Source organism: Pseudophryne corroboree, chromosome 1 (assembly GCF_028390025.1).
Source record: "Pseudophryne corroboree isolate aPseCor3 chromosome 1, aPseCor3.hap2, whole genome shotgun sequence".
Classification (NCBI taxonomy): Eukaryota; Metazoa; Chordata; class Amphibia; order Anura; family Myobatrachidae; genus Pseudophryne; species Pseudophryne corroboree.
The window spans coordinates 375028655-375172833 of record NC_086444.1 but is presented as its reverse complement, the minus strand read 5'-3'; the positions used below and the strand labels follow the sequence as shown (position 1 = coordinate 375172833).

The 144179-nt window shown below is 46.2% G+C and overlaps 1 protein-coding gene and 1 long non-coding RNA gene across 4 annotated transcripts; both read left to right on the top strand.

Moving 5' to 3' along the window:
- Positions 1 to 9388: 9388 nt before the first annotated feature.
- Positions 9389 to 20400, top strand: LOC134885634 (uncharacterized). The gene is made up of 4 exons (XR_010169795.1): positions 9389 to 9502; positions 17954 to 18265; positions 19072 to 19714; positions 19814 to 20400. It is a non-coding gene; the product is annotated as an uncharacterized LOC134885634 (long non-coding RNA).
- Positions 20401 to 33493: 13093 nt separating this feature from the next.
- CABP1 (calcium binding protein 1) lies at positions 33494 to 114069 on the top strand. 3 transcript variants are annotated; one of them, XM_063913111.1, is made up of 7 exons: positions 80088 to 80340; positions 81205 to 81366; positions 83399 to 83429; positions 110298 to 110441; positions 111502 to 111611; positions 111817 to 111964; positions 112340 to 114069. In XM_063913111.1, exons 1-7 carry the CDS (start codon positions 80296 to 80298, stop codon positions 112363 to 112365), a joined length of 666 nt encoding a protein of 221 aa, XP_063769181.1. In that variant the 5' UTR covers positions 80088 to 80295; the 3' UTR covers positions 112366 to 114069. The 3 variants fall into 3 exon arrangements, with proteins under 3 accessions (XP_063769180.1, XP_063769181.1, XP_063769182.1); XM_063913110.1 differs by lacking the exons at positions 80088 to 80340; positions 81205 to 81366 and adding an exon at positions 33494 to 34823; XM_063913112.1 differs by lacking the exon at positions 81205 to 81366 and having other exon boundaries at positions 80106 to 80340.
- The last annotated feature ends 30110 nt before the right edge of the window (positions 114070 to 144179 follow it).

Below are 144179 nucleotides of genomic sequence, written 5' to 3'. Positions count from 1 at the left end.
AAGGTGAGCGGCGGCACTAAACACTCTTTCGGAGTACACACTTGTGGGAGGGCAACTTAGGTAGAATAAAGCCAGTTTGTGCAAGGGCCTCCAAATTGCCTCTTTTTCCTGCCAGTATAAGTACGGACTGTGTGACGTGCCTACTTGGATGCGGTCACTCATATAATCCTCCACCATTCTTTCAATGTTGAGAGAATCATATGCAGTGACAGTAGACGACATGTCCGTAATTGTTGTCAGGTCCTTCAGTCCGGACCAGATGTCAGCATCAGCAGTCGCTCCAGACTGCCCTGCATCACCGCCAGCGGGTGGGCTCGGAATTCTGAGCCTTTTCCTCGCACCCCCAGTTGCGGGAGAATGTGAAGGAGGAGATGTTGACAGGTCGCGTTCCGCTTGACTTGACAATTTTGTCACCAGCAGGTCTTTGCACCCCAGCAGACTTGTGTCTGCCGGAAAGAGAGATCCAAGGTAGGTTTTAAATCTAGGATCGAGCACGGTGGCCAAAATGTAGTGCTCTGATTTCAACAGATTGACCACCCGTGAATCCTTGTTAAGCGAATTAAGGGCTGCATCCACAAGTCCCACATGCCTAGCGGAATCGCTCCCTTTTAGCTCCTTCTTCAATGCCTCCAGCTTCTTCTGCAAAAGCCTGATGAGGGGAATGACCTGACTCAGGCTGGCAGTGTCTGAACTGACTTCACGTGTGGCAAGTTCAAAGGGCATCAGAACCTTGCACAACGTTGAAATCATTCTCCACTGCACTTGAGACAGGTGCATTCCACCTCCTATATCGTGCTCAATTGTATAGGCTTGAATGGCCTTTTGCTGCTCCTCCAACCTCTGAAGCATATAGAGGGTTGAATTCCACCTCGTTACCACTTCTTGCTTCAGATGATGGCAGGGCAGGTTCAGTAGTTTTTGGTGGTGCTCCAGTCTTCTGTACGTGGTGCCTGTACGCCGAAAGTGTCCCGCAATTCTTCTGGCCACCGACAGCATCTCTTGCACGCCCCTGTCGTTTTTTAAAAAATTCTGCACCACCAAATTCAAGGTATGTGCAAAACATGGGACGTGCTGGAATTTGCCCATATTTAATGCACACACAATATTGCTGGCGTTGTCCGATGCCACAAATCCACAGGAGAGTCCAATTGGGGTAAGCCATTCTGCGATGATCTTCCTCAGTTGCCGTAAGAGGTTTTCAGCTGTGTGCGTATTCTGGAAAGCGGTGATACAAAGCGTAGCCTGCCTAGGAAAGAGTTGGCGTTTGCGAGATGCTGCTACTGGTGCCGCCGCTGCTGTTCTTGCGGCGGGAGTCCATACATCTACCCAGTGGGCTGTCACAGTCATATAGTCCTGACCCTGCCCTGCTCCACTTGTCCACATGTCCGTGGTTAAGTGGACATTGGGTACAACTGCATTTTTTAGGACACTGGTGAGTCTTTTTCTGACGTCCGTGTACATTCTCTGTATCGCCTGCCTACAGAAGTGGAACCTAGATGGTATTTGGTAACGGGGGCACACTGCCTCAATAAATTGTCTAGTTCCCTGTGAACTAACGGCGGATACCGGACGCACGTCTAACACCAACATAGTTGTCAAGGACTCAGTTATCCGCTTTGCAACAGGATGACTGCTGTGATATTTCATCTTCCTCGCAAAGGACTGTTGGACAGTCAATTGCTTACTGGAAGTAGTACAAGTGGGCTTACGACTTCCCCTCTGGGATGACCATCGACTCCCAGCAGCAACAACAGCAGCGCCAGCAGCAGTAGGCGTTACACGCAAGGATGCATCGGAGGAATCCCAGGCAGGAGAGGACTCGTCAGAATTGCCAGTGACATGGCCTGCAGGACTATTGGCATTCCTGGGGAAGGAGGAAATTGACACTGAGGGAGTTGGTGGGGTGGTTTGCGTGAGCTTGGTTACAAGAGGAAGGGATTTACTGGTCAGTGGACTGCTTCCGCTGTCGGCCCAAGTTTTTGAACTTGTCACTGACTTATTATGAATGCGCTGCAGGTGACGTATAAGGGAGGATGTTCCGAGGTGGTTAACGTCCTTACCCCTACTTATTACAGCTTGACAAAGGGAACACACGGCTTGACACCTGTTGTCCGCATTTCTGGTGAAATACTTCCACACCGAAGAGCTGATTTTTTTGGTATTTTCACCAGGCATGTCAACGGCCCTATTCCTCCCACGGACAACAGGTGTCTCCCCGGGTGCCTGACTTAAACAAACCACCTCACCATCAGAATCCTCCTGGTCAATTTCCTCCCCAGCGCCAGCAACACCCATATCCTCCTCATCCTGGTGTACTTCAACACTGACATCTTCTATCTGACTATCAGGAACTGGACTGCGGGTGCTCCTTCCAGCACTTGCAGGGGGCGTGCAAATGGTGGAAGGCGCATGCTCTTCACGTCCAGTGTTGGGAAGGTCAGGCATCGCAACCGACACAATTGGACTCTCCTTGTGGATTTGGGATTTCGAAGAACGCACAGTTCTTTGCGGTGCTACTGCTTTTGCCAGCTTGAGTCTTTTCATTTTTCTAGCGAGAGGCTGAGTGCCTCCATCCTCATGTGAAGCTGAACCACTAGCCATGAACATAGGCCAGGGCCTCAGCCGTTCCTTGCCACTCCGTGTGGTAAATGGCATATTGGCAAGTTTACGCTTCTCCTCCGACAATTTTATTTTAGGTTTTGGAGTCCTTTTTTTACTGATATTTGGTGTTTTGGATTTGACATGCTCTGTACTATGACATTGGGCATCGGCCTTGGCAGACGACGTTGCTGGCATTTCATCGTCTCGGCCATGACTAGTGGCAGCAGCTTCAGCACGAGGTGGAAGTGGATCTTGATCTTTCCCTAATTTTGGAACCTCAACATTTTTGTTCTCCATATTTTAATAGGCACAACTAAAAGGCACCTCAGGTAAACAATGGAGATGGATGGATACTAGTATACAATTATGGATGGACTGCCGAGTGCCGACACAGAGGTAGCTACAGCCGTGGACTACCGTACTGTACTGTGTCTGCTGCTAATATAGACTGGTTGATAAAGAGATGTAGTAGTAGTATGTATGTATAAAGAAGAAAGAAAAAAAAACCACGGGTAGGTGGTATACAATTATGGATGGACTGCCGAGTGCCGACACAGAGGTAGCTACAGCCGTGGACTACCGTACTGTACTGTGTCTGCTGCTAATATAGACTGGTTGATAAAGAGATGTAGTAGTAGTATGTATGTATAAAGAAGAAAGAAAAAAAAACCACGGGTAGGTGGTATACAATTATGGACGGACTGCCCAGTGCCGACATAGAGGTAGCTACAGCCGTGGACTACCGTACTGTACTGTGTCTGCTGCTAATATAGACTGGTTGATAAAGAGATGTAGTAGTAGTAGTATGTATGTATAAAGAAGAAAGAAAAAAAAACCACGGGTAGGTGGTATACAATTATGGACGGACTGCCCAGTGCCGACACAGAGGTAGCTACAGCCGTGGACTACCGTACTGTACTGTGTCTGCTGCTAATATAGACTGGTTGATAAAGAGATGTAGTAGTAGTATGTATGTATAAAGAAGAAAAAAAAACCACGGGTAGGTGGTATACAATTATGGACGGACTGCCCAGTGCCGATACAGAGGTAGCTACAGCCGTGGACTACCGTACTGTACTGTGTCTGCTGCTAATATAGACTGGTTGATAAAGAGATGTAGTAGTAGTAGTATGTATGTATAAAGAAGAAAGAAAAAAAAACCACGGGTAGGTGGTATACAATTATGGACGGACTGCCCAGTGCCGACACAGAGGTAGCTACAGCCGTGGACTACCGTACTGTACTGTGTCTGCTGCTAATATAGACTGGTTGATAAAGAGATGTAGTAGTAGTAGTATGTATGTATAAAGAAGAAAGAAAAAAAAACCACGGGTAGGTGGTATACAATTATGGACGGACTGCCCAGTGCCGACACAGAGGTAGCTACAGCCATGGACTACCGTACTGTACTGTGTCTGCTGCTAATATAGACTGGTTGATAAAGAGATGTAGTAGTAGTATGTATGTATAAAGAAGAAAGAAAAAAAAACCACGGGTAGGTGGTATACAATTATGGACGGACTGCCCAGTGCCGACACAGAGGTAGCTACAGCCGTGGACTACCGTACTGTACTGTGTCTGCTGCTAATATAGACTGGTTGATAAAGAGATGTAGTAGTAGTAGTATGTATGTATAAAGAAGAAAGAAAAAAAAACCACGGGTAGGTGGTATACAATTATGGACGGACTGCCGAGTGCCGACACAGAGGTAGCTACAGCCGTGGACTACCGTACTGTACTGTGTCTGCTGCTAATATAGACTGGTTGATAAAGAGATGTAGTAGTAGTATGTATGTATAAAGAAGAAAGAAAAAAAAACCACGGGTAGGTGGTATACAATTATGGACGGACTGCCGAGTGCCGACACAGAGGTAGCTACAGCCGTGAACTACCGTACTGTGTCTGCTGCGACTGGATGATAAATAATGATATAAAAAATATATATATATCACTACTGCAGCCGGACAGGTATATATTATATAATGACGGACCTGCTGGACACTGTCTGTCAGCAGAATGAGTTTTTTATAGAATAAAAAAAAAAACACCACACAAGTGAAGTCACACGACGAGTGTTTAACTTTTTCAGGCAATCACAATATAGTATACTATACTACTAACTATACTGGTGGTCAGTGTGGTCAGGTCACTGGTCAGTCACACTGGCAGTGGCACTCCTGCAGCAAAAGTGTGCACTGTTTAATTTTAATAATAATATGTACTCCTGGCTCCTGCTATAACCTATAACTGGCACTGCAGTGCTCCCCAGTCTCCCCCACAATTATAAGATGTGTGAGCTGAGCACAGTCAGATACGAGTGTTTAACTTTTTCAGGCAATCACAATATAGTATACTATACTACTAACTATACTGGTGGTCAGTGTGGTCAGGTCACTGGTCAGTCACACTGGCAGTGGCACTCCTGCAGCAAAAGTGTGCACTGTTTAATTTTAATAATAATATGTACTCCTGGCTCCTGCTATAACCTATAACTGGCACTGCAGTGCTCCCCAGTCTCCCCCACAATTATAAGATGTGTGAGCTGAGCACAGTCAGATATATACATAGATGATGCAGCACACTGGGCTGAGCAGTGCACACAGATATGGTATGTGACTGAGTCACTGTGTATCGTTTTTTTCAGGCAGAGAACGGATATATTAAATAAAACTGCACTGTCTGGTGGTCACTGTGGTCAGTCACTAGTAAACTCTGCACTCTCTACAGTTCTACAGTACTCCTAAGCTCCAGTAAATCAGGTCAATCTCTCTCTCTCTCTCTTCTAATCTAAATGGAGAGGACGCCAACCACGTCCTCTCCCTATCAATCTCAATGCACGTGTGAAAATGGCGGCGACGCGCGGCTCCTTATATAGAATCCGAGTCTCGCGAGAATCCGACAGCGTCATGATGACGTTCGGGCGCGCTCGGGTTAACCGAGCAAGGCGGGAAGATCCGAGTCGCTCGGACCCGTGAAAAAAAACATGAAGTTCGTGCGGGTTCGGATTCAGAGAAACCGAACCCGCTCATCTCTACTTTTTACACATAACGGCAGACAGCGTCCCCTTTTTACACATAACGGCAGACAGCGTGCCCTTGTTACACATAGCGGCAGACAGCGTACACTTTTTTCACATAACGGCAGACAGCGTGCCCTTGTTAAACATAGCGGCAGACAGCGTACACTTTTTTCACATGACGGCAGACAGCGTGCCCTTGTTACACATTACGGCAGGCAGATTCCCCCTTTTTACACATTGCGGCATACAGCGTGTCCTTGTTACACATAGCGGCAGACAGCGTACACTTTTTTCACATAACGGCAGACAGCGTGCCCTTGTTAAACATAGCGGCAGACAGCGTACACTTTTTTCACATAACGGCAGACAGCGTGCCCTTGTTACACATTACGGCAGGCAGATTCCCCCTTTTTACACATTGCGGCAGACAGCGTGTCCTTGTTACACATAGCGGCAGACAGCGTACACTTTTTTCACATAACGGCAGACAGCGTGCCCTTGTTAAACATAGCGGCAGACAGCGTACACTTTTTTCACATAACGGCAGACAGCGTGCCCTTGTTACACATTACGGCAGGCAGATTCCCCCTTTTTACACATTGCGGCAGACAGCGTGTCCTTGTTACTTTCAAAGTCAGAAAAATATCACGATGCACACTGCCATATTTGCACCTCATATGTGTCCCTGCTGCGCATGCGTGCGCTCTCCCGTGCGTGCGCATACTCGCTGTTGCGGGCACCCGCAGGCGCACGGTATGCGCATTTACGGTAGAGATTGTATGCGTCTAGCGGGCGACTCTTTCGTTACATATTTCTACTATATAATGTATTTTGTAGATCATGGTCCCTTTGATAGAATCTGAAAGTTTAGTTAATGTAGCATGTTCATGGACAGAGAAATCCCTCTTTGTTTGATACAAAGGGTCAGACAGGAGTAATACAGTGGTGTTTAGTATCCATCGGAAGAGTATTTAATTAGCAATATTCCGGTGTTGGTTTGAAGCGGATTAATCGCTCGTGCGAATAGTTATGGACATAAGAAGTTTATGTCCATTTACTATTATTTGCACTTACTTATTCATGCGGCGGGAAACCCAGTTTCCCACCCACCTGAGCAGTTGGAAATCGTCACAGCCCACCTGTATGAATCAACCTATGACCTTTTGTTATAATGCGAGGAGGAATTCCTGTGTCCAATGAACAATGAGATTGTAGGGACCATTGAATTGTATTGTGTGTGGGGCATAAATAGACAAGCCGATCACATCCAGCTCACTCTTCAACGGTTCTCATTGCTGAAAATCGGGAGCTGGATGTCCAGAGGCGCATGCGATCGTTCCCCTTGTGCGTAAGTTTTCTCCGCAATCATATTGTCTTTCTTGTTATTATGGGCCATATCTCTCTCTCTTCTCTTTCTCTCGTATTCTCTTAAACGTAATAGTATTGTATTGTATTTCATGTGTAGTTACCTGGTTAGTTAGTCTATGTTATATTGTAGTGTATGACTTGTATTGTATTAATTCTTTTGCAAGTATAACATTCATAATATATATATTAGGCGTTGGACCCTAAGCACGGTATCTGTGTATTTCTTATAGTGTTAAGTATTCTCAGAGCGTCGGTGACGCTCAAACATCTTTTAAGTTAATAAGGTTACACTAGGTTGCATCTACACCCTATCTCTACACTAAGGTTTTACAGCATATTACATTGTTTATGGTTTAGATATAAAGGTTTAACATTGTGAGCGTCAGCGCCGCTGGTGATCTCCTCGTGGTCTCGAGCGTCCGCTACGCTATAGCGAATCATTACGTTAGTCGGCAGCCAATAACGTGCCTGCCTGTGATCTCTCGGCCGTGAGCGAACGTGACGCTTGAGCGTCTCGACCACGGCTAAGCGATCGTTACGCAACGAGCGTACCCTTACGGTACTCCATTCGTCAATAGCGTACAGTGTTCTTAGGCCTCTTAAAGGGTTTTAAATAAGATAAATATTTAGCTTTATCATTACACATAGCGGCAGGCAGATTCCCCCTTTTTACACATTGCGGCAAGCAGATTCCCCCTTTTTACACATTGCGGCAGGCAGATTCCCCCTTTTTACACATAGCGGCAGGCAGATTCCCCATTTTTACACATTGCGGCAGGCAGATTCCCCCTTTTTACACATTGCGGCAGGCAGATTCCCCATTTTTACACATAGCGGCAGGCAGATTCCCCATTTTTACACATTGCGGCAGGCAGATTCCCCGTTTTTACACATTGCGGCACACAGTCCCCCTTTTTTGTAGGAAAGAAAGAAAAAGAGAAAGAGGAAAGACAGAAAGAAGAATTACTCTCCGCTGGCTCAGGCTCCTCGGTGCAGCGTCAGACGATTCCCGGGCAGTAGAGAATGAGGAGGAGGGAGGTGGAGGAGGGAGCCGCAGCAGCGCTGTGTCATTGGTGGAGGCGCTGCTGCTGCTGCCCCTCTGCTTCACTATAGGCTGTTCTCGGAAGACAGCCTATAGTGAAGCAGAGGGGCAGCAGCAGCAGCGCCTCCACCAGTAACAAAGCGCTGCTGCGGCTCCCCCCTCCACCTCCCTCCTCATCCTTCCCCCGTCCGTGCCGCTGCTCCTCTCCTCTGTGGGCGGCTGTGCGCTGCGGGCAGCGGTTGCCCGCAGCGCACAGCGGCATGTAATGAGTCAATTTGACTTATTACATGCTTGGGCCCCTGGACAGAGGCGGGCCCCAGTGCAACGCACTGCTTGCACTGGCGGTAGTTCTGCCTCTGGTCCTGTGTCCCTGTGTCAGCAGGCCCTGTAGATCAGGAGAAATCATTGGAAAAATAATGCACAGACACTTTCTCAGTGATTTGCACATGCACAATAGTTTCAGGGGTTATGTTCCTGAATACCTGCGTACACTTGAAGACTGTTGCTATAACACAGAGTCTATTGTGCTGACAAAGAGGAGGGGGCCTGCACAGATCCTGCAGGCAGACCCTATCCACTGTTAAAACGCTACTGTTTTAGACCTCTACATAATGCTAATGTTATATAACAATAATATATATTTTTTTTATTAATACATGTTAGTGGAAGAGGAAACATACTGTACATTTAGTTAAGGTGAAATGTATACAGGTTCAATAACAGTCGTTATCTGTAAATATGAGAGATTACACATCAGATGCACTGTTGCACCCAAAACTAAGGATCTCAGTTCCTTACTTTGTTCAATTGAGAAAGGCCAAGAAGGGACAGGAGATAAGACATGGAGGCTACAATATTGCAGGGGAAAGGAAGACTAATGTCAGGTAAGGGGTAGGGGACGGGCCTGGGCCCCCACTGGACCCGAGTTATTAGTACCACCCCCTCTCGATGCCACTGGTGACAGCACTGTCCCCCCCCCCCCCCTTTCCTGTATGCAGGAAGTTGTGGCCTACAGATGGGACAGCAGGACAGTCCCTCTGAAAGCAGGACATTTGGGAGGTATGGCATTGTACTCTTTATGATTCCTGTTCCCTATTTATTCTAATCCCTATTAGTATGTTCTATTGGTTGTTAATGGTGTCTTACGAAGCAGAATTTGCAATCCTAACTGAATAGGGGCATTCGTTTTTTAAGTAATGTATATTTGATTACATTTACAATACATATATGAAATGTATATTATTTAACAAAGCATTATCCATTTAATGTTCACCTAATGTTTACCTATTAATAGCATATCATTGTTCTAAGCAGTAATCATGTCTTAAAACAATGTTACTTATTTTGAAGGTCAACAGAGCCTTCGTCAGTACCAGGCTGCAGGGTCGCTGCTGCATCAACAACAACATAAGCAGTAGCAGCAGGAAGCACAAGATCAGCAACAGCAGCTAGACACTGAGGGCACAGAACCTGTGAGTATGACGCCATTTGAGATGACGCGTTCACATCTCTTCTTGGGGTGGGTAGATAATAAAGTTCAGAGTGTACAGCGCTCATTTACAGACCGAGGCCTGCATTGCTGATACCCTGGAGGAGCATAATACTTGATCTTCTGCCAATTCTTCCCACCTGAAAAATAAATGGCTGAATTTAGACTAAGCTGCCTGCAGTTAAGCAGACTCTGGATTTTTATCTAAGCTCCCTGAGGACACAGGTATCTGTGCTAGACCTAAACCAGACAAGGGGGGAAAGTAAGTCAAATCCTCCCCTTGAGGCTTGTCTTCAGCAAATCTAATCCAGATGTATATCTGCCATCACCAACCATACAGCTAGTCCTGCAAAGCAGAAGGAAATGCACCCCTGAGCATGTAGCCTGGATAATGAAGAAAAAAAAGAAAAGAAATATATATATATATAATATATATATATATATATATATATATATAAAACGTGTGTGTGTGTGTGTGTGTGTGTGTGTGTGTGTGTGTGTGTGTGTGTGTGTGTGTGTGTGTCTGTCTGTGTGGATAGATCATAGGCGTAATATAGTTGCATATGCCATTTGTAATGCAGACTCTTCATCATTACATTGTTAAACTGAAAAATTGTGATGTTAATAACTATGTTGCACATTAATAAAACGTCTATTAAGATGACAAATCTGTCTGATTAATTTGACTACTGCAAGTTAAAACCGGATCTATTTATTTGATGTATTTATTAGAATATTTTTAAACACAACAACTTAGTAATATGTAAGGTGCCATAAAACGCAGCAGTGATGGAAAGCTGGAATAACAAATCACACAAAAAAACATAAAGGTAGGACAAACACATACAATGCTGATGAAGTACGAGATGCCTAAAAAAAAAAAAAGGTAAGTGAAACTTTTTTCTGTCATCACATATTGCTCGTGGTGCTTCAAGATCTGCCGACACATCCTTTATTATTATTAGCCATAGACCCTGTTTGCTGGAACATTTCCACCCAAGACAGAATAGTTTTATTTGGTGGTGCAGTACTCTGGAAGTTGTCATGAAACTCAGCTGTTACGGATGCTAGGGAAGACCCGCCCAGTGTTATTGAGTCAACTAAAATTCCGACAAAAACTATTTGTTGATGAAGTATTTTTTTAATGACTAAAACGTAACGATAACGAAAATAGAAAATTCTTCGTAACGAAAATGATGACGAGTTATTAGTCCATGATGTCCTGACGAATATTGACGAGACGAAAACTCTTTATTATTTTCGTCAGGATGCCGCATGTCTCGCGATACTGTAATGTACCCAGGAAGCACTGTAGGACGCCGCGGCACGTACTGACGTGGTCAGGCGGGCCTCGTGGCGACTCGGAGACGGAGTGGGGCGTCTGTGTACACTGTGAAGTGGACTGGAGATTGGGGTGACAGAGCTACAATTCAGAGCCCGGCCGGCCCAGGCAGCTTTATCACGCAGCACAGCACGCCGACTCGTAAGCACAGCACTGACAGTAGCAGTGACCAGGACTGAGGAGACCCAGCCAGGGAGAGAGGAGGACACACTTAAATTTAACACCATTTCAGGTCGGGTAAGAAGGACAGGACCCCCATCACCATGTATAATGTGGCACAGGATATATATATATATATATATATATATATATATAGTCAGCGTCCGGAGTCTTACCGGTACGCTGGGGCCACGGGGCTGGCCTCCTTGGCGATGTGCGGGCAGCGGCGGAGGTGGGCTACTGCGCCGGATCCGTGGGCAGCAGTAGCGGCGTTAAGGGGGTCCGCTCGTGGCGGCAGGTCTCCGCTACAGTGGGTCGCTCTCGCTGAGCTGTTGCTAGGAGACCAGGGGCAGTGAGCATTGTGGCTTTGCAAAACGTCTGCATTACTGGGCGCCGCCATGTTGGAGACCAAGTTTCAAGCATAGTTCCTGTTTCTTCCAGCCAATCCAGGGGAAGCTCTCCCTATAAAAGGGGGATGGTTTAGGACAGGGATGCCAGTGCTTCAAGTTACAACCCTGTGTAGGTGCTTTAGCCTGTGCTCCCAGGATTCCTGCTGTATTCTGGTTCCTCCTGATCCTGTTTGGTCGGTTCTCTGTTGCTGCTGCAGCTCTGCCGTCTCTAGCCTGTTACTGCCTGTGGAAGCGCTCCTGGAAAACCCGGTCCAGTAAGACTCTTTGGGCACAGTCGGCCCCGGGTCTTCTGCCTCGTCTTTCAAGCCACACTCCACAGATCTCCTTCACCAGCCACGCCTTTGTACCACCGACCACAGTCTGCAGATTAGTATCTTCAGCCTCGTTTAACAAACCACAGTCCACAGTCCTTGTCTCCAGCCACGTCTTCAACCACCATCCACAGTTCCACAGTTCATCATCTACAGTCTCGTCTTTCAAGTCACAGTCCACAGTTCTTCGCCCCCTGCCACGTCTTTAACCATCGTGCTCCAGCCTCGGTCCTCTACCTCAACCCTGTACATAATAAATACTTTCCATTGACTCTTAAACCCCGCCTACGTTCTTCATTGCTCCGTGTCCCATGCGAAGGAACTATATCCAGCCCCCTCATCTGGTTCATTCACAGCCTGCTATCTCCTCGGGCAAACCTCAGCTGCCGGATCCTCAAACTTTGCTAGATGTGACAGTAAGCACTGGCCAAATGGATTCGACAGGTGATCAGGCCTCAGGAGGGGATTCAACTGCAGATATCTGGTCTCGCTTAAATAAGCAGGAGGCCACACAATCTCAAATTGTGCAGTTCATGCAGAGTATGTCCGAACGTCTTGATTCTCTCTGTGTTGCCATGACGGCCCCTCAAGTATCTACAGCTGCTCCCACATTAGAACCTCAGGTCCCGCTTCCTCCTGTACCAGTACCACTTCCACGGTTGCATTTGCCACCTCCCAGTAAATTCGATGGGAATCCAAAACAATGCCGCGGGTTTCTTAACCAGTGCGAAATCCAGTTCGAACTACAGTCAACTTCCCATCAGCACGAACCAAAGTAGCCTATATAATTTCTTTACTTACCGGGCAAGCGTTGGAATGGGCTTCACCATTGTGGGAGAGGATGGATCCCATCTTATCTAACTATCCAGAATTCGTGGCCACCTTTCGCAGAATCTTCGACGAACCGGGCAGGACTTCTGCCGCCTCATTGGAGATCCTGCGCCTGCATCAGGGCACGCGTACGGTCAGTCAGTACGTGATCCAGTTTCGCACCCTTTCCTCAGAACTGAACTGGAACGAGGAGGCTCTCATTGCAGCTTTCTGGAGCGGTCTTTCCGAGAAGATCAAAGATGACCTCGCAACTCAGGACGTACCTGATAAGTTGGATAAACTAATTTCTTTATGCAATAAGTTAGACCTTAGGTACAGAGAACGCTGTATGGAGAGGTTGCGGTCAGATCGCCCTAAGCCTAGAGTTGTTCTTCCACCAACACCATCATTACCAACTGCGGAAGAACCCATGCAGATTAATCGCTCCCGCCTCTCCAATGAAGAACGTCAGAGACGGCGACAAGGGAACCTCTTCCTGTATTGTGGTGCATCTGATCACTTTGTTAAAACTTGCAATCTACGTCCGGGAAACGCCCGCTCCTAGTTTGTGCTGGAGAGGTCAAGCTAGGAGAATTCTCAGAATTATATACCAAGAAAGAGTCTGTCCTGTTAACCCAATTGGAGCTCCCTTCTTCTTCTCTTCTCATCCCTGCACTACTCGACTCCGGAGCCGCCGAAAGTTTCATTATGTCAGCTTTGGTCAAACGATCTGGAATACAAACGGTTCCTTTGGATCGTACCATTTCTGTTACCGCAGTGGATGGAAGTTATATCCCTGAGGGGATTATATCCTTTTCGTACTATTCCTCTCAAGATGAAGGTCGGAGTTCTCCATTCAGAAAAAATCTCTTTCCTTGTAATTCCTAAAGCCTCTCATGAACTAATCCTAGGGTTTCCATGGTTAATCAGACACAACCCCCACATAGATTGGCAAACTATTGATGTTCTCTCTTGGGGACAAGACTGCTTCCAGAACTGTTTACCTTCAGTTAGACCTCTCTGTTCTTCCAGCCCTTCCAGCCTTCCTGTGGAGTACCAAGCTTTTCAAGATGTTTTCAGTAAGCATGGGGCGGACACCTTGCCTCCGCATCGTACTTGGGATTGTCCCATTGAGCTAGTACCCGGTAAGACTCCTCCCCGAGGACGAATTTACCCTCTCTCACTTCCCGAGACACAGGCCATGTCGGAGTATATCCGGGAGAACTTGGAGAAAGGGTTCATCAGGTCTTCTACATCTCCGGCCGGAGCAGGATTTTTCTTCGTCAAAAAGAAGGATGGGGGGTTTGCGGCCCTGTATTGACTATAGAGGTCTCAATGACATAACAGTTAAGAACAGATATCCGTTACCTCTGATTCCAGAACTGTTCGACCGTGTTAAAGGAGCTACTGTATTTACTAAGTTGGACTTACGGGGGGCCTACAATCTTATACGTATTCACCCAGGGGACGAATGGAAGATGGCATTTAATACCCGCGACGGCCATTACGAATACCTGGTAATGCCTTTTGGCCTATGTAACGCCCCAGTCGTCTTTCAAGAGTTCGTTAACGAAATCTTCAGAGATCTCCTCTACGATTGCTTGGTAGTGTATCTGGATGACATCCTTATTTTTTCTAGGGATCTGAAGACTTATCGGGAACAAGTCAAAGAAGTGTTAACTCGTTTACGAAGGAATCAGTTATTCTGTAAGTTAGAGAAGTGCACCTTTGAAGTACCCACGATCCCATTCCTCGGTTACATTCTCTCAGGGCAGAGGTTACAGATGGACCCCGCTAAAGTCCAGGCGATTCAGGATTCGGCGCTTCCAGCTACCCTTAAAGGAATTCAACGTTTCCTGGGGTTTGCTAACTTCTACCGAAGATTCATTCAAAATTATTCTTCTATCATAGCTCCTATAACCGCATTAACTAGGAAGGGAGCCGATCCTGCCAAGTGGTCTACTGAGGCTTTGGAAGCTTTTTCATCTTTAAAGGGGGCCTTCATGACTGCTCCAGTTCTTCGACAACCCGATCTCAGCCGTCCGTTCTTGGTGGAGGTTGATGCCTCTACTGTGGGAGTGGGAGCAGTATTATCCCAGCTTTTCGAGGACAAGAAGGTCCATCCTTGTGCGTTCTTCTCGCGAAGATTCTCCCCCGCTGAACAGAATTACGCTATTGGGGAACAGGAATTACTGGCAATTAAGTTGGCCTTTGAGGAGTGGAGGTATTTGTTGGAGGGAGCTCAGCATCCAATTTTGGTGACCACGGATCACAAGAACCTCCTGTATCTACAGTCAGCCCGATGTCTGAACCCACGCCAAGCAAGACGGGCACTCTTCTTTACCCATTTTAATTTTAAACTCAGTTACCGACCAGGTTCCCTCAACAAAAAGGCAGATGCATTATCTCGCTCCCTAAGTTCAGAAGAACCCTCTGACCGTTCAAAAGAGCAATTTATCCTGGAATCCACCTCTTTTTCTGCAACTAATACCTCTCCACTTCCTCCTCCAGGGAAGATCTTCGTTGCACCCAATCTTCGCAAAAAACTTCTTACATGGGCTCACTCCTCCTCCTTCATGGGCCATGCGGGCGGTCATAAGACACTTAAATTCATTCAGCACTCCTACTGGTGGCCTCATCTCAGGACTGACGTTCAGGAATTCGTAGCTGCCTGTCCAAAATGTGCTCAGCATAAAAGTCCCAAGGGTCCACCAGCTGGGTTACTCCATCCTTTGCCGGTACCACTAAGACCATGGACGCATATTTCTATGGACTTTATTACAGATTTACCTACATCTGGTGGGCAGAACACCGTATGGGTAATAGTTGACCGATTCTCTAAAATGGCACACTTTGTTCCTCTGGCTAATCTTCCATCTGCATCCCAGTTGGCAAAACTGTTTATAGCAGAGATCTTTCGACTCCATGGTCTACCACAGGAAATCGTGTCTGATAGAGGTCCTCAATTTGTGGCCAAGTTTTGGAGATCCCTATGTTCTGCTCTTGGCGTGAAATTAAACTTCTCCTCAGGATATCATCCCCAAACGGATGGTCAAACAGAGAGAGTGAACCAGGATCTGGAGACTTTTCTGCGTTTATTCATGTCCTCCTCACAGGATGACTGGCTGGACTTCCTCCCATTCGCAGAATTTGCCCATAACAATCTTTATCACTCTGCCACAAAATCTTCTCCATTCTTCATTAATTATGGTTACCATCCAAGAGTTCCTGACTTCCAACTTCTGCCTATGCTCGAGGTTCCTGCCTCAGAGTCAACACTTCGACAATTTACTGAAGCCTGGAAACAAGTTCACAAGACTTTGCTCAAGACATCCAAGAGATATAAGACCTATACAGATCTGAAACGAAAAGCTGTACCAAGCCTTAAGGTAGGAGATCAGGTTTGGGTTTCCACACGTAACCTAAGATTAAAGGTTCCTACAAAAAAGTTTGCTCCCAGATTTATTGGGCCTTACCCAATCGAAAAAATGTTGAATCCTGTGGCTTACAAAGTGAAATTACCTCCGCAGTTGAGAATTCCTAATGCATTTCATATTTCTCTCTTAAAACCCTTGGTACTTAATCGGTTCAGAGCCGCTCTGCCTAAATCACCCAAGATCCAATCAGCACATGGAGACGAATTTGAGATTCACAAGATCCTCGATTCTCGCAGACGTTATGGTCGCATCCAGTACCTTGTTGATTGGAAGGGGTATGGGCCAGAGGAGAGATCTTGGGTAGATGCAGAGGATGTCCATGCTCTTAGACTTCTTCAGACATTTCATGCCAAGTTTCCAACTAAACCACATAGGTGTCCGGAGTCCACCCGCAAAGGGGGGGGGGGGGGTACTGTCAGCGTCCGGAGTCTTACCGGTACGCTGGGGCCGCGGGGCTGGCTTCCTTGGCGATGTGCGGGCAGCGACGGAGGTGGGCTGCTGCACCGGATCCGTGGGCAGCAGTAGCGGCGGTAAGGGGGTCCGCTCATGGCGGCGGGTCGCCACTACAGCGGGTCGCTCTTGCTGAGCTGTTGCTAGGAGACCAGGGGCAGTGAGCATTGTGGCTTTGCAAAAGGTCTGCAGACCAAGTTTCAAGCATAGTTCCTGTTTCCTGTTTCTTCCAGCCAATCCAGGAGAAGCTCTCCCTATAAAAGGGGGCTGGTTTAGGACAGGGATGCCAGTGCTTCAAGTTACAACCCTGTATAGGTGCTTTAGCCTGTGCTCCCAGGATTCCTGCTGTATTCTGGTTCCTCCTGATCCTGTTTGGTCGGTTCTCTGTTGCTGCTGCAGCCCTGCCGTCTCTAGCCTGTTACTGCCTGTGGAAGCGCTCCTGGAAAACCCGGTCCAGTAAGACTCTTTGGGCACAGTCGGCCCCGGGTCTTCTGCCTTGTCTTTCAAGCCACACTCCACAGATCTCCTTCACCAGCCACGCCTTTGTACCACCGACCACAGTCTGCAGATTAGTATCTTCAGCCTCGTTTAACAAACCACAGTCCACAGTCCTTGTCTCCAGCCACGTCTTCAACCACCATCCACAGTTCCACAGTTCATCATCTACAGTCTCGTCTTTCAAGTCACAGTCCACAGTTCTTCGCCCCCTGCCACGTCTTTAACCATCGTGCTCCAGCCTCGGTCCTCTACCTCAGCCCTGTACATAATAAATACTTTCCATTGACTCTCAAACCCCGCCTACGTTCTTCATTGCTCCATGTCCCATGCGAAGGAACTATATCCAGCCCCCTCATCTGGTTCATTCACAGCCTGCTATCTCCTCGGGCAAACCTCAGCTGCCGGATCCTCAAACTTTGCTAGACGTGACAATATATATATATGTGTGTGTGTGTGGCAATGGCATGTCATGTATATTATAATGTGGACATATTTGTATGTGGCCTATAATGTGGGGCTGGCTTGTGGGAGGCATGCACAGGGCACAGGCACAGCAACATAAACATATTATATATATATATATATATATATATATATATATATGGCAATGGCATGTATATTAGAATGTGGACATTTTTATGTGTGGCCTACAATGTGAGGCTGGCCGGTGGGGGGCATGCACAGGGCCCAGACACACACACACACACACACAAACACATATATATATATAATGAAAATGTGGACATACAGATACAGTATGTGGCACTGGCAAATCATATTATGTGAGGTGTGCACCGCTGGGTTGGGGGCATGCACAGCACATGCAGCCAGACCAGAGTGGCATTATATATGTGTGTCTAATGATATATATATATATATATATATATATACACAGTGTGCTGCGGCAGCGGAGGTGGCCTGGGTAAGAGTGCACTCAACTGTGACCTTTTATATTTATTTATGTATTTATTTTAAATACAAATATTTCTTATGCGATTTTTTTATTTTTTTTGTTAGAGTCTTCTTGGGCAAGTTTGGACTGCAGGACTACTAGGTGACGTGGACAAGAAGGTGGTCACTGTAATAGGCAGCTTAACATATAAAATGTCGAATGATGATGAAAGTTCAGAAACTTTCCCTGCGACTGCAGCTTTGGCAGTGGGAATGAAACGAAGAGATGATTTATACACTTCAGTTATTGCAAATCTGAAAGAAAGACAGTGTGTTGTTTCCACTGATGGAGTGTTGTGTGTAATTACGATAGCTGGAAAATACACTACAAATTTGAAGTGACATTTGAAGACATGTCATCCTTCAGTGTTTTCAAAGGTAAATATGACCTGTAGCGGATGTGTAAGTGAATAAAGATAAAATATGTGTGGAGTTGGACTGTGTGTGTGTAGTTGGGTCAGGTGGACTGGATGGACTGTGTACACTGTGTAGGTTCTGGTTGGCTGGGTATGTGTAATTACATAGCTTATAATGAAGCTTATGTCAGTGGTTGGTCTGGAATTTGATAAAGTGCCCTGAGGTGAGATTTGAAATTTGCAGAAATGCTTCTACTTGAAGGTTTGAAGTCGGAGACAACAAGAAGGAGCGAGTCAGAGAGTCTTATAATGTTTAATAATAATAATAATAATTTTATTTATATAGTGCTCTTTCTCCAATAGGACTCAAGGCGCTTAACAGATACATAGCATAATATAGTACAGAAAATATGAAGTACAGAACAGCTTTTCATAAAATACAGAAGCATGTAGATACTTAAGGGACATTATGGAAATGCTTGAGTAAACAGGAAAGTCTTGAGTCTACTTTTGAAGGATTCTATAGTTGGGGCCTCTCGCACTGTGCGGGGAACTGAGTTCCATAGAGTCGGAGCCGCATGACTAAAAGCTCGACCCCCAGATGAATTACGGGAGATTCTAGGTACTGCTAAAAGTCCTTCATCTACAGATCGCAGTAATCGAGTGGGGCAGTATGGAATCAGAAGCTTCTTCAGGTACCTTAGGCCCTGAAGCAGTTTATGTGTGTGCATGACTGAAGCATGGAATATGTGACAGACATACTGTGTATATAACCTGATTTTGAGTCAAAACATATTGAATAATATAAAATATTTTTTTAATACTCAGATTCTGGAGACTATCACTGTACCAAAAACAGGCAGAGGAAAAGATAAACAACAGACAACGCTTCCAAATGTGATTGCTTTGGCTTCAAATTACCATCCAGAAGCAAAAGAACAACAAACTAAAGAGAGAGCTCTAGCTTTGTGGATAGGTCGTAGTGGTCTGCCAGCCCGGACAGTGGAGGACAAAGAATTCATTCTTGGAGGCAGTTGACAGAAGACTGACCATCCCTGAGAAAACCAAAATTACCAGCCTCATCGATATCAATTTTAAAGATGAAAAAAAGAAAAGTAAATATCGAGTAGCCAGTGCACGGAAAATAACAATTGGTCTAGACATTTGGACAACCAAGGGACTGACTGCTTCGTACCTTGCTATAAGTGCATGTTACTTTGCACTGTGCAAAACCAATCTGAACATATACTTCTCTGTCTCGAAGAGATCTCCCATCCACATACTGCTCATTCCATTAAAGCTTGTGTTGACCAGTGCACTGAAATGTGGGGAATACAAGAAAACAAAATTCTTACAGTCATCACAGATAATGGGAGCAACACGGTCGCTGCATTCAGACTGGAAGAAGATGAAATAAGCACTGCAGATTCTGAAGAGGATGTGAGGGACAACAGGAAAGTGAGGAGGCAAGGTAAGCCTATTAGATTTATTACATGTCAAATAAAAGTACATACAAAAAAATAAAATAAATAATAATAAAGTACTTTGTCCTTGGTGGTCTTTTTCTAAGGTATGGATGCATTATGGAGCGGACACCCTGTTCTGTTTACACATTGCAGTTAGTCATCAACATGGTCCACAAAGAAGTCTCTGTTGGCTGTCTCTTGGAAAAGGTGAAATCAGTTGTCAAACAGTTTTGCAGGTCTTCAGTTGCAATGGAGAAACTTCGCCAGCTCTGTGGACTTATTTTAATTAAAGATTGTGTGACAAGATGGTCCAGCACATTTCTAATGGTTTTATGCCTCCTTCAGGTGTGGGTTTCTGTGGTCAATATAGCAGAGGAGATGGACTGGGATTGTCTCCTGCAAAGTGAGTGGATCAAGCTAACTGCTATCCGAGATCTTTTGCTGCCCTTTGCTGATCACACAAAAACACTTCAAAGTGATACAATTACTCACCTCTCTCAGTTCTCTCTTGTATCAACTCACAGAGACCTACTTGGACTGGCAGATAAAATGAAAATGAACCTGGAACAACGCTTCAGCTTCTTCCTATTTCCCAATGAGGCAAAGTTCTCTCCACTTGCAGCCACTGCTTGTTTTCTTGACCCAACAGTTGCTATGGGATCCAGACTCTAGGTCGACACTATCTAGGTCGACCACTATTGGTCGACAGTAACTAGGTTGACAGGGTCTCTAGTTCGACATGTTCTAAGTCGACAGGTCAAAAGGTCGACATTAGTTTTTCACTATGTTTTCTTTTTTTGAACCTTTTCATACTTAACGATCCACATGGACTATAATTGGGAACGGTAACCTGTGCCGAGCGCAGCAGTAGCAGAGCAAGGAACCTTGCCTGAAGCATGGTGAACAAAGCCAGCCATGCGAGTTGACACTGTGCACTAATTGGGGTTCCCGGTCACTCTACGAAGAAAACTACACCAAAAAACCATTAAAAACTAATTTTGACCTTTTGACCTGTCGACCTAGACCCTGTCGACCTAAAGACCCTGTCGACCTAAAGACCCTGTCGACCTAGTTACTGTCGACCAATAGTGGTCGACCTAGACACTGTCGACCTAGTTACTATCTACCTTCCATACCACATCCGTTGCTATAGATGCACTCTTTGAAAACACAGATAATGGAATCAGTGAACTTCTGGAAGAAGCAGAAGATTTGACGTCCTCAATGCATCCACATCCACAACACAGGTGGAGGAGGATCAATTAAAGAAAGATGATGGGGATGCATCAACGAAGGGTGATGTTGAAGAGGTGCCCTCAGAAGTAAAGCGACCGCGATTTAGGTTTTTATCCACCAAGTCATCATCTTCAGTGTCTAAACCACCCAAGCCCAGTGTTCAACAGGATATAAGGAAATACAAAGATGATCTCTCATCTCTGAAGATATCCAATTTGGAACATGGGATGGACTTTTGGTTGGCCCAGAACTCCATGGTATTTGTAAATTTTAAGCCACTGGCACTAGATTTGCTTGCAATGCCTGCATCACAGGCTTTTGCCGAGAGGGTGTTTAGTGTAACAGGGGACCTGACAAGGGCCCGTCACAACAGCGCAAGGGTCATCTTAGAGAGAAGTGCCTTCCTGAAATTCAACAGAGAGAAGTAGTAACGTCAATTTAAGTCAATTGAAAATCACTCTGTTCAGCTAAATAGATATATATTATTATTATTAGCATATGTTATGCATCCACTTTCTTTACAGCTTCATTTTTTGTAGCAGTACTACCACTGCTTATTATCTTAGGTAGGAGACGGAGGATCAACCAGGTTGTATTTTTTGGCTGCACAACAACAACAACAACAACAACAACAACAACTCTTTGTCGTGATGAGAATCACTCAATTGAGCTAGCTAGCTGCTAAATAGCTTAATATTATTATTAGCATATGATATGCATACTACTTACTACTTAGTTGTATCAGACAGGTTTTGGATATTTTGAGTGTTTTATTGTATTATTTAAATTAATACTGTATTTTTATACATACATACATACAACAAGTTTGGGTCATAAGAGAGAATAATAGTTTTCTTTTATCAGTATGACTATGTATATGTACTAGAATGTATAAATTGTAATTGTAGATTACTTTTTACATCTTGATGTGTGAATGTAACGTGAACGTCAACTACTACTACTTAAGTAGGGTTAAGGATGGTTAAGGTTTTAACTCTGTTAATTAAAGAACAATTGTATTCTAAAATTAATATTTGCAGAAAATAAATTACCTGCTGTAAAAGCAAATAGCATTTGTGTCTGTTATGTTGCACTTGTTTAATACATAAATAACTGCAGTACTAAAACACATAGTGACAGTAGTTATAGTATCATAAAACTGCAAAGCTATGACTAAATCAATGACTAATATTAGACGAAAATGTTCGTCAAGATCCACTGACTAAAACTTGACTAAGAGGAAATTTAAAAATTTGACTAAAATGTGACATTTCATTTCATAAAATTTTAGGAAAGTGACTAAAGGGCCCCATACACTAGGATGATTTTACACGATTTCATACAATTCCGATATATCCGTCTGATATATTGCAGGAAATTGTGTACAATCGTATGTGTTTTAGATCGTATCCAATCTGATGCGCGTCCCAGTGGCTGTCGGATAGGATCCCCTAGGTCGTTGGTGCTGCACTAATGATATATCGGAATTGGATGGAATTGGATGAAAAAGTGTCTTTTTTGTGCATGTGATATATCGCATGCGATGTATCACAGGGAAGTTTTACTGGCATTCTCAGGACACTCCCAGCCCTCGTAGCCCTCTATCCAGCCCATCAGATATATCTCATGGTACAACTGTATGCCGTACGATATATTGCATGCGATGTATAGCGGCTTCATCAATCGCATGCAATATATCTTATGCAACAATAGCACAAAAGTACCAAATCATATGGAATCACTCCCGGGAAGGTCCCGGGGGAGTTCAAGGGAAATTACATCCGACTTCAGCCTCAGACATATCGTTGCAGTGTATGGGGCCCTTTAGACTAAAACGAAATTGAAAATCCCTGATGAAATTAACACTGGGCCCGCCATTCCGTCTTGTCCCGTAACTTAGGAAATAATGGGGGTAATTCAGATCTGATCGCAGCAGCAAATTTGTTAGCTAAACCATGTGCACTGCTGGTGGGACAAATATAACATTTGCAAAGATAGTTAGATTCGGGTGGATTATATTGTTTCTGGTTTCTGTGCAGGGTAAATACTGGCTGCTTTATTTTTACACTGCAATTTAGACTTCAGTCTGAACACACCGCATCCAAATCTAACTCTCTCTGCACATGTTATATCTGCTCCCTCTGCAGTGCACATGGGGCCTAACTCAGACCTGATCGCTCGCTAGCTATTTTTTGCAGCGCTGCGATCAGATAGTCGCCGCCTATAGGGGAGTGTATTTTTGATTTGCAAGTGTGCGAACGTATGTGCAGCCGAGCGGTACAAACAAGATTTGTGCAGTTTCTGAGTTGCCCAGAACTTACTCAGCCGCTGCGATCACTTCAGCCTGTCAGGTCCCGGAATTGACATCAGACGCCCGTCCTGCAAATGCTTGGACACGCCTACGTTTTTCCAAACACTCCCAGAAAACGGTCAGTTGCCACCCACAAATGCCCTCTTCCTGTCAATCTCCTTGCGATCGGCTGTGTGAATGGATTCTTCGTTAAAGCCATCACATAACAACGATCCGCTTGCATGCGCAGTTCTGACCTGATCGCAGCACAGCGAAAAAACTAGCATGCGATCAGGTCTGAATGACCCCCTTGGTTTTGCCCATTAGCTAACAAATTTGCTGCTGCGATCAGATCTCAGTTAGGCCCTATGTTCCAGTTCCACACAACATGCACATTCCTGGATGGCGTACTGTGGCATACCAGCTGTCACTCAGCATTTGCTGTAACACAAAATGGTCCGGGTTATATGTTTATTTATGCTTGGACACAGAGGACCTAATTTGTACCTCAGTGAATTTGATTTAACCATCTGTGCTGAGCCATGGATATGCCTAAAACCTGGAACTTTGAAGTGCCCTGAGGACCACGTTTGTGAGGCAAGTGCTGTACTGGCCCATTGTTCCCCCCACTGGTCCACCAGGCCAGCTCACACTGCGTGTCATGCAGAAACCTATTTCTGTACTAGAAGTAAAATGGCTGAGGGGTTCTGTGCTGTGAGGGGAGAGGGGTCCTGTGCTTTGAGGGGAGAGGTCATAAACCAATGTGTTACTTTCGGTTTCCGCATATAAATATTAAACTTGCTGGTGGGATTAGCTGCTAAGGGACACAGCCCAAAATATTGTCTAGGGCACCAAATTGGTTAGAGCTGGCTCTGCTTAGCTATAACTCACCATACAGCTTTGCTATACACTGGGAGCCAACTTCACAGACACTGGAAAAAGCTGGTGCCCCCAACCCACTTATAGAACTACACCGTGAAAGCTCGACTACCAGAAGCAGCTTGCATTCTTATCCGGGTGAGATACAGTTACAGCCAGAGCTGAGCAACAAGTGATCATCAAGTTGAGTTATGCATGGACGTGGAGGTACAGCGGGTACTTTTTATTGTGTAACACAGGTCATATGTTGGGAGAGGATGTTTATTCATCAGACCAACCAATAACAGAAGAACATGAGATGCAAAAACCGGTAAACATTTTTAAAGAACAGTTCTCAAGGTCCACTAATCACATGTATGTGGGTTGGAAGTTCGAGACGTGTGTATGGAATGCTGAGAATTATGGTCCTGATTCTGAGTCGCACACTGCTGTGAGAGCTTTAGCGTCTTTTGTTATAGTCGCATTTGCAACATTATGTCAATGCTAGTACTAGTCTTTTCCCTGGTGTACAAGCGTGCATCTGAATGTGCAAGGACTAAGATGCTCAATTTGAGCATCTTTAGAAGCTGTAATAATGCTTGGTGCTTCTATCGGTCGCATTATCGAAACTTACACCTGCCCCGTGCTAGGTCAAGATTCTCTGTCAGTGTATGGACCACCTTCTGATGAAACCGTTGTTAGGGTTAATGGAGAAACGCGTTAAGGACCCGCCACGCTGCTGATACTAGCTTTAGCACGTCAACTAACCCATCTCTACAGCCGGAGTCTCAGCACCAGCGGCATTTGCCACAGCCGTTCAGCCGTGAGCTGTGCCCTCCCTCCCCACTCATCGAGCTGACACCGCCGCTCCCACACACAATCACGGACCCTGCATGCCGACTGCTGGTCTCGCTGAGACCTATGGAACCAGTGGTGAGTTAATCAATCATCAGACGGATGGGGAGGTGGTAGCATAATGCATGCTCTACGGCCACAGCTCAGCCAGATATCAATCATAAAAGCATCATAATTCAGCTTTCCTTGTAACTTTTGAGATATACGAGTACTACAGTGGATTAACACTTGAACTCTATTCTGTCTGTGGACTGATTGATGGTGCTTTAGTTGTTTAAAATACGTGCTACATTGTGTTCTAATATCAGCAGTGGTACACATTGTTTTTATATTTATATATATGCATTTTATTTATTTAAAAAAACTTATATTTCTAATAAATTGTCTGAGACAAATTTACAGTTTGTACTTAATCGCTCTCTTGTTATACAGGTTGAGTATCCCATATCCAAATATTCCGAAATACGGAATATTCCGAAATACGGACTTTTTTGAGTGAGAGTGACATACTGAAATCTTTGTTTTCTGTGGCTCAATGTACTCAAACTTTGTTTAAAACACAAAGTTATAAAAAATATTGTATTAAATGACCTTCAGGCTGTGTGTATAAGGTGTATATGAAACATAAATGAATTGTGTGAATGTACACACACTTTGTTTAATGCACAAAGTTATCAAAAATATTGGCTTAAATGACCTTCAGGCTGTGTGTATAAGCTGTATATGAAACAAATGCATTCTGTGCTTAGACTTGGGTCCCATCGCCATGATATCTCATTATGGTATGCAATTATTCCAAAATACGGAAAAATCTGTTATCCAAAATACCTCTGGTCCCAAGCGTTTTGGATATGGGATACTCAACCTGTATTTTATATCTCATTTTCTAGTATATGGACTACACTGTAAGTGGTTAAGCATCTGAGTTCACACCAGTTATGCTACATGTCCGTGACACTCCCATAACACGGCCATCTTCATGCGTCTGAATAGCCACCTCCCAGGCACCGCCCAAGACGCACAGCACATTTCCAGTACCTTTCTGCTACCATCTCATTCACAACTGTGCCTCTGTGCATACACACATTGTAATGAATGTGTTGTACTAGGTTTCAGGACTTTTGTGCACGCGTAGAAGGAAACAATCGTTCATCTCCGTGAACATCAACATTGTGTGCAACTCAAATCAGGTCTTGTGTTAAATATAGGGGGATTTAACTAAAGATGCACATATCTCCTGTATGTACGGCCTTAGCCATCGGACACTAGAGCCTGCCTTCAATACATCTGTAGAACATCTGAAAGAAACTGGTGAGGAAACACTGGATCATCACCATTGCAGGGATTGCCATCAGTTATAAGAAGCAAACCATTGGCTAAATTAGTGCAATGTATTTTATGGAATAGACCTAACTCTGACAGAGTGTGGGTCGCGATAGAATCTAATGCCCTTGACATGCACTCTGTATCTTCCTTGCTTTGGCTCCCCAGATCAGTCCAACCTTAAGCAATTTTCAGTCATCAACTGTATCTCATACTTTGGATGTCTGGGACACAGCTAAAAAACAGTTTAATTTAGCGCCATGTCCTAGCCCTCTGGTTACGCTGTTTGACAACCACAAGCTTTCGTCCGGGTTGTTCTCCTGCTTTATTTGCTTGTTGGCAGAATAGTGGAATAAGACTGTTTAATGATATTACCCAAAACCTGACTTTCCCAATATTTGCGGAAGTCCAGACCAAATATTCGATTCTACATAAATTCTTTTTCCAATATTTACAAAAACGCACTTTCACTCTTCATTTGCAGCACGACTTAGTTCTAGACCTCTTTCTTCTTTAGAAAATTTGTTTTTTTTCCCAATGCGCCCACTAAAGGACTTGTACCTACCCTGTATACATTACTTTTACCCCAATCTAGGGAATCACATGAAAAGGCCTGGGAGTCTGATTTGGTAGAAACACTAGATACGGATAACTGGTCTGAAATGTGTAATAACATTGCTTCTAGCTCTATTTGTGTTAGATTGAAAGAAAATGGATATAAATTATTCTATAGATAGTATTATGTTCCACCCAGACTTAATAAAATGCGTCCTGAGATCTCACCTTTATGTTGGTGATGTAAAAAATCGGACGGAACATTTCTCCATATCTGGTGGAATTGTCCAAAATTAATCCCACTATGGAAAGAAGTTGCGACCCTAGCAAGGTCAATTTTATTAATTCAAATACCTTTTAGTGCCAAATATTTTCTTCTTTCAATGGGCGTTTCAGAAGCGACCCATCATCAGAACAAGTTATTCACTCACATAGTTCTTGCGGCCAGATGCTGCATAACGGTTCAATGGAGAACTTCTGAGCCCCCTACGATGGTTGAGATCATTGCTAAAATATGGCACATCCATTCGATGGAATATATCACAAGTCTGGGAACCCTGGACTTCCTATTTCAAAATTGCCTCCTGTATTTACATGAATGAAATTTGATCTCCTTGTCTGTGTAGGTGCATAACCTTTTGATGGTTTATGTATCCATCTGGGTATAGGTATAATCAGTTGGGTTGCACTCCTCTCTTTACCCATTCCTCCCTTTCCTTCTACTCTTATTCCTGTTACCTTCCCCTTTTATACCCTTATTTCCTTTCTTCTGTTTCCTTTTTGTGTATCTTTCTTTCATATTGTTCTATACTCTTCTAAATATATAAGAGATGATTTTATGCAGTTTTCTTTATTGAATTGATTTATCCATATTCTCCATCAGTTGTTCATGTACACAATGTAATATTATTATTTCAATCTGTTTCATGATATTACCCTTTTGGATGTCCTATTGAGACCTCTGCGTAGGTCACTCCTGTTATTCTTTGTATCATCTTGCCAATAAAATTTGTCTTTAAAAAAAAAAAAAAGAACCAAACCATTGATGGTTCAGATGGAACATCGGGGGTCATTCCGACCTGATCGCATGCTAGCTATTTTTTGCAGCGCTGCAATCAGGTCAAAACTCGAAAAAACTGCACATGCGTATGCACCGCAATGTGCAGGAACGTCGTACGGGTACAAAGCGGATCGGTGCTGGGTGATGGATTTAACGAAGAATCCATTCGCACAGCCGATCGCAAGAAGATTGACAGGAAGAAAGTGTTTATGGGTGTCAACTGACCGTTTTCTGGGAGTGGTTGGAAAAACGCAGGCGTGTCCAAGCTTTGGCAGGGCGGGTGTCTGACGTCAATTCCAGGACAGGACAGGCTGAAGTGATCCCAGAAAATGGTCAGTTGACACCCACAAACACCCTCTTCCTGTCAATCTCCTTGCGATCGGCTGTGCGAATGGATTTTTCATTAAATCCATCGCATAGCAACGATCCGCTTTGTACCCGTATGATGCGCCTGTGCATTGCGGTGCATATGCATGCACAGTTTTGCCAAGATTTAACCTGATCACAGCACTGCAAAAAGTTGCTAGCAAACGATCAACTCAGAATGACCCCCTAAGACCAGTGGCAGCATACACTTGGTCACACTGATGGTTTCTGGTAATATATCACGTTGCTGTGTCTGACATTTAGAAGATGGTTTGTGTCCATGCATTTTTTATGTATAGTGTTGGTAAAGAATATCAACCTTGAAATGAGGATAATAAGAAAAGATCTAAGAAACAAAATGTGGCAGCATAATGAAATGTGTCATCTTCTCTACCCTTCTTTAAATATACATTTTCTTACAGCTCTGTGACTATCTTTTTTCTATGTCTTCTCTTGTCTACCTCTTCTCTTTCTCTACAGGTCTGAATACGTTAAACTCACTTCATTCCCCAAGGCCCCAGAGTGACAATTCCTGAGCTTTCTCTAGGGGGTGGGGAATCTGCAGGCAGCTATTTATAGATAGCTGAGCACAGGTTGGAGACACCGGTGTTTGTGTGTTCATTTAGTGTCTGTACAGCAGGCACATACATCCACGCACCTGAATGCATGTTCACATGTGCCTGATTAATGACACAAGCATGAGCACACATTCACTTGTTCTCATTGATGCATCCTGGTCTTTTCTCTGGCAAATGGAACTGGCGGGTTGCCAGGCAGTCTGCGCCTTTATACAGATAATAACATGCTAAAGAAGCAGTGATTATACTCACACAAATCACATAACTATACCCTATGCTTGTGTCTTCTCTCTAATATAGGGGTTCCTAACCTCTTTCAGCCTGGGACATGGAGTAAGCCTGCGACTCAGCATTAGAAACTCTGGTTCAGCTTGGAATAGTAGCACAATTAGGTTTTTTTTTTCCTGAATTGCTAGTTAAAATGCATTTTTTAATGACTGTATGAATATTAAAATATGATTTCTACATTGTACTCAAATGTTATAGTATACAATAGGGTCTTGCGCTCTAATTTGTATGAGTCATAACCCACAAGCGCTTATGACCTACTGTACACTGACACATATCCCACATATACTGTATGTCAGTCCTTGTTTGTTTATGTATTCGCCTTTCACAGGTCTTCTGTGTTTCTTCCTCCAGGAAGCTAAGAGCACAGTGGGCATTGGTTGGGGAAGAGGCAATCAATGGCCAGCCACATTGATAAATGGAGGAACCCTTAAATCCTTAGAGAGGCCTTTTAGTCATACTTGCCTACTATTGAAAAACCATTTCAGGGATATTGTAAAAGCAATACCTATAAGCTCAGCGGTATACTGCTCCGTCTACAAGCGCAGCGGTACACTGCTCCATCTACAAGCGCAGCGGTATACTGCTCCGTCTACAAGCTCAGCGGTATACTGCTCCATCTACAAGCGCAGCGGTATACTGCTCCATCTACAAGCGCAGCGGTATACTGCTCCGTCTACAAGTGCAGCGGCATACTGCTCCATCTACAAGCGCAGCGGTATACTGCTCCATCTACAAGCTCAGCGGTATACTGCTCCATCTACAAGCTCAGAGGTATACTGCTCCGTCTACAAGCTCAGCGGTATACTGCTCCATCTACCAGCGAAGCGGTATACTGCTCCGTCTACAAGCGCAGCGGTATACTGCTCCATCTACAAGCGCAGCGGTATACTGCTCCATCTACAAGCTCAGTGGTATACTGCTCCATCTACAAGCGCAGCGGTATACTGCTCTGTCTACAAGCGCAGCGGTATACTGCTCCATCTACAAGCTCAGTGTTATAATGCTCAATCTACAAGCGCAGCGGTATACTGCTCTGTCTACAAGAGCAGCGGTATACTGCTCCATCTACAAGCGCAGCGGAATACTGCTCCATCTGCAAGCTCAGTGGTATACTGCTCCATCTACAAGCGCAGAGGTATACTGCTCCATCTACAAGCTCAGCAGTATACAGCTCCATCTACAAGCGCAGCGGTATACTGCTCTGTCTACAAGAGCAGCGGTATACTGCTCCATCTACAAGCTCAGCGGTATACTGCTCCATCTACAAGCGCAGCGGTATACTGCTCTGTCTACAAGTGCAGCGGTATACTGCTCCATCTACAAGCTCAGCGGTATACTGCTCCATCTACAAGCGCAGCGGTATACTGCTCCATCTACAAGCGCAGCGGAATACTGCTCCATCTACAAGCTCAGCGGTATACTGCTCCATCTACAAGCGCAGCGGTATACTGCTCCATCTACAAGCTCAGCAGTCTACAGCTCCATCTACAAGCGCAGCGGTATACTGCTCCATCTACAAGCGCAGCGGTATACTGCTCCATCTACAAGCGCAGCGGAATACTGCTCCATCTACAAGCTCAGTGGTATACTGCTCCATCTACAAGCGCAGAGGTATACTGCTCCATCTACAAGCTCAGCAGTATACAGCTCCATCTACAAGCGCAGCGGTATACTGCTCCATCTACAAGCGCAGCGGTATACTGCTCCATCTACAAGCGCAGCGGTATACTGCTCCGTCTACAAGATCAGCGGTATACTGCTCCGTCTACAAGATCAGCGGTATACTGCTCCGTCTACAAGATCAGTGGTGTACTGCTCCATCTACAAGCGCAGCGATATACTGCTCCGTCTACAAGATCAGCAGTATACTGCTCCGTCTACAAGCGCATCGGTGTACTGCTCCGTCTACAAGCGCAGCGGTATACTGCTCCATCTACAAGCGCAGCGGTATACTGCTCCGTCTACAAGATCAGCGGTATACTGCTCCGTCTACAAGCGCAGTGGTGTACTGCTCCATCTACAAGCGCAGCGGTATACTTTTGCAAGTATATAAAAGCTACTTAATAGTGATAAGGTACAATTAAGGAGATTGCTAGACTCTTCAGCGAGTCAGGGAGATTGCTATTTCAGGGAGTCTCCCTGACATTCAGGGAGAGTTGGCAAGTATGCCTTTTGTTATGGACTCGCAAAGTTCTAGTTAGACCTGAGACTTTAGCAGCAAACCCCCCCCCCTTCCTTACACACACACACACACACACACACACACACACACACACACACACACACACACACACACACACACACACTTTCAGGTTGTATTAAACAGGATCAATTGTGGTGTTCTAATTATTTAGCTCCTTTTCTTGTTTTAAAATAAGATTTGATGACAAAAATATCACACATATTACTTATAGCTATAATTTTATATACACTATAACTCTATAGCAACATTATGAATTTAGTAATACATCAATCATTCAGAATTCTTGTGCAGACAAATAAGGGCTGAGTTGGATGCTTGTCCAAATGCAGACACATTCCGTGCATATCTGCAACTTGCGCATGCACCATAGAAAGCAATTGCACACCGCGCATGCACCATAGAAAGCAAATGCACACCGCGCATGCACCATAGAAAGCAAATGCACACTGCGCATACACCAAGGAAAGCAATGGCACACCGCGCATGCACCATGGAAAGCAATGGCACACCGTGCATGCACCAAGGAAAGCAATGGCACACTGCACATGCATCACACAATGCATAAGAACAAGGGTAGATATTGAAAGTGTGGGATGTCTGATCATCCATTGTCGGATCACTCCATGAAATGGCCATTACTGGGTGGCAACTGGGCATTCTTATGGAACTAGTTCATATTTTGGGAGTGTCATGGGCTTGTAGACCAACTTCTGTGCTTTTTATTACAGATATTTTACACCCGGCTGAAAGTTCCGATACTAATGATGGCTTTAAGAGGAAATACAGTAGGTGGGCTGGCCATCCACATGATAACAAACATAAAATAGCAAGCAGGCTGTTGCGGCCAGACAGAAAAGCGACTGTAGATGTTTCCGACTCAGATTCAGTAGCAGAGTCCCCCTTTTTTTTTTACACATTACAGCAACAGAGCCTGCTTAAATGTGTAAAAAGGGGGACACTGTTGCTGTAATGTGTAAAAAGGGGATTCTGCTTAATGTGTAAAAAGAAGACTCTACTTAATGTGTAAAAAGGGGTACTCTGCTGCTGTAATGTGTAAAAAAGGGGGACCCTGCTGCTGTAATGTGTAAAAATGGAGGACTCTGCCTGCCTGATGTGTAAAAAAGGGGGACTCTGCCTGCCGTAATGTGTGAAAAGTGGACTTTGCTGCTGTAATGTGTAAAAAGGGGAACTCTGCCCGCCGTAATTTGTAAAAGGTAGCTCTACCTGCCTAATGTGTAATAAGAGGACTCTACCTTCCGTACTGTGTAAAAGGGGGCTCCGCCTGCCGTACTGTGTAAAAGGGAGCTCTGCCTGCCGTGATGTGTAAAAGGGGACTCTGCTGCTGTAATGTGTAAAAAGGGGGACTCTACCTGCCATAATGTGTAAAAAGGAGGACTCTACCTGCCATAATGTGTAAAAGGGGGCTTTGTCTGCCGTACTGTGTAAAAGGGGGCTCTGCCTGCCGTACTGTGTTAAAGGAAGCTCTGCCTGACATAATGTGCAAAAGGGAGCTCTGCCTGCTGTAATGTGTAAAAAGGAGCCCTGTGGCCACACCCCTTCCTTATGAAGCCACGCCCAATGGCACGCACTGGCCCTGTTTTATATATGGGGTGGGGGGGTGATGCTGTTTCTTGCACACAGCGCTAAAATGTCTGGTTACTGCACTGGACACAACAATTGTGCTGTATCCCTGATAACAGATATATTCTTGTATCACCTTGAATGAATGATGGCCATACATGTAATATGAGGGCTTAGCTCTTATTTAAGGATAAAGGGGGTGATGTATGAAAAACGTCCTAACGGACGTTATGTGTCTGGGGGCGTATCACCACATTATCGTGGTGATACGCCCGCACCCGCCGCCACAATGTATTATTCAGGCCCCTGCCGATGTGGGAGTGCGTTATCTTACCTGTTCAGCGATAGCGCACCTTCCACATCGGCTGGGCTGGTATCGCTGCTGCTGGCTCTCTGCGCATGCGCCCTTTTGCCCTTCGCCCGGCTCGTGCCGCTGGCGGCCGGAGGCGCATGCGCTCGCCGGCGCCGGATGTGTTAGGAAGGTCATAGAGGAGGAGGTGTGGGCGGGACTATTGTCCACGAACAATAAAGTTTTTATTTTTAAATTACCTAAATAAAAAAAACACCCACTTTTTAGTACCTGCAGTGCTGTAGCGCCAGCCCTGACCTGGCGAAGCGATGGAGGGGACTTAACGAGCGGTGAGTGACAGTCCCGCCGTTAATACATCAGGGAGGCAGCAAAAAGGTATAGGCACAGCGCTCAGGACGAAGCGGGACCATGCACAATGTTAATTCGTTAAAGTGCCACATCATACATCGTGATGATGCGGTACCAGCAGCAGTTAGCGTGCGCTATTTGCTGAATGCACATAGCGCCCCATCATACATCTGCCCCAAAGTTACACGTGACACTCCTCTCCTTCCTTGTTTATTGTCTCCATCTAATTCTCACCACAGTGCCAGCCTATTGTAGTGTGCTACCCACCACCTTTCTCCCTCCTCCGGCCCGCCCCTCCCTCCTCTGTACAGCCACCGCCTCCTCCCATTCACGCTGTGTGCTGGAGCAGTGGAGCTGTCCCCGGCACTGTGGTGCTGAGCAGCCGGGCTCGGTGTAACATCAGCTGCTCCCTCTGTGCTCTCAGCAGCCTATGGCAGGAAGCGAGCAGGGTGCACAGGCATGAGCGAGCCCAGCAGCTCCCTGCTCAGTGCGGAGGAGACCCGGAGACCTCATCATAGATACCAGCTGCCCCATGAGGCTGATCCAAGCTTCAGGAGGCCTCTCTGTCACCCCCGGGATAGTGCTCTGGCAGGGGGAAGGAGACGTCAGTCCCCACGGGCCACCGAGAGCCCCCCAATAATGAGAAGACTTCCTGAGCAAGAGGGAGGCAGGAGAATCAGGCACCCCAGTAACCCACATTATCATCAGTACACCGATAATCACCATCGGCACCCATCCATTTACTCCCAGTATCCTTCTAGTAACTACCAGTCCAGCAGCCCACCTCTGGATCACCACAGTCGTATTCAGCATCACCCCAATTACCAAAGTCATCACCAGCATACCCCCACTCACCACCCTCACCATGGTCATCCCCAAAGCACCCATGTCCCCGGACACATGATGCCACCCGGTCACAGGCAGTCTCCCAGCCCCAAGCAGCAATCCCCTAGCCCCAGACACCATGAACACAGTCACAGGCAACAGCAGCCCAGCCATAGGGACTACCCAGCTAGTTCCAGAGAGCACACACCGAGCCCCAAACAGATCATCTCTCCTAGTCACAGGCAGCAGCCAGAGAGCAGCCACGAGCAGAGGGCAAGGAGGAAGGAGCCTGGGAAGGGTCCAGAAGCTGCCACCACCCAGCAGCCTGCAGCCAATGACCTTCCCCCGACCAAGAGCAGCGACAGTGACCCTGAGCCGGACTCCGAGCCCCTGTTTGTGGAACTGCACCCCATCCTCAGCTCTGTGTTTGGACAGGTGAGTGCCTTTCACGCGTTAATTGTTCATCTCGACTCAACATAAGCCAGTCCAGTTTTCTTTCTTCTGTGCTGTCTCCTCTGCTGTGTAATAGCCTTGTGGTGGCAGAAATTAATCCTCTGTAACGCTCTCATCCACTTTTTCTGGTATGTTGTCTCATTACGTCCCTATCTTACCTCAGAATAATCTAATTTCCCAGCATGACAGGACTTGTGGTTCTGTGCATATCACATGACTGTCTTCCCATGCTTACTACAGAGAGCATGGACACATGGACAATACTGCTGATGCTCGGCTACTGGGATGGTTGCTGGTGTAATGTCTTCTCGTCAATGAAACGCTATTTGTGGCTTATTAATGCAAACCCTGCCAACAAAATGACACAACTGTCAGGGTGCGCTGTGCATGTGAAAAACTTTATGTTATATTGACTCCCTAAATGTACAGCAACGTGGCAGTATTTCCTCCCTGTTACTGAATGCCGAGGTGAGCTCTGATTCTGGTCCTGCTCCCGTATCTCGACATTGGACAGATAAAGGCGTCAGGGAGTTGTACCATGGTGTAATACTCTTATCACTGCCTTCAAGAATAGATAGCAAATAGACAAAAATGTAAAATAAATTAATTAAATATTATTTGTAAGTAAATGTAGGATGCGTTTGTATAGGCTCTTACAAGTTTGTTTTTAAATACTATCAAGTGAGCTAGGGTTGGTCAGTACAATAGTTTAATAGTTGCCAAGACTAAAGGGAGCTATTTATCAAGCAGAGAGAGAGAGAGAGAGAGAGAGAGAGAGAGGAAATGGAGAGAGAAAAAGCACTAACCAATCAGCTCCTAACTAAGTTTACAAAGTCAGCCTGTAAAATGAGAGTAAGAAGCGGATTGGTTAGTGCTTTATATCTCTCCATTTTATCTCTCTTCAGGCTTTGATAAATACCCCACTTAGTGTCCCCACTAAATATTTTGCAACAATTGTGTTATATATATTGATGGTCATTTAAAGTAGTATGATGTGGTGCATTTTTATTGCAGTGGTGCCTGGTTTTACACTTTGCATATCTTCACAACCCAGTGACCAATTTCTTGCTCATCCTGCCCAAGCACTTACATTTCTTTCTCATCCTGCCCAAACACTTACATTTCTTTCTCATCCTGCCCAAACACTTACATTTCGTTCTCATCCTGCCCAAACACTTACATTTCTTTCTCATCCTGCCCAAACACTTACATTTCTTTCTCATCCTGCCCAAACACTTACATTTCTTTCTCATCCAGCCCAAACACTTACATTTCTTTCTCATCCTGCCCAAACACTTACATTTCTTGATCATCCTGCCCAAACACTTACATTTATTTCTCATCCTGCCCAAACACTTACATTTCTTTCTCATCCTGCCCAAACACTTACATTTCTTTCTCATCCTGCCCAAACACTTACTGTACTGGGCATACACTATACAATTATCTGTCAGATAATCTGTGGTTGGAATGAAAACCTGGTAATGGATGAGAGCAACTGAAAATCGACCATTTGCTCCCAAACACTGGAAAATGGACAAAACCTGTGTGTGATTTGACCAATTTGTATAAACAACAGGTTTTGTCCAATTTCCAGTGTCTGGTAGCAAATGGTCAATTTTCAGTTGCTGTTACCCATTACCAGGTTTTCATTACAACCACAGATTATCTGACAGATAATTGTATAGTGTATGACCAACTTTACATTTCTTGTTCATCCTACCCAAACACTTAAGGGCCCTACACACTTGCCGATTACACCGAGCGATATGAATGATCTCGTTCATTCATGAACAAGAAATCGTTCATATCGCTCAGTATGTAGGCACCAACGATGAACAATAGACGGCCCCGCGCTCGTTCATCGTTGGGGCCGGCTCGTTTATGGACAATCTCGTCCATATTAGCATGCAGGGCTATGGGGCCGTGTGATGTCAGGGAGTGAAGAGACTTCACTCCTCCCGTCACAACCGTCACCCCCCCACCCCCACCCCGGCGCCACCGGGTCATTCATCGGCCATATCCGCCGTTGGGCACCTCGGCCATTGTGTAGGGCCCTTACATTTCTTGCTCATCCTGCCCAAACTTTCGACAACCATTGTAGATTTTTTTCCACTACAAAGACTTGGTTGAAACTTCACCTTGAGGCATAACCTACTATCAAATTTGGACCGCCAACCTCAATAATTCTATGTAAAATAAATTTAACTAAAGTATTGTTATTTAACCCGTATTTCTGCATAACACAACAAAGGAAATGAAGACACAAGACTACCTTCATTGCAAGTGTCTTAGTATTTAATATGACTAATTTGCATACAATATTTTACATGTGCAGCAATATGAAAATATTTTGTTACAGATGCCTAGATTGGGGTAGGACAGTGATTGAAGTCAGTGCCCAAATCTAAACATAAAATAGGTGTAACAAACACAAAAGCAAAGCAATTGTGCTGAAGATTCTATTTACATTGGGCTGGTGTCTGAGTCACCCACACTGTCTATGCCGCGTGCAGTTGCCCACTGTTTTAAGCCTGAGCATGTCTGTGTCCCAGTCGCTCAACAATTGTCCCTGGAGGATAAAAGGGGTGGCTAAGCAGAAGCAGGTATGTGCAAGTTTCAGCGGTGCACTGATGGTGTGTCTAAAGACACACCGAAACAGTCGCTGCGAAGGGGCTTAGTGGGCATCTCAGTTTATCCACTCGAATCAGCCCCATAATGTTCTTGATGATCTGTGTAACCAGGCTTGGACTGGCCCACAGAGGTACAGGGGAAACCACCGGTGGGCCCCACTGCCTGGGAGCCCACCTCCTGCTCTAAGGATCAGGTTCCAGACTATGCACTTGAATTATACATCATACATATGTTACCTTATACTGTACTATGGTGTATTTTCTACAGTGCATTGCTGTTATGAATCTTTTATTAATCTGGTACATTATCATGCATGCAGCAGATGAATTTACTGTATATATTTATGAAGGAGCCCAGACATTGCACTCTCTAATGGTTAGTCAAACCAATGAGGTGGCAGGCCACACCCCCTCTGTGGACTGGCCACATCCCTAAACATGGGCCCCTACCACTGCATTCCCCCGGAGGGCCCTGCATGCCCCAGTCCGACACTGTGTAACTATTGTCTTGCTGTTGTTCATGTAAACTCTTCTCTTATTCCAGAAATAACAATCCATCCATTGTTATTTCTTTGAAACAAAATTCCTTATACAGCTACATTATGTTGCTCCTAATAACCCCTATCTACATTTCTGTTTGTCTTTCCACATACACCATAGATAACTGCATACAACCTCTCCTTCTCACGGTTAATGTATCTTGTTGAAAGTCTAAAATGCTAACACACCTTTGTATGTTTTAAAACATCAAATAAGGTTTTTACTGACTGTGTGTTAAAATCTCTAATGAACAATTGCAATTAACTTTCCATCCCATTTCCTGACAAATGTGTGGGAGTTGGGGCATCGTTTTGAAGAGCAAGCCCATGCAATATTGTACATGATTATATGTATGGCAGAGAAATATTATTTTGAACAATGAGGGTCATTCCGAGTTGATCGGTAGCTGCCGCTGTTTGCTGCGTAGCGATCATTTAAAAAAACTGCAAAACTACACATGCGTATGGGCCACAATGCGCACGCGCAGCATACAAGTACAAAGAGCATCGTTGTTTTGCATTGCTTCTAGCGACCATTCCATTCGCACAGCCGATCGCAAGGAGATTGACAGGAAGTGGGAGTTTATGGGTGTCAACTGACCGTTTTCTGGGTGTATTTGGAAAAATGCAGGCGTGTCTAGGCGTTTGCAGGGCGGGTATCTGACGTCAATTCCGGGACCTTTGTCGCAGCAATCATCGCACAGAATAAGTAACTACAGGGCTAGTCTTGTTTTGCACAAAATGTTTTTGTACCGCTCGGCTGCACAGGCGTTCACACTCTTGCAAAGCGAAAATACACTCCCCCGTGGGCGGCGACTATGCGTTTGCACGGCTGCTAAAAGTAGCCAGCTAGCGATCAACTTGGAATGAGGGCCAATATATCTAAAAATCCTGTAGTTAATGGGGCGTTCTATGCAATGTTTTTATGACCCGCACCTCATTATAATGGTCATTACATTTCTATATATACTTACCCAGCTGGGGAGCCCAGTACTGCTGTATTGCTGTGTAGACACAGCACACCACTCAACAGCCGGCAAGGAAATGGTTTGACAGACTGCAGTGGTCCGTGGCGTGAAGTCCTTCTCAAAGTGCAAGCAGCTAAGCTCTATATAGTGCCTGTACAATGCTTGATTAGTGCTTTCACCACCAGCTTGATAAATCTAAAAATAATGACCATAATGATCTGGTCATAAATCTGGAGCATTAGGGACAGTTATTATTATCACCAAGAAAACTCATTAACCACTGTATATATGTCTATCACACTCTCTTTAGCCCCTTTAGAGCAGGAAGCCAGTTACGAGGAAAATACATGTTAAACTGAAGAGGCAGACAGTGACCCACAGTTTTGTATGCTTGCACTGCAGAATTTTATGATGTGAACTTGCAGATTCATACTGTATATAAGGGCAGCTCCAGTGATTTAGCATCAACTTAAATAATTCAAATTCACTCTTTTTGTCTTGAATTAAGTCATATTTAGATATATGTCTAACATTAAGGCATATTATATACTGCTTGTACTTCGCAAATGGCAGTAATCACCAAGTTTTGTTACTACTGTACATCTTGTTGCTTATTAACTGAGATAAATGCAATTGTTTGCAGTTGACAGACACTCTGACAATCATGGTTAATCTGGGTGGACTGTTTTACATACTTCAGTCGTTGAAATCAGAAGTATTTGAGGAGATTTATTAGACCTTCTAAAGAGGACAAGTGGAGGTGTTGCCCATAGACCAATAAGATCCCATCATTTTATAGAAAGTACTAGACCAGGGGTGGCCTGACTTTTGCAGTCAGCGATCTACTTTGAAAACTGAAAAGCTTTCATGATCTCCCTGGGCTTGACAGGCAAAGGGGCGTGGTGTAACATAAAGGGGACATGACCTCAGGGTGTAGGGACTGTCTGGCCTGAAATCACACATTGGCCCCTACAGTAATAAACACATTGCCCCACACAGGAAAAAAACTCCAACACATTGTCCCCCACAGGATTTATCTCAAACACATTGCCCCACACAGGAGTAAAAGGAATAAAACACATTGCCCCACACTGGAGTAAAACGTCCATTTTCCCGGTGTTGCACGCATACACAGTAAAAAAATCACTGGGAAAAAGCCAAGCAGCACTCAGTCTCAGGAAACCGCAGGTAGAGGAAGGGACAGAGATCCAGCAGCGGCCGCTCATAGCACTATGTATTGACCATGTAGTGACTACCGGCTAATACGTGTTTGCGGGTAGGGCAGTCACCGGAGTGGAGGTAGTACAAGACAGTAGACAACATAAGAGAGGTCCCAGGCACCGGAACTTACTGCACACTGTCGGCACCAACCACGGACAGACAGGTGGGTCAGACACACTGTCCTGGGGCCATCTGTTGTCTCTTTGGCTCCCAATACTAGTATTCCCGGCTACTTCGCAGACCCGCGCCTCCGTCCCAATATCCGCCTCTAGGTTTGGCTTAATAGAGAGCATATAGCCTCTCTCAACTGCCACTGCTCTTCTCAGCAAAGCAGAGCAACACTGCCTGTATTCTCCCCCTGCTCCTCTGTAACCCCTCTGCATCTCCTCAATACCGACACCCAGAGCACGTGCCCCCTTAGCACCTCCCCCCCCCCCGCGGGAGGGGGAGGGGTGGGGTAGCACTGATCCTGGGCAGGTGTGCAGGCAGGTGTGGGTAGCACTGAGGGGGCAGGTAGCAGATAATAGACACGTGCAGCAAGAGACACATAGATGCACTGATCAGGGAACATGCTGCTCTATGCTGCAGGTCCTGTACCATGCACTGGGCATTATGCAGCAGGCAGACCCCAGGGCACCAGCACCCAGTCACAGGGCACTACACTGTGCATATTATACTTCCATTTCCCAGTCACACAAAGCGCAGGAGATGCAATCCCAGCCAGAGGCTCTGCAGTGAGCCTCATACAGACACAGCCACCACCCCTTGCCATGGAGAGGACACGGGAGGGCCGGCTACGGGTCCCCATCCCGGGCTTACCTCGCAGGTGGCTCTCCTGGATGTAGCAGGGTGCAGTGGGGGTGACATTGTCGGAATGAGGAGAGATGAGAGGGGTGCGCTCGTCCATCCCATCAGCAGCCATGACAGCAGCTGCAGCTACAGCAGAGGGGAGGGAGGGAAGGAGGCTGCAGTCACATTGTACATGTCAGAGGACTGGGAATCACAGGGAGGAGACATGGCGGTGGTGGTGGGTGCACATCATCCTCCCACGTAGAACCCCCTCACTGAGCTGCTGGCATCTCCTATATATTTGCCCAGATCTATTTGGCCAGATCTGTGACTGTATGACTCTGACTCCGCCCAGCATTGTGACTCCGCCCAGCGTTATCCACAGAGTGACAGAACTGGGCAAATAAATAGGAGCAGGGGTTAAAGTGAGCCTGAACGGGGCGGAACTGCGTTCCGTCAGTTCCACTTGGAGACGGAACGCAGTTCCGCCTCCTCTGGCTCACCTAACCCGATGTGTGCCGGCGCCGCAGGGAGATGCCGGGCGCCCGCTGAGATTGTGTTATCAGCGGCGCATGGCTCTCCATGCACAGCCGGCGGCAGGCGCTCACTACTGAGCTCCTGCTTCCGGCTCTGTCAATGCGCGCTATGAGAGAGACGTCATGACGTCTCTCTCATAGTGCTGGGGAGCGGACGCCAGGAGGATCACAGTGGGAGCGGGGATTGGTAATTATTGTGTTTTGTTTCATGGTTTTTTTAAATGTGTGACTACTACTGGGGGCATAACTACAGGGGGGCAAGCTACTGGGGGCATTACTACTTGGGGCAAACTACTGGGGGCAAACCTACAGGGGTGCATTACTACTGAGGGCATAACTACAGGGGCACATTACTAGTGGGGGCATAACTACAGGGGCGCATTACTACTGGGGGTATAACTACAGGGGCATTACTACTGGGGGCATAACTACAGGGGCTAAACTACTGGGGGCATTACTACTTGGGGCAAGCTACGGGGGGCAAACTACATGGGGCAAACCTACAGGGGCGCATTACTACTGAGGGCATAACTACAGAGGCACATTACTACTGGGGGCATAACTACTGGGGTGCATTACTACTGGGGGTATAACTAACTACAGGGGCATTACTACTGGGCGCATAACTACAGGGGCTAAACTGCTGGGGGCATTACTACTTGGTGCAAACTACTGGGGCTAAACTACAGGGGTGCATTACTACTGGGGGCATAACTGCAGGGGCGCATTACTAGTACTACTAGGGGCATTGCTACTGGGGGCATTACTAATTGGGGCAAACTACATGGGGCTAAACTACAATGGCTAAATGACTTGGGGGCATTACAACAGGCGACATTACTACTGGGGGCAATACTACACGGGGCATTACCATTAAGGGCATTACTAATGGGGGCACTACTAATGAGGGCATTGTAAAGGGGGCACTTCATAAGGGGCATCACTCCTGGGGACATAAGGGGCACTACTACTGGGGGCATTGCATAAGGGGCACCACTACGATGGGTTCTATATAAGGGGCACTACCACTGTGGGGACTACCAGTACAGTGGACATTGCATAAGGAGCACTACTACTTTGGGCATTGTAAAAGGGGTGCTACTGCTGTGGGCATTGTGTATTACGGGGTGCTACTACTGTCGGCATTATGTGTATTGGGGGTGCTACTACTGTGGGCATTATTACTATTGTGTGACCACGCCCCTTTCTTTTTAGACCACACCCCTTTATTGCATGGGCGCCGGGAAGGGGGGGGGGGAGGTTGTGAGTTCCACCACATCTCTAGGACCACTTTAAGCACTGTATAGGAGATTGTTCTCTGCTTAAAAATAGCTGCCTCCTGTGGGCACTATGGACCGCTGCATGTCAGGCTGCTGGTGGGAAAAGAGAGATGAGACAGCAGCCTTTGAGGTAACAAAGTGGCTTACATGAGTTTCGGGGCTCAACAGGTTGCTGTACTCACTGCCAGTCTGAGACACAGCAGCTGTGCCTGTCTAGAGTCCAGCACAACTGGTGATGGCCCTGTCATCCTGCCCCTTGAGCCACCTCTGCATGTACAGCTCTGTTTTTGCTATGCATTTTAGAGCTGAGTATGCCAGGCCTCTCTCATTACTATCAGGTTATGCGCAAATAGCCTGATTCTGAGTTGGACACAAGTGGAAATGAGTACGTACTGTATCTCAAGGATATCTGCAAACTGCACACACATTGTAGAAAGTTATCGCTGATTGCTCATGTCCGCAGTCCCTGGCCTGTCCACATAAGAACCATACATTCTCATGCAGACATACAGTACTGTGCAAAAGTTTTAGGCAGGTGTGGAAAAAAATCTGCAAAGTTAGAATGCTTTTAAAAATAAAAGGGGTAATAGTTTATTTTATCAATTAGCAAAGTGAATGAACAGAAGAGAAATCTAAGTCAACACAATAATTTTTTATTTTTTTTTGATCATGTAGATTTTATTGAAAGGGAGAAGCATACAGAACAGCAAAATAGAAAATAACAATGACACAATCGGTATACATGTGGCTGGGAAGCCAGTAACAGCATTTATATGTCACATTTCTCCGAGAGGGAATAAAAAGGCAGTTGAGGAATAAGACTATATATTATAGTAACATTACTTTTGGAGATTAAGAATGGGAATAGTAAGGGAGTTTTGAAGGAAAGAGAGACATAACGTCGGGAAGAAGCTCGTGCTCATAAGATTTCACGCTAAAGTGGTGTCGGTAGGTATGTGGAAAGATAGAGAGGTCGAGTAGATGGGATGGGGAGTGCTAGGGAGAGAGATATCAGGGGGAGAAGAAAGAAGAAGGGAAAAAAGAAAAAGGAGATGTCCTCCCCTGGATCAGGGGTCCGGGAGATGTGGGGGAAGTGGGGGGAGAAGGAGAGAAGAGGAAAGAAAAAAATAAATAAAAAAAAAATATATAAAAATAATAAAATAAAATAAAAAATAGATATAGGTTGGAATTCGTACTTAGTTCAATCCTGGGAGGGGGTGGTTGTGGTATCTATACCAGGGAAGCCAAGTGGAATGGAATTATTGTACTGTGTTGTGTTGGAGGCTGGTGATATATTCCATGTTAGCGACAAACCAAATTCTATTTATTAGCGCCTGATGACTGGGAGCTTCGGGGCTCTTCCCATTGCGCGCTATTTGGTATTTAGCTGTGCAAGAAATAAAGAGGATCAATTTTTTCGAATCCTTAGAAATAACGTCGGGCGGAGCGCAGAGAAGAAGATTAGCGGGTGAGAGAGGTGTGGGTAAATCAATTAGTTGAGAGGAGAGCGTGCGGACCATCGTCCAATACGTAACGATTACTGGGCAGGTCCACCAAATATGATAAAAGGTGCCCACGTGTCCGCAATTCCTCCAACAAAGGTCAGAGGTATCCGGGTATATCTTGTGTAGCCGATCCGGTACCAAGTACCATCTCGTATATATTTTATATTAATTTTTCGCGGATTGCTACGCTGATGGAGCATTGTGAGATTGCGGAACGAATTGCGCTCCACCCCACCTCGTCGAAGTTTTGCCCGAGGTCCGCCTCCCATGCTAGCACGTGCGGCTTTAGAAAGGGATTTTCAGGGATGAGGATGGATTTGTAGAGAAGAGAAATAGCACCCCTGTCAGTTGAGTTATATATGCAGAATCTCTCGAGAGGGGAGTGAATCGGCAATGGAAAGGGTAGACGAAGAGAAGAAATAAAGTGACGGATTTGAAGATATTGGTAAAACAGAGAGTTGGGTAGATTATATGTGTTTTGTAAATCAGAAAATTACTTAATGGCGTGTGTGCCTGTGAAGTGTGAATTCTGGTGACGCCTGCAGAAATCCAAGGACGGGCCATTTGGTGAGAGAGCCCCGGGGGAAATGCTGAGTTATACCAGATGGGAGTCAGAGGGGAGGGATATGTGGACAGTTTCAGTTTTTTGTTCAATTTCTGCCAATGGCTAAGTGTCAAATCTATTGCAGGTGAAGGGTGGCGGGGCTGTGGGCGATGCTTGCTAGGAAGCCAAGGTAAATATGAAATCGTCAGGATTTCCATGAGATCCCTTTCCAGGTCAACCCACCATTTAGTATGTTTTGGAGCATGCCAGGCAATCATTTGGCTCAACCTAGTTGCATCGTAATATCGTCGGAGGATGGGGAGGCTTAGACCGCCATTCCGAGGATGTTTAGCTAAAATATCCTGTCGTATTCTGGGTTTCTTATGGTTCCAAATAAATTTACATAGAGAAGATTGGAGGGTAGTTAGAGACTGGTGAGGGATTGAGATTGGAAGCATCTGGAATAAGTATAGGAGTTTGGGGAGGGCGTTCATTTTTATTGCATTGATACGTCCCACCCAAGAGAGTAAGTATGATTCCCATTGATGGATATCCTTAAGAATAGAAGCAATAAGCGGGGGATAGTTAGCTCTTTAGAGAGCACTGTAGGATTTAGTTTTGGAAACCCCAAGATATTTAAGCGAATGTTTGCGCCATGAAAAGTGAAAATTCTGTTGCAATTTGGGACTTTGCAGGTTTAGGGATGTGTAGGGAGAGGGCTTCAGGTTTTGTCTGGTTAATCCTGTATCCCAAAAGGGGGCCGTATATAGATAGTTCCCGGAAGAGGTTTGGGAGAGAAATAGTTGGGTTCGTCAAGGTCAGGAGGATATCGTCGGCAAAAAGGGAAATGGTATACTCTAGTGATGAGCGGGTTCGGATCCTCGGGATCCGACCCGCCCGAACTTCACCTTTTTTTTACACGGGTCCGAGCGACTCGGATCCTCCCGCCTTGCTCGGTTAACCCGAGCGCGCCCGAACGTCATCATCCCGCTGTCGGATTCTCGCGAGATTCGGATTCTATATAAGGAGCCGCGCGTCGCCGCCATTTTCACACGTGCATTGAGATTGATAGGGAGAGGACGTGGCTGGCGTCCTCTCCGTTATATTAGAAAAGAACAGAGTAAACTGAGTGACTTAGTTATGTGGGGAGGATTGGGGACGGGGAGCAGCTGTTAGGGAGTACAGTGCAGGGTTTACCACCAGTGAGTTAGTTTAATCCTTTGTTTCTCTGCCTTAAAAAAACGCTCCACCATATCTGTGCTCAGTGTGCTGCACTGCTGCATGATATATCTGTGCTTAGTGCAATGCTGCCTAATTGTGGGGACTGGGGAGTAGTTATAGCAGGAGTACAGTGCACAGTTTTACTGACAGTGACCACCAGTCCAGTATACGTTTGTCTGCCTGAAAAACACTCCTGTGGTGTTTTTTTTTCTTCTTCATACTAGTTTAGCAGTCTGCTGACAGTGTCCACCAGGTCCGTTATATACAGTATATTATATATATAAGCAGTACGGTAGGCCACGGCTGTACCTACCTCTGTGTCGTCAGTGCACTTGTCGTCCATAAGTAATATAATACTATACTTACTATCCATCCATCTACATTGTATACCTACCTGTGGTGGGGTTTTTTTTCTTCATACTAGTTTAGCAGTCTGCTGACAGTGTCCACCAGGTCCATAATATACAGTATATTATATATATAAGCAGTATGGTAGGCCACGGCTGTACCTACCTCTGTGTCGTCAGTGCACTCGTCGTCCATAAGTAATATAATACTATACTTACTATCCATCCATCTACATTATTGTATACCTACCTGTGGTGTTTTTTTTTCCTTCATACTAGTTTAGCAGTCTGCTGACAGTGTCCACCAGGTCCATTATATACAGTATATTATATATATAAGCAGTACGGTAGGCCACGGCTGTACCTACCTCTGTGTCGTCAGTGCACTCGTCGTCCATAAGTAATATAATACTATACTTACTATCCATCCATCTACATTGTATACCTACCTGTGGTGGTTTTTTTTTCTTCTTCATACTAGTTTAGCAGTCTGCTGACAGTGTCCACCAGGTCCGTTATATACAGTATATTATATATATAAGCAGTACGGTAGGCCACGGCTGTACCTACCTCTGTGTCGTCAGTCACTCGTCCTCCATAAGTAATACAATACTATACTATCCATCCATCTACATTGTATACCTGTGGTGGCTTTTAGTTGTGCGCATTAAAATATGGAGAACAAAAATGTGGAGGTTAAAAAAATAGGGAAAGATCACGATCCACTTCCACCTCATGCTGAAGCTGCTGCCACTAGTCATGGCCGAGACGATGAAATGCCATCAACGTCGTCTGCCAAGGCCGATGCCCAATGTCATAGTACAGAGCATGTAAAATCCAAAACACAAAAGATCAGTAAAAAAATGACCCAAAAATCAAAATTAAAAGCGTCTGAGGAGAAGCGTAAACTTGCCAATATGCCATTTACGACACGGAGTGGCAAGGAACGGCTGAGGCCCTGGCCTATGTTCATGGCTAGTGGTTCAGCTTCACATGAGGATGGAAGCACTCATCCTCTCGCTAGAAAAAAGAAAAGACTTGCGGCAAAAGCACAGCAAAGAACTGCGTTCTTCGAAATCCCAAATCCCAAAGGAGAGTCCAATTGTGTCGGTTGCGATGCCTGACCTTCCCAACACTGGACGGGAAGAGCTTGCGCCTTCCACCATTTGCACGCCCCCTGCAAGTGCTGGAAGGAGCACCCGCAGTCCAGTTCCTGATAGTCAAATTGAAGATGTCACTGTTGAAGTACACCAGGATGAGGATATGGGTGTTGCTGGCGCTGGGGAGGAAATTGACAAGGAGGATTCTGATGGTGAGGTGGTTTGTTTAAGTCAGGCACCCGGGGAGACACCTGTTGTCCGTGGGAGGAATATGGCCATTGACATGCCTGGTCAAAATACAAAAAAAAATCAGCTCTTCAGTGTGGAATTATTTCAACAGAAATGCGGACAACTGGTGTCAAGCCGTGTGTTGCCTTTGTCAAGCTGTAATAAGTAGGGGTAAGGACGTTAACCACCTCGGAACATCCTCCCTTATACGTCACCTGCAGCGCATTCATAATAAGTCAGTGACAAGTTCAAAAACTTTGGGCGACAGCGGAAGCAGTCCACTGACCAGTAAATCCCTTCCTCTTGTAACCAAGCTCGCGCAAACCACACCACCAACTCCCTCAGTGTCAATTTCCTCCTTACCCAGGAAAGCCAATAGTCCTGCAGGCCATGTCACTGGCAAGTCTGACGAGTCCTCTCCTGCCTGGGATTCCTCCGATGCATCCTTGAGTGTAACGCCTACTGCTGCTGGTGGTGCTGCTGTTGTTGCTGCTGGGAGTCGATCGTCATCCCAGAGGGGAAGTCGGAAGACCACTTGTACTACTTCCAGTAAGCAATTGACTGTCCAACAGTCCTTTGCGAGGAAGATGAAATATCACAGCAGTCATCCTGTTGCAAAGCGGATAACTGAGGCCTTGACAACTATGTTGGTATTAGACGTGCGTCCAGTATCCGCCGTTAGTTCACAGGGAACTAGATAATTGCTTGAGGTAGTGTGCCCCCGTTACCAAATACCATCTAGGTTCCACTTCTCTAGGCAGGCGATACCGAGAATGTACACGGACGTCAGAAAAAGACTCACCAGTGTCCTAAAAAATGCAGTTGTACCCAATGTCTACTTAACCACGGACATGTGGACAAGTGGAGCAGGGCAGACTCAGGACTACATGACTGTGACAGCCCACTGGGTAGATGTATTGCCTCCCGCTGCAAGAACAGCAGCGGCGGCACCAGTAGCAGCATCTCGCAAACGCCAACTCTTTCCTAGGCAGGCTACGCTTTGTATCACCGCTTTCCAGAATACGCACACAGCTGAAAACCTCTTACAGCAACTGAGGAAGATCATCGCAGAATGGCTTACCCCAATTGGACTCTCCTGGGGATTTGTGGCATCGGACAACGCCAGCAATATTGTGCGTGCATTACATCTGGGCAAATTCCAGCACGTCCCATGTTTTGCACATACCTTGAATTTGGTGGTGCAGAATTATTTAAAAAATGACAGGGGAGTGCAAGAGATGCTGTCGGTGGCCAGAAGAATTGCGGGCCACTTTCGGCGTACAGGCACCGCGTACAGAAGACTGGAGCACCACCAAAAACACCTGAACCTGCCCTGCCATCATCTGAAGTAAGAGGTGGTAACGAGGTGGAATTCAACCCTCTATATGCTTCAGAGGATGGAGGAGCAGCAAAAGGCCATTCAAGCCTATACATCTGGCCACGATATAGGCAAAGGAGGTGGAATGCACCTGTCTCAAGCGCAGTGGAGAATGATTTCAACGTTGTGCAAGGTTCTGCAACCTTTTGAACTTGCCACACGTGAAGTCAGTTCAGACACTGCCAGCCTGAGTCAGGTCATTCCCCTCATCAGGCTTTTGCAGAAGAAGCTGGAGGCATTGAAGGAGGAGCTAAAACAGAGCGATTCCGCTAGGCATGTGGGACTTGTGGATGGAGCCCTTCATTCGCTTAACCAGGATTCACGGGTGGTCAATCTGTTGAAATCAGAGCACTACATTTTGGCCACCGTGCTCGATCCTAGATTTAAAACCTACGTTGGATCTCTCTTTCCGGCAGACACAAGTCTGCAGAGGTTCAAAGAACTGCTGGTGAGAAAATTGTCAAGTCAAGCGGAACGCGACCCGTCAACATCTCCTCCTTCACATTCTCCCGCAACTGGGGGTGCGAGGAAAAGGCTACGAATTCCGAGCCCACTCGCTGGCGGTGATGCAGGGCAGTCTGGAGCGACTGCTGATGCTGACATCTGGTCCGGACTGAAGGACCTGCCAACGATTACTGACATGTCGTCTACTGTCACTGCATATGATTCTCTCACCATTGAAAGAATGGTGGAGGATTATATGAGTGACCGCATCCAAGTAGGCATGTCAGACAGTCCGTACGTATACTGGCAGGAAAAAGAGGCAATTTGGAGGCCCTTGCACAAACTGGCTTTATTCTACCTAAGTTGCCCTCCCTCCAGTGTGTACTCCGAAAGAGTGTTTGGTGCCGCCGCTCACCTTGTCAGCAATCGGCGTACGAGGTTACTTCCAGAAAATGTGGAGAAGATGATGTTCATTAAAATGAATTATAATCAATTCCTCCATGGAGACATTCACCAGCAGCAACTGCCTCCAGAAAGTACACGGGGACCTGAGATGGTGGATTCCAGTGGGGACGAATTAATAATCTGTGAGGAGGGGTATGTACACAGTGAAAGGGGTGATGAATCGAACGATGATGATGAGGTGGACATCTTGCCTCTGTAGAGCCAGTTTGTGCAAGGAGAGATTGATTGCTTCTTTTTTGGTGGGGGCCCAAACCAACCAGTCATTTCAGTCACAGTCGTGTGGCAGACCCTGTCGCTGAAATGATGGGTTCGTTAAAGTGTGCATGTCCTGTTTTTACAACATAAGGGTGGGTGGGAGGGCCCAAGGACAATTCCATCTTGCACCTCTTTTTTCTTTCATTTTTCTTTGCGTCATGTGCTGTTTGGGGAGTATTTTTTTAAGTGCCATCCTGTCTGACACTGCAGTGCCACTCCTAGATGGGCCAGGTGTTTGTGTCGGCCACTAGGGTCGCTTAGCTTAGTCGTCACACAGCTACCTCATAGCGCCTCTTTTTTTCTTTGCGTCATGTGCTGTTTGGGGAGTATTTTTTTGAAGGGCCATCCTGCGTGACACTGCAGTGCCACTCCTAGATGGGCCAGGTGTTTGCGTCGGCCACTTGGGTCGCTTAGCTTAGTCACACAACGACTTTGGTGCAGCTCTTTTTTTCTTTGCATCATGTGCTGTTTGGGGACTATTTTTTTAAGTGCCATCCTGTCTGACACTGCAGTGCCACTCCTAGATGGGCCAGGTGTTTGTGTCGGCCACTAGGGTCGCTTAGCTTAGTCGTCACACAGCTACCTCATTGCGCCTCTTTTTTTCTTTGCGTCATGTGCTGTTTGGGGAGTATTTTTTGGAAGGGCCATCCTGCGTGACACTGCAGTGACACTCCTAGATGGGCCAGGTGTTTGTGTCGGCCACTAGGGTCGCTTAGCTTAGTCGTCACACAGCTACCTCATTGCGCCTCTTTTTTTCTTTGCATCATGTGCTGTTTGGGGAGTATTTTTTGGAAGGGCCATCCTGCGTGACACTGCAGTGCCACTCCTAGATGGGCCAGGTGTTTGTGTCGGCCACTTGGGTCGCTTAGCTTAGTCACACAACGACTTTGGTGCAGCTCTTTTTTTCTTTGCATCATGTGCTGTTTGGGGACTATTTTTTTAAGTGCCATCCTGTCTGACACTGCAGTGCCACTCCTAGATGGGCCAGGTGTTTGTGTCGGCCACTTGTATCGCTTAGCTTAGTCACACAGCGACCTTGGTGCGCCTCTTTTTTTCTTTGCATCATGTGCTGTTTGGGGACTATTTTTTTGAAGTGCCATCCTGCCTGACACTGCAGTGCCACTCCTAGATGGGCCAGGTGTTTGTGTCGGCCACTTGTGTCGCTTAGCTTAGCCATCCAGCGACCTCGGTGCAAATTTTAGGACTAAAAATAATATTGTGAGGTGTGAGGTGTTCAGAATAGACTGAAAATGAGTGGAAATTATGGTTTTTGAGGTTAATAATACTATGGGATCAAAATGACCCCCAAATTCTATGATTTAAGCTGTTTTTTAGGGTTTTTTTAAAAAAAACCCGAATCCAAAACACACCCGAATCCGACCAAAAAAATTTGGTGAGGCTTTGCCAAAACGCGTTCGAACCCAAAACACGGCCACGGAACCGAACCCAAAACCAAAACACAAAACCCGAAAAATTTCAGGTGCACATCACTAGTATTCTCGACGCGATTGACACATATCCCGGATTTGTCAGGGTTAGCGAGGGGTTCGATGACAAGTTCGAATATAAGAGGTGATAGCGGACACCCCTGGCGGGTTCCGTTAGAGATAGTAAAGGTGTCTGACAGCAAGCCGTTAGAAAGTACCGACGCCGAGGGGTTTTGGTATAAGGCCTGAATGGCTTGGAGAAATTTACCGTGAAAGCCAAAACGCCGGAGGGTCTGCTGCATGAAGGGCCAAGATACCCTGTCGAAGGCTTTCTCCGCATCTAAAGCGAGTGCCACAGACGGGATCTTCTGTAGGTTAATGTAATGAATAATATCAATTACGCGTCTAATATTATCGAGATCCTGTCTAGAAGGGACAAAGCCCACCTGGTCAGGGTGTATGAGCGAGGGGAGAATAGGGTTGAGTCTATTGGCCAACACTTTGGCGAAGATTTTCAAGTCGGAGTTCAAAAGTGATATAGGCCGGTAGTTAGAGACAAGCTGGGGGTCCTTGTCGGGTTTTGGGATCACAGTAATAACAGCCTTAGTTGTGTGGGAGTGGAAGGGAGACCCGTCTAGTATAAGATAAAATACCGTTGTGAGGTGGGGGAGTAGCGCGGATTGAAAAGTTTTATACTAGGACATCGGGAAGCCGTCTTGGCCTGGGGCTTTGGACGGCTTCTGAGATTTGATAGCAAGATCAATTGTCAACACAATATTTTAGGTGACCACCCTTTGCCTTCAAAACTGCATCAGTTCTTCTAGGTACACTTGCACAGTTTTTGAAGGAACTCAGCTGGGAGGTTGTTCCAAACATCTTGGAGAACTAACCACAGATCTTCTGAGGATGTAGGCTTGCCTCTTCATGTAATCCAAGACAGACTCAATGATGTTGAGATCAGGGCTTAGTGGGGGCCATATCATCACTTCCAGGACTTCTTGTTCTTCTTTACGCTGAAGTTAGATCTTAATGACACTGGCTGTATGTTTGGTATCCGGTCTCTAGGTCGACAAGACTTAGGTCAACAGTGTCTAAGTAAACCACTGTTGGTCGACAGTAACTAGGTCGACAGGTTTTCTAGGTCGACAGGGTCTCTAGTTCGTAAAGTTCTAGGTCGACAGGTCAAAAGGTCGACATGCGATTTTCCATTTTTTTCCTTTTTTTTTTCCTTTTTCATACTTTACGATCCACGTGGACTACGATTGGGAACGGTAACCTGTGCCGAGCACAGCAGTAGCGGGTCAAGGCACCTTGCCCGAAGCAAGAAGACCTGGTGCACTAATTGGGGTTCACGGTCACTGTATGGTGAAAACGACACCAAAAAAGATTAAAAAACTCATGTCGACCTTGTGACCTGTTGACCTAGACCATGTCGACCTAGATACCATGTCGACCTAGAGACCATGTTGACCTAGAGACCCTGTCGACCTAATTACTGTCGACCAGTAGTGATCGACCTAGACACTGTCGACCTAAGTCTTGTTGACCTTCAATACCACGCCCGTATGTTTGCTGCAGAATACATGTGGAGCCAATCAGACATCTCCCTGATGGTATTGCATGATGGATAAGGATCTGCCTGTATTTGTCAACATTGCTGAAATGCAGCCCCAAACTTGAAAGGAAACGCCACCATGCTTCCTGTTGCCTGCATACACTCATTATTGTACCGCTCTCCAGCCCTTCGGCAAACAAACTGCCTTCTGTTAAACTAAATATTTCTAAATTTGCCTCATCATTCCGGTGCACCTACTCCCATTTTTCTGCACCCCAGTTCCTATGTTTTCATACATAGTTGAGTCACTTGTCCTTGTTTCCACGTCGAAGGTATGGCTTTTTGGACGCAATTTTTCCACAGAGACTACTTCTGGCCAGACTTCTGTGAACAGTAGATGGGTGTACCTGAGTCCCACTGGTTTCTGCCAGTTCTGAGCTGATGGCACTGCTGGACATCTTCTAATTTCAAAGGAAAGTAAGCATGTCTCTTCATGATGTACCTAGAAGAACTGATGCTGTTTTGAAGGCAAAGGGTGTTCACACCAAATATTGATTTAATTTACATTTCTCTTCTGTTCATTCACTTTGCATTTTGTTAATTGATAAAAATAAATTATTAACTCTTCTATTTTTTAAAATATTCTTAGTCTGCAGCATGTTTTCCACACCTGCCTAAAACTATTGTAGAAACAGTACTGTAGATTACAAGTGTGGACAGACTGATTCATCATTTGACAGCCCACTCTTTCTGTGTGCGGTAACTGGGCAGCGACACGCAATCGCACAGAACTGACCAGTCTCGGAGTGTCAATGGATGCATCCAACTTAGAGTCAGTCTAAATATGATTAATCCAGGTGCAAGTTTTGCACCCACCAGCTGGGTTTGTATCCAACGCTATACAATATAATGAATAAGGCAATAGCTCAAAGGCAACACTTGACAAACAGACAACACAATAGAATAAATAAGAGAAGCAAACCAATCCAATAAATAGTCCACAGAATAGGTAATCTTCTTCTTATTCATGTTTTCCTCAGGAGCGGGTACATGTAAAGAAGAAGAAAAAATAATGGAGTTCCGGGAACAGCGGGAGGGGGGTTGCTATTGGAGAAGAACCTCTTGAGGGCTCTAGGGGTCTCACATCAATAGTGCTGGAGTTCCTAACAATGGGGGTGATGTATGAAAAACGTCCTAACGGACGTTATGTGCCTGGGGGCGTATCACCACATTATCGTGGTGATACGCCCCCACCCGCCGCCACAATGTATTATTTGCATGCCTGCCGATGTGGGAGGGCGTTATGTCACCTGTAGTGTGATATGCCTTCTTCCACATCGGCGAGGCTGTTATCGGCGCAGCAGTCTGTGCGCATACGCCCTTCTCCCCTCCTTCCAGCAGGCACTGCTAGCAGCCTCCGGCTCATGCGCCGCCGGAGGTTTGTCCAGGAACAATAAAGTTTTTTTCATCTCAATTTCATTATAAAAAAAAACAACAACAGCACATCCATGATTGAGGGTAACACACAGCGCCTGGCCGGGGGAGGCGTTCCGGCCCGGCGGACTTAAGAGTCGAAAAGTCACAGCAGAGGCAATCATACATTGCCTCTGCCCTTCGTTTGACAGTCACCACTGCGGGGAAGCGGTAAGCGGTGGGGGCGCGCGGCGGACAATGCACACGGCGTTAACACTCCGTTCATACATTAGGGGGAAGCGCAACATACAGGCTTAAGGTGCGCTGTGGTCAGCAGAAACCACAGCGCACTTTCATACATCTGGCCCATTATTCTGCAAGTCCAAGATTTATAACACTCATCAAGTCCAAGAATTACAATATTAAGCAAGTCCAAGGATCCTAAGAGTCAGATAGCGACAGAAAGGCACACGTTTTAAGGATAGCCATACTTGGTTCCAGTGACATCATTACTACCTTGGTTATTTTGATTTAACTATCTGTGCTTAAGCCTGGATATCACTAAAGCTGCAGTGTTATAGGCCCTACACACTGGCCGACATCACTGCACGATATGAACGATCTTGTTCATTAATGAACGAGATAACGTTCATATCGTGCAGTGTGGAGGCACCAGCGATGAACGATGCGCGGCCCCGCACTCGTTCATCGCTGGTGCCCCGTCGGCTGTGCATGCAGGCCAATATGGACGATCTCGTCCATATTTGCCTGCAGTTCTATGGAGCCGTGTGATAGGGCGAGTGAAGTAACTTCACTCCCCCCGTCACTGCCCCCCTGCCGCCGGATCGCCCATCGGCCTTATCCGCCGTCGGGCAGCTCGGCGGCAGATCGGCCAATGTGTAGGGCCCATTAGTTTGCCTTGAGGACCTTGAGGGCTGGGAATGGCTGTATTACAGAGCAATGTGTTATGTTAATAAATGGAGCATAATGGGGCAGATGTATTTAGCCTGGAGAAGTGATAAAGCAGTGATAACGCACCAGCCAATCATTATGGGTTTGAAAAATGACAGTTAGGAGCTGATTGGTTGGTGCGTTGTTACCTTCCACTTATCACTGCTTTATCACTTCTCCAGGCTTAATACATCTGCCCCATTATGTCATTGTATGCCCAGGAGAGAGAGGCCACCATTGAGGGGGGAATGGGTGGGGGCAGCAAGAACCCACAGGAAGAGGATAAAATGGAGTGAACTTGATAGAGGGATCCCCAGACACCATTCTTACATGTACTCTTTGATAGGCTGCATTCGCAAAAGCAATATAAGCAATAGATGGCTTTTACAACCAGTTCAATAGAAATGAAAATGGAAAACATTATTTAAAAAAGTGAGTGAATATTCCATAAACAGCTAGCCAGCTCTATAACATACCTCCCAGCCCTCCACTTGAGAGCGCCCAGTCAGATTCTGTTAGGACAGTATTAGAGAAAGCGGGAGTTGAATACCAGGTCAGTACAGAAAAAATTACGTGGCCTTCAGCTATTTAAAAATGTAAATTTTGACTTTTACTGTAAAACTACTGTGTATGCTCTGTAATATATTTGTACACTATACAAGTCTAGCATCATTATTTTTTTTATATTTGTACACTAACCAGAAGTAGAATAATAGTAATTAAAATGTTTAAGTCTGTACAGTATAAACTCTTGTAGCATTTCCTATGCACAGGTGTCCCTACACAGCTAGATATTTTCAGCTGCCCACAAAACAGGCATGTGTTCTGGGTTTGCACAGAGCTTTATATAGGGGTTGCAGCTATGTTACCGGTCACAGTACCGGCCCCTAAATCCCGCCCACTCACAATCCCGATGGACGGCATGCCGAACAACAAAGACTACTCCCACTCTTGGATGTCCACGACACCAACAGAGTGGGAATAGAACCTGTGGTGAGCCCGCTGCGTGGTGAGCGCAGCGAGCCCGCAAGGGTCTTGCTTTACCCCCCTCCCCGCCAGGGTGTCCGTTCAGATGGTCGACAGTGTTAAGGTCGACACTCACTAGGTCGACCATTATTGGACGACATTAATAAGGTCGACATGGGCAAATGGTCGACACATGAAAATGGTCGACACGTGAAAAGGTCGACATGTGTTTTTCAAAAAATTTTAATTTTATGTAACTTTTTCATACTTTACGATCCACGTGGACTATGATTGGGAACGGTAACCTGTGCCGAGTACAGCGGTAGCGGAGCGAGGCACCTTGCCCGAAGCATGGCGAGCAAAGCGAGCCATGCGAGGGGGACGTGGTGCACTAATTGTAGTTCCCCGTCACTTTCCGCAAAAAATTACACAATAAAAAATAGGATTTTAATTACCTACCGGTAAATCCTTTTCTCGTAGTCCGTAGAGGATGCTGGGGTTCACATTAGTACCATGGGGTATCGATGGGTCCACTAGGAGCCATTGGCACTTTAAGAGTTTGAGAGTGTGGGCTGGCTCCTCCCTCTATGCCCCTCCTACCAGACTCAGTCTTGAAACTGTGCCCGAGGAGACGGACATCTTCGAGAGAAGGATTTTACACAGATAGTGGCTAGATTCATACCAGCTCACACACAAGACAAACCAAGCTAACTAGCTTGAAACATCAGCAACGGCTGAACAACATTACTTACCAAGTAATAAAACAGTACTTAACCAAGAACTAAGCAGTACTGAACCAAGTAACCACTGCAGGATCACGAAGCACTGGGCGTGCGCCCAGCATACTCTACGGACTACGAGAAAAGGATTTACCGGTAGGTAATTAAAATCCCATTTTCTCTTACGTCCTAGAGGATGCTGGGGTTCACATTAGTACCATGGGGATGTACCAAAGCTCCCAGAATGGGAGGGAGAGCGTGGAGGCTTCTGCAGAACTGATTGACCAAACTTCAGGTCCTCAGAGGCCAAAGTATCGAACTTGTAGAACTTTGCAAACGTGTTCGACCCAGACCAAGTAGCCGCTCGGCAAAGCTGTAAAGCCGAGACACCCCGGGCAGCCGCCCAGGAAGAACCCACCTTACGAGTACAGTGGGCCTTAATAGACGTAGGACACGGCAATCCTGCTGTAGAATACGCATGCTGGATAGTGAACCTGATCCAGCGAGAGATTGTCTGCTTAGAAGCAGGACACCCAAGTTTCTTGGGATCATATAGTACAAACAGAGAGTCCGATTTTCTGTGACGAGCAGTCCTTTTCACAGATTTTCAGAGCCCTTACAACATCCAAGGACTTTGATGAAATGGAGGAGTCAGTAGCAACTGGCACCACAACAGGTTGGTTGATATGAAATGCCAACATAACCTTCGGAAGAAACTTCGGATGTGTCCGGGGGTCAGCTCTGTCTTCATGGAAGATCAAGTAGGGGCTCTTACAAGACAAAGCCCCCAGCTCCGACACATGCCTAGCAGAAGCTAAGGCCAACAAAGTGACAGCCATCCACTTGAGAAACTTGACCTCAACCTCCGATAGAGGCTCGAACCAATCTGATTGGAGGAACTGTAACACCACGTTAAGATCCCAGGGCTCCGTAGGCGGCACAAAGGGAGGCTGGATGTGCAGAACCCCTTTCAGAAAAGTCTGAACCTCAGGGAGGGAAGCCAATTGTTTCTGGAAGAAAATGGATAGGGCCAAAATCTGGACCTTTACGGATCCCAACCTTAGGCCCATATCCACACCTGCTTGCAGGAAGAGGAGAAACCGTCCCGTAGGAAACTTCTTGGACTCACACCAAGATACATATTTCTTCCAAATATGATGGTAATGTTTAGACGTAACTTCTTTCCTAGCCAGTATCAGGGTAGGAATAACCTTGTTCGGAATGCCCTTCCGAGCTAATATCTGGCGTTCAACCTCCATGCCGTCAAACGTAGCCACTGTAAGTCTTGATAAGCAAACGGCCCCTGCTGCAGCAGGTCCTCCCGAAGAGAAAGAGGTTTTTGGCTCATCCAGCAGTAGATCCAGAAGATCCACGTACCAAGCCCTCCTGGGCCAGTCCGGAGTAATGAGGATTGCCTGGACTCCTGTTCTCCTGATGAGTTTTAGAACTCTTGGAATGAGTGGAAGTGGAGGAAACACGTACACCGACTGGAACACCCACGGAGTCACTAGGGCGTCCACCGCCACAGCTTGCGGATCCCTCGACCTGGAACAATACCTACGAAGCTTCTTGTTGAGAGGAGAGGCCATCATGTCTATTTGAGGTACATCCCAAAGATCTGTCACCTCTGTGAACACCTCCGGATGGAGTCCCCATTCTCCTGGATGGAGATCGTGTCTGCTGAGGAAGTCCGCATCCCAGCTGTCTACTCCCGGAATGAAGATTGCTGACAGCGCCAATGCGTGTTTTTCTGCCCAGAGGATGATTCTTGTTACCTCTGACATTGCAGCTCTGCTCTTCGTTCTGCCCTGTTGGTTTATGTAAGCCCCTGTCGTTACATTGTCTGACTGTAGTTGAATGGCTCGATCTCGCAGAAGATGAGCCGCTTGGAGAAGACTGTTGTAGACGGCTCTTAGTTCCAGAATGTTTATTGGTAGTCCGGCTTCCAGACTTGACCACCTTCCTTGGAAGGTCTCCCCTTGAGTGACTACACCCCAGCCCCGGAGACTTGCATCCATGGTTAGAAGGATCCAGTCCTGAATCCCGAACCTGCGGCCCTCCAGAAGGTGAGGCAGTTGTAGCCACCAGAGGAGTGAAATCCTGACTTTTGGCGACAGACGTATTCTCTGGTGCATGTGCAGATGAGATCCCGACCACTTGTCCAGGAGATCCAGTTGGAAGGGTCGAGCATGAAACCTCCCATACTGCAGAGCTTCGTAAGAGGCTACCATCTTCCCCAGAAGTCGAATGCACTGATGAACCGATACCCGGGCTGGCTTCAAGACATCCCGGACCATTGCTTGTATCACCAACACTTTCTCCTCCGGGAGAAACACCCTCTGCACTTCCATGTCGAGGCTCATACCCAGAAAGGACAACCTCCTGGTCGGCTCCAAATGTGATTTTGGAAGATTCAAGATCCAACCGTGGTCCCTGAGTAGGTGGGTCATGAGAACAATGGACTGTAACAGCTTTTACTTGGACAATGCCTTTATCAGCAGATTGTCCAGATACAGAATTATGTTCACCCCCTGTCTGCGGAGGAGAATCATCATCTCCACCATCACCTTGGTGAATACCCTCGGTGCTGTGGAAAGGCCAAAAGGCAGGGCCTGGAAATGAAAATGACTGTCTAACAGTGCAAATCGGAGAAAAGCTTGATGCGGCTGCCAAATCGGAAACCTAGATATCCAGGGATACCAGGAATTCCCCCTTCTCCAGACCTGATATCACCGCCCTTAGAGACTCCATTTTGAATTTGAACGCCCTCAGAAAGGGGTTTAGCGATTTTAAGTTCAAAATGGGCCTGACCTAACCATCCGGTTTCAGTACCACGAAAAGGTTCGAATAGTAACCTTTGTTTTGTAAATGGGGTAGAACTGGTATATTGACCTGTGATTCCACCAACTTCTGGATGGCTTCCTGTAGGATAGCCCTGTCCACCAGCAAAGCTGGCAAGCCTGATTTGAAGAATCGGTGAGGAGGGAGATCCTGAAACTCCAGCCTGTATCCCGGGGACACAATATCTTGCCCCCAGGGATCCAGGCCGGACGACACCCAGACGTGGCTGAAATGCCTGAGTCTCGCCCCCACCAGCCCTACCTCCAGGCCGCGCTGTCCACTATCATGCGGAGGACTTTGGCGTACCTGAAGCAGGCTTCTGTTCCTGGGAACCCGCTGCAGCAGGTTTCTTGGATTTTGGCCGACCTCCTCTAAAGAAGGTGTTGGAAGGCTTGGCCTTTCTTGTTTTAGCAGCCCAAAAGGACTGTGAGGCAGCTGAAGAAAAAGTTTTTTTCGTAGCAGGTGCACCTGAGGGAAGAAAAGGTGACTTACCCGCTGTAGCCGTGGAAATCCACGCATCCAACGCTTCCCCAAAGAGAGCCTGACCTGTGTAGGGTAGGGTCTCCACACCTCTCCTGGAATCCGCGTCGGCAGACCACTGGCGCAGCCACAGTCCTCGACGAGCTGAGACAGACATCGAAGATATCCCTGCAGCCATGAAAACCAGGTCTTTCATGGATTCCACCATAAATCCTGCAGAATCCTGAATGTTACATAAAAACAATTCAACGTCACTTTTATCCATTGTATCCAAATCCTCAAGTAATGTGCCTGACCACTTTACTATAGCTTTGGAAATACATGCACAGGCAATAGTAGGACGTAGTATCGCCCCTGAAGCCGTGTATATGGATTTGAGAGTAGTGTCAATTTTGCGATCAGCCGGTTCTTTTAACGCGGTAGTTCCAGGGACAGGTAAAACCACCTTTTTTGAGAGTCTTGATACAGACGCATCAACTATGGGTGGGTTTTCCCATTTTTTCCTATCCTCCTCAGGGAAAGGGAAAGCAACCAGAACTTTTCTAGGAACCTGAAATTTTTTCTCTGGGTTTTCCCAGGCTTTCTAAAATATAGCGTTTAATTCCTTAGACGCAAGGAAGGTTAGCAAGGCTTTCTTATTGTCAGTGAAGAAAGCCTCCTCAATCAGCTCAGCTCAGGTGTTGTATCAGCAATATTCAACACATCTCTAATGGCCTCTATCATGAACTGCACCCCTTTTGCAAGAGATGCCGCCCCCCCCCCCCCCCCGCAGCACATCCCCATCACCGTCTGCCGCATCAGAATCGGTATCCGTGTCATCTTACATAATCTGGGCAAGAGCACGTTTTTGGGAGAATACAGTAGGGGCCCCGAGGTAACAGAACCGGACAAACTGCCATAGAGTTCTGTAAAACCTGAGTTGCAGATTCATTTTGTGCAACTCTAGTAGAAATCTGAGAAATCATACTTTTAATAGAGGCTAACCACTCAGGCTCCATTGCTGGGACCTGTGCTAACACAGGGCAATACTGATTACATGGAATGGGATCATCCTGAGAGGACATAACCTCTGCAGCATATGACACAGAGTCCCTGGACATAGCTTAGTGGAGACCACAATTCCACACACACACACACACACACACACATACAGGGAAACCCTTATCCAGCGCTTACTGTGCACCTTAATAGGTTGCACAGCACAGATTTACAGCCTCCCCCCTTCTACAACCCCCTGGTAGCGTTTAAGATAGCTGGAGTTGATTTGGAGGGACAGCTCTCCCTGTCAGCGCTTCTGCAGGCAGGAAAATGGCGCTGAACGCTGCTGGGTCCTCTCTGAGAAGCTCAGCCCCCTTCAATGGTCCTGTCTTCCCACTCTTCTGAAGATTATACTGGCCTGAGGAATTGTGCTGGCAGCGATCCTGGGACCCTGACAGGCTTGGAGGTCAGTGTAGGGTGTAGGCGCTGGCTCAGGGCGCCCCTCACAGCGCCGTACCATGTACCGCTGAGCCCCAGAGCGCAGTTAGTACTGCGGTCCATACCCTGTTGCCGCCATCTTCACACCGGCTCCCCGCTTGCCAGGGGGGCCGGTGACTAACTCGCCACAAATCTTCTGGCTCTGTAAGTAGGTGGCGGCATGCTGCTGGGGTGAGCGATCCCCTGTGGCGGGGAACGTTCGATCCCCTCAGGAGCTCAGTGTCCTGTCAGCGGAGATAGTGGCTCAGACCCCGCAGGGCGGACACTACTTCCCCCCTTAGTCTTTCGAAGCAGGGAGGCTGTTGCCAGCAGCTTCCCTGTGCCTAAACTCTATTAAAAATAATAAAACTAAAAGAACTCCTATGGAGTTCCCTAGCTGTGACCAGCTCCTCTGGGCACATTTTCTAAACTGAGTCTGGTAGGAGGGGCATAGAGGGAGTAGCCAGCCCACACTCTCAAACTCTTAAAGTGCCAGTGGCTCCTAGTATACCCGTCTATACCCCATGGTACTAATGTGGACCCTAGCATCCTCTAGGATGTAAGAGAAAGTTAAAAATATCATGTCGACCATTTCATGTGTTGACCCTTCATGTGTCGACCATTTTCACGTGTCGACCATTTGTCCATGTCGACCATGTCAATGTCGACCAATAGTGGTCTACCTAATGAGTATCAACCTTAACATTGTCGACCATTCATATTGGAACCCCCCGCCAGGATACCGGCATCAGTATGCTGACCGAGACCACTAGTCGCGCGTATCCAACCCTTATACAGTGCTAATAGGTGCTAAACCCAGAGGCCAGCATATCAATACCCACATGCTAATTACAACAGAATTGAAAATAGGTGCAAAACTTTTTACAAGTAAATGTTATAAGGTGGATGGAGCTGAAATGATAGAGTATACTGCATGTACTGATAAGACTCTGACATGCTCTTGAAGCAGGGGCGGATCCAGAAGAAAATTAAAAGGGGGGCACCATGATAGAGGAACAGTAATAGTTATATTTACATGCACCTAAGGCACGCGTGCTCCCAGATAAGGGGTGTGGTATCACAGAGAGTGTGGCCTCACAGAATACGCCATTAGGTAATTATTGTCAGTAGGAGCGCGTCCTGGTTTATTGTCAATGTTTCACCCTGATGAAAAGGCTGATTGGGCCTTGAAATGTTGGTCACCTGTTCCATTAGTTATGGGAGCCTGGAAGGCACCCCAGCACAATATAATTATTAAAGTTTTTAGTTGGTGGTGGCAGGTGCAGCATACCTTGTTTTTGGCACTTCCTGAGCTGGACTCTGGCTGGATGGCAGTGGGGGAGGTAGGTTGCAGTGTGAGCAGGGGGAGGCTGGAGCTGCAGCTCCAGCCTCCCCATTGGTTACCATACGGACTTGCTGGTAGAGCCGCGGCGGGTCCTAGTGCCTGCAGGCTCTTTTATCAAATCTGACTGACGGAAATAGCAGTAGTGTTTCTGCTGTTGTCCCTTTGAAAAAAGAAGAAGTCAGAAACGACAGGGGGGGCACGGGCCCGAGTGTCGTCCCCCCCCACCCCTGGATCCGCCTATGTCTTGGCGGCTATGTTTCTGAGATCCTGAATGCTTATACCCCTTATACTCAGATACTTCAGAGAGGAGTCTCTCATCTCGTCAGTACATGCATTAATTCATTCTGCGCCCTGCACAGAGATTAAAGGTAACTTCAGTAAGAGTCTGTGGAAGATGTCTAGCTATGTCTAAGTGATATATGAAATGTACTTTGATGTAACATCTCCAGAGAGATCCTGAGTGTCCTGGTTTTTTTTAGCGTACAGCCAGTCTCTGCACATTTTATCCATCAGCTCAGTAGAGCTTTGTAGTGTCACCTCTAGACAAGCCTGAAGTCTGTGCCATATTATAGATGTGCCCTCTGCTGTGCTCAAAACAAACTGCACACAACATGTTTACTTGCACTATCTTTGTTCTGTACAGTTGTCTTCCTTTGCGATGGTGATATCATATATAGACTAGTTCTTACTAGAAACAAGATACCGTTGATCTCTGAATAGCAGTCATATTTGCAACTTAATTTTTTTCTGTTATTTGCTTTCTTGAAATAAAATCTTTGTGAATACGCTGCACCCAGACATTGGAGGTCATTCTGACCCGTTCCCTCGCTGCTTTTTATCGCAGCCGAGCGAACAGGTACCCACTGCGCATGCACCGGCGCCGTAGTGCGCCGGCGCATGCCAGACAGCCGAAGGCCGTAGCTGGGCTGCGATAGCCTCTACCTGATTGACAGGCAGAGGTGGTCGCTGGGCGGGAAGGGGCGGAACGGCGGCGTTTGCCGCCATTTCGCAGGCGTGGCCGGGTCGTGCGGGGAGCGGGCCACAGCGGCTGCGTGACGTCATACGCAGCCACTGCGGGCCAGGGAGCGACAAGTAGCTCCTGGCCAGCAAGCTAAAGCTGCGCTGGTCAGGAGCTACTCTTGAAGTGCAAAGGCATTGCCGCTGTGCGATGCCTTTGCACTTCTGCTGGGGGGGGGGGCACTGACATGCGGGGCGGACTAGTGCTGGGTGTCCCTCCGCATGTCTGAGTGCCTGATCGTAGCTGTGCTAAATTTAGCACAGCTACGATGATCTCGGAATGACCCCCATTATTCATTATGTTTCTTAAATCCAATTTAGCCATGCTTGGTGTAATGGTGTTTTGGGAATTAACCTTCATTTCTCCTTCTTTGTAGATTTGAGCCACTTCTGTGTTTGCCTTATGTACACAATAACATTTTAAGTCCCTTTTTGTTAGTGCATGTTTAAACCACATTGCATTTATGTTCAGATTTGATAAACATATAAGGGGGAGATTTATCAAGCATTGGAGGAGAGAGATGAAGTGGAGAAGTTGCTCAAAGCAATCAATTATCTTCTGTCATTTATCTAGCACAGAAAGGGGATTGGTTGCCTTTGACAGCCTCTCCACTTTATCTCTCTCAAAGGGGTCTAGACATTAACCATTCTTTGATTCAGACCTGATCGTAGATGTGCTAAATTTAGCACATCTACGATCAGTTTCTCTGACATGCGGGGGGACGCCCAGCACAGGGCTAGTCCGCTCCGCATGTCAGGCCCTAACCCCCCCCCCCCCCCCCCCACACACACACACACACACACACACATACAGGTGCGAAAGCATTGCAGGATGCTGTCGCACCCGCCAAGTAGCTCCCTACCTGCACAGCCTAGCTAGTGTGATGTCACGCAGCCACCGCGGCCTGCCCCCGCAACGGTCCAGACATGCCTGCGTTATCCGGGCCATGCCCCAGCAATGGCGTTCTAATGCCGTTGGCATGCCCCCTTCCACCCGCGACCGCCTCTGCCTGTCAATCAGGCAGTAGCGATTGCACCAGTGAGATGCTTTCGCATCTCACTGGCTTCAAATGCGCGGTGCACTTGCCGCGCGAGTGCGCTGCGTAAAGGGCTTCAGAGTGCGATCACTGTTGTAGAAGCGATCGGCTCTGAATTAGGCCCTTAATTTGTACAAAAGCCAACGCCGGAATCCCGACAGGCGGTGAAATCTCGCTGCCAGAATACCGATGCCACAGGCTTTTCTCCCTCTGTCAGTGTCTACAACTCCCATAGAGGGAGAATAGATCCTGTCTCACTGGTGGTTGGGATCCCGCTGTCGGAATCATGAAGCCGGGATCCCGGATGCCGGTAAAACGTATGTATTCCGTTTGTTCTCGCACCTTGGACCTAATTCAGACCTGGTCGCAAGCAGGCATTTTTTGCACTGCTGCAACCAGGTAGTCGCCGCCTACAGGGGGAGGGGGTAATCGCTGTGTATGGGTGCGAATGCATGTGTAGAGAGCTGCACAATCAAAAGTTTGTGAAGTCTCTGCACGGCTCAAGACTTACTCTTCCAGTGCAATGATCCGGCCCGGAGCTGACGTCAGGAACCCTCCCTTCAAATGGCTGAACACTCCTAGGAAACGGTCAGTTGACACCCACAAACGGCCTCTTCCTGTAAATCTTGCAAACGCCGGTGCAATCACTTTCTTCGGCCATCCCGTCACTGTCCTGCGCTCCCCGTCGGTGGGTGGACCTCGCGTCTGCGCATTGCGGTGCATACGCATGCACAGTTCATACTTGATCGCTGCTGAGCGAAAACACACAGCAGCGATCGGGTCTGAATGACCCCCCTTGCTCCTTCTCTATGGGAAGGAGGCTTGGTTGCAAAGAGGGATCCATTTAGATCCCTCTGCCATTGCTCGGCTCCTTGCGCCAGAAGTCACACATGTGTGAACCCTAGTTCATACGTATGCAGTAGCACTGGCAAGAAAGACTCGGCAGTGCTAAGTTTCACTGCTGCTAAAGTAACTGTGAAAGGAGTTGAGGGGACAGCTTAATATTGAATTGCTCCGGTTCTGGCAGTGATTTAGATAATCTGGCCCCTGATAATTAACACAAGGGATAGGCTCCAAGGCATACTGCCTAGTCTCCCAGAATGGCCGGGAGGCTCCCGAAAATCTGGTGCAGTCCGGCAAGCCTTCCGCATCCAGCTTGCACCCCCTGCTCACCCCCACAGCAAGCCGCTATTAGTGAAAGAGTGTGAGGGGCGATGACATAATTTGCACTAAATTGCGTCATCGTGGCCCAGCTCCTAGCTGTACAATGCCAGTAATACTGATATTGTATAAAGACGGGCAACCCCGGACCACTCACCTTTTCGGGAGCACCGCTCCCTGTTGAGCCAACCTGGCTGCTCCGCCAGAAAGTCGGCACATATGCTTCAAAGGCTTGATACATCTCCCCTTTAGAGATGAATGTATAGTTTTTAACTACATAGATGTGCATTACATGCACTCTAAATAATGTTTTTAAGCATTTAATTAAAGCAGCACAAAGTTAATTAAATGCATGTAAAAAATACTGCCTCATTTGGAGTACTTCGTTTTCTCTGACGTCCTAGTGGATACTGGGGAACTGTACTTTAGTACCATGGGGTATAGATCGGGTCCATTGGAGCCTGGCACTTTAAAACCTTTAGTGTGTGTATGTGTGTGCTGGCTCCTCCCCTCTATGCCCCTCCTACCAGACTCAGTTTAGAAAAATGTGCCCAAGGAGCCGGGTGCATTTATTTGGAGCTCCAGAGAGTTTCCTTTATTTATTATTTTAGTTCTTTATTTTCAGGTAGTACTGATTGGCAACCAGTCTACCTGCTTCGTGGGACTTAGAGGGGGGGCCGAAACAACCTCTTGAGGGTTAATGGTTTGTAATCCCAGCTGACAGGACACTGAGCTCCTGAGGTACTGATCACACGTCGTTAGTATGTGTGCCCACTCCAGCAGCTAGCCGCCACCCTCTAACAAATGCCGAAGATCGCAGGTACGGCGAGTGTTAACACCGGGATCCCGGTTAGCGGGCCCCCAGTGCGGTTTGGTGGTATGTCACATGGCGGTCACGGACCACGAGCTGCAGTGCCTGCCGCGGGCTGCACTGGCTCAGCGGGCTTTATGCTCCACAGGTGCTCACTGTCAGTAAGCTTTCTGTGTACTGTATATCTTACTTCAGCCAGTATAAACAATTTAGTGTGACTGCGCACCATTACAGGGGCGGGGCATCCCTGAGAGCGGGACCAGAGGCGGGAAGGCGCATTTCCTGCTGCTGCGGATCATCAAGGCTGCATGCACGCTGCTCCTCCACAGACCCACGCTGTTACAGACTCTGTACTGGTACCAAGGGGTCATAGCAGGGGGAGCACATCAGCGGTAGCGCCGCTGCACATATAAAAGGTGATACACATATTTTCACACACTGCGCCGCTGTGTTCTGTGTGCTGGTCTCCGTTTCTCTGTGTCACTCCAGGTGCTCTCTAGGGTCTGTGTGGAGGTGTTTTTCAGTGGGTTTGCGCTGCATTCCAGTTGTGTACAATATGTCTGTTGACATGGTTTTGTGTGCTGCTTGTAACTCTACCCCTACTTCTGCGGGGTCCCTCATGTGTGAACAGTGCTCCTTATCTCCACAGGGACACAGTTCACAGGCACCTGACTGGCTAGATACTTTGCAGCTAAGAAGGAGAAACAGGGGTTGAAACAGTCTATTGATTGTATGGCTAAAGCAGCAGATACCAGAAAGGCTTCTCAGCCCCCTCTGTTGGTTTCACATAAACTTTCACTGCCACAGGTTCTCCAGTCTGATTCTGATTCTGACCAGCCTGATGTGGATGATGATGATATGGATGGATGAGGACAGCTCTCTGTCCACCGGGGTGGAGGCCCTCATTTATGCTGTAAGAGAGGTTCTTCACATACCCGATCAGGAAGCAGAACAAGATGAGGAGTTGTACTTTAATGTTAGACCCAAGACCTCAGCCATATTTCCTGTGTCTAATGAATTAAACTCCCTGGCCAGGGAGGCATCGGTGAACCCTGACAAGAAATTCAAAACTCCTCAGAGGTTTTTGTCTACTTTTCCCAGCTGAGGACAAGAAGGTATGGGAAAACTCGCCATCAGTCGATACGTCTGTGTCCAGACTGTTAAGAAATTGGTACTGCCGGTGCCAAGGTCTATATCCCTAAAAGACCCCACTGACCATAAAATTGAGACCACTCTCAAGGCAAAATATACGGCAGCGGTCGTAGCACAGCACCCCACAATAGTTTGTGATTGGATTTCTAGGGCAGTAGTCAAGTGGTCTGATAATATTATTAATGGATTAGGCACTCTGCCCCAGGATGAGGTCATTACTCTGCTGCAACACATACAGGATGCTGCAAATTTTATGAGCGAAGCTGTAAAAGAATTGTGTAAGATAAATGGCAGCACTACTGCTATGGCAGTTCCGGCACGCAGAGCTCTGTGGTTACGTCAATGGTCAGCGGACGCAGATTCCAAAAAGGGTGTAGAAAATCTTCCTTTTACAGGTGGATGCCTTGTTTTGGGACGAGTTAAATAAATGGATCTCCCAGGCAACGGCGGATAAGTCTACCTATCTGCTATCGGCTGCACCACGTTCTCGACATTCTTACACAGTACCCTCCTTGCAGTCCTTTAGTGTGCCAAGGTTCAGAGGCAGGGGCCAAGGGGTCTCCACAACTCCCAGAGGATCTCGTGGTAAGTCCCGTAAACCTACAGCTGCTGCGTCCCTGGACCAGACCACCAGATCCCCTGCCACTAAGCCTTCCGCGTGACGGTTGGCCCCAGCAGCAAGGTGACTTTCAGGTAGGTGCTCGCCTTCAACAATTCCTGCCAGGATCCTTGGGTGAGGGACCTCATTTCCCAGGGATACCGCCTGGAATTTCAAGCACTTCCTCCTCACAGATTTTTCAAATCGAGCTTACCAGTTTTGCCCGCAGAAAAAGTTACCTTACAAGAGGCTATTCAAAAACTTTTGTGGTTAGGGGTGGTGGTTCCAGTACCTCCTCCATTACACAACAGGGGTTTTTACTCCAGTATTTTTGTCGTTCCAAAACCAGACGGTTCAGTGCGACCCATCTTGAACCTGAAATCTCTAAACCCATATCTGCGGGTGTTCAAATTCAAGATGGAATCCCTGTGGGCAGTGGTGTCCGGTCTGGAGGAGGGGGAATTCCTGGTATCTCTAGATGTCAAGGATGCTTACCTATACATTCCCATGTGGCCCCCTCATCAGGCTTACCTCAGGATCACCATTTTGAATGACCATTTGCAGTTTCAGGCCTTACCCTTTGGCCTATCCACAGCTCCGAGGGTCTTCACCAAAGTCATGGTGGAGATGATGCTGCAACTGCGCATGATGGGAGTCAACATAGTCCTCTACTTGGACGATCTCCTGATAAAGGCTATGTCCAGGGAGCGTCTGCTGCACAGCATCGATCTGACGACTCGCCTACTTACGGTTCATGGGTGGATCCTAAATTTTCAGAAATCTCACCTGGAACTGACCCAATGTCTTCAGTTCCTGAGAATGATACTAGATACAGTGTCTCAAAAGGTGTTTCTTCCGATGGACAAGGCCTTAGCTATCCAGGCTATGGTCTGCTCAGTGCTCCGTCCTCGCAAGGTATCCATACATCTTTGCATCCGCTTGCTGGGCAGGATGGTTGCTGCTTACAAGGCAATCCTATACGGCAGATTTCATGCCCGGCCATTTCAGCTGGATCTGCTGGACAAATGGTCGGGGTCTCACCTTCACATGCATCAGAAAGTTACTTTATCTCCGAAAGCCCGGATTTCTCTATTATGGTGGCTACAAGTTCCTCACCTGGTAGAAGGCAGGAATTTCAATATCCACTGGTGGATTCTATTGACAACGGATGCCAGCCTCCAGGGTTGGGGGGCTGTGACCCAAGGGGCCCAGTTCCAGGGGATATGGTCTGCTCTGTTGATAAACGTCCTGGAACTCAGGGCAATTTACAATGCTCTTCTGCAAGATTCTCATCTCCTGAAAGATCAGGCGATCCAGGTTCAATCAGACAATGCCACGGCGGTGGCGTACTTGATCCAACAAGGGGGAACAAGAAGCAGAGCGGCGATGTGAGAAGTGTCAAAAATACTCTTCTGGGCGGAGGCCAATGCAAAGGCCATCTCAGCTATATTCATTCCAGGAGTGGACAACTGGGAAGCAAACTTCCTCAGCAGACACGACCTCCATCCGGGGGGAAAGGGGCCTACATCCCCAGGTGTTTCACCGGTGGGGCTGTCCGCAGATAGATCTGATGGCTTCTCATCTCAACAAGAAACTATACCGTTACTGTTCCAGAACGAGGGATCCGCAGGCTGTAGCAGTGGACGAGCTGACGACACCATGGACGTACCAGTTTGTGTGCCTGTTCCCTCCTCTACTGCTAATCCCAAGGGTTCTAAAAAGACTAAGAAGGGAAAGCGTTCAAGCAATTCTAATTGCCCCGTATTGGCCTCGACGGGTGTGGTACTCGGACCTCCTAACCATGGCTCTGGAGGATCCCTGGCCTCTACCTCTTCAAAAGGATCTTCTTCAACAAGGTCTGTTCGTCTGTCCAGACTTTCAGTGGCTACTTTTGACGGCTTGGAAGTTGAGAGTGAGAGTCTAGCAAGAAAAGGTCTTCCCTCCAGGGTCATTTCCACTAAGATCCAGGCCAGGAAGATGGTTACGTCTAAACATTATCTCCCATGGAATTTAGAATTGGTCGTTTTCTACTTTTCCTGCAAGTGGGAGTGGATATGGGCCTACGTTTAGGCTCCATCAAAGTGCAGATTTCGGCGATCTCTATTTTCTTCCAGAAACAACTTGCCATGTTGCCAGAAGTACAAACTTTCCTACAAGGAATTGCAACCGCCCTTCGTACCTCCCATGGCTCCGTGGGAACTCAATATGGTTCTGTCCTTCCTTCAATCGGAGTGGTTTGAACCCTTGCATAGGGTGGAGTTGAAATTTCTTACCTGGAAGACGGTGATGTTATTAGCATTGACGTCTGTCAGACGTGTCTCTGAATTGAGGGCCTTATCCTGTAAGAGCCCTTATTTGATTATTCATGTAGACAGTGCGGAACTCAGGACCCAACCTCAGTTTTTGCCAAAAGTGGTATCAGCTTTTCATGTGAATCAACCCATTGTGGTTCCGGTGTTGTCTGACGTTTCCGTGGGTCCAGAGTCCTTGGATGTGGTGAGGGCTCTGAAGATTTATGTCAAACGGACTGCTCGTCAACGGAAATCTGACTCGCTGTTTGTCCTTTATGATGCCACCCAGATTGATTGCTTAGAAGCCGGACGACCAGTTGCTCGTTGGCTCAGGTTGACCATTCAACAGGCCTATACTTCGGCGACTCTGCCTTTGCCGACGTCTATTCAGGCCCACTCAACAAGGTCTGTGGGCTCTTTCTGGGCGGCTGCCTGGGGGGTATCGGCCTTGCAGTTGTGCCGAGCTGTTACTTGGTCTGGTTCAAACACTTTTGTTAAGTTCTATTGGTTCGACACCTTGGCCAAGGATAACCTTCAGTTTGATCAGGCGGTTTTACAGGGATCTCAGCACTCTACCAACCGTTTGGGAGCTTTGGGACTTCCCCATGGTATTAAAGTACAGTTCCCTAATATCCACTAGCACGTCAGAGAAAATAGGAATTTGATACTTACTGGTAATTCCTTTTCTCGTAGTCTGTAGTGGATACTGGCGCCCGCCTCAGTGCTTTGATTCCTGCTTACCTGTGTAAGTGTTTGGTTGGCCCGCCCTTGTGGTCCCCTTTTGTTTTTCGGATAGCTTTGCTATCCTGGTTCGGTTTGTGTTGCTATCCTCTGTTCTGGGTAGCGCCCTCATTTTCGGTTATGGTTGTGTGTTGGCTTAGTGCCTCATCGCTGTTGTACCTGTTTTCTTCTCTTGTGGTATGTCCGTCTCCTCAGGCACAGTTTCCTAGACTGAGTCTGGTAGGAGGGGCATAGAGGGGAGGAGCCAGCACACACATACACACACTAAAGGTTTTAAAGTACCAGGCTCCAGTGCACCCGATCTATACACCATGGTACTAAAGTACAGTTCCCCAGTATCCACTACGGACTACGAGAAAAGGAATTTGCTTTAGGTATCAAATTCCTGTTTATTTTGAAGTGTTTAAAGAGTTGTCCACTTCTGATCTGTGGACTTGATGATGTGATTCATGGTGAATCATGTTATCATTGCCCTGCCCCATATTGCCCAATGCTGCCGCATTCCACAACAGGTGGCTGGGCTGTGATGATAGGATGCGCTGCACCAAGCTGCCTGAACTTCCTACCTCTAATTCCCCATACGGGAAAGAGAGATAATAATTTATAAGCAGGGATGTATGGTATAGATATTGCCAACACCTTTTGGCGATAACTAGTACTGCGGCATTATGGGGGAGAAGCAGTATCAGCGCACATTATGTGCACTGATAACGCTTCTCCCCCATATATTACAGCCGCGGAACGGGCTCAGTCACAGGGACGTTATGCTCCATTTTGACAGCTGCAGGTGGTGATGCCCATACCCATACACCACAGAAAGGACAGAGCTGTCCCTGGCTGTAGCTGGTGCCAGCTCCAGACTGCGCAGTAGATCTTGCATGAGTACCGAGAAACTGCGCATGCGCAGAGGAGCCAGCCGGGCAGGGAGACACAGCGCATCAGCACTAAGCTAATGCGCTGTTAGCTCAGGGGGGCATCGCCAGAGGGGGGAGCTTTCGCTGACCTGCTTCAGCAGACAAGATGTTTATACATCTTGTTGATGTTCCTTCCTGCTTCGTCTCGGTAATGAGGCAAAGCAGGAAGTGTTATAGCAGCACGATCCATGCCGCTATAATACGTTTACCTCATGTTTGAAAAATGACAATTAGGAGCTGGTTGGCTGAGAATTTATCACTCTTTATCCGTCTCCACTTTATCTCTTGTTAAGGCTCAATACATGTGGGCCCTTGCCACATTACCAGTGTCAGGTGGTGACAGATGGAAGTGTGTGACAGTTGGTCAGGACTGAGGGGGTCATTCCAACCCGATCGCACGCTGCAGTTTTTCGCTGCCGTGCGATCGGGTCCGGAATGCGCATGTGCTGCGGCCGCAATGCGCAAGTGCGTCGCTGCCCGGCGATTGGAAACGCCAGGCAGCGAATGTTCTAATGAAGATTTTGTTCGCAGCGGCGATCGCAAGGTGACTGACAGCGGGAAGGCGTTACTGGGTGGCAACTGACCATTTTCTGGGAGTGGAGAGGAAAACACAGGCTTGTCCAGGCGTTTGCAGGGCGGGTGTCTGACATCAATTCCGGGACCTGACAGGCTGAAGTGAGTAAGTTCAGAGCTACTCAGAAACTGCACAAAATGTTTTTGTACAGTTCCCCTGCACAAGCTTTCGCACACTTGCACAGCTAAAATAAACTCCTCCATAGGCGACGACTATCTGATCGCATGGGCTGCAAAAAGTTGCAGCGTGCGATCAACTCGGAATGACCCCCCGAGAGCTGTGGTCAGTATTTTGAAACAGGAGCTGCACAAGGCTCAGGTAGTGTGTATAAGAGAGCAGGCGCTGTCTGTGCTTGTCCTGAGGTAACCGCTGGGAAGAGCGACCTGCACTGCTGAGGTACCGCTGACAGTGACTCGGAGACCAGGACTGTGTGAGGCAAGGTGGCTTGAGGCACTGATCGGGTGGTGCTGAGGATCAAGGCCAGCCTTCCTTCCACGTCCTGGTCTCCAAGACACGGCTCCCTGAAAGCCACTGTCAGCAGTACCTCAGTAGCACAGGTTGCTCTTTCCAGCGGTTACCTCAGGACAGGCTCCTCACAGATAGCGCCTGCTGTCTTATACAGACTGGGGCAGATGTATTAAGCCTGGAGAAGGCATAAGGAAGTGATAAACCAGTGATAAGTGCAAGGTGATAACTGCACCAGCCAATCAGCTCCAATTTGTAAATTGACAGTTAGGAGCTGACTGGCTGGTGCGTTTATCACCTTGCACTTATCATCGCTTTATCACTTCCTTATGCCGTCTCCAGGCTTAATACATCTGCCCCACTGATCCTTGTGCAGCTCCTGTTTCAAAATGGTGACCACAGCTCTCAGTCCTGACCAACTGTCACATGCTTCCAACTGTTACCACCTGACACTGGTCATGTGACATGTTCTTGAACTTTTGTGTAGCTGCAAGGGCTGCTGGGAGTTATGTGTATGTGTAAACATATGCACATGCACTGTAGCGCACTCCAGTGTCAGACATAATACATTGCATGTGGGGTATTACATTGCTGTAGAAGCTTATCAAACCACAGGTTCATAGGGGGTAATTCCAAGTTGATCGCAGCAGGAATTTAGTTAGCAATTGGGCAAAACCATGTGCACTGCAGGGGAGGCAGATTTAACATGTGCAGAGAGAGTTAGATTTGGGTGGGGTGTGTTCAATCTGCAATCTAATTTGCAGTGTAAAAATAAAGCAGCCAGTATTTACCCTGCACAGAAATAAAATAACCCACCCAAATCTAACTCTCTCTGCACATGTTAAATCATACTTGCCTACCCTCCCGGAATGGTCGGGAGGCTCACGAAAAACGGGTGACCCTCCCGGCCCCCCGGAAGAGCAGGCAAGTCTCCCGATTTACGAAGGTCACCCCCTGCCCGCCGCCCACTTAACGAGTAAAGCGGGCAGTCCGGGCAGGCGATGACGCGATTCTTGTTGAATCGCGTCATCGTAACCACGCCCCCTGCTGTATAATGCCGGTAATCGCGGCATTACACAGCGGGGGGCGTGGATTAAATGATGCGATCCAGAAGCCACGCCCCGTTCCGCCTCCGGTCCGCCCCCGTTCCGCCTCTGGCCCGCCCCTGTTCCTCCTCCGGCCCGCCCCCCTTGCGCGTCACCTGACTGCCAGCCCCCCCTGCTGAGCCGACGGGCTGCTCTCTCCCGGAGAGAGCAGCCCAGAAGTCGGTAAGTATGTGTTAAATCTGCCTCCCTGCAGTGCACATGGTTTTGCCCAGTTGCTAACTAAGGGGGTAATTCCAAGTTGATTGCAGCAGGAATTTTTTTAGCAGTTGGGCAAAACCATGTGCACTGCAGGGGAGGCAGATATAGCATGTGCAGAGAGAGTTAGATTTGGGTGTGGTGAGTTCAATCTGCAATCTAATTTGCAGTGTAAAAATAAAGCAGCCAGTATTTACCCTGCACAGAAATAAAATAACCATCCAAATCTAACTCTCTCTGCACATGTTATATCTGCCTCCCCTGCAGTGCACATGGGCCCTCATTCCGAGTCGTTCGCTCGTTCTTTTTTTTCGCATCGCAGTGAAAATCAGCTTAGAGCGCATGCGCAATGTTCGCACTGCGACTGCGCTAAGTAATTCTGCTATGAAGAAAGGATTTTTACTCACGGCTTTTTGTTCGCACCGGCGAACGTAGTGTGATTGACAGGAAATGGGTGTTACTGGGCGGAAACACAGCGTTTTATGGGCGTGTGGCTGAAAACGCTACCGTTTCCGGAAAAAACGCAGGAGTGGCCGGAGAAACGGGGGAGTGTCTGGGCGAACGCTGGGAGTGTTTGTGACGTCAAACCAGGAACGACAAGCACTGAACTGATCGCACAGGCAGAGTAAGTCTGGAGCTACTCTAAAACTGCTAAGTTTTTTTTGTTCGCAATATTGCGTAAACTTCGTTCGCACTTTTAAGATGCTAAGATACACTCCCAGTAGGCGTAGACTAAGCGTGTGTAACTCTGCTAAATTCGCCTTGCGACCGATCAACTCGGAATGAGGGCCATGGTTTTGCCCAACTGCTAAAAAATTTCCTGCTGCGATCAACTTGGACTTACCCCCATAATTCTGATCTAGAGCGTACTGTTTTCTAAACCGTGGTTCAGAATTCAGTTAGTGAAAGGTAGATACTGTAATCACACTGCTGAAATACAAATGTACTTAATATACAAATATAAATTTAGCTTGTTACATCATTTTAAAAATAGAAGCAACGTTTGCTAACTCCTGAAATAAACACGATAGGATGCGTCATTACTTCCAGCATGCAGCCCCAACTCATTTTGGCCTACAGTATGAGTGAATTTGGTGTGCCTGACGTAAATAACAGCTAACACAGACCTTTTTTAATTGGGACTCCATTTAGACTTTCTGCAGCAGTATCATAACCCCAAAGGGTGTGTCTGACATTGACTGGGGTCATATGCAGAATTATGCATTCTAAAATATTGTGCAGTGTGAATTTGCTGAAAGCACACTATATTCATGATGCTGTAAAACATTTGTCACATCTCTGTGTGACATGTCTTCGTGCCACATAGGTGGTCATTCCGAGTTGTTCGCTCGGTAATTTTCTTCGCATCGCAGCGATTTTCCACTAATTGCGCATGCACAATGTTCGCACTGCGACTGCGCCAAGTAAATTTGCTATGCAGTTTGGAATTTTACTCACGGCATTACGAGGTTTTTTCTTCGTTCTGGTGATCGGAGTGTGATTGACAGGAAGTGGGTGTTTCTGGGCGGAAACTGGACGTTTTATGGGTGCGTGTGAAAAAACGCTGCCGTTTCTGGGAAAAACGCGGGAGTGGCTGGAGAAACGGGGGAGTGTCTGGGCGAACGCTGGGAGTGTTTGTGACGTCAAACCAGGAACGAAACTGACTGAACTGATCGCAGCTGCCGAGTAAGTCTGGAGCTACTCAGAAACTGCTAAGAAGTGTCTATTTGCAATTCTGCTAATCTTTCGTTCGCAATTTTACTATGCTAAGATTCACTCCCAGTAGGCGGCGGCTTAGCGTGTGCAAAGCTGCTAAAAGCAGCTTGCGAGCGAACAACTCGGAATGAGGGCCATTGTCAGGATTATTTGTTGTTTTGCTGTAGCAAATTCAATGAAGTCACCTGTTGTATAATAGTGCTGATTGAACTTGCACTGTCAATGACTAACGGCTCTGCTTAGGTTACTTGATTCCTTGTCATATACTGTGTATTGCATACATTGGCCATACTTTCTGATCACCATGGCTGTTATCCTTATCTACACTCTGATCACCATGGTTGTTATTCTATTCTCCACTCTCGCAGCACAGACAGACCTGTAATTGTCTTTTCTTTTATATATAAATATATATATATATATATAAATATTATCTCCTATATATTTGCCTTGTGACTCTGTGCCTGGCGTTCTAACGCTGGGTGGAGTCACAGGGCTGGGGGGAGCAGAACTGGAGCAGCAGCCACACAATCCCCCCACCATCCCCAGCCACAAGCCACCAGTGCACGGACGCCCCACAGTGCCTGGTAGTGGTAACCATGCACCCCTCCCTAGGATTACCCCCCAAAACAGCCACCTACACCCCAAATCACGCACACCCTGCACACCCTCACCCCACAGCTCCCAACACACCCTCCGCTCAGGCCCACCTCCTACCTGCATGCCCCCACAGTGCCAGCTATACAATGCCCCACAGTGCCAGCTATACAATGCCCCACAGTGCCAGCTATACAATGCCCCCGCTTTCCAGCTATACAATGCCCCCACAGTGCCAGATAGACATTGACCCCACAGTGACAGCTATACATTACCCCCACAGTGCCAGCCATACATTGCCCCCACAGTGCCAGCTATACAATGCCCCCACAGTGCCAGCTATACAATGCCCCCACAGTGCCAGCTATACAATGCCCCACAGTGCCAGCTATACAACGCCTCCACTTTCCAGCTATACAATGCCCCCACAGTGCCACATAGACATTGCCCCCACAGTGCCAGCTGTACAATGCCCCCACAGTGCCAGATAGACATTGCCCCCACAGTGCCAGCTATACAATGCCCCCACAGTGCCAGCTATACAATGCCCCCACAGTGCCAGATAGACATTGCTCCCCACAGTGCCAGCTATACAATGCCCCCACAGTGCCAGCTACACATAACCCCCACAGTGTCAGCTATACAATGCCTCACTGTGCCAGCTATACATTGCCCCCACAGTGCCAGATAGACATTGCCCCCACAGTGCCAGCTATACAATGCCCCCACAGTGCCAGCTAGACATTGCCCCCACAGTGCCAGATTGACATTGCCCCCACAGTGCCAGATATACAATGCCGACACTGTGACAGATATACAATGCCGACACTGTGCCACTCTGCCTGAGATAAAAAAAAGGGTCTCCATGTGTAACCCCTGGCAGGAGAGATTACAATACAGCTACATCCTCCCCACCAATTGTCCTTACATACGGAACTTATTACTCCCCCTGCCCGCACCACACCCATCTCTCCTCCATCCACGCACCCGCCCCTTCCCCACCCATGCACCCACAGCGCCCCCGCACCACCACCCTCATCCGCTGCTCCCACCCGCGACTCCTCCCGACCCCCTACTCCCCCCCTCCCACACACACACACCAGCACCTGCCCCTCCCCCACCCGTGGCACCCACACACTGGCCCCTCCCTCACCTGCATCGCCCACGGACCCCCTCCCTCATCCGCTTGCCTGTTGTAATGTGTAAAATGGGGACTCTTGCCTGCCGTAATGTGTAAAATGGGGACTCTTGCCTGCCGTAATGTGTAAAAGGGGGACTCTTGCCTGCCGTAATGTGTAAAATGGGCACTCTTGCCTCCCGTAATGTGTAAAATGGGGATTTAGTGTATCAAGGCCATTGCAGTGTGTGGCATAATATGGTGCAGGGGGCATTACTGTGTGGGGCTTATTATGGTGGATTTATTATTTTTTTCCTGTGGTGCCGGTGATCTGTTGGTCCAGGGGCAACAATTGGGGTGTGAGGTCATCTTTTCACACAAGCCCACTCCAGTTTTACAGAAATCACACACATTTTAACAAGGCCACTCCCCCTTGTAATGCATGCACACAAATTATTTTTTTATATTTGGGGTGGGGTTTTTTTTTTATGTCAATGGGGGGGAAACATTTTTAAGACTCCCACTGGGGTCCAAAATGGCTACAAACAGCTCTAGGGTAAAACTCCACATAATACAAATATTAAACCCCAGGAAGGCGTGCAGGGGTTAAGGGGGCGTAGCCCCTTGCGACGGTCCAGCAGCCAGTCTTATATAGAATCACAGCTTCCAATGGTTACGGAATTGTGGATGGAGACATGTGTCCATATATTTTCTACATGCTGATATGTAGTATTAGCGTAGACGTTAGTGGGACATGCTCAGTCAGCATCTCTTATGAAAAGCATATTGTCCTTTCTATCACAGCACATGTCGCTCTACAGTCTACACCGTTCCTGTTGGTGAGCATACATCCCTTAATAGGCAACCACATGAAACATAACAAATTAAAAGGACTTAACTCTTTTATGGGATAGAAGAATATTGTTGCTCCTTTGACAGCAATATACTGTAACTACCATAACAAAGGCGCAATGTTTCCAGTCAAATTCCAAAATCAGAAGGTTCCTGGTGCTGTTTTGATCCGACGTCAGTGTCATGAATCCTGTGTCCGCCTCCAGCTGATCTGTCCCACATCATGTCATTGAAAAGCTGTAAGGCTCATGGGGGAAGGGGGGCCAGCTCCAAATTAGCCGGATTCTCTGAGCTCATCAGGGAATAGTTTCTGCTGCATTTTATCTGCTGTAATCAGAGGCTCTATCAGAGAAACAATCTGCGGCTCAGAGGGTCTAATCTGTGGGACGCTGCTGACTGTCCCCCAGGCTCTGAGGCGCTCACTGTGCGGGATGCCTCGCTGGCTGCTGCCCTCTCCATTTCTCTCCCCTTGGAAAAACTCGTCCTCTGCTCTGTACTGTGTGTTATGGGGAATTGTGTGAAGTCTCCTCTTCAAAACCTCTCGCAGAAGGTATGTTTCCCAATAGAGGAACCCTACAGAAACAGATACCACAGGGCTTATAGGATCAATAGAAACACTGAGGGGCGGTAGCTGTAAGGGAAGGGATTTGTAGTAGGATCATAAAAAAATATGTGTTCTTTAAGCCCTTCAGTTTAAATGTAAATCCATTAGGTCCCAGTTACCCAAGCAGAGCAAGCATATGTGTTCTGTCCATCTCATGCCTTTGTTTCTCACTAGACTAGACCCTTTCATTGTCTCTCTGCCTCTTAGCTTAGGCATAGTGTAGGTGCCACCATCATTTACTCTCTCCTATGTGACGGGGATATTTGTATTGTGTGCACACACAGCTTTCTTTTAGATCAGGTCTATTTTTAAAGTTGGGATGAAATCCATAATTTGTAATATGGCCTGCAAACCGGATCATATAATCCCTGAGGGCCCAGAGAAATAGCACTGGAAACTATCATTTATAAGTCCGTGGGAAACAATAGGACTAGAATTAGAAAACAGTTCCTTATTTAGAAAAGAGATATAGTGGAGGGAGGGAAAAGATATGGCATGGAAAAGAGAGGCTTGGAAATGTTTCATCCCCAATCTATAGCCAGAGAAAAGAATGAATGGGAGAGGTGGGTTTGTGAAAACTAGAATAAAAGGGCTATAGACGTATTCAGGAACGTAACCTGATGGTAGTGGGTACACTGTGGGAGAATTTTGGAGTTGAGTCTGAAGCTACAAGTCACCAGGATGAACACAGACCTTTCTTAGAACACAAAAAAGATCCATAGGCGACACATACATCAGCAACAAGATAGCTAGAACAACTTTTTCAGTATTGACCCCTTAGTGTGCTAGTAACACTGTGTATGTTGTAAGATGCACCAGGAGGAGCGAAGCAGTCTCAGACCGGCGCAGACAGGGGAAGAGGGTGCTCAGGGGCCTCTCATGCTGTTGGCACAGAACTGCGCAGTGATGCACAACCTGCTGGGCCCAGCCTGTATTTTTCTCCGAAAGGGATTCGCTGAGAATCGCCAGCCTGTACGTGAGTTCTGTGCCCTCTGCCTTGCTCATTATTTGTGTGACCAGAACCAACGTCTACTCTTAAATGTTATTATAAATGTCATTACCCTTCACTCATCTATCATGTAATTCCTAACAAAGAAATGTGGGAAATGGTTTTTGCTTCTGATATCATTCATTCTGGAATCTGGAATGTAGGTTTGTGCTGTGCGCAGAAGACAGAGGAAATCCTTTCTGCCTAAGAGCTTGCAGTCTGTGCAAAATTAAAACTGAAGGTTCAACCCAATTAGCCGCAATGATATCACGGGTGCTAGTCATCCTGGCAGCGGACGCACTTTATGGCAGCCCAAATTCGCACAAAAGTGCTCGCCGCCCCATAGAGGTCCGAGCAAAGGGTCTGAGATCGGGTGCCATTGACGTCGTTGAAGCACCGCGGCAACAGCACTTCGCACCCTTCTCGACTTATTGGATCGACCCCTTAACCTGGTCATCCTTATATATCACTCCTCTGTGTGATTGCCTCATTTCTGGATAGTATTTCCTTTCCCCTCAGTCTACCTTGTTCTACAGTATGACACTGAGATGTCTGGCTAAGGAAATGAGGATTGTAGATAGCTGAATATGGTTTAAGTCTGATATGTCAATTGGAAATAACCATGTAGAAAAGCTTTACAAATATTTATCTACTCAGAAAATAGGTCCTGGAAACGAGATGTTCACATTTCCTTTTGCAACCCTGCAATGAGTTCTCCTCCTCTATTTCTACATGTTAATGCAGCGCTGCTTACCTTACCAGTCACTGAATACTTCAGCACAAATGAAGATTGACTTCCATTATGTGAGGGATGATTCAGGAACGAATTATTCTGCGTCATATCATGCAGACACCAATTATATTTAAAGCATTGTTTTACTTAATTGGGTTCTATCACAGTGCTGGTCAAACACTGAAAATTTGACTGTACTTTGTCTGTGTATTTTAAAAATTGTAGAAATTTTTTACATTTAATGGGTCATATATAAAAAACAGCATTCAGCCAAGCAGTGCACCTATAACTAAGCTTGAACTTTCTAGCTTCATTATTGTACTTTACTTCCCCCTGTAAATGGTGCATGGGGCAAATGGACTTCTGACAGTAACAATGTATGTGAGACACCTCCACAGTTTCCATGGTCATCAGTATTCCTCTCTATCCTCTAAATGGTTTTCATAAGATGTGACTGTTGTATACTCTATTAGCAGTCTCTAGCTATTGGGTACTACTGTATCTTTCTTATGTATACAGCTACAGTCCTTCAATATTTACTCTTTATCCAGAAAGGCTAAAGGGGGGTACTGACGGGAGAGATGTGTGCTGAGTGATCTTAACACAGACTGCTCAGCACACATCTCTCCCCGCACTCAGCGTGCTGAGCGAGGGGACGGATGGACAGGGGGCTGCTCACTTCACACAGCGGTGAAGTGAGCAACCCGCTAGATTGAGCCTGCATGCAGGCTCAATCTAGCACCGGCGATAGCGATGCGCGGCCCTATCGCTGGGGGGCATACTCACGACAGATCCGTGCTTAAAATCTAAGCAATCTAGTCAGATTGCTTAGATTTTAAACACGGATCTCTCCGTGTGTACCCCTCTTAAGAAAGATGTCCTGTATTATTATCTTACTTAGCGACTTTGCTAATGAATGTGTAAACACACAAAAGAAGATGATAGAGGAAGCTAAACATGGAGTCAGTAATATTTGAATATAAGTGTGAATGGGCTTCCATTGTACTTAAATGATTAGAATGTATGGATGATTGCTGCAGTCTCAAACGTCATCTTATTTATGCATACCAAACGAAGTGGACTAAAAATACATTATACAAATGATCACAGTGCACATGGACACACATACAGTACAGACACAGACAGTCCTCTTCTACCCACACACTTTTCTGCGTGATTATTGTACAGATTATTGTAGTTCAACCAATTAATCCTTTTCATTCACTGACTTTAATGCTCCATCCTTTATGCTCTAATCTTTGTTTCAATATGTTCTCTTTTAGGACAGAGAGCTACGTCCAGAAGAGATTGAAGGTAAATAAAGCGCAGTGTTATGCAAAAGCAAACAATCTGGAGAAATATTTAATGCTTTAGGACTGTAAGATGCAGGGGAGTATCTAATGATTTGGGAATATATGAGATGTATACAGTACCTTTTAATGCAGGAGTTAATAGTGTCGGACTGGGTTGCATGTATGGCCCACCGGGTATATGTAGTGATAGGGCCCATGCTTAGGGGTGTTGCCGTCCACCACAGAGAATGGCTAACTATTAGAAATTGTATGATTTGGGCCCCTATATCAATATATATAGTAAATACTGCTAGTGCATGCATGAGAATGTAGCAGGTTAATAACAGCAATACCCTGTAGTGAATACACCATCCTACCTCCCAACTGTCCCGATTTTCACGGGACAGTCCCGTTTTTTGGGGACTGTCCCACCCGCGGGCCGCAGTGTCCCGCGGTGGGGGAGGGGGGGGCAGTTGGGAGGCTCTGTCTGTCGCTGCCCTGCTTAGCAGAGCAGCGGTGAATAGACTAGAGATGAGCACCTGAAATTTTTCGGGTTTTGTGTTTTGGTTTTGGGTTCGGTTCCGCGGCCGTGTTTTGGGTTCGAACGCGTTTTGGCAAAACCTCACCGAATTTTTTTTGTCGGATTCGGGTGTGTTTTGGATTCGGGTGTTTTTTTAAAAAAACACTAAAAAACAGCTTAAATCATAGAATTTGGGGGTCATTTTGATCCCAAAGTATTATTAACCTCAAAAACCATAATTTATACTCATTTTCAGTCTATTCTGAATACCTCACACCTCACAATATTATTTTTAGTCCTAAAATTTGCACCGAGGTCGCTGTGTGAGTAAGATAAGCGACCCTAGTGGCCGACACAAACACCGGGCCCATCTAGGAGTGGCACTGCAGTGTCACGCAGGATGTCCCTTCCAAAAAACCCTCCCCAAACAGCACATGACGCAAAGAAAAAAAGAGGCGCAATGAGGTAGCTGTGTGAGTAAGATTAGCGACCCTAGTGGCCGACACAAACACCGGGCCCGTCTAGGAGTGGCACTGCAGTGTCACGCAGGATGTCCCTTCCAAAAAACCCTCCCCAAACAGAACATGACGCAAAGAAAAAAAGAGGCGCAATGAGGTAGCTGACTGTGTGAGTAAGATTAGCGACCCTAGTGGCCGACACAAACACCGGGCCCATCTAGGAGTGGCACTGCAGTGTCACGCAGGATGTCCCTTCCAAAAAACCCTCCCCAATCAGCACATGATGCAAAGAAAAAGAAAAGAAAAAAGAGGTGCAAGATGGAATTGTCCTTGGGCCCTCCCACCCACCCTTATGTTGTATAAACAAAACAGGACATGCACACTTTAACCAACCCATCATTTCAGTGACAGGGTCTGCCACACGACTGTGACTGATATGACGGGTTGGTTTGGACCCCCCCCAAAAAAGAAGCAATTAATCTCTCCTTGCACAAACTGGCTCTACAGAGGCAAGATGTCCACCTCATCTTCACCCTCCGATATATCACCGTGTACATCCCCCTCCTCACAGATTATCAATTCGTCCCCACTGGAATCCACCATCTCAGCTCCCTGTGTACTTTGTGGAGGCAATTGCTGCTGGTCAATGTCTCCGCGGAGGAATTGATTATAATTCATTTTAATGAACATCATCTTCTCCACATTTTCTGGATGTAACCTCGTACGCCGATTGCTGACAAGGTGAGCGGCGGCACTAAACACTCTTTCGGAGTACACACTTGTGGGAGGGCAACTTAGGTAGAATAAAGCCAGTTTGTGCAAGGGCCTCCAAATTGCCTCTTTTTCCTGCCAGTATAAGTACGGACTGTGTGACGTGCCTACTTGGATGCGGTCACTCATATAATCCTCCACCATTCTATCAATGTTGAGAGAATCATATGCAGTGACAGTAGACGACATGTCCGTAATCGTTGTCAGGTCCTTCAGTCCGGACCAGATGTCAGCATCAGCAGTCGCTCCAGACTGCCCTGCATCACCGCCAGCGGGTGGGCTCGGAATTCTGAGCCTTTTCCTCGCACCCCCAGTTGCGGGAGAATGTGAAGGAGGAGATGTTGACAGGTCGCGTTCCGCTTGACTTGACAATTTTGTCACCAGCAGGTCATTCAACCCCAGCAGACCTGTGTCTGCCGGAAAGAGAGATCCAAGGTAGGCTTTAAATCTAGGATCGAGCACGGTGGCCAAAATGTAGTGCTCTGATTTCAACAGATTGACCACCCGTGAATCCTTGTTAAGCGAATTAAGGGCTGCATCCACAAGTCCCACATGCCTAGCGGAATCGCTCCCTTTTAGCTCCTTCTTCAATGCCTCCAGCTTCTTCTGCAAAAGCCTGATGAGGGGAATGACCTGACTCAGGCTGGCAGTGTCTGAACTGACTTCACGTGTGGCAAGTTCAAAGGGCATCAGAACCTTGCACAACGTTGAAATCATTCTCCACTGCACTTGAGACAGGTGCATTCCACCTACTATATCGTGCTCAATTGTATAGGCTTGAATGGCCTTTTGCTGCTCCTCCAACCTCTGAAGCATATAGAGGGTTGAATTCCACCTCGTTACCACTTCTTGCTTCAGATGATGGCAGGGCAGGTTCAGTAGTTTTTGGTGGTGCTCCAGTCTTCTGTACGTGGTGCCTGTACGCCGAAAGTGTCCCGCAATTTTTCTGGCCACCGACAGCATCTCTTGCACGCCCCTGTCGTTTTTTAAAAAATTCTGCACCACCAAATTCAAGGTATGTGCAAAACATGGGACGTGCTGGAATTTGCCCATATTTAATGCACACACAATATTGCTGGCGTTGTCCGATGCCACAAATCCACAGGAGAGTCCAATTGGGGTAAGCCATTCCGCGATGATCTTCCTCAGTTGCCGTAAGAGGTTTTCAGCTGTGTGCGTATTCTGGAAAGCGGTGATACAAAGCGTAGCCTGCCTAGGAAAGAGTTGGCGTTTGCGAGATGCTGCTACTGGTGCCGCCGCTGCTGTTCTTGCGGTGGGAGTCCATACATCTACCCAGTGGGCTGTCACAGTCATATAGTCCTGACCCTGCCCTGCTCCACTTGTCCACATGTCCGTGGTTAAGTGGACATTGGGTACAACTGCATTTTTTAGGACACTGGTGAGTCTTTTTCTGACGTCCGTGTACATTCTCGGTATCGCCTGCCTAGAGAAGTGGAACCTAGATGGTATTTGGTAACGGGGGCACACTGCCTCAATAAATTGTCTAGTTCCCTGTGAACTAACGGCGGATACCGGACGCACGTCTAACACCAACATAGTTGTCAAGGACTCAGTTATCCGCTTTGCAGTAGGATGACTGCTGTGATATTTCATCTTCCTCGCAAAGGACTGTTGAACAGTCAATTGCTTACTGGAAGTAGTACAAGTGGGCTTACGACTTCCCCTCTGGGATGACCATCGACTCCCAGCGGCAACAACAGCAGCGCCAGCAGCAGTAGGCGTTACACGCAAGGATGCATCGGAGGAATCCCAGGCAGGAGAGGACTCGTCAGAATTGCCAGTGACATGGCCTGCAGGACTATTGGCATTCCTGGGGAAGGAGGAAATTGACACTGAGGGAGTTGGTGGGGTGGTTTGCGTGAGCTTGGTTACAAGAGGAAGGGATTTACTGGTCAGTGGACTGCTTCCGCTGTCACCCAAAGTTTTTGAACTTGTCACTGACTTATTATGAATGCGCTGCAGGTGACGTATAAGGGAGGATGTTCCGAGGTGGTTAACGTCCTTACCCCTACTTATTACAGCTTGACAAAGGGAACACACGGCTTGACACCTGTTGTCCGCATTTCTGGTGAAATACCTCCACACCGAAGAGCTGATTTTTTTGGTATTTTCACCTGGCATGTCAACGGCCATATTCCTCCCACGGACAACAGGTGTCTCCCCGGGTGCCTGACTTAAACAAACCACCTCACCATCAGAATCCTCCTGGTCAATTTCCTCCCCAGCGCCAGCAACACCCATATCCTCCTCATCCTGGTGTACTTCAACACTGACATCTTCAATCTGACTATCAGGAACTGGACTGCGGGTGCTCCTTCCAGCACTTGCAGGGGGCGTGCAAATGGTGGAAGGCGCATGCTCTTCACGTCCAGTGTTGGGAAGGTCAGGCATCGCAACCGACACAATTGGACTCTCCTTGTGGATTTGGGATTTCAAAGAATGCACAGTTCTTTGCTGTGCTGCTTTTGCCAGCTTGAGTCTTTTCATTTTTCTAGCGAGAGGCTGAGTGCTTCCATCCTCATGTGAAGCTGAACCACTAGCCATGAACATAGGCCAGGGCCTCAGCCGTTCCTTGCCACTCCGTGTGGTAAATGGCATATTGGCAAGTTTACGCTTCTCCTCCGACAATTTTATTTTAGGTTTTGGAGTCCTTTTTTTACTGATATTTGGTGTTTTGGATTTGACATGCTCTGTACTATGACATTGGGCATCGGCCTTGGCAGACGACGTTGCTGGCATTTCATCGTCTCGGCCATGACTAGTGGCAGCAGCTTCAGCACGAGGTGGAAGTGGATCTTGATCTTTCCCTAATTTTGGAACCTCAACATTTTTGTTCTCCATATTTTAATAGGCACAACTAAAAGGCACCTCAGGTAAACAATGGAGATGGATGGATTGGATACTAGTATACAATTATGGACGGGCTGCCGAGTGCCGACACAGAGGTAGCCACAGCCGTGAACTACCGCACTGTACTGTGTCTGCTGCTAATATATAGACTGGTTGATAAAGAGATAGTATACTCGTAACTAGTATGTATGTATAAAGAAAGAAAAAAAAACCACGGTTAGGTGGTATATACAATTATGGACGGGCTGCCGAGTGCCGACACAGAGGTAGCCACAGCCGTGAACTACCGCACTGTACTGTGTCTGCTGCTAATATAGACTGGTTGATAAAGAGATAGTATACTCGTAACTAGTATGTATGTATAAAGAAAGAAAAAAAAACCACGGTTAGGTGGTATATACAATTATGGACGGGCTGCCGAGTGCCGACACAGAGGTAGCCACAGCCGTGAACTACCGCACTGTACTGTGTCTGCTGCTAATATAGACTGGTTGATAAAGAGATAGTATACTCGTAACTAGTATGTATGTATAAAGAAAGAAAAAAAAACCACGGTTAGGTGGTATATACAATTATGGACGGGCTGCCGAGTGCCGACACAGAGGTAGCCACAGCCGTGAACTACCGCACTGTACTGTGTCTGCTGCTAATATATAGACTGGTTGATAAAGAGATAGTATACTCGTAACTAGTATGTATGTATAAAGAAAGAAAAAAAAACCACGGTTAGGTGGTATATACAATTATGGACGGGCTGCCGAGTGCCGACACAGAGGTAGCCACAGCCGTGAACTACCGCACTGTACTGTGTCTGCTGCTAATATATAGACTGGTTGATAAAGAGATAGTATACTCGTAACTAGTATGTATGTATAAAGAAAGAAAAAAAAACCACGGTTAGGTGGTATATACAATTATGGACGGGCTGCCGAGTGCCGACACAGAGGTAGCCACAGCCGTGAACTACCGCACTGTACTGTGTCTGCTGCTAATATATAGACTGGTTGATAAAGAGATAGTATACTCGTAACTAGTATGTATGTATAAAGAAAGAAAAAAAAACCACGGTTAGGTGGTATATACAATTATGGACGGGCTGCCGAGTGCCGACACAGAGGTAGCCACAGCCGTGAACTACCGCACTGTACTGTGTCTGCTGCTAATATATAGACTGGTTGATAAAGAGATAGTATACTCGTAACTAGTATGTATGTATAAAGAAAGAAAAAAAAACCACGGTTAGGTGGTATATACAATTATGGACGGGCTGCCGAGTGCCGACACAGAGGTAGCCACAGCCGTGAACTACCGCACTGTACTGTGTCTGCTGCTAATATATAGACTGGTTGATAAAGAGATAGTATACTCGTAACTAGTATGTATGTATAAAGAAAGAAAAAAAAACCACGGTTAGGTGGTATATACAATTATGGACGGGCTGCCGAGTGCCGACACAGAGGTAGCCACAGCCGTGAACTACCGCACTGTACTGTGTCTGCTGCTAATATAGACTGGTTGATAAAGAGATAGTATACTCGTAACTAGTATGTATGTATAAAGAAAGAAAAAAAAACCACGGTTAGGTGGTATATACAATTATGGACGGGCTGCCGAGTGCCGACACAGAGGTAGCCACAGCCGTGAACTACCGCACTGTACTGTGTCTGCTGCTAATATAGACTGGTTGATAAAGAGATAGTATACTACTAATATTATATATACTGGTGGTCAGGTCACTGGTCACTAGTCACACTGGCAGTGGCACTCCTGCAGCAAAAGTGTGCACTGTTTAATTTTAATATAATATTATGTACTCCTGGCTCCTGCTATAACCTATAACTGGCACTGCAGTAGTGCTCCCCAGTCTCCCCCACAATTATAAGCTGTGTGAGCTGAGCAGTCAGACAGATATATAATATATATAGATGATGCAGCACACTGGCCTGAGCCTGAGCAGTGCACACAGATATGGTATGTGACTGACTGAGTCACTGTGTGTATCGCTTTTTTCAGGCAGAGAACGGATATATTAAATAAACTGCACTGTGTGTCTGGTGGTCACTCACTATATAATATATTATGTACTCCTGGCTCCTGCTATGACCTATAACTGGCACTGCAGTAGTGCTCCCCAGTCTCCCCCACAATTATAAGCTGTGTGAGCTGAGCAGTCAGACAGATATATATAATATTATATATAGATAATAGATGATGCAGCACACTGGCCTGAGCCTGAGCAGTGCACACAGATATGGTATGTGACTGAGTCACTGTGTGCTGTGTATCGCTTTTTTCAGGCAGAGAACGGATTATAAATAAAACTGGTGGTCACTATCAGCAAAACTCTGCACTGTACTGAGTACTCCTAATGCTCCCCAAAATTAGTAAATCAAGTGTCTCTCTAATCTATTCTAAACGGAGAGGACGCCAGCCACGTCCTCTCCCTATCAATCTCAATGCACGTGTGAAAATGGCGGCGACGCGCGGCTCCTTATATAGAATCCGAGTCTCGCGATAGAATCCGAGCCTCGCGAGAATCCGACAGCGTCATGATGACGTTCGGGTGCGCTCGGGTTAACCGAGCAAGGCGGGAAGATCCGAGTCGCTCGGACCCGTGAAAAAAAACATGAAGTTCTGGCGGGTTCGGATTCAGAGAAACCGAACCCGCTCATCTCTAGAATAGACGCTGTGCGCATGCGCACAGCGTCTATTCACTGAAGTCAGAGGGAGAGGGGGCATGCCAGCGGCTCACAGAGCGCTGGGCATGCCCCCTCAGTGACGAAAATGGGGGCGTGGCTCGCGATCGCGGGTCCTCCCGCGAAGTCACACCCCCATTTTCTTAGACCACGCCCCCTTTTTGGGAGCGCGCGCGGCTTCGCCGCGCGTGTGTCCCGATTTACAAAGAAGAAATGTTGGGAGGTATGCACCATAGTCGTGTGCAGGATAATGTAACATATGTATAATGTGTCATTCAAGTGGACAGTCTAAAACCTGATACCTAGGAGGAGGTGGTGGAACCTCAGGCAGTGGGGACCACCGGGGTTTCCTCTGTACCCCTATGGGCCAGTCTGACCCTGGTCTGAGATATGATACAAGGTGGAGGCAGAGATTATTACCGTAATGTTTGGTTGAAGTTAAACGGCTGTATTGTAAGAAAGTAGGATGGAATGTGGGAGACTGGTAATACAGAATACAGTGGTATGAGTGTAGGAATACTAATGTAATGGGTGGAGTGCATTATGGGGGTAATTCAGACCTGATCGCTCGCTAGCTATTTTTTGCAGCGCTGCGATCAGATAGTCGCCGCCTACAGGGGAGTGTATTTTAGCTTTGCAAGTGTGCGATCGCATGTGCAGCCCAGTGGTACAAAAAGAATACCAAAATCTCTATTACAAATATACACATGGCGCCGTCATAAATCAAAGTAAAAGCAGCTGATCTCGAGGATTTGATCCCAAATACCACAAAACGCAAGAACTATACAAAAAAGATGAGACAGCGCTTTTTTACTTTGATCTCAATTTTATCCAATATTTAAAACATATAAACATACATCATAATATATAGATACCGATCAGTTTCACATAAATAAAATAAATACAATGCAATATAAAAAGTACTAACACAATTGAGCCCTTAAAATTTTCACCACCAATACCACAGGACAAGTTCTCATTTAATCCTGTGTATTTGAGATGGTTATACTAATCAATTTCAGTCTCAAAGGAGCTTTCCAATGTAGGGCATATTATCCTGGGTTAATCAAGCAAGTTTATTCAACATGCAGCTTACTCTAAACAATAGGCATTTTTCTTCCAGAAAGCAGTTAGTAAACATGCAAAGCAGCATATAAAAGGCCAGCTGGCACTCCAGAATTGCACTTTGCCCTAAAAAGCAGCCAGTATTATCTTGAGTATACTCATGCACTGCAGCATATGGTTAGTCCAGCAAGCACTTAGGGTGCACTGTGCACTGCACCCAAACAATAGTACCTCTCCCTGTTGCTGTGATGATGGACAGCTTCACCTGGGTTCACATGCTGGTTTATGGACTCCTGATGTCTCTTCCCCTTAGCACTGGGGCATAGCATACAAGTGATGACCCGGCTGGCTCCACAATGTATAAAACAGGCAGATGATTGCTGCAATGATGTATAACGGTGTCTTGTCCTGTGCAAATGCGTTTTTCCTTCTCCAGACCGGTGTCAGCAGCTTCCTCAGTGTCATGATACTGAGGAAGCCGCTGACACCGGTCTGGAGGCGGAGAAACGCCAGTGTGTGTATGGTGTGTGTGTGTGTGTGTGTGTGTGTGTGTGTGTGTGTGTGTGTGTGTGTGTGTGTGTGTGAAGTGTGTGTGTGTGTGTGTGTGTGTGCGCATTCTGGACGCTACTATTGGGGGCATTACGTATAAGGATGCTACTACTGGGGGGAATTACATTTAACGACGCTACTACTGGGGGGCATTACGTATGAGGACGGTACTACAGGTGGGCATTATGCAAAAGGATGCTTCTACTGTGAGATATTACATATAAGGACGCTACTACTGGGGGGCATTACGTATAAGGACTCTACTACTGGCGGGCATTACATATAACGACAGTACTACAGGCGGGCATTACGTATAAAAACGCTACTACTGGGGGGCATTACGTATAAGGACGCTACTACTGGCGGGCATTACATATAAGGACACTACTACTGGCAGGCATTACGTATGAGAATGCTACTACTGGCGGGCATTACTAATAAGGACGCTACTACTGGGGGACATTACATATAAGGACGTTACTTCTGGTAGGCATTATGTATAAGGACATACTACAGGCGGGCATTACATATAAGGATGCTACTACTGGCAGGCATTATGTATAAGGATGGTACTACAGGCGGGCAATATGTATAAGGACGCTACTACAGGGGGGCATTACGTATAAGGACGCTACTACTGGCGGGCATTACATATAAGGACTCTACTACTGGCAGGCATTATGTATAAGGACATACTACAGGCGGGCATTACATATAAGGATGCTACTACTGGCGGGCATTATGTATAAGCACGGTACTACAGGCGGGCAATATGTATAATGACGCTACTACATGGGGGCATTACGTATGAGGATGCTACTACTGGTGGGCATTACGTATAAGGACTCTACTACTGGCGGCCATTACGTATAAAGACACTACTGCTGGCGGGAATTACGCTTAAGGACGCTACTACAGGCGGGCATTGTGTATAAGGACGCTACTACTGGGGGGCATTATGTAGAAGGACTATACTACTGGCGGGCATTATGTATAAGGACATACTACAGGCGGGCATTACGTATAAGGATGCTACTACAGGTGGGCATTATGTATAAGGACGGTACTACAGGTGGGCAATATGTATAAGGACGCTACTACAGGTGAAATTACATATAAGGATGCTACTACTGGTGGCCATTACGTATAAGGACTCTACTACTGGTGCCCATTATGTATAAAGACGCTACTACTGGCGGGCATCACGCTTATGGACGCTACTACAGGCGGGCATTGTGTATAAGGACGCTACTACTGGGGTGCATTACGAATAAGGACACTACTACTGGCGGGCATTACGTATAAGGACGGTACTACAGACGTGCATTACGTATAAGGATGCGACTACTGGCGGGCATTACGTATAAGGATGCTACTCCTGGCGGGCATTACGTATAAGGACCCTACTCATGGCGGCCATTACGTATAAGGACACTGCTAGTGGGGGGTAATTACGTATAAGGACGCTACTACTGGGAGCATTACGTATAAGGACGCTACTACTGGGGGGCATTACGTATAAGGAAGCTACTACTGGCCGGCATTACGTATAAGGATGGTACTACAGGTGTGCATTACGTATAAGGACGCTACTACTGGCGGGCATTACGTATAAGGACGCTACTACTGGCAGGCATTATATATGATGATGCTGCTAGTGTGCGGCATTACGTATAAGGACGCTACTACTGGCGGGCATTACATATAAGGATTCTACTACTGGCGGGCATTATGTATAAGGACATACTACAGGCGGGCATTACATATAAGGATGCTACTACTAGCGGGCATTATGTATAAGCACGGTACTACAGGCAGGCAATATGTATAAGGACGCTACTACAAGGGGGCATTACGTATGAGGACTCTACTACTGGCGCCCATTACGTATAAAGACGCTACTGCTGGCGGGCATTACACTTAAGGACACTACTACAGGCGGGCATTGTGTATAAGGACGCTACTACTGGGGGGCATTATGTATAAGGACGCTACTACTGGCGGCCATTACGTATAAGGACTATACTACTGGCGGGAATTATATATAAGGATATACTACAGGCGGGCATTACGTATAAGGATGCTACTACTGGTGGGCATTATGTATAAGGACGCTACTACAGGGGGCATTACGTATAAGGATGCTACTACTGGTGGGCATTACGTATAAGGACGGTACTACAGACATGCATTACGTATAAGGACGCTACTACTGGCGGGCATTACGTATAAGGATGCTACTCCAGGCGGGCATTACGTATAAGGACCCTACTACTGGTGGGCATTACGTATAAGGATACTGCTAGTGGGGGGTAATTACATATAAGGAATCTGCATTACGTATAAGGACGCTACTACTGTGGGGTATTACATATAAGGACGCTACTACTGGGGGCATTACGTATAAGGACGCTACTACTGGGGGGCATTACGTATAAGGAAGCTACTACTGGCCGGCATTACTTATAAGGACGCTACTACAGGCGTGCATTACGTATAAGGACGCTACTACTGGCGGGCATTACGTATAAGGATGCTACTACTGGCAGGCATTACGTATAAGGACGCTACTACTGGCAGGCATTATATATGAGGACGCTGTTAGTGTGGGGCATTACGTATAAGGACGCTACTACTCGGGGGTATTACATATAAGGACGCTACTACTGGCGGGCATTACATATAAGGATGCTACTACTGGCAGGCATTATGTATAAGGATGGTACTACAGGCGGGCAATATGTATAAGGACGCTACTACAGGGGGGCATTACGTATAAGGACGCTACTACTGGCGGGCATTACATATAAGGACTCTACTACTGGCAGGCATTATGTATAAGGACATACTACAGGCGGGCATTACATATAAGGATGCTACTACTGACGGGCATTATGTATAAGCACGGTACTACAGGCGGGCAATATGTATAAGGACGCTACTACAAGGGGGCATTACGTATGAGGACGCTACTACTGGCAGGCATTACGTATAAGGACTCTACTACTGGCGGCCATTACGTATAAAGACACTACTACTGGCGGGAATTACGCTTAAGGACGCTACTACAGGCGGGCATTGTGTATAAGGACGCTACTACTGGGGGGCATTATGTATAAGGACTATACTACTGGCGGGCATTATGTATAAGGACATACTACAGGCGGGCATTACGTATAAGGATGCTACTACAGGTGGGCATTATGTATAAGGACGGTACTACAGGTGGGCAATATGTATAAGGACGCTACTACAGGGGGCATTACATATAAGGATGCTACTACTGGTGAGCATTACGTATAAGGACTCTACTACTGGCGCCCATTATGTATAAAGACGCTACTACTGGCGATCATGACGCTTATGGACGCTACTACAGGCGGGCATTGTGTATAAGGACGCTACTACTGGGGGGCATTACAAATAAGGACACTACTACTGGTGGGTATTACGTATAAGGACGGTACTACAGACGTGCATAACGTATAAGGATGCGACTACTGGCGGGCATTATGTATAAGGATGCTACTCCTGGCGGGCATTACGTATAAGGACCCTACTACTGGCGGGCATTACGTATAAGGACACTGCTAGTGGGGGGTAATTACGTATAAGGATGCTACTACTGGGGGCATTACGTATAAGGACACTACTACTGGGGGGCATTACGTATAAGGAAGCTACTACTGGCCGGCATTACGTATAAGGACGGTACTACAGGCATGCATTACGTATAAGGACGCTACTACTGGCGGGCATTACGTATAAGGACGCTACTGCTGGCGGGCATTACGTATAAGGACGCTACTACAGGCAGGCATTATATATGATGATGCTGCTAGTGTGCGGCATTACGTATAAGGACGCTACTACTGGCGGGCATTACATATAAGGACTCTACTACTGGCAGGCATTATGTATAAGGACATACTACAGGCGGGCATTACATATAAGGATGCTACTACTGGCGGGCATTATGTATAAGCACGGTACTACAAGCAGGCAATATGTATAAGGACGCTACTACAAGGGGGCATTACGTATGAGGACGCTACTACTGGCGGGCATTACGTATAAGGACTCTACTACTGGCGGCCATTACGTATAAAGACACTACTGCTGGCGGGCATTACACTTAAGGACACTACTACAGGCGGGCATTGTGTATAAGGACGCTACTACTGGTGGGCATTATGTATAAGGACGCTACTACTGGCGGGCATTACGTATAAGGACTATACTACTGGCGGGCATTATGTATAAGGATATACTACAGGCGGGCATTACGTATAAGGATGCTACTACTGGTGGGCATTATGTATAAGGACGCTACTACAGGGGGCATTACGTATAAGGACGCTACTACTGGTGGGCATTACGTATAAGGACTCTACTACTGGCGCCCATTACGTATAAAGACGCTACTACTGGCGGGCATCACGCTTATGGACGCTACTACAGGCGGGCATTGTGTATAAGGATGCTACTACTCGGGGGCATTATGAGTAAGGACACTACTACTGGTGGGCATTACGTATAAGGACGGTACTACAGACGTGCATTACGTATAAGGACGCTACTACTGGCGGGCATTACGTATAAGGATGCTACTCCAGGCGGGCATTACGTATAAGGACCCTACTACTGGCGGGCATTACGTATAAGGATACTGCTAGTGGGGGGTAATTACGTATAAGGAATCTGCATTACGTATAAGGACGCTACTACTGTGGGGTATTACGCATAAGGACGCTACTACTGGGGGCATTACGTATAAGGACGCTACTACTGGGGGGCATTACGTATAAGGAAGCTACTACTGGCCGGCATTACTTATAAGGACGGTACTACAGGCGTGCATTACGTATAAGGACGCTACTACTGGCGGGCATTACGTATAAGGACGCTACTACTGTCAGGCATTATATATGAGGATGCTGCTAGTGTGCGGCATTACGTATAAGGATGCTACTACTGGCGGGCATTACATATAAGGACTCTACTACTGGCAGGCATTATGTATAAGGACATACTACAGGCGGGCATTACATATAAGGATGCTACTACTGGCGGCATTATGTAAAAGCACGGTACTACAGGCAGGCAATATGTATAAGGACGCTACTACAAGGGGGCATTACGTATGAGGACGCTACTACTGGCGGGCATTACGTATAAGGACTCTACTACTGGCGGCCATTACGTATAAAGACGCTACTGCTGGCGGGCATTACACTTAAGGACACTACTACAGGCGGGCATTGTGTATAAGGACGCTACTACTGGGGGGGCATTATGTATAAGGACGCTACTACTGGCGGGCATTACGTATAAGGACTATACTACTGGCGGGCATTATGTATAAGGATATACTACAGGCGGGCATTACGTATAAGGATGCTACTACTGGTGGGCATTATGTATAAGGACGCTACTACAGGGGGCATTACGTATAAGGACGCTACTACTGGTGGGCATTACGTATAAAGACGCTACTACTGGCGGGCATCACGCTTATGGACGCTACTACAGGCGGGCATTGTGTATAAGGACGCTACTATTCGGGGGCATTATGAGTAAGGACACTACTACTGGTGGGCATTACGTATAAGGACGGTACTACAGACGTGCATTACGTATAAGGACGCTACTACTGGCGGACATTACGTATAAGGATGCTACTCCAGGCGGGCATTACGTATAAGGACCCTACTACTGGCGGGCATTACGTATAAGGATACTGCTAGTGGGGGGTAATTACGTATAAGGAATCTGCATTACGTATAAGGACGCTACTACTGTGGGGTATTACGTATAAGGACGCTACTACTGGGGGCATTACGTATAAGGACGCTACTACTGGGGGGCATTACGTATAAGGAAGCTACTACTGGCCGGCATTACTTATAAGGACGGTACTACAGGCGTGCATTACGTATAAGGCCGCTACTACTGGCGGGCATTACGTATAAGGATGCTACTACTGGCAGGCATTAAATATAAGGACGCTACTACTGGCAGGCATTATATATGAGGACGCTGCTAGTGTGGGGCATTACGTATAAGGACGCTACTACTCGGGGGTATTACATATAAGGACGCTACTACTGGCGGGCATTACATATAAGGATGCTACTACTGGCAGGCATTATGTATAAGGATGGTACTACAGGCGGGCAATATGTATAAGGACGCTACTACAGGGGGGCATTACGTATAAGGACGCTACTACTGGCGGGCATTACATATACGGACTCTACTACTGGCAGGCATTATGTATAAGGACATACTACAGGCGGGCATTACATATAAGGATGCCACTACTGGCGGGCATTATGTATAAGCACGGTACTACAGGCGGGCAATATGTATAAGGACGCTACTACAAGGGGGCATTACGTATGAGGACGCTACTACTGGCGGGCATTACGTATAAGGACTCAACTACTGGCGGCCATTACGTATAAAGACACTACTGCTGGCGGGAATTACGCTTAAGGACGCTACTACAGGCGGGCATTGTGTATAAGGACGCTACTACTGGGGGGTATTATGTATAAGGACATACTACAGGCGGGCATTACGTATAAGGATGCTACTACAGGTGGGCATTATGTATAAGGACGGTACTACAGGTGGGCAATATGTATAAGGACGCTACTACAGGGGGCATTACATATAAGGATGCTTCTACTGGTGGGCATTACGTATAAGGACTCTACTACTGGCGCCCATTACGTATAAAGACGCTACTACTGGCGGGCATCACGCTTATGGACGCTACTACAGGCGGGCATTGTGTATAAGGACTCTACTACTGTAGGGCATTACAAATAAGGACACTACTACTGGCGGGCATTACGTATAAGGACGGTACTACAGACGTGCATTACGTATAAGGATGCGACTACTGGCGGGCATTACGTATAAGGATGCTACTCCTGGCGGGCATTACGTATAAGGACCCTACTACTGGCGGGCATTACGTATAAGGACACTGCTAGTAGGGGGTAATTACGTATAAGGACGCTACTACTGGGGGCATTACGTATAAAGACGCTACTACTGGGGGGCATTACGTATAAGGAAGCTACTACTGGCCGGCATTACGTATAAGGATGGTACTACAGGTGTGCATTACATATAAGGACGCTACTACTGGCGGGCATTACGTATAAGGACGCTACTACTGGCAGGCATTATATATGAGGATGCTGCTAGTGTGCGGCATTACGTATAAGGATGCTACTACTGGCGGGCATTACATATAAGGACTCTACTACTGGCAGGCATTTTGTATAAGGACATACTACAGGCGGGCATTACATATAAGGATGCTACTACTGGCGGGCATTATGTATAAGCACGGTACTACAGGCAAGCAATATGTATAAGGACGCTACTACAAGGGGGCATTACGTATGAGGACACTACTACTGGCGGGCATTACGTATAAGGACTCTACTACTGGCGCCCATTACGTATAAAGACGCTACTAGTGGCGGGCATCACGCTTATGAATGCTACTACAGACGGGCATTGTGTATAAGGACGCTACTACTGGGGGGCATTATGTATAAGGACGCTACTACTGGCGGGCATTACGTATAAGGACTATACTACTGGTGGGTATTATGTATAAGGATATACTACCAGGCGGGCATTACGTATAAGGATGCTACTACTGGTGGGCATTATGTATAAGGACGCTACTACAGGGGGCATTACGTATAAGGACGCTACTACTGGTGGGCATTACGTATAAGGACTCTACTACTGGCGCCCATTACATATAAAGACGCTACTAGTGGCGGGCATCACGCTTATGGACGCTACTACAGGCGGGCATTGTGTATAAGGACGCTACTACTGGGGGGCATTATGAATAAGGACACTACTACTGGTGGGCATTACGTATAAGGACGGTACTACAGACGTGCATTACGTATAAGGACTATACTACTGGCGGGCATTATGTATAAGGATATACTACAGGCGGGCATTACGTATAAGGATGCTACTACTGGTGGGCATTATGTATAAGGACGCTACTACAGGGGGCATTACGTATAAGGACGCTACTACTGTTGGGCATTACGTATAAGGACTCTACTACTGGCGCCCATTACGTATAAAGACGCTACTAGTGGCGGGCATCACGCTTATGGACGCTACTACAGGCGGGCATTGTGTATAAGGACGCTACTACTGGGGTGCATTACGAATAAGGACACTACTACTGGTAGGCATTATGTATAAGGACGGTACTACAGACGTGCATTACGTATAAGGATGCGACTACTGGCGGGCATTACGTATAAGGATGCTACTCCAGGCGGGCATTACGTATAAGGACCCTACTACTGGCGGGCATTACGTATAAGGATACTGCTAGTGGGGGGTAATTACGTATAAGGAATCTGCATTACGTATAAGGACGCTACTACTGTGGGGTATTACGTATAAGGACGCTACTACTGGGGGCATTACGTATAAGGACGCTACTACTGGGGGGCATTACGTATAAGGAAGCTACTACTGGCCGGCATTACTTATAAGGACGGTACTACAGGCGTGCATTACGTATAAGGACGCTACTACTGGCGGGCATTACGTATAAGGATGCTACTACTGGCAGGCATTACGTATAAGGACGCTACTACTGGCAGGCATTATATATGAGGACGCTGCTAGTGTGGGGCATTACGTATAAGGACGCTACTACTCGGGAGTATTACATATAAGGACGCTACTACTGGCGCCCATTACGTATAAAGACGCTACTACTGTTGGGCATTACGTATAAGGACTCTACTACTGGCGCCCATTACGTATAAAGACGCTACTAGTGGCGGGCATCACGCTTATGGACGCTACTACAGGCGGGCATTGTGTATAAGGACGCTACTACTGGGGTGCATTACGAATAAGGACACTACTACTGGTAGGCATTATGTATAAGGACGGTACTACAGACGTGCATTACGTATAAGGATGCGACTACTGGCGGGCATTACGTATAAGGATGCTACTCCTGGCGGGCATTACGTATAAGGACCCTACTACTGGCGGGCATTACGTATAAGGATACTGCTAGTGGGGGGTAATTACGTATAAGGAATCTGCATTACGTATAAGGACGCTACTACTGTGGGGTATTACGTATAAGGACGCTACTACTGGGGGCATTACGTATAAGGACGCTACTACTGGGGGGCATTACGTATAAGGAAGCTACTACTGGCCGGCATTACTTATAAGGACGGTACTACAGGCGTGCATTACGTATAAGGACGCTACTACTGGCGGGCATTACGTATAAGGATGCTACTACTGGCAGGCATTACGTATAAGGACGCTACTACTGGCAGGCATTATATATGAGGACGCTGCTAGTGTGGGGCATTACGTATAAGGACGCTACTACTCGGGAGTATTACATATAAGGACGCTACTACTGGCGGGCATTACGTATAAGGACTATACTACTGGCGGGCATTATGTATAAGGACATACTACAGGCGGGCATTACGTATAAGGATGCTACTACAGGTGGGCATAATGTATAAGGACGGTACTACAGGCGGGCAATATGTATAAGGACGCTACTACTGGTGGGCATTATGTAATTACGTATAAGGACTCTACTACTGGCGCCCATTACGTATAAAGACGCTACTACTGGCGGGCATCACGCTTATGGACGCTACTACAGGCGGGCATTATGTATAAGGTCGCTACTACTGGGGGGCATTACGAATAAGGACTCTACTACTGGCGGACATTACGTATAAGGACGGTACTACAGACGTGCATTACGTATAAGGATGCTACTACTGGCGGGCATTACGTATAAGGATGCTACTCCTGGCGGGCATTACGTATAAGGACCCTACTACTGGTGGGCATTACGTATAAGGACACTGCTAGTGGGGGGTAATTACGTATAAGGAAGCTACTACTGGGGGCATTACGTATAAGGACGCTACTACTGGGGGGCATTACGTATAAGGAAGCTACTACTGGCTGGCATTACGTATAAGGACGGTACTACAGGCGTGCATTACGTATAAGGACGCTTCTACTGGCGGGAATTACGTATAAGGACGCTACTACTGGCAGGCATTATATATGAGGATGCTGCTAGTGTGGGGCATTACGTATAAGGACGCTACTACTCGGGGGTATTACATATAAGGACACTACTACTGGGGGCATTACGTATAAGGACGCTACTACTGAGGTGCATTACGTATAAGGATGCTACTACAGGGGGGCATTATGTAAAGGCAGCACTTCTGTGGGCATTATGAATAAGAATGCTACTACTGGGGGGCATTATGTTTAAGGGGTGCTACTACTGTGGGTATTATGTGTATAAGTGGCACTACTACTGGGGGCTTTATGTGTATAAGTGGCACTACTACTGTGGGCAATATACAGTATGTATAAGTAGCACTACTGTGGGCATTATGTGTATATGTAGCAGTACTACTGGGGGCATTATGTGAATGAGCAGCACTACTACGTGCGGTGTAGTGTGAATAAGATTCGAAATGGAGGTACTGTCCCCCCCTTCCTTGTGAGACCATAACTCTTTTCCTCACGCGCGCCTCTGGCGCGTGCTGACCCTTTGTGAAGCATGGGAGGGCGCAGATTTATAGTTTGCAGGGGGCTGGGGGGGGGGGGCTGAGCACCCTAGCACCAGCCCTGATTACAGTACTCAGCAAGGATTAGTAAGAATGTTTAACATTTCTGCTCTGTTTGGCTATGTGTATATGTTTTACTTCTGTGCAATGCATTTAATAGTTGATAAAATTGGCTGTAATGGGTGTGGAGTAGAGATGAGCGCCTGAAATTTTTCGGGTTTTGTGTTTTGGTTTTGGGTTCGGTTCCGCGGCCGTGTTTTGGGTTCGACCGCGTTTTGGCAAAACCTCACCGAATTTTTTTTGTCGGATTCGGGTGTGTTTTGGATTCGGGTGTTTTTTTTTCAAAAAACCCTAAAAAACAGCTTAAATCATAGAATTTGGGGGTCATTTTGATCCCAAAGTATTATTAACCTCAAAAACCATAATTTACACTCATTTTCAGTCTATTCTGAATACCTCACACCTCACAATATTATTTTTAGTCCTAAAATTTGCACCGAGGTCGCTGTGTGAGTAAGATAAGCGACCCTAGTGGCCGACACAAACACCGGGCCCATCTAGGAGTGGTACTGCAGTGTCACGCAGGATGTCCCTTCCAAAAAACCCTCCCCAAACAGCACATGACGCAAAGAAAAAAAGAGGCGCAATGAGGTAGCTGACTGTGTGAGTAAGATAAGCGACCCTAGTGGCCGACACAAACACCGGGCCCATCTAGGAGTGGCACTGCAGTGTCACGCAGGATGTCCCTTCCAAAAAACCCTCCCCAAACAGCACATGACGCAAAGAAAAAAAGAGGCGCAATGAGGTAGCTGACTGTGTGAGTAAGATAAGCGACCCTAGTGGCCGACACAAACACCGGGCCCATCTAGGAGTGGCACTGCAGTGTCACGCAGGATGTCCCTTCCAAAAAACCCTCCCCAAACAGCACATGACGCAAAGAAAAAAAGAGGCGCAATGAGGTAGCTGACTGTGTGAGTAAGATAAGCGACCCTAGTGGCCGACACAAACACCGGGCCCATCTAGGAGTGGCACTGCAGTGTCACGCAGGATGGCCCTTCCAAAAAACCCTCCCCAAACAGCACATGACGCAAAGAAAAAGAAAAGAAAAAAGAGGTGCAAGATGGAATTGTCCTTGGGCCCTCCCACCCACCCTTATGTTGTATAAACAGGACATGCACACTTTAACCAACCCATCATTTCAGTGACAGGGTCTGCCACACGACTGTGACTGATATGACGGGTTGGTTTGGACCCCCCCCCCAAAAAAGAAGCAATTAATCTCTCCTTGCACAAACTGGCTCTACAGAGGCAAGATGTCCACCTCATCATCATCCTCCGATATATCACCGTGTACATCCCCCTCCTCACAGATTATCAATTCGTCCCCACTGGAATCCACCATCTCAGCACCCTGTGTACTTTGTGGAGGCAATTGCTGCTGGTGAATGTCTCCACGGAGGAATTGATTATAATTCATTTTAATGAACATCATCTTCTCCACATTTTCTGGATGTAACCTCGTACGCCGATTGCTGACAAGGTGAGCGGCGGCACTAAACACTCTTTCGGAGTACACACTTGTGGGAGGGCAACTTAGGTAGAATAAAGCCAGTTTGTGCAAGGGCCTCCAAATTGCCTCTTTTTCCTGCCAGTATAAGTACGGACTGTGTGACGTGCCTATTTGGATGCGGTCACTCATATAATCCTCCACCATTCTTTCAATGGTGAGAGAATCATAGGCAGTGACAGTAGACGACATGTCCGTAATCGTTGTCAGGTCCTTCAGTCCGGACCAGATGTCAGCATCAGCAGTCGCTCCAGACTGCCCTGCATCACCGCCAGCGGGTGGGCTCGGAATTCTGAGCCTTTTCCTCGCACCCCCAGTTGCGGGAGAATGTGAAGGAGGAGATGTTGTTGACAGGTCGCGTTCCGCTTGACTTGACAATTTTCTCACCAGCAGGTCTTTCAACCCCAGCAGACTTGTGTCTGCCGGAAAGAGAGATCCAAGGTAGGCTTTAAATCTAGGATCGAGCACGGTGGCCAAAATGTAGTGCTCTGATTTCAACAGATTAACCACCCGTGAATCCTTGTTAAGCGAATTAAGGGCTCCATCCACAAGTCCCGCATGCCTAGCGGAATCGCTCCGTGTTAGCTCCTCCTTCAATGTCTCCAGCTTCTTCTGCAAAAGCCTGATGAGGGGAATGACCTGACTCAGGCTGGCAGTGTCTGAACTGACTTCACGTGTGGCAAGTTCAAAGGGCATCAGAACCTTGCACAACGTTGAAATCATTCTCCACTGCGCTTGAGACAGGTGCATTCCACCTCCTATATCGTGCTCAATTGTATAGGCTTGAATGGCCTTTTGCTGCTCCTCCAACCTCTGAAGCATATAGAGGGTTGAATTCCACCTCGTTACCACTTCTTGCTTCAGATGATGGCAGGGCAGGTTCAGTAGTTTTTGGTGGTGCTCCAGTTTTCTGTACGTGGTGCCTGTACGCCGAAAGTGTCCCGCAATTCTTCTGGCCACCGACAGCATCTCTTGCACGCCCCTGTCGTTTTTTAAAAAATTCTGCACCACCAAATTCAAGGTATGTGCAAAACATGGGACGTGCTGGAATTTGCCCAGATTTAATGCACACACAATATTGCTGGCGTTGTCCGATGCCACAAATCCACAGGAGAGTCCAATTGGGGTAAGCCATTCCGCGATGATCTTCCTCAGTTGCCGTAAGAGGTTTTCAGCTGTGTGCGTATTCTGGAAACTGGTGATACAAAGCGTAGCCTGCCTAGGAAAGAGTTGGCGTTTGCGAGATGCTGCTACTGGTGCCGCCGCTGCTGTTGTTGCGGCGGGAGTCCATACATCTACCCAGTGGGCTGTCACAGTCATATAGTCCTGACCCTGCCCTGCTCCACTTGTCCACATGTCCGTGGTTAAGTGGACATTGGGTACAGCTGCATTTTTTAGGACACTGGTGACTCTTTTTCTGAGGTCTGTGTACATTTTCGGTATCGCCTGCCTAGAGAAATGGAACCTAGATGGTATTTGGTACCGGGGACACAGTACCTCCAACAAGTCTCTAGTTGGCTCTGCAGTAATGATGGATACCGGAACCACGTTTCTCACCACCCAGGATGTCAAGGCCTCAGTTATCCGCTTTGCAGTAGGATGACTGCTGTGATATTTCATCTTCCTCGCAAAGGACTGTTGGACAGTCAATTGCTTGGTGGAAGTAGTACAAGTGGTCTTACGACTTCCCCTCTGGGATGACCATCGACTCCCAGCAGCAACAACAGCAGCGCCAGCAGCAGTAGGCGTTACACGCAAGGATGCATCGGAGGAATCCCAGGCAGGAGAGGAATCATCAGAATTGCCAGTGACATGGCCTGCAGGACTATTGGCATTCCTGGGGAAGGAGGAAATTGACACTGAGGGAGTTGGTGGTGTGGTTTGCGCGAGCTTGGTTACAAGAGGAAGGGATTTACTGGTCAGTGGACTGCTTCCGCTGTCGGCCCAAGTTTTTGAACTTGTCACTGACTTATTATGAATGCGCTGCAGGTGACGTTGCTGGCATTTCATCGTCTCGGCCATGACTAGTGGCAGCAGCTTCAGCACGAGGTGGAAGTGGATCTTGATCTTTCCCTAATTTTGGAACCTCAACATTTTTGTTCTCCATATTTTAATAGGCACAACTAAAAGGCACCTCAGGTAAACAATGGAGATGGATGGATACTAGTATACAATTATGGATGGACTGCCGAGTGCCGACACAGAGGTAGCTACAGCCGTGGACTACTGTACTGTGTCTGCTGCTAATATAGACTGGTTAATAAAGAGATGTAGTATGTATGTATAAAGAAGAAAGAAAGAAAAAACCACGGGTAGGTGGTATACAATTATGGACGGACTGCCGAGTGCCGACACAGAGGTAGCTACAGCCCTGGACTACCGTACTGTACTGTGTCTGCTGCTAATATAGACTGGTTGATAAAGAGATGTAGTATGTATGTATAAAGAAGAAAGAAAAAAAAACCATGGGTAGGTGGTATACAATTATGGACGGACTGCCGAGTGCCGACACAGAGGTAGCTACAGCCGTGGACTACCGTACTGTACTGTGTCTGCTGCTAATATAGACTGGTTGATAAAGAGATGAAGTATGTATGTATAAAGAAGAAAGAAAAAAAAAACCACGGGTAGGTGGTATACAATTATGGATGGACTGCCGAGTGCCGACACAGAGGTAGCTACAACCGTGGACTACTGTACTGTGTCTGCTGCTAATATAGACTGGTTGATAAAGAGATGTAGTATGTATGTATAAAGAAGAAAGAAAAAAAAAACCACGGGTAGGTGGTATACAATTATGGATGGACTGCCGAGTGCCGACACAGAGGTAGCTACAGCCGTGGACTACTGTACTGTGTCTGCTGCTAATATAGACTGGTTGATAAAGAGATGTAGTATGTATGTATAAAGAAGAAAGAAAAAAAAAACACGGGTAGGTGGTATACAATTATGGATGGACTGCCGAGTGCCGACACAGAGGTAGCTACAGCCGTGGACTACTGTACTGTGTCTGCTGCTAATATAGACTGGTTGATAAAGAGATGTAGTATGTATGTATAAAGAAGAAAGAAAAAAAAACCACGGGTAGGTGGTATACAATTATGGACGGACTGCCGAGTGCCGACACAGAGGTAGCTACAGCCGTGGACTACCGTACTGTACTGTGTCTGCTGCTAATATAGACTGGTTGATAATGAGATGTAGTATGTATGTATAAAGAAGAAAGAAAAAAAAACCACGGGTAGGTGGTATACAATTATGGATGGACTGCCGAGTGCCGACACAGAGGTAGCTACAGCCGTGGACTACTGTACTGTGTCTGCTGCTAATATAGACTGGTTGATAAAGAGATGTAGTATGTATGTATAAAGAAGAAAGAAGAAAAAAACACGGGTAGATGGTATACAATTATGGACGGACTGCCGAGTGCCGACACAGAGGTAGCTACAGCCGTGGACTACTGTACTGTGTCTGCTGCTAATATAGACTGGTTGATAATGAGATGTAGTATGTATGTATAAAGAAGAAAGAAAAAAAAACCACGGGTAGGTGGTATACAATTATGGATGGACTGCCGAGTGCCGACACAGAGGTAGCTACAGCCGTGAACTACCGTACTGTGTCTGCTGCGACTGGATGATAAATAATGATATAAAAAATATATATATATCACTACTGCAGCCGGACAGGTATATATTATATAATGACGGACCTGCTGGACACTGTCTGTCAGCAGAATGAGTTTTTTATAGAATAAAAAAAAAACACCACACAAGTCACACGACGAGTGTTTAACTTTTTCAGGCAATCACAATATAGTATACTACTAACTATACTGGTGGTCAGTGTGGTCAGGTCACTGGTCAGTCACACTGGCAGTGGCACTCCTGCAGCAAAAGTGTGCACTGTTTAATTTTAATAATATGTACTCCTGGCTCCTGCTATAACCTATAACTGGCACTGCTCCCGAGTCTCCCCCACAATTATAAGCTGTGTGAGCACAGTCAGATATATACATAGATGATGCAGCACACTGGGCTGAGCAGTGCACACAGATATGGTATGTGACTGAGTCACTGTGTATCATTTTTTTCAGGCAGAGAACGGATTATATTAAATAAAACTGCACTGTCTGGTGGTCACTGTGGTCAGTCACTACTAAACTCTGCACTCTCTACAGTACTCCTAAGCTCCAGTAAATCAAGTGTCTCTGTCTCAAATCAATCTCACTCTCTCTCTTCTAATCTAAATGGAGAGGACGCCAGCCACGTCCTCTCCCTATCAATCTCAATGCACGTGTGAAAATGGCGGCGACGCGCGGCTCCTTATATAGAATCCGAGTCTCGCGATAGAATCCGAGCCTCGCGAGAATCCGACAGCGTCATGATGACGTTCGGGCGCGCTCGGGTTAACCGAGCAAGGCGGGAAGATCCGAGTCGCTCGGACCCGTGAAAAAAAACATGAAGTTCGGGCGGGTTCGGATTCCGAGGAACCGAACCCGCTCATCTCTAGTGTGGAGTAAAGCTAGGTACCACCTGAACGATGGTGTGACGCAGCGACACACTGTAATCATGTATACCGAATCACCGTACACACTACATGATCCGTCATACGTCAACGTGATATATCGTTACATGTGTTTATGGAATCACCCCATCTTATGTGCAGCACATCAAATTGGACAATGCAATGAATGATGGGTGTAAAGGATAGATTGGGTGTACACACTATATGATGGTCATGCAGGTTGGTATCGTATAGTGTGTCGCTCCAAAATGCAGTTTTGGAGCGACTTATTGCTTACATCGCTCAGTGTCTTCCCAGGATTGCGCACTTCCACAGTCGCATGCGAAAGACGCTTGGTTTGATGCATTGCACATCAAACCAAGCGTCCATCTCTAGCATCCTGTGTTATGTTTATGAAGGACAGAACATGGTCCTTCATTAAAGTCGCCCCAGCGTGGTGGGGGCAATTTGGGCTGACGAGGATTGGTTCCTATGTCAGAATGAATCCCCGTCACGCCAGTGTGTACCCAGCTTAAGATAGCTGAAGAGCAAGAATATTGAATACAGTAGGTGAATGTGCATATTCTGATCCGAATATAGATAATTGTTCATATCTACAATGAAAATACACAAACTGGCACGGGTAAGGAATTCTGTAAAAATATGGATGAAAAAAGATGGTGTTGACGGGGGTGGACTTCAGTTTGCCGGCGGCCAGGCTCCCGATGACCAGCATACAACTACACCCGTCAACGGTACCATGTTATGATAAAATGTCTATAAAATAGAGTGAAATCATAATAGGTGGTCACACATTTTGCCTCTGACACATGATATCTGTTTGGTGCACATACTGGACACGCATAATTTCAGTTTAACTGTAAATAGGTCTCTACTTGGCTGATGGCACAATGCTGTATAATCACCTGATTACATTAGATTAGATTCCCTGCCTCCTCATAACCAGAGAGACTACAGCCCAAATGTAACAGTTTGTGAGATGCTGGCGGTGACAAGATTTAAAGCAGAACTAGTTTCTAACTTGGTTTTTGCCTTAAAAAAAATTGTTGTTTAAAACTCGAGGACACATTGTTGAAATCTCACCACTGCTTGCAACTGAGAAATTGCTTAGACTTTAACATTCGTAGCCGAGTTCAAATGAGTCCATGTGAAAAGTTCCTGATGTTAAAGTTTCAGTCTGTTTAAAAATATTGTACTAATTAAGTTGTTTTCTACAGAACTTAGGGAAGCCTTTAAGGAGTTTGACAAAGACAAAGATGGATACATCAGCTGCAAGGACCTAGGCGATTGTATGAGGACCATGGGATACATGCCAACGGAGATGGAGTTAATAGAACTGTCTCAACAAATCAATATGAACCGTGAGTCAGGACCAACCTATAACCTACCTTTCAACCTATGACAGATACATGGCATAATATCTGCAATAACTCACATAGGGATGGACATCAGAAGCCTGGCATCAAATGTTTGCTCGGCTTCCGACATAGGCCCTCATTCCGAGTTGTTCGCTCGCTAGCTGCTTTTAGCAGCAGTGCAAATGCTAAGCCGCCTCCCTCTGTATCTTAGCTTAGCAGAAGTGCGAACGAAAGGATCGCAGAACGGCGGCAAAATATTTTCAAGCAGTTTCAGAGTAGCTGCAGACTTACTCCTTCCTTGCGATCACTTCAGTCTGTTTAGTTTCTGTTTTGACGTCACAAACACGCCCTGCGTTCGGCTAGCCACTCCCCTGTTTCCCCAGGCACGCCTGCGTTTTTGCCTGACACGCCTGCGTTTCTTAGCACACTCACGGAAAACTGTCAGTTACCACCCAGAAACACCCACTTCCTGTCAATCATTCAACGATCAGCAGTGCGACTGAAAAGCGTCGCTAGACCTTGTGTGAAACTGCATAGTTTTTTGTGAAAGTACGTCACGCATGCGCACTGCGGCCCGTACGCATGCCCCGAAATGCCGATTTTTAGCCTGATCGCTGCGCTGCGAACAACGGCAGCTAGCGATCAACTTGGAATGACCCCCATAAAATGAAGGGATGCAATGGCTACTAGCTATCATATTTAAAGCCATTTGATGGTATAAACATAATTGTTTATACTGTGTGCATACGCAGAAACAGAGCTTCCTGCGTACTCACATTAGCTTAACTGCGGCCACTAATTCTGATTGTGCGCAGCTGGAAAAAAAAAACAGTGATCGGATGGGCATCAGAAAGATGCCTCTTATGTCTGGCAAAGATCAAAAACTCTTGAAAAAATTTTTTTTGCTAACCATCAGCTTCTGATGTCTATGCCTATTACAAATGTCTGCTGTGGCTTTGTAACATCCCTGGAATTTCACAGTATGTCATACACCATATGTACTATAAAAATAATTATTTAATAATTCACCACTGTTATTTTCTCATGTTTCTATTATGTAAAGTTGGAGGACATGTGGACTTTGATGATTTTGTGGAGCTTATGGGTCCTAAGCTTCTTGCAGAGACAGCTGATATGATTGGTGTGAAGGAGCTTCGTGATGCCTTCAAGGAGGTGAGAGGATCCTTTATAACTGACCATCTGACTCCTGTGGCCTATTTTGCCTGTGATTAAAATCTAAAAGGGAATGTATCAGGAAATTATGGCTATTTTTATTTTATGTATAACTGTTTAGGTCTTACTACTGAATAAATTACACATCACATTAATAAATAGCCCTCACATTAATAAATAAAGTATACTGCACATCTGTATTCAGTTTGACACCAACGGGGATGGAGAGATCAGTACAACTGAATTACGGGAGGCCATGAAAAAGCTGCTTGGACAACAGGTTGGTCACAGGGACATTGAAGATATAATTCGTGATGTTGATCTCAATGGAGATGGACAAGTGGACTTTGAAGGTGAGCATAATTTGTATACCTATAACTGTTATTATAACTTTATATAGGTGATGATGATGGGAGGCCCCTCTACATATTATCATCAGCTGAAGGTGTTACACATTCCAGAGGAAAAATAAAAAACTTTCAGAATCTGCATTAGTTTTGGATGTGTTGACTAGTCAGTTATAAAGATTAGATAGATGATAGATAGATAGATAGATAGATAGATAGATAGATAGATAGATAGATAGATAGATAGATAGATAGATAGATAGATAGATAGGCAGATAGGTTTGTCAGATGTTCTGTCTCTCATGATGGTTGGTTATTATACTGAGGGTTGTACTCTTTTTTGTTTTAACTTACTTTTTTCTTTCTTTCTTTTTTTGCTAGAGTTTGTCCGTATGATGTCTCGCTGAGTTCTGGGGAGGTAGCATCTATGACACCCATCTGATCTGAATGCACCTTTTTGGTGAAGCTGTGACTTAGTCCACCCAGTAAAGTCATGGACTTGGCAGGGCAGTGTCCACAACAGCCATATTGTCCCTACCCTGGAGGTGCTGTGCCCATGCCGCTTCTCAGTATTTTTATTATGGGATAAAGCATTCTTCCTGTTACTCCTGCTGCTCTGACTCATTATGTGCCATCCCACACCTATAAATGTGATACCCTGCATGGGGCAACTTTCTGACTGTTGGGTGGCATAAAGGAGCCTACAGACTGATGTGAAAGACAACCCTGTGTGTGCATGAACTGGCACCCTTCATGTGACTTATCTCATAGAGGATTTGTGCAATAATAGAATAGAGTTTTCTTCCCGGAATTTTCAGGATGTCTAATATTCATCAATAATCTTGTGGACTAACAGTGAAAGAAAAATGTGATGTGTAGAATTCAGCTATGAGCAGAGATATGGATACACTGGGGTTCTCTACACTCATCCAACCAAATAGTCACCTTAGAATCATCTGATGATCTAAGAAAAAAGGAAAATAAGCAATTTAGCAGTTGACGGGTATTTAATAGCATGATGAATAATAATGCTAAAGGTAGAACACATTATAGAGGGGGGGGGGGGGTCAGAAGGCACAACATGGTTCTACCACATTTCCTTCGCAGGTAAACTAATCATATGACACTAGGCATATAGTAGATAGCTGTGACCATAGGACACCAAAGCTAAGGTGTTTCTGTAGCTGAATAAACCAAACCAAGACATCTAAGTTCTTTATTCACAACCAGAATCTGAGATTTTTAAATATCATTAATTATACTGTCTCCTGACAAAAGAGTCAATATCATTTCTCTCAATGGTTTTTGAGATCATAAAGGTTCCCTGCTTCATGAAATAAGACAGTGTAACCTTCAGCCTTGAACAGGCCATTCACATTACCAAGATGTCCACCACAGTTCTCAGGGTAGTTTGTGTCTTTAGTATGTGAGAGACAAGGAAAACGTGGTAAATTGTTGCCCCTATTATGCTTACAGACACTTATATTACAGAAGGAATTGCATGTTACATATTGTACATGACTTCCGGGTTTCGTTATCCTAGTCGTTCCGTTATACTTCCTCCTGCACTACTTACCTTTATATTATACTTGTACTTTGAATACTGTGTGTATGTATATTTATGTGTTTTGTGTCTTATGATGAACGTATTCATTTACCCATCCAGTATTCTACTTGATTTAATGGTTTTAATGGTCTGGTTTTAAAAAAACCAACAGTGCCAACTGCATCGTTAATGGTCCAATGCAATCATATCTGTGTATTGTATGTGCATGCATCTTTTACCTTGTACTCCCTTCACATTTATGCTTTACGGCTGTAACTGCACTGATGCACACAAACACATCAACATTGTATAGCACAAGTTCTTTTCCCAAGTGATTTGGCGAAATACATATTATATTCCGTTACAATTCATGGAAATTGTGTCTCTGTAACTCTCACCAGCCATCACAAAGATTTTCTTTTTCTTTTTTTTTTAAACCAAATTTTTTTTTTGCTGAAATGTCATTTCAAATCCTTCATTAAAATAGTTGGTCTGTATATAGTATGTTGCTGTTAATACAATGCATTAAAAGAAGTAAAACAAAATAAATTGTTATATAAACAAATGACGCTTCAACCATAATTGTTTTTACAAAGCAAAGACGAGATTTCATTTTGTGATCAAGATTGTTGAAATTAGATAAAGAGGTGGTAAGGGCAGAATGTTAGGGACTTTCTATGGTACATGGAAGGGAGCACATTAATTTCCATGCTGCAAAAGCACTTGATTGTTGCACTAGAACAGAGGTTCTCAAACTCGGTCCTCGGGGGCACACACAGTGCATGTTGTGCAGGTCTCCTCACAGAATCACAAGTGAAATAATTAGCTCCACCTGTTGACCTTTTAAAATGTGTCAGTGAGTAATTAATACACCTGTGCACCTGCTGGGTTACCTGCAAAACATGCACTGTGTGTGCCCCCGAGGACCGAGTTTGAGAACCTCTGCACTAGAGGTTCTCAATTCCAGTCTGGGCTGCTTACAACCTCACACATTGCAGTCAGACTTACAAATGTAGCTAGTTGTTCCCGCATAGGAAGCATGCTAATTCTAACTAAATAAAGCTAGTTGTAATGGTCAGTATAAAACTATTGTAGCCAAGCAGATCTATGTTGTGTGCAGCCACTTATCCAGGTGTGGTATGACTTGTCGACAGTCATCAGCTCATTATGATAATGTCGACAGGGTCAAACTGACGACATCATTCCTCCCAACATGACCCTCTCCAGGAGGACTGCATACAGAGAAAAAGGTTGCAGGTGCACAATTCAAACATTACCAATTTATTAATAATAATCATTGCAATAAAACTTTGCATTTTGAGCGAGGTTCTTCGCATAGTTATGGCCATAAGTAACGGCTTGCCCACCGCATCCAGGTGACCTCATTAGTCGGGCAAATCCCTAACATTTTGGGGGGTACAAATCAAGGGCGCGGGACCCCGCAAAGTGAAGCAGCTGAGTGATCCCAGGGCAACACAAAAGTTAAAAAATATATAGTGAAAAAGTGAAAAATAGTTTAGTGAGAGAGGCTGCTGAATAGAGCAGGGGTAAATTAGTGAGAGGTAATGAAGTGAGAGATAAAGTAGTGAGAGGTAAAGTAGTGAAAAGTGAAGGTAGGAAATGAATTACATTGAAACAAAACACACGATAGGGATAAAAGTAAATATGTGTTAATATGTGTTGCCCCTGAGGCGAAACAGCCACAACAGTCCAGGGGGACCCACACCCCGGAAATGCACCCCCATCTGATAATCCAATATACATTTGTGCAGGACTCACCTTGCTCTGCATGCAGTCTAATAGGCCCTACACACTGGCCGATTTTTAGAAAGATATGAACGATCTCGTTCATAAATGAACGAGAACTCGTTCATATCTTTCAGTGTGGAGACTCCAGCGATGAACGATGCGCGGCCCCGCGCTCGTTCATCGCTGGTCTCCCGTCGGCTGTGCATGCAGGCCAATATGGACGATCTCGTCCATATTTGCCTGCACTTCAATGCAGCCGCGTGACGGGGGGAGTGAAGAAACTTCACTCCCCCCGTCACTGCCCCCCCGCCGCCGGGTCGCTCGTCGGCCGTATCCGCCGTCGGGCAGCTCGGCGGCGGGTCGGCTAGTGTATAGGGCCCCTAAGAAATGTCTGGAACCTAATTAAAACCAATATATAGGACCCCTCCCATGTATACCTAATGCTGTGTATTTACATACACAATAGAAGGCCAGAGACCCCTTCTGCCTGGTGGTAGCACCCACGCCCACCTGTCCTATATATTTAGTATATCCCAAATGTATTGCAGAGGGACTGCAGACGATATCTTGCTGCGATCCCTCCATTCCCACCTGCAGCAACAGCTTCCATAGGCTTCTATGGGAGATGCAATGCTGCCAGATGTACCAGGATTGGTCCCCGTAGCTAATGCCATCTGAAAACGGTGTTAGCTCACTGTAGCCTATGTGCTACACATTGCATAATTAGCTTGCACAGGGTTTCCCAGTACCGTCAGCCGGACCACGCATGTGCAGGACCCTCTGTTAGTACCCAGAGCACATCATAGGAATGGGCTCCTTTCAGAGCTCCTGTCCCCGTGGGTACACTATAATACATATAATACATATTGCAAGGCTATTCTGGGTGCTAATATCTTGCCCAGATCGCACTGAATATGACCAGATTCATTTTACTTTTATCTCTGTTGCTTTTTTAAATCCATAGGTCAAAACTGGTGGAATATGAAAAGCTGTCTGAGGAAGGAGGGGCATAGACCCTCAGAGAGACATGTGCTACGGGAAGATAAGGGGGCCAAATTAAAACTATCCAATCACTGTAGATATCACTTCTCGATATGTACTAAAGGGATTTATCTGCCTTCTGCCTGCTAATGATACTAACAGGTCAGAATATTGGCACTGCTATAGGCACCTATGCCACGCTAAGTGACCCAGCTGTTAATAAGAAGAGAGGCCAATTACTATCAGCTGTCTTCTCCAGGGCTGGCTTTGTCACTTCTAGCTGCCGGTATCTGCTTCTCCTCATGTGAAGACCAGTGAGAAGCATGTCACAGTTGTCTGGTTGTTAATAAAGATGCGGGGGGGGGGGGATACTCACTGCCGCAGCTGCGCAGGAGACCCCGCTGGGAGGTGATGCTACAGATGGAGTTGAAACCTGTTGGCTTGTGGGGTGATATTAATTGAAGGATGGGTTTCGCACATGCTCTGAGGGGTGACTTTTCATCCACCCTCTTTGGCAGGACAGTTGTTAGTATACTTTACAACAGGGGTGGGGAACCTCCGGCCCGCGGGCTGTATAAGGCCCGCGAAGCCGTTTGGTCCGGCCCACCCGCTCCTCTCAGTGAGACACGCCGCCGCACAGTCCGGCGGCAGCTTGTCTCAGCTGTCACCACACGGAGGAGAGCGCAGCTATTGTCGGGCGACGGCGGCGTCTAGGACTTGAAACTAGCCGCCGGTTCATGTGCCAATCAGAGCTCGCGGACCGGCAGCCAATCAGGACCCGCGGGGGGGGGGGGGCATCTGTATACCTGACACTGTGGGGGTCATCTGTATACCTGGCACTGTGGGGGCATCTGTATACCTGACACTGTGGGGGTCATCTGTATACCTGGCACTGTGGGGGCATCTGTATACCTGGCACTGTGGGGACATCTGTATACCTGGCACTGTGGGGACATCTGTATACCTGGCACTGTGGGGACATCTGTATACCTGGCACTGTGGGGACATCTGTATACCTGGCACTGTGGGGGCATCTGTATACCTGGCACTGTGAGGGGCATTTGTATACCTGGCACTGTGGGGACATCTGTATACCTGGCATTGTGGGGGCATCTGTGTACCTGGCACTGTGGGGACATCTGTATACCTGGCACTGTGAGGGGCATTTGTATACCTGGCACTGTGGGGGCATCTGTATACCTGGCACTGTGAGGGGCATTTGTATACCTGGCACTGTGGGGACATCTGTATACCTGGCACTGAGGGGCATTTGTATACCTGGCACTGTGGGGGCATCTGTATACCTGGCACTGTGGGGACATCTGTATACCTGGCACTGTGGGGACATCTGTATACCTGGCACTGTGAGGGGCATCTGTATACCTGGCACTGTGAGGGGCATTTGTATACCTGGCACTGTGGGGGCATCTGTATACCTGGCACTGTGGGGACATCTGTATACCTGGCACTGTGAGGGGCATTTGTATACCTGGCACTGTGGGGGCATCTGCATACCTGGCACTGTGAGGGGCATTTGTATACCTGGCACTGTGGGGGCATTTGTATACCTGGCACTGTGGGGGCATCTGTATACCTGGCACTGTGAGGGGCATTTGTATACCTGGCACTGTGGGGGCATTTGTATACCTGGCACTGTGGGGGCAATTGTGGATCTGGCACTGCACTATTGGGGGCATATGTGTATCACGTCCCATTTTAACTGGCCACACCCATCTTTTTGGCGCGCGCGGGGGCAGACTTGTATGGCCCCCGAAGGATTTTATAAATATCCAAATGGCTCTCGGTAGAAAAAAGGTTCCCCACCCCTGCTTTACAATAACGGGAAGCAGGAATGACTTTTCCTCCACTATAGATGGAATATGTGTACATGGAGCCCAAAGTAGTGGTTGGGTGATCAATGTCCCACCTGAAGACAGAGAGGAGATTGAAATTAGAGTTGAGGTAGGTTTATTTGTTTTGTTTTTCAAATTATTAGTTATTTATTCTTTCTTTCCCATAGATAGAACAGGGAATAAACATCTGATGCCCATTGCTGTATGAGGGTCTCATACATACAGATAAAAATGAATACATGTAGCATATGATTTCTGTAAGTACATATGGGCCGCTCTTAATAATAAGGTTAGATATGGGTAGTGTGTCCCCCTTCTCTGTGTGCAGAGAGTTCAGCATTTATTTCCATTTGACATCATTATCCAATTGGTCTGCTAATCTCAATGTGTTTATCTGTGAGCCGCTCTAGGAAAGGAGCCATAGACGCTGAGATTACACAGTCTAACATCACAGACTACATGAGCAGCAGTAACTCCCCCCATCACCCTCCCATCTGCACTGCTCACTCAGACCTGGTTCTCTGTTTTATCATGATCATCGCAGAGGTTACTGCAAGGGCATGCACAAATGGTTCTCTCTGGAATTAATACACCTATTTATATATTGTATTCATGCATTTATATTTGTGTTTGGATTGATGAATTAAATCTCCAGCTATGGGGACATAGAAGACAGCAGTAGTGTAATAGCTTATTACACATTTCTTCTATGGTTACATGAGTATATAAAGCTCTTTAATGAAATATCAAAAGCAATAACTACAAAATATATGTATATGTTTTAATTCATGACACAAAAAAACAATATCACATCCAGCTTGCTATTTATAAGAGGACTCGTGTAGAGACACATAGTATTGCCAAGGTGGGGTAATAATTATCAACTGTCCTGTATTTCAAGGAATAGTCCAAGGTTTCAAAACTCCCTGGAAAGTGTTATTGATGGAAATGTCCTTACCTATCAGTTTTGACTAATTGCACTTTAATATTGTTTTTTTGCAATATAACTGACCAGGGTAAAAGAGCTTCCAATATCTCCCCACTGTCAGTAGCTGTTCATAAACCGCACTCACTTGAGCCTACCTGATGTGGCGGTGACGCAGGGTTAAAAAGCAAGCCTAACAAAATATCTGTGGCAACATTTACTAAAGTTCAATTTTGGTGATTCAAGGGATTTGGCATTCTGTTTCAATTCGATTTCCATTCGATTAGGGTCGAACAGATTTACTAAAGCCCAAATCGAATATCAAATCGATTCTAAAGGCAGATTCAAGTCATATCTCAATAGAAATTCGAATTTCTGAAAAACATCAATATTTTCCCATAGAACAACATGAAATCCCCAAATTTACTAAAGTTCGATTTGAAATGGACCTGAAAATCGAACCTGAAATCGAACCTCAAATCTCCAAATGTTTAGAATGATCTTAGACATACGATTTTGGCTTCTAAACCCATTGTAAATATAGGAAATTGATAGTGATGACTATTTAAGTACCCAAAAACATACAGGACAGTGTGGAAGTAGCAAAAATGGATGCCCAAGGCTATGGTATGTTGTGCACATACCTACACAATGCAAAACACCACCTGACTGCAAAAACCCTGGAGGATCAATCTAAGCACCCTCAGCAGCTTCATGAGTTGAACAGAGCAGATATTTAGACTTATAGACATCAAAATTATTTTTTTATTTTTGCAATAGATTGCACCAGAACACAATATTGGGCAATTTTGCTGAAAAATACATTGAAATTTTCCAAAAACATGAGTGAAGTAACTGCCTATCCTGATTCAGCCCATGATGCCTACATCCTCGGCAATTCATCCCTGTCTGTTAAAAATCTTGTTGGGCAAATGCCAGAAGGATGGTTGTTGTGTAAGATACCAGTATGTGTTAATAAAGCATCTAATAAAGAGGCTGTAAAGAGAGAGCTCCCCTAATTTGTGTGCATGTGATACATTTGGACCAATAGGAAGCAATGAGGGTGTTCTATTCGATTTTACATACGATTTTGCTAGGGATTTCAATGGGGATTTGAGGTTCGATTTAGGAAGGGATTTCATACATTCAATTCTAAATCCATTCCAAACATGAATCAACATCGAATTCGATTTGAAAATTTAATGCAAAAATCGATTTTTCGTAAATAAGTAAATTTTCAAAAAGTTTAAAAACTCCAAAAGGAATCGATTTCTATCGATTTAGAAGATTCATAGGGGGAGATTCAAATGTTTGGAAAGTCGGTTGGGTGTCTGTTTTTTTCCCTGTCTATTAGATAGGAAAAAACAGACACCCAACTGACTTTTCAAACATTTGAATCTCCCCCAATAAGTCCTTTCCAAAATTGAATTTTAGTAATTATACCCCCTAGTCTGTCTAAAAATGATTAGACCCCATTATCTCACAGTCTCACAACTAATTTTCCTTATCTGACGCCATTAAAATTGTTCGGGAGCTACTTACTACAAGTAAGAAGCCTTTTGCTCGCTTTACAAAGTTACATTATGCAAATTATAACCTGTAATACAGATATGTGCTGTGATTATCAGAATTCACATGTCATTAAGAATCGCACACAGAACTGTTTAAAGTGATGTTTAATATGGAAAAATACAGTCCTAAATGATGTACAATAAAAACTGCCATACAAATGTATTAGGCAATTAGTTATTTATAAAACAAAAAAGGAGAAATAACAGAATGTTTCACTTTCATGATCATAACAGTTTGCAATGGAGTGTGGCATACTTCGTTGACATTCGTCATGTCGAGATGTGAGTGTCAACATGTCCGTAATTCGTCATTGACCACCTCAACATTCAGCATGTTGGCACTGATGAAATGTCGACATAATTAGAATATTGACAAAACGTTACTGGTGGCCTTGTGATGACTTGCTTGGTATGATGGGCCTGTCGGCTCCAGAAGTGTCTTCTTGTACTGGGGGTGACATCAGGATGACTTCCGGCTGATCTTGTGTCGCTTCTGGCAGTAAGTATGAATAAACCAAGACTCTAACCCTTCCCCTAGTGTCTAACTCTAACCTCTCTTATAACCTAACATTTACACTGCAGTGTGTCACAACTGAGGGCCTGAGCTGACGGGAGGCAGCCTCAGTTGTAGGGGCTGAGATGTACCGGAACCTGGGAGGTTGTATCAGACCCCTGGACATGTAAGTAACATGAATAATAACTGCCCGAAGGCGTGACCACGACAACTTGGATAAAAGTCAATGATGTTTATTATGACAACTCCGCAACACAGCAGCAGTAAAAGAAAACGTAAAAGTCAGCAAAGAATAAATACAGTTCCTGGGTACTACAGGATGGCAGGAGCCACAGGGCACTGGTAGTGTGAGATAGTTCTTATGATCTTCTAGATGGAAAGTCCTTACCAGGCCCGACTGTAGCAATGGAGATAACCCAGGATTGTGCCAGCTGGTGTTCCAGGAAAAGCTGGGTTGCTGAAGATAAAACAGCTGCTGTGGATACTGGTTGGAACCAGACTGTTGTTGGCACGGAGTGGATACTGGCTGGAACCAGTTAAATAATAAATGAACTTGGGAGCGATGAAATATGAACTGAAATGTAGAACTTGAGAGCGGAGAAATAATAATACCGGTGGAGAGTGGTAAAGTGTAGAAAGGACACCGGCCCTTTAAGGGAAGCTGTACTCTGCTGGAAGCTGAGCTGGAAGCAGGTAATGTTGTAGCTGGAAACAGATGAATCCACAATGGATTGGAGAGTCAGGCTACACCGCAGGTGGAATGCTGGTGCGGGTCTCTATGGTGGAAGTCTTGAGACAGGAGCTGGAACCTGGAAGACAATCACAGGAGAGAGACAAACAGGAACTAGGTTTGACAACCAAAGCACTGACGCCTTCCTTGCTCAGGCACAGTGTATTTATACCTGCAGCAAGGAAGGGATTGGCTAGGCAATTATGCAGATTAACAATACTGACAACAGATTGGAGGAAATGATCAGCTGACAGAATCCAAGATGGCTGCGCCCATGCAGACACTTGGAGGGAAGTTTGGTTTGTAATCCATGTGGTAATGAAAACAGTAATGGCGGCGCCGGCCACTGGAGACAGGAGACGCCAGGCTGACAAGTGCACATCCAACCACGCGGACACAGCGGAGGCCGCGGCTGACGTAATCGCCACTCTGACACTCTGCATGCAGAAGCTCAGGGACGGCGGCGGAGGCCGCGGGAGACGCCATGCCAGATGTAATAAGGCGTTACTGTGACAGCGTCTCAGAGAGACAGGAGAGGATGCAGGAATGTGAACATTAGGATAACAGATGGGATCCGGTCCTGGAGCGCTGAGCCAGCCTTAGGAGGCATCTGATGGGTAAGAAATGGCGTCCAGATACCCGGATCGTGACAGCACCCCCCCCTTTAGGAGTGGCCTCAGGACACTTCTTTGGCTTTTGAGGAAACTTGGAATGGAATCTCCGGACCAAGGCAGGAGCATGGACATCAGAAGCATTGGTCCATGAACGTTCCTCAGGGCCGTAACCCTTCCAGTCAATAAGATACTGTAGTTGACCGTAACGGTGACGTGAGTCCAGGATCTTGGCCACTTCATACTCAACGCCTCGTTGAGTTTGGACTTTCGGAGTTGGAGGAAGTGAGGAATGAAACCGATTCAAGATCAGCGGTTTCAACAGGGAAACATGGAATGTCCTGGGTATTTTTAAGAAGGGAGGCAACTGGAGTCTGTAAGCAACAGGATTGATGACTTGTTCAATTTTGAAAGGACCGATATAGCGAGGTGCAAACTTCATACTGGGAACTCTTAACCTCAAATTCTTCGTGGATAACCATACCCGATCACCCACCTTGAGAGCAGGAACTGCTCGACGCTTCTTATCCGCAAACTTCTTGTACCTGAACGATGCCTTGAGCAGAGCTGATCGTACGCTCTTCCAGATATTGGCAAACTGATGCAAGGTGATATCCACTGCGGGAACAGAAGTTGCTGGAAGCGGTTGGAACTCAGGGACTTTAGGGTGGAATCCAAAGTTAGTGAAGAATGGTGTTGAAGCAGATGAAGAATGATACTGGTTGTTATGACAGAACTCGGCCCAGGGAAGTAATTGAACCCAGTCATCTTGAGAGGAGGACACATAGATGCGGAGGAAGGCCTCCAAGTCCTGATTCACCCTCTCGGTTTGACCATTGGTCTGAGGATGGTAAGCCGTGGAAAACTTTAGCTTGACTTGGAGGACTTGACATAAACTTCGCCAGAATTTGGCTGTGAATTGAACTCCTCGATCTGAGATAATTTCTTCAGGAAGACCGTGGAGTCGGAAGATCTCTTGTATGAATACTTGAGCCAACTTGGAAGCTGACGGAAGACCGGTGAGAGGAATGAAGTGTGCCATCTTGGTGAACCGGTCAACTACCACCCAGATGGTATTGAACTTGTTGCACATGGGTAAGTCTGTAATGAAATCCATCGACAAGTGGGTCCATGGTCGACGGGGAACGGATAGTGGAACCAGTTGCCCCGCAGGCGACTGGCGGGATACTTTATGTTGGGCACACTTTGGGCAAGATGCAATAAACTCCAAGACGTCCTTTTTCAGAGTTGGCCACCAATAGGACCTAGAGATAAACTCCAGGGTTTTTTGGATACCTGTATGTCCGGCAAAACGGGAAGCATGGGCCCAATGCATGAGCTTCTTCCTTAGCATCGGCTTCACAAAACTTTTCCCTGATGGGGGCGTAGAGTCCATCCCTACCGTGGAGAATGCCAACGGATTTATAATAGGATGCTTGTCTGAAGACTCTGACTCATTTTCTTGCTCCCATGAGCGGGAAAGGGCATCGGCCTTGCGATTCTGAGAGCCCGGACAGAACTGGAGTTTAAAGTCGAACCTGGAAAAGAAAAGTGCCCATCTGGCCTGACGAGGGTTGAGACATTGTGCGCCCTTCAGGTATAAAAGGTTCTTGTGGTCTGTAAGTATGGTGATTGAATGAGAAGCTCCCTCCAACAGATACCTCCACTCTTCTAGAGCGAGCTTGATGGCTAGCAACTCCTGGTCGCCAATGGCATAGTTGCGCTCAGCTGGGGAGAACTTCCGGGAGAAGAAACTGCAAGGGTGTAAATGGCCATCTTTAGCCCTCTGAGATAACACCGCTCCTACTCCAACGGAGGAGGCATCCACCTCTAAGATGAAAGGAGAGTCGATGTCAGGCTGTTTCAGAACAGGCGCAGAGATGAACCTTTGTTTTAAAAGATGAAATGCTTGCATGGCTTCTTCAGACCACTTGGACGGGTTAGCACCCTTCTTAGTGAAAGCAGTAATAGGCGCCACAATGGTGGAAAAGTCTCGTATAAACTTTCGGTAATAGTTGGCGAACCCTAAGAACCTCTGGACCCCTTTGAGGGTTAAGGGTACCGGACAATTTTGGATTGCTTGTAGTTTCTCAGGATCCATCTCTAGTCCGGAACCGGACACAATGTACCCTAGAAACGGAATGGACTTGACTTCAAAGACGCATTTTTCTAATTTGCAATAGAGATGATTGACACGGAGACGGGACAGAACCTCTTTAACCCAAAAACGATGTTCCTCTAAATCGTTGGCAAAAATGAGGATATCGTCTAGATAGACCACGACATGACGGTATAGAATGTCTCTGAAGATCTCATTGACAAAATGCTGGAAGACAGCTGGAGCATTGCTCAATCCGAAGGGCATGACGAGGTACTCATAATGTCCGTCACGGGTGTTAAAGGCGGTCTTCCACTCGTCACCCTCACGGATCCGGATGAGATTGTATGCACCTCGCAAGTCCAGCTTTGTAAAGATGGTAGCTCCGCTAACTCTGTCAAAGAGCTCAGTAATCAGGGGTAAAGGATAACGGTTCTTGATGGTAATGTCGTTCAAACCTCTGTAGTCGATGCACGGCCGCAGATCACCATCTTTCTTTTTTACAAAAAAGAAGCCTGCGCCGGCTGGAGAAGAAGAAGGTCGAATGAACCCCTTTGCTAGGTTCTCTTTAATATATTCCTCCATAGAATGCGTCTCAGGCAGAGACAACGGATAAGTTCGGCCTCGAGGTGGAACCTTCCCTGGAACGAGATCAATCGGACAGTCCCATTCTCTATGAGGAGGAAGGATATCAGCAGAAGCTTTACTGAACACATCCGTGAAATCTTGATATGGAGGAGGTGGAACATCAGACGACCTGGGGGAGGAAGAACAGACAGGCAATACTTTAAACAAACATGTCTCAGCACAGGAGGAACCCCATGCCAGGATTTGCGTAGTCGTCCAATCAATTGTAGGATTGTGAAGATGGAGCCATGGAAGGCCCAGGACCACAGGATGTGTGGCTCTTGGAATCACTAAAAAAGAAATAAGTTCGGAATGAAGAACTCCCACTCTCAGACGAACTGGTAGAGTCCTTAAAGAAATAACTGCATCAAAAATTTTGCTGCCATCCACGGCAGTTAAAGAAATGGACGAAGGAAGTCTCTCGGTGGGTAGGGACCACCGTTTAACATAGGCTTCGGTAATAAAGTTCCCAGCTGCTCCGGAATCAAGGAGGGCAATGACGTTCCGATAACGTTGAGCAACTTGAAGCGAGACTGGGAGATTACAATCTTGAGGAGATGGAGAGGAGATCATTACTCCTAGCCGGCCCTCTCCTTGGCGAGCTAGGATTTGGAGTTTCCCGGACGTTTGGGACAGGCATTAATGGTGTGAGACGGAGCTGCACAATAGAGACAGAGAAACTCGGAGAGACGTCTTCGGCGCTCAGCAGGAGTTAAACGGGAACGGCCAAGTTGCATGGGCTCATCTTTAGATGGTGACAGTTGACGAGGAGGAGGAGCAGAAGATTTTGGAGCAGATGATCTTCCACGCTCAGTTGCTCTCTCTCTGAAACGTAAATCAACTTTCGTGCAGAGTGAGATTAGCTCATCTAACTTAGAAGGTAAGTCTCTGGTAGCTAACTCATCTTTAATACGCTCAGATAAGCCATGCCAGAATGCAGCATACAGGGCCTCGTCGTTCCATGCCAGTTCGGATGCCAGGATCTGGAACTGTATCAGATATTGTCCTACAGTACGTGACCCCTGGCGTAAACGGAGAATCTCGGATGAAGCTGAGGTTACCCGGCCTGGCTCGTCGAAGATGCGCCTGAATGTTGACACGAAGGCAGTGTAGGAAGATAGCAGGGTGTCGGACCTCTCCCATAACGGTGATGCCCAATCAAGGGCTGAGCCACTGAGAAGAGAAATAATGTAGGCAATTTTTGTACGGTCACTGGGAAAATTGCCAGGTTGTAGCTCAAACTGAATCTCACACTGGTTGAGAAATCCCCTGCAGAATCTTGGAGATCCGTCAAATTTTGCTGGCGTTGGAAGATGAAGACGTGGAGCAGAAATGGGTAAGGTGGGTGGGGTTATAGCTGGAGTCACTGTGGTTGACGCACCAGACGCGCCTGATCCACGGAGAGTTGTCTGAATCCCATCCAGCCGAGTAGAGAGATCCTGGAGACAGCGGATGATGTGGCCCTGTGCAGCCTCCTGATGTTCTAGTCGGGCTGCCAGTTCTTGCATCGGCCTGGCCGCTTGATCCTGGTCTCCGGCTGGATTCATTAGGTCAGTGCTTACTATCACAACTGAGGGCCTGAGCTGACGGGAGGCAGCCTCAGTTGTAGGGGCTGAGATGTACCGGAACCTGGGAGGTTGTATCAGACCCCTGGACATGTAAGTAACATGAATAATAACTGCCCGAAGGCGTGACCACGACAACTTGGATAAAAGTCAATGATGTTTATTATGACAACTCCGCAACACAGCAGCAGTAAAAGAAAACGTAAAAGTCAGCAAAGAATAAATACAGTTCCTGGGTACTACAGGATGGCAGGAGCCACAGGGCACTGGTAGTGTGAGATAGTTCTTATGATCTTCTAGATGGAAAGTCCTTACCAGGCCCGACTGTAGCAATGGAGATAACCCAGGATTGTGCCAGCTGGTGTTCCAGGAAAAGCTGGGTTGCTGAAGATAAAACAGCTGCTGTGGATACTGGTTGGAACCAGACTGTTGTTGGCACGGAGTGGATACTGGCTGGAACCAGTTAAATAATAAATGAACTTGGGAGCGATGAAATATGAACTGAAATGTAGAACTTGAGAGCGGAGAAATAATAATACCGGTGGAGAGTGGTAAAGTGTAGAAAGGACACCGGCCCTTTAAGGGAAGCTGTACTCTGCTGGAAGCTGAGCTGGAAGCAGGTAATGTTGTAGCTGGAAACAGATGAATCCACAATGGATTGGAGAGTCAGGCTACACCGCAGGTGGAATGCTGGTGCGGGTCTCTATGGTGGAAGTCTTGAGACAGGAGCTGGAACCTGGAAGACAATCACAGGAGAGAGACAAACAGGAACTAGGTTTGACAACCAAAGCACTGACGCCTTCCTTGCTCAGGCACAGTGTATTTATACCTGCAGCAAGGAAGGGATTGGCTAGGCAATTATGCAGATTAACAATACTGACAACAGATTGGAGGAAATGATCAGCTGACAGAATCCAAGATGGCTGCGCCCATGCAGACACTTGGAGGGAAGTTTGGTTTGTAATCCATGTGGTAATGAAAACAGTAATGGCGGCGCCGGCCACTGGAGACAGGAGACGCCAGGCTGACAAGTGCACATCCAACCACGCGGACACAGCGGAGGCCGCGGCTGACGTAATCGCCACTCTGACACTCTGCATGCAGAAGCTCAGGGACGGCGGCGGAGGCCGCGGGAGACGCCATGCCAGATGTAATAAGGCGTTACTGTGACAGCGTCTCAGAGAGACAGCAGAGGATGCAGGAATGTGAACATTAGGATAACAGATGGGATCCGGTCCTGGAGCGCTGAGCCAGCCTTAGGAGGCATCTGATGGGTAAGAAATGGCGTCCAGATACCCGGATCGTGACACAGTGCTTATGACATTGGTTCACTAACATTTGAATCCGGAATTCCTAAAATATTTTATTTCTGCATGTGTGCATCAGACAAGTTTATATTTAGGTTCTCTTATGTTCAACCCGGTATTCAGATCTCATATTACCATCATGTTGCCCAGAGCCGGCCCTAACCAATATGATGCCCTAGGCAAGATTTTGGCTAGTGCCCCTAGCACCACCGCTGGTTCCGCCTCTGACCTTGCACCTCTTTCCTAGCACCATCACCCCTCACATAGCAGTCCTTATTTTGGTGTTTGTACCCCGTATACTTTAAATAGGAACAGCTCGCACATTTGGCGCACAGCCCAAAACGGGGTGTGCTTTTGCTGGCAAGGGCATGGCCACACAATAGTAACCCCAATTCCAATTACGCCACACAGTACTGCAACTTTATTCACATTTGATCATGCGATAGTGTCCATAATTCATATTACATCCCACAGTAGTATCACTTTACCTTATAAACGTTACTCCTCGCAGTAGAGCCCCTTATTCACATTACATCACACTGAATTGCTCCTTATTCACATTATACCACACCCTATTGCTCTTTATTCACACTAGACGACACAGTAGTGCCCTTTCTATAGGCAACGTCATAATATTGGGGCACCTTATACACATAATGCCACACATTAGTAATGCATTTATACAAAATTCCACACAGTAATGCCCCTTACACATATGAGACACATTATTAATGTCCTTATAAACATAATGCACCTTACACATTATGACAACCTTTATTAATGCCCTTTTACACATAATGTCCCTTACACATATGCCACACATTATTAATGCCCTTATACACATAATGACACACATAGTGCCCCGTACACATTTGCTGCACATTATTAGTGCCCCTAAACACATAATGACACACATACAGTAGTACCCTGTGATAAAGCTAAATATTTATCTTATATAAAACCCTTTATGAGGTCTAAGAACACTGTACGCTATTTACGTATGGAGTACCGTAAGGGTACGCTCGTTGCGTAACGATCGCTTAGCCGTGGTCGAGACGCGCAAGCGTCACGTTCGCTCACGGCCGAGAGATCACAGGCAGGCACGCTATTGGCTGCCGACTAACGTAATGATTCGCTATAGCGTAGCGGACGCTCGGGACCACGAGGAGATCACCAGCGGCGCTGACGCTCACAATGTTAAACCTTTAAATCTAAACCATAAACAATGTAATATGCTGTAAAACCTTAGTGTAGAGATAGGGTGTAGATGCAACACAGTGTAACCATATTAACTTAAAAGCTGATTGAGCGTCACCGACGCTCTGTGAATACTTAACACTATAAGAAATACACAGATACCGTGCTTAGGGTCCAACGCCTAATATATATATTATGAATGTTATACTTGCAAAAGAATTAATACAATACAAGTCATACACTACAATATAACATAGACTACCTAACCAGATAACTACACAGAAAATACAATACAATACTATTACGTTTAAGAGACTACGAGAGAAAGAGGAGAAGAGAGAGAGAGAGAGAGATATGGCCCATAACAACAAGAAAGACAATATGATTGCGGAGAAAACTTACGCACAAAGGAAACGATCGCATGCGCCTCTGGACATCCAGCTCCCGATTTTCAGCAATGATAACCGTTGAAGAGTGAGCTGGATGTGATCGGCTTGTCTATTTATGCCCCACACACAATGCAATTCAATGGTCCCTACAATCTCATTGTTCATTGGACACAGGAATTCCTCCTCGCATTATAACAAAAGGTCATAGGTTGATTCATACAGGTGGGCTGTGACGATTTCCAACTGCTCAGGTGGGTGGGGAACTGGGTTTCCCGCCGCATGGATAAGTAAGTGCAAATAATAGTAAATGGACATAAACTTCTTATGTCCATAACTATTCGCACGAGCGATTAATCCGCTTCAAACCAACACCGGAATATTGCTAATTAAATACTCTTCCGATGGGTACTAAACACCACTGTATTACTCCTGTCTGACCCTTCGTATCAAACAAAGGGGGATTTCTCTGTTCATGAACATTCTACATTAACCAAACTTTCAGAATCTATCAAAGGGACCATGATCTACAAAATACATTATATAGTGGAAATATGTAACGATTGAGTCGCACGCTACGAACACATGAACTCTACCGTAAATGCACATACCGCGCGCCCGCGGGTGCCCGCAACAGCGAGTATGCGCACTCACGGGAGAGCGCACGCATGCGCAGCGCAGACCAGTGTGAGGTGCAAATATGGCAGTGTGCATAGAGATATTTTTCTGACTTTGACAGTCCACCCTTTGGCAGTCAACAATAACTGCCACTTCCTAAAACATTTCAAAAAGAGAAAAATATATGTCAGGGGTTAATACATTTACATGGTTGGGTAGGGGAGGAGAGGAGAAGGTAGGAAAAGGGTATGACCTAGTGTGATAGCAGAAGCATGTGTGTATGAATCCGTGCTTGGGGGTCATGTATCATCGTGCCGTACGTGTTTTAAATCAAGCTTCGAGACATTGCGAAGTATACATTTGAATTCCTTCTTATCCCGCGGTACGGGTCTGTGGATGGGCTGTCAAACTTTACCGAGCTCTTTTCGGCTGTGGTTGTAACAAAATGGGGAGCACATTTTAGTTGATGATACATGAATGGGGGAATATGTGATTGCTGATATCTGTGCCTGTATTCCCTATACTATGTGTGTAATTACCTGAAGGTTGTAGAGATGAAGATAAGACATAATTACGGTAAATGCAGTGGTATTCTATGTCAGGTAAATGAACATTTGTCGGTTGAAGTCTTGTTCGGTGTCTGTTGAATGCAGTCTTCTTTGTGCTTTTGCCCATAAGGTGCGAGCAAAAGCTTTGTCAATGTCCATAGATTTACAAAAGTGTTGGGCTAGCGTAATTTTAAAATTTCTAGGGAAACTGGGGATCTATGGCAAAGTTCATCAAAAATCTGTGTATCAGGTTGTCAAAACTTCTTCTTTAATCCATCTGTTGTCTGTATATCGGCTCATCAAATTCCTCGTCCAAGTGGGTCTTTTTACCTTGGAGAAAACGGAAAAACAGGTGAAAGAAACGGACCGTAGAAATCGCATTTTCATCACATCATTGTTTCTACATTTGGGTCATAAATCAAATCCATTGGAATTACAATTTCCTCACTCCTTAAACTCATCACCCTGGTACTTTGTTTGCACTTCGTTAAAGCCTGACCGCATCTAAATATCAAGCCAATCATTATGATAACACCTAAGATACATAGGAGAAACTTCCCTACATCCATTATGACTCCTTGAGCCCATTCTCCTAAACCGGAGAACCAATTTTGCGGGTTCAACCATGACACCCAACCAGTCAGCTCATTACTCACAGCAGCAAGGGTGAGATTGTGTCTCCTGCGAAATTCCCACTTCAGTTGGAGAATATCGTCCATCTTTTGGTCTATGACCTCGACCGGGTCCTCGGTACTATTTGTAATATATGTGCAACATTTCACGCCGTACTGCGTTGCCAGTGTGACACAATATCCACCTGTTATTGCCGTGAGATAATTGAGAATCATTCTATGCTGAACCAGTTCTGTTTTATAAGCTTGAAGTTCTCTTCCAGTATACCTAAACGTGTCATCATACATTTCTGTGATATTGTCTAACAAATTTGCGAGCGCAGATATGTATTTATAATTCAACACTCCTCTGGCGGTGCGAGTGAAATCTAACGCGATTAGAACCTGAATCCCGGTGGATTCATGGATCATGTCAGAGGCCGGATGCTCTGTTCTTTCTATCAGGTGCCGTTTAACTACGTGCTCGTAATGGGTGTGAGTATAAGGAGCTTGGGCAACACGGTGTATATCCTTCATTTTGGCATGTGATACAGTCATTACTTCAGGCAGTACTTTTCCAATATAACACAATCCTTCAGAGTTTGGGGCAAGCCACTTATACGCCTTCCTCCCGCATATGAAATATGCATCATCGGGGAGAACATATGGGACGGAGTAGGACATAACCATATTACACATCTTCCATGTGAAATCTCCTAACCCTAATTCTCCCATCTGTCTAGTACACGTATCAGCTTGTACGATATGTGCACAGTATCCTGGTGATACCTCTCCAACTCTCGTAATCCTATTTCCTAGGGTATACCTATATCGGAAAGATTTTCCTCTACTGGCTATGTGGCGTACAAGCTCTGTATCTGTCGGCATTCTATCTGCTCTATATGAAAAGGTCATGGTTTGGTTACTCCATGACACTTCCCAATTTCCCGGCTTTCGGGGATTGGAAATGTTAAAACATATGAGGGATCTATCCACATGATATTGGTGGAGCTTCAAACTAGGAGGACTGGAGATATTAAACCTCCTGTCCACCGGCCTCCCACCACTTATCTCAAGTACCTCCCCTATCGTTAAAGGAAATGGTACTAGTCCTGATTTGCTATGACCTTGAGGTACTTGAGAGCATACCCAACAATCTGTTTGATTTAGCACACTACCCACTAAGGAGTGATAGTCACTCAAGGGATGCCGGTCCATGTGGATATTAAAACTGGATTGGCATTTCTTGATGCACCCATCCTCAACTACGTTGTCACAGAGCCTACAGATACAGTTTTCTTCAGCTAACAATCCTTCACAATTCCTTCTATGGTCAATGCTATCGGATCGTTTTCTGATACTCGCCTTTGCTTGTTGATTATGTTGTTCTTGGGAAACTACGCCTCCATCTCTGTCATCAGAACCCATTCCAGAACCTCTCTCGACCTCCATGGTACTCTCGCCGGAACAGACTGCTCTGGTCAACATCATGGTCAACAGGAAAATCCGGATCACAGTCTCTTGGGGCAAGTCCATCTTATAGGAGGAAACGAAGAAGAATGAGAAGGGGGAAAAATAATTTGAGGGAGGGGGGATGGGAAGTGGAGAAAAACAATAAAAGGGAACAGGGAATCGACAACTGCTTTTGATCTTGTGATTCTCAATGCTCAGGTGCCGCTTCAGTCCTCCTGGAACAGACACTCCAGTGATACAACTTCCTCTACCGTCTGTTCCTTATCACGGGACCTCTCTGGATCAGCAACCTTCTTACAATGGGACGAATGAACCCAAGTCTCTCTCTCGGCAACCTTCAATGCTGTAGTGCTAGTTAATAAGACTTGGTATGGTCCTTCCCATCTGTCACTAAGGCAACCTGAGCGTAGAAAATTCCGTATCATTACATAATCCCCAGGTTCAATGTCATGACAATTACTATCTGGTAAATCAGGAATCACTAACTTCAAATTATCATTTTGATTCCTTAGCTGTTTACTCATATTAACCAAGTACTTTACAGTCACTTCATTGTTACACTTCAAATCATCCTGAGGGTTAATCATAACATGCGGTTGTCGACCAAACAAGATTTCAAAGGGAGACAGATTAAGAGGGGACCTGGGAGTGGTTCTGATGCTGTATAGTACAATGGGTAGAGCTTCTGGCCATGTCAATCCTGTCTCTGCCATAACTTTGCTCAGTTTATTTTTAATAGTGCTGTTCACTCTTTCTACCTTCGCACTCGCCTGTGGACGGTATGGAGTGTGCAGCTTGCTATCAATTCCCATCAACTTACACATTCCTTGAAAGACATCACCTGTAAAATGGGTACCCCTATCACTTTCAATTATTCTATGGATACCATATCTACATACAAATTCCTGCACAATTTTCTTAGCAGTAAACATAGCGGTATTTGTGGCCGCAGGAAATGCTTCGACCCAATTTGAGAAAACATCTATACAAACAAGTACATATTTCAAATTTCGACAAGGGGGTAATTGAATGAAGTCAATCTGTATTACCTGGAAAGGGCCGCCTGTAGGTGGGATATGAGATGGTTCTGTTGGTATTGCTTTTCCGATGTTCTTTCTCAAACAGGTAAGGCATGATATTGCTCTCTTACTTGCATGAGATGAAAATCCTGGGGCGCACCAATATGCTCTTACCAACTTGCACATTCCCTCCTTGCCCAGATGAGTCAGCCCGTGTGCTGCCTCAGCTAAACATGGAAGATATGCTCTGGGGGCCACCGGTTTACCTTGTCCATCCGTCCAGAGTCCTGAGGACTCCTGGCCATATCCCTTTGCCTTCCAGACTGCCCTTTCCTGTGTGGAACACAAATTTTGCATTTCACACAACTTCTGTGTGTTGATGGTATTAAATACCATCAGTTGTGTGGTGTCTGTCTGTCTGGGGGTACCAGCTGCTAACTTAGCTGCTTCATCTGCTCGGCTGTTACCAAGTGATACTGGGTCCTGGCTATATGTGTGTGCTTTACACTTGATAACAGCCACTCTGTCGGGTTCCTGTATCGCTGTTAGAAGCCTTTTGATGTGAGCTGCATGCGCTATCGGTGTACCAGCTGCCGTCATGAAATTTCTGAGGCGCCATAGGGCTCCGAAATCATGGACTACCCCGAATGCGTATCTAGAGTCGGTGTAGATATTGGCTGATTTGCCCTTAGCCAATTCACATGCTCTGGTTAGGGCGACCAGTTCAGCAACCTGGGCTGAGTGAGGTGGGCCTAGCGGTTCCGCTTCTATGGTGCCTTGGTCATCTACGACTGCGTATCCAGTACACAAGTCTCCCGAGTCTGACTGTCTGTGACAACTACCGTCCGTGTAGAAAGTTAGATCTACATCTTCCAGTGGATTGTCACTGATGTCAGGCCTTGCGGTAAAATTTTGGGTCAAATATTCCATACAATCATGTGTGTCTTCCTTTGTGTTAAATTCTCCTTCCCCACCACTCTCATCCTCCACCCTTTGTGCCTGTCCAGGCACACCTGGGAGATATGTTGCAGGATTTAATGCACTGCATCTCCTTATGGTGATGTTTACGGGGGCCATTAGTGCCAATTCCCATCTTGTAAACCGCGCTGATGAGACGTGCCTGGTTTGGGCAGACTTTAGCAAGGCTGACACTGCATGTGGTGTATGAATTGTGAGGTTGTGACCTAGCACTACATCTTCGCTTTTCGTTACTAGCAATGCTATCGCAGCAACGCTTCGCAAGCATGTGGGGAGGGATCGCGCTACCGTGTCTAGCTGAGCGCTGTAGTATGCTACCGGCCTGCTGGCATCACCGTGCTTTTGGGTTAAGACGCCTGCCGCGCAACCAGCACTTTCTGTTCCGTACAGCTCAAAGGGTTTCCCATAGTCTGGCATACCTAATGCTGGTGCCTGCGTTAGGCACTGTTTAAGTCTCTCAAATGCCATCTCGGACTCGTCTGTATGCGAAATCCGCTCAGGTTTGTTTGAGGAGACCATCTCCTGCAAAGGTAACGCTAGAATGGAAAACCCTGGGATCCAGTTACGGCAATACCCACACATTCCTAAAAATGTTCTGATCTGTTGCTGTGTTTGTGGCAGAGTCATGTCTCTAATTGCTTGAATTCTATCAGCGGTCAGGTGTCCCAGTCCTTGTGTTAGACAGTGTCCCAAATATTTTACCTTAGTTTGGCATAATTGCAACTTGTCTTTGGAAACCTTGTGTCCTGTGTCTGAAAGATGAAACAGGAGCTGTTTCGTATCCTTCAGGGATGCTTCCAATGAATCAGAACACAGTAGTAGATCATCCACGTACTGTATTAATACTGATCCACTCTCTGGTTGGAAAGACTGTAAACAATCATGCAAAGCCTGGGAAAAGATACTTGGACTGTCTATGAAACCTTGTGGTAATCGAGTCCATGTGTATTGGACTCCTCTGTATGTGAATGCAAACAAATATTGGCTGTCAGGGTGCAGAGGTACCGAAAAGAAAGCGGAGCAGAGGTCAATAACAGTGAAAAATTTCGCAGTGGGAGGGATTTGCATAAGGATGACAGCTGGATTTGGCACTACGGGGAACTGACTCTCAACTATTTTGTTAATCCCCCTTAGATCCTGCACTAGCCGGTAACCCCTCCCCCCACTCTTTTTCACAGGGAAGATGGGACTATTGGCAGTGCTGGACGTTCTTACCAGAATGCCCTGTTGTAGCAAGCGCTCTATTACGGGATAAACTCCTAACTCCACCTCTGGCTTCAGAGGGTACTGTGGGATTTTTGGAGCTATCCTACCATCTTTTACTTGTACAACTACCGGAGCTACGTTTGCCATTAATCCAGTGTCCTGTCCATCTTTAGTCCAAAGTGACTCTGGTATCTGGGATGTCATTTCCTCTACTTGGGATGGAGTCCTATTTGTCATAATGGTATGTGACATTAATTTTGACGGGGAGTCTAACGTGTCTCGCACTTCCTGAGCGTGATTCTCAGGTATGTCCAAGAATACACCTTCAGGAGTACAATAAATGACGCACCCCATTTTGCACAATAAGTCTCTTCCCAGGAGATTAGTCGGTGCCGATGCAGCCAGCAAAAAGGAATGCTTGGTATGTAACGGCCCTACTGTAATCTCGGCTGGTTTGCTAACAGGGTAGTGCTGGACTACTCCTGTTACTCCTATGGCTGGAATTGTCTTACCAGTGGTTCTCATGCCCACTGTCGAATTTATCACTGATTTGGCCGCCCCTGTGTCTACAAGAAAGTTTAATGATTTACCAGCTACATTGATTGCAATTTCGGGTTCACTTCCAAGATTTGCAATCAATTTTACTGGCTGCAGATTACAGGTATGGCCACACCCCTATTGGGTATGGTGACCTCCCTGAATCCCGCTGGCAGCAACTGCTTGTGAAGGGGTTAAATGGGAACTACCAGTGGCTTGCCAGTCTCTGTTCGGGGGGTATCTCTTTGTTTCCCCTGTATGTGGCTCATAACTCCGTCTCTGCGGACCTTGCTCCCAATGTCGTGTGTCGTGTCGTTGTCTAGGGGGTTGATATGAGTTTTGTGAATTTTTCACTCTACAGTCTCGTGCCATGTGTCCCTGTCTATGACAAGTAAAACAAGTTACCACATTTGACTTACCCACAGGGTTTGGTGATTTATACAAAGGCTGCCTTGTGGTCAGGGCCTGTATACTTACGGCCATTAACTTATCACCTTGGGACTCCCTGTGTCGGGTGATATTCCGGTCGTGATCAATAGCAGCCTCTCTCAAAGTAGCCACCGACAGACCTCGCCAACATGGTTGCGTGGTCTGTACTCTTGTCTTTAATGTCTCTTTTAACCCATCCATTAGTACAGATACTGCTACTTCTCGATGGTTTATGTTTGTTTTAATGTCCTCTATACCTGTGTACTTTGCCATTTCTAGTAATGCCCTGTGAAAATATTCTGCAGCAGTTTCTGACTCTTTCTGTCTAATGGAGAAAATCTTGTTCCACTTAACTACTGCTGGGAAATACTCCTTTAACTGTAAACTTATTCTTTTTACGTTATCTTTGTTGTACACATCTGTAAGAGGTACATCCTGATCTAATCCACAGTCAGCCAAAAATTGAGTTGCGTCGACATTTGAGGGTAAACATGCCCTCAGCAATACCTGCCAGTCTTTGTTATTGGGCTCTAAAGTGTTCCCTAGGTCTCTGATGTATTTCTGGCTGGCAACTAAGTCTTTCCTAGGGTCAGGGAACTCAGACACTATGGTTCTTAATTCCATTCGGGAAAATGGGCTGTACATGGCAATGTTCCTAACAGGTGTGATTCCTGTCGTGTCAGTTTTCCCATTTGGCACTGCTATTACCCTAACAGGATTAAGTTTACTAACATCACTCTGTGTAGGTTCTACAGCCTGTGGTGAAATGGTTTCAGCGTAGTGTATGGTGCCGTACTTACCTGTAGATACGACCTCACCTATCCCTCCGCTAGGGGCTTTTGTTACTAATCTCGTGGGTGGAGCCGTGCCTACTGTTGTCTCTGCTATGGTGGCTGCTAGAGAGAGCGCCGATATTGTTGCCGATTCGTCTTCTTGATCACACTCCTGGGGAAAGTTCAAAACAAGGTACAACTTGCACGGGTTAATACTTGCATTAGTTAACTTATTAACATTTACACAGTTGCTAAGTGTTTGTTTGTTACACCCTAGTGCGTCATTCTCCGCAACCAATTTCTCTCCTGATATGTATGGTGGCGGCGGGGCTGTCGCTATCAATTTCTTGATAGGATTAGATCCTGCCGCCAGAGCCAATCCTCTCTGTATTTCACCCTCCTGTTGCCATAACTGCAAATAATCATAATGTTGGATTCGTCTCTTTGTTGATTTAATGAGACATATCCTCCTCCTTAAATTTTGCAACACTTCTGATCTAAAGCTACCTACTCTTGGGAATTTCTCCCCGTCATGCACTGTCATTCTCTCCCATTCATCACATAAAACCTCTGTATGTGAGCCATATTTTTCACACATTACGTACCTTGCCGACCCGACTGGTCGGTTTACTGAATCAACCCGAACCGAGGTTGATCGCCCCCTTCCTGAACAATTGGCCCCCATAACTTGCAGGCGTTGCTTTCACCACCTCTGACCTTATTTCAGGGTCTTCAGCGAACCCTTACAAAAACCAAAATGTTCACGATAGGCTGACGGTGGCGGTTTACCGAGTACCCCACTCACTCGCCCACGCCGACCAATACGACCCACACACTGCCTTAGTGCTGGCGTACTCGACCCAGGGCCCCTATGAACCTCTATTTACTGGAACATGCGAGGGATATCCGCAGAACACTTACTCTTTCCAGTAACTATTGGTTGTTGGACAATTCCTGAGTGACCAGCGAACTTCCCTTCAGAAAATAAAAAATTACACAAATCACATCAGAGTGTACAAATAGTTTTACGACCGGGTTTGTACACAAATGGTACTGGTCAGATTAACTAATGTACACAATTACGTGCGGTACAATCGTTCAGCACATAAGCAACTAATCTTATGTACTGAGCGACCAGTGGAATCGAAAATTTCGGCTGCGAATTCCTTCAGCCAGAGCTTTATTGGCCTATATGGGTTTTGCACCAACCCCCTGGGTTGTGCCCTTTTCTCTTTTATGGCAGACTTCTTAGTCTGCTGTACCTGGACCTCCCGGTCTGTAGTATGACCTCCTGGTCTACTATTCTCTACTGCTCAAATTTTATGTTTAACCAGAGATGCCTCCCTAGCCACCATGCACGTCACTTACATGTATGTACCTCTGCGAGAACTCGACTTCTTGTGGTTCAACCTGTAAAATTGTATAAACTTATATATACAAAACACTCACTCACCACACGTACACTTTTGCTTCTATTTCTATTTCTGCGCAGAAATTTTCTTTAGACCAGATGTATTGTGAATTTGGAGAAGGATCTGTTAATCTAAATTTCGGACACTAAAAATAGATTTGCGCTATTTATCGCCTGATGCGCTACTTATCGCCTGTTGCGCTATTTATCGCCTGTTGCGCTACTTAAAAATCAACACTGTCGTGTGACTTGAGTTACGTGGGCGTACCCAGACGCTCCGTTGCGTAATTTACGCTGCGTGCGTCGGCCTTGGCGTACGCGAGTCTCAGCCCTTTGTTAGAGACACGTGTACACAAAACCAATGTCCACCGCAACACAACTAACACTTTTATCAATGTAGATGATCCTCGATCGTCTACCGCGCAACACACCAATCTCTCCTTTTACCTTTAGGTAGAGCTGCGTGTGTGCTTTTACACTTTAACTATGAAATAGCGACAAATCTCTCTTAGCACGTTTTATCAATTATAAAATGGCAAACAGGAGAGTGATATATGAAAATACACGAATGAAAAAGAAATGCAGATATGTGCGTGTGTACGCAAGACAGAAATAAACAGTTTTAAAAGACACTAGCGTGTTGTTCTTACCTCCGGTTCCGGATTCCTTCAGCACCCTTTACTAAGCGAAGCAGACGCTTATCCAAACAGCACTACGAGGAATATGACCTCCCGCCCTTTGCTGCTGGATAATGTCTGCTGAATTTACCTAGCAGAGATATGTGAAGGACAGGACGAGCCGCCAATTGATAAAGGGTTTTATATAAGATAAATATTTAGCTTTATGAGGTCTAAGAACACTGTACGCTATTTACGTATGGAGTACCGTAAGGGTACGCTCGTTGCGTAACGATCGCTTAGCCGTGGTCGAGACGCGCAAGCGTCACGTTCGCTCACGGCCGAGAGATCACAGGCAGGCACGCTATTGGCTGCCGACTAATGTAATGATTCGCTATAGCGTAGCGGACGCTCGGGACCACGAGGAGATCACCAGCGGCGCTGACGCTCACAATGTTAAACCTTTAAATCTAAACCATAAACAATGTAATATGCTGTAAAACCTTAGTGTAGAGATAGGGTGTAGATGCAACACAGTGTAACCATATTAACTTAAAAGCTGATTGAGCGTCACCGACGCTCTGTGAATACTTAACACTATAAGAAATACACAGATACCGTGCTTAGGGTCCAACGCCTAATATATATATTATGAATGTTATACTTGCAAAAGAATTAATACAATACAAGTCATACACTACAATATAACATAGACTACCTAACCAGATAACTACACAGAAAATACAATACAATACTATTACGTTTAAGAGACTACGAGAGAAAGAGGAGAAGAGAGAGAGAGAGAGAGATATGGCCCATAACAACAAGAAAGACAATATGATTGCGGAGAAAACTTACGCACAAAGGAAACGATCGCATGCGCCTCTGGACATCCAGCTCCCGATTTTCAGCAATGATAACCGTTGAAGAGTGAGCTGGATGTGATCGGCTTGTCTATTTATGCCCCACACACAATGCAATTCAATGGTCCCTACAATCTCATTGTTCATTGGACCCAGGAATTCCTCCTCGCATTATAACAAAAGGTCATAGGTTGATTCATACAGGTGGGCTGTGACGATTTCCAACTGCTCAGGTGGGTGGGGAACTGGGTTTCCCGCCGCATGGATAAGTAAGTGCAAATAATAGTAAATGGACATAAACTTCTTATGTCCATAACTATTCGCACGAGCGATTAATCCGCTTCAAACCAACACCGGAATATTGCTAATTAAATACTCTTCCGATGGGTACTAAACACCACTGTATTACTCCTGTCTGACCCTTCGTATCAAACAAAGGGGGATTTCTCTGTTCATGAACATTCTACATTAACCAAACTTTCAGAATCTATCAAAGGGACCATGATCTACAAAATACATTATATAGTGGAAATATGTAACGATTGAGTCGCACGCTACGAACACATGAACTCTACCGTAAATGCACATACCGCGCGCCTGCGGGTGCCCGCAACAGCGAGTATGCGCACTCACGGGAGAGCGCACGCATGCGCAGCGCAGACCAGTGTGAGGTGCAAATATGGCAGTGTGCATAGAGATATTTTTCTGACTTTGACACCTGTTACACATATGCCACACATTATTAATGCACTTATACACATAATGACACACATAGTGCCCCTTTACACATATGTTGCACATTAATGCATTTTTACATGACACACATACTGCTCCTTACACATATTCCGAACACTACTGCACAACCAACCCACTCATATGCACACAGCACTCACACTGCCACTAACACTGTGACCTCTGCCTCTGCTTGGATACAGATGTGTCCTCATAAATCTTGCCTCAATGCTAACGTCAGGCACCTTTTTTTATGAAAATACAGCTTATTTGCATTGCTATGTGGCTAGGATGCACAAGCAGCTTCTGCTGATTAAACTGATATGCAGCATGCCTATATTCTGTGTGAGACTGTGGCTGTATCTGCATATGAAATGCTACACACAGAATATAGGCATGCCACATATCATTTTAATCAGCAGAAGCTGATGATGCCCCTAGGCATATCAAATGCCATAGGCAATTGCCTAGTTTGCCTATGCCTATGGCCGGCTCTGATGTCGCCATTGCTCATGTGAGATCTCAAGAGGTTACACCAGTCCAGGTTTTAATGATATCCATGCTTGAGCACAGATGTTTAAATCAAAATAACTGAGGTAATTATTAAGTCACCTGTGCTCAAGTATGGTTATCCTTAAAACCTGGGCGATTAGTTTGCCTTGAGGACCATGGCTTGGAACCCCTGGGTTACACAGTTTCCTCAGTGGAATTTGGATAGTGCCTGTTTTTTGGGGTATTGTGTCTTATGTTCATTAGCATATTAGTAATAAGAGTACCTAGACTTAGACATTTTGACCTCCTGCCATAAAGTGACCCTGTTTCTCTTTTCACGCAAGTGGCCTGATCCCTCACATAAGAGGTTACGGAAACAGAACACAGAATTAAGGAGATGGCAAATTATATCAGCCTCTCTTTCCAGAGATCAATTAAAGATGAATTTGGGATTTTAGGTTCTACTTTATGAATGTGTTTAATTATTGACATTTAACTTTCAAATAATTGACCTTTCCTTGCGAAACAGCAAATCACAACATGCATGTTAGATGTAGATATCTTGATCTGTTATTACCCTCAGGCCTAATAAGTTAGTATTTATTGAATGTATTTAAATTCTGAAAAGTTCATTATAATCAAATTCAGTGAATGTGACAGTGTAACGCTGAGCGTACTGCTGAGACGTAACACACATGATGTAAGTAAGTGCACCAACTCGGCACAATATCTCTGTAACTACTGTTAGGCCGCTATATGGTGGGAATCTATTTACTTGTTGTGATTAGCTACTTTGAAATGATCTATAGACATTATTGACTCTAATAATATATCTTTGATACCCAGGGATTTAGATGTCTGTGTCAATTTATGAGTCCATGGCTACTCTGAGGGCTAAATTTACTAAAGCTTCTAAAAATGAAAAGTGGTGATGTTGCCCATAGCAACCAATCAGATTCTGTCTATTATTTCTGTGTTGCATCCTAGAAAATGTTAGACAGAATCTGATTGGTTGCTATGGGCAACATCACCACTTTTCAATTTTAGAGGCTTTAATAAATATATCCCTCTGTGCTCATTAATGGAAAATCAGCAGAACATCTACTATATGAACAGTGATCACTACTAAACCCAGAGTGGTGTCCCTCTATAATGTACCATGTTCATCACAGGTATATTGGACATGAGTCCTAAACTACCACATTATGGGGTGGAGTCAACTAGATGCAAAGGTAACAGATTGCCATTGTAATGGCATGGAACTGCAGTCAACGGCACCTCAACTCACCCCCCCCTTGTAGCCCAGTCTCGCCCAAGGCAAACAAAAATCCACAAGTTCAGAGGTACCATAAGTACTGCATGTAGCCACACTTACTTGCAGCCATGAGTAATTTGCGGCTAATTGAATCGACCCCTATATTTGATACAGGAACAGATATTTCATTTAGTAGGTGAACAATCTGTTTTCCTGAAGGTTATTTTAGTTCAATATTTACATTATCAGTTTTAGAAAGATCTAGAGTATTGTATCAGACAAGATGTTTTTGTGAGATTATGCAAGTCATAAATATATCTTCATGTCAGCTGGAGCACAGTATGAACAGTACACAGATTATAAAATACTAATCAAACTGCCGCCTTCTGGGAGGGAGATAAACTTGGATTATAAACCCCATTCTACCAAAGATTTTCTCATGTTCTTAATCTTCCAGTACAGCAGAATATTACCCTCTCTAACATAATGTTTCATCTCCTGTGCTCTTTCATACAGTATGAATTTTCCCTGAACTCTGTAAATCACTGTCCTAAACGGATATCGTATACAGGGCTGTTTCTAGCCAATTTGGCTCCCAGTACGAGATTTAAAAATGCGCCCTCCCCCCCGACATAGAAAAAAGATGCCCCTCCCCCCCATAGATATATAAATAAAATAAAAAAGAATTTGCGCGCACGCTCCCGGCAAGGGGGCATGGTCTTGTTAAAATGGGTGTGGCCCTGTTAAAATGGGTGTGGCCTCATCTGAAAAGGCTACCTTACACCCCAGTTTTTGACCCTGTACCAACAGGTCACGGCCACCACAGGAAAAAAAATTCTACCATATTAAGCCCGACACAGTAATGCCCCCTGCACCATATTATGCCACACACTGCAATGCCCTTAAAACATGTAATCCCATTTTACACATCACGGCAGGCAAGTGTCCCCAATTTACACATTACGGCAGGCAAGTGTCCCCATTTTACACATAGCGGCA

What these genes read in the sequence shown, in the direction of transcription:
- CABP1 (XM_063913110.1), top strand. Translation starts at nt 34,023, where the DNA reads ATGAGCGAGCCCAGCAGCTCCCTGCTCAGTGCGGAGGAGACCCGGAGA. An exon ending in ACGTCCAGAAGAGATTGAAG is followed by an intron (nt 83,430 to 110,297) that starts GTAAATAAAGCG and finishes TGTTTTCTACAG; the next exon opens with AACTTAGGGAAGCCTTTAAG. An exon ending in TTCGTGATGCCTTCAAGGAG is followed by an intron (nt 111,612 to 111,816) that starts GTGAGAGGATCC and finishes ATCTGTATTCAG; the next exon opens with TTTGACACCAACGGGGATGG.